We start from the raw sequence: 121,896 nt of genomic DNA, 5'->3' as shown, positions 1-121,896 counted from the left end.
CCTCCCCTGCACCCAATCCCCTAGCTAAGCAGAAGCTGGACAAGGCTATGGGCAAACACCTTTATTCTGACCATGTCCCAAACTCCCAAGGGCAAGAGAAAGAGGTTGGTGGGGTCAGTGCTGCAGGGACTGCAGGGACTCCAGCATGCGTTTAGCCTGAGCACATGCACATGGTGCTGCTTCTGGCTGTGGCTGGAGATAGCTCACCAGACGGGGTCACTTGGTCTGTAACTCAAAGTCTACCTCTGAGTCGAGGAGGGAAGGAAGCCGAATTCCAGGGGGAGTGTGGAACCCCGGGACCTGCTCTTGCTCTTGGATCTGGTCTCTGAGGCGCCGGATTTCTATGCGTTGCATCTCGATGATTCTCCCAGTTTCTTCTTGCTCGTTCAATCTCATGGTGGGAGCGATACTGAGCATGTCCCTGCTGGGCACTGTAGGGACACAGCGGGGCTGAGGTGGGCCTGTCCACTGGATGGCTGCAAAGCTTTTCTGAAACCAGCCTATCCTCCCTTCTCCCTCCCTGCCTCCTCAAGCATTTATTGGGCACCGACTGTGGGGCAGACACCCAGTTCCAGATACTAGAGATACAGAGATAAGCTACTTCACTGTCTAGCAGAGAGATGGAGAGATGGAGAGACACACTTCACAGTGGTAAGGTGAATACTGAGCGTGACCCCATCAGCCCCCTCCTGAGCCCCCCAGTCCACCTGCTCGGAAGCCTTCACTCACTCATGTTCCTTGAGGATTTTCCCCCAAACTCTCAGTCATCCTCCCTGTCTCTGGTGCTGCCATCATCCTGGGCAATGTGTGTCCACAGGTCCACGGCTCATCCCACGCCCCGGCCTCACAAGGCTGAACTCCCAGCGTTAATGACCTTGGCCTCCATGCCATGCAGGCACCTGCTCCCTCATCTCTCCCCAGGATCTTGCATCTTTTAAATCTTTAATACTGGTACTCCATTCTCTGCCTTATGCTCAACACGTGTCATCTTTGACTGAATTGAAACCTCTTCTTCCTGGACAACTCCATTTCCTACTTACCAAATGGGTTCCTTTTAGATTCACTGCCTTTTCTGGACAGCTAGACCCATAGTGAGTTTCTTCCTACATTTTCTTGACAGCACACTAGTATTCTAGTGGCCTCATCCTTCTGTCCCATGTGCCCTGCACAGCCCAGACCTGAGATAAACCAGCCCTTCAGTGTTTCCAGTTCTACATCTGGCCTGCTGGGTGCTACTGAAAAAAGTAAAGTAAGATGCAAATTCTTGGTCTCTAGGTCCTGATGGGCTTTGTGCCCACAGTAAGCAAACCCTCCCATTCCTCATAGCAGTGCTTCTGAACTTCAACCTCTGCTATACCTCCTCTCCCTCACTCTTAGCAGGTGACATTGCCACCTGCTTCACTGTCTCCAACTCCCTACCAGTCAAACAACTCTCAGAGGAAGGGGGATCTCTTTCCTGTCCACTGCCAACTCCTTCCCCATACATCTGGAGGAAAGACTAAAAAGGAACAGATGCTGGAGACCAAGCAGGAGAGAGTTTTAAAGAGGAAGTGGTCAGCAGAGGCCGGTGGCCAGCCTTGCCTTAGGCCTCTAATTGGTCTCATGGGGCCAACAGTCAAAGAGCTCTTGGCTTATCCCTTCCTTTCCCCCAGGGGAAGTCTGGACCCTTCTCTTTCTGCCTTTGCTGCTTGACTCTTCTTTTTTGCAATTTCTAGGGTCCTCATCTTTTTGTATTTCTTCTTTCCCTGGGTCTCGACCCTTCATCCTCCCTCTGCTATTAGCTGCCCCTGGTAACCACCCCCAGGGTCAGGCTGTGACCTGGGAGAGCAGCACCCTGGGGAAAGTGCAGCACACACAGGTCTGCCAGCCTGTGCGCCTGCTCGGGCCTGCGTTGCTCCCCACCAGCTAGTTCCTGCTCACCTCTCCACCTGCTCCTGCAGCCGCTTCCTCTTTCCTGATTACTAGCATACTCTGAACTAAGCTCTGCGCTCTCTCCCATCAGTCTGAACACACAGCTACTTGCCCTAGTCACCATCTGGCATCCCAGGGGGACCCAACCAGTGCTTGTGAAGCCACAGTCCTAGACGTACCCAGTAAAGAGAGCCTGAAAATATTCCAGCACTTGGAATTCTTCCTCTCTCTGCCCTGCCACCAGCAGGATCGGGCACACTATCCTTCTCCAGGCATTATAAGGATCCTGATGCAGACTGCAGCTGTAAGGACCTCCAGGCTGCACAATCAGTGGGGGAGGCTGAGCGTCCTCAGGCACTGGGATGTATGGCACTGGCAGGCTCCTCCCACACATGCGAGGAAGGCAGGAGCAGACACTGCAGACACACAGGGCAGCTCAGGGGCCACACAGAGCCACTGGCTGGCGGCTGGCCTCTGGGAGCAGTCATCTCCTGGAACTTGCCTGGCCTGGGCAACACTGTCCCATAAATGTTCAGAGATGCCGCCCTGCCTCTCGGGAGACCAGCTCACATGGCAGATGGTCCAGGGGGCCCAATGTGGGACTTCTGCCCTTGTTCCCCCGCCTGTCTCTGGCCCTGGTCAGTGAGCATCTCAAGGGCACAGCTGTGTTTTCCTCTGTTTCTTCCTTTTCTTCCCCAAATTCTCTTCCCATTTCCTTTGGCAATGACCTGCCTGCTCATCATGCTGTGGTTCAGTTTCACGGGTGCCCCCTTGATGGCCTCCTTCCGTGTGCTGTGGCCGTGTACACCCTCCTGTCCTCTCCCCCACGGCTGTGCGAAGTCAGTTCTCTCCATGTGGCACTACCCTGGCCTCTCGCCTCACATCCTCAGTCTCCTCCTGTTCCCTGCTCTGCCCAGAACCTGTTCGCTTCCAGACCTGCTCAGTCTCCCTCTCTGCATCCTGCCCACAAGCTTTCTTCAACAGATTACATTCTGATTTTTAAATGACAGAAAATAAGAATGTGATCATTGATACATGGGGATTCGTTTCTACCTTTTTTGTGTGTGTGTATTTTATGTTTGTATCACATTTTCCTTTCTTTCCTTCCTTCCTTCCTTCTATTCCCTCTCTCCTTCCTTTTTAAAATTTAGTTTTTTCCCCTTTACTGGTTGGGGAGGTATTCCCTCCCTCCCTCCATCCCTTCCTTCCTCTTTTCCTTCTTTTCTTTCACTAGTTATCCTAAAAAATTTAATGTGCACATTTAACTTAAAAGAGTCCAAAGTAAATCAGTATCTTCACCCTCTTGTAAAACAACACAAGACTTAGAATACTTTAGCTCCAAGCCCCCGGCTTATATGCTAATACCCAGCATTTTAGTTCTATCTTGATATTTTAATCCACAATTTAGACATTGTATTTATTGCTATATACAGCTAATAGTTGTTTAGATTCTGCATATTTATCTTTTCTGTGCTCATTTGTTCTTGTATTCAGAGTTTACTCTGGAATCATTTTTCTTCTTGATGTATATTCTTTAGATATTCTTTTAAGGAAGTTTTGTTGGTGACAAATTCTCTCAGTTTTTGTTTGTCAGAAAATTGTCTTCTTTTTGTCCCATTGTTAGAAGACAATTTCACTGGTTCCGTAACTCTAGGAGACAGTTACTACCTCTTTGCACTTCAAATAGCACTTTGAAGATACTACTTCACTATTTCTGGCTACGCTATTGCTGCTGGGATGTCAGATGTCAACTGAATTGTTATTCCTTTGCATGCAATCTATCTGTTCTCTCTGGCTGCTTTTAACATCTCTTTGAATTTGGTGTTCTGAAGTTTAGATGTAGATTTCTTTTTATTTATTCTGCTTGGGATCCATTGGGCCTCCTGGATTGAATGATTGGGATGTTTTAACAATTCCGAAAAACTTTCAGTTATTTCTATTTGTAATGTTGCCTCTCCTCATTTTTTCTTTCTCAGACTTCAATTAGACATAAATTGGATTATCTCATTCTAATCCTCTTTGGCTTTTACTATATCTTTGTCTCTCTGAGCTACAATCTGGGTAATTTCTTCATTATTTTAATTTACAAATTCTCCCTTCAGATGTGTCTAATCTACTGTTCAATCTGTCCATCAAGTTCCTAATTACAGTTACTATAGTTTTCATTTCTAGAAGTATTATCTGGTTCTTTTTCAAATCTGCCTGTACAATTTTGGAAGACTCTTGGTTTTTTTTGTCTTATTTTCAAATTTCTCCTTATTTCTTTAAACATGTTAAGCAGTCTTATTTTAATAATTCTATTTTCCCTGGTCTTTGTTGGTTTTATTCTGTAGTTTGAAATTTTTGTTGCTTTTCACTCTTGGTGGTTAATTTCCTCATGTAATGTTTAGTGATTTTTGATTATGAGCTCATGTTATTTTGAATATTATCTATGGGAATTCTTTGAAGCCTGGGTTTAATTCTCTCTTCTTCCAGAGAGAATTTGCATTTGTTTCTGCTTGGGGCATAGGTACACCACCAGTGTGGGGTTATTTTAAACTAAATTTGCAGTGAGGGTTGCTTTGAGCCACAAATTGAGTGTAAATTTTGAACTTAAACCAGCCTGAGTATGGGCTCTTGGTTAGGAACGCTCAGGGAGAGATTGTTTCTTGTATTTTATCTTCCTTTCATCCAGAGCCAAGGCTGACACATACTTATCTCACCTATTTCCTTATGCAAGGTAGGTTTTCCCCTCTATCTAACTTTTACTGTATATTGCTTTGACTCCTTTTTTGTTTCAAAGATATGCCTGCAATAGAAAACTAGAAGGCAAGCATGCTTTTCCTAATAATATTATTTCTTAATTTAACAATTATTATGTATCAAAGTTATATATGACCATAATTTAGAGTCAATCCTATGAGGCTTATTACAAATAACAGTAATCTCCCATTCCACATTCTACTCCATTTATCAATCCCCAGAGGCAACAATTTCAATTACTTTTTCCTTTTCTGAATAATAATTTGCTTTCTCTGGAGTTAATAATTATTTTGTTTTTTCATTTACCTACATATTGCTAATTCAATCTCAACTCGGTGGTTGTGTAAATGTTATCTCTTTAGATTGTTAGATAGTCTATCAATTTCACCACCTCCAAGTGCCTTCTGACCTACTCAATCTGGACTGATTACTCTCTAGTCCTGCGGCAGAGCTATTACCTGGGATCTCCTTTCATCATCATTTTAGAAATTCTCTTGCTTCTCTCTTATTTGAGTGTCCTGTTTTTTTGAATCTTATGTCTTCTTTCTTAGTTTACTACCTATATTCGGTGAAGAGCATCCAATAGTAGCTTCCTGAGAAAATATGCATGAAAGGTAAATTTGTTGAGATTCTTATATATCTAAAAATTTCTTAATTCTACCCTCTCCCTTGATTGCTTACTTGGCTGGCAATAGAATTCTGGATTGGAAATCATTTTCCCTTGGAAGATTAAAGGCATTGGTTCATTGTCTTCTGGTTTCCAACCAGCTTCAGGCTTTCAATTATTGTTGAGAAATCCAATGCAATTGGGATTTATTGTTGTTGTTGTTGATTGACAGTTTCAGATCCTTTAATGCCAAAAGGCTAAATAAAGAAACGATTTTTTCCATGGTGATACATGGATAATATAATCATATGCTTTTTTAAATTTAAAATTTAAAAAAATTGTGGTAAAATATACATAATAGAATTTACCATTTTAGGCTTCCAGTCAAGATGGCAGAATAGATAGTCCCCAGCATTACTGTCTTCTGCAAGTCAACCAATTTACAACTATTAAAGAGCAATGATGGCCAACCTGGTGCTACTAAAGCTCAGGGGAAGAGGAGGAGAGACCTACAGAGTTCATAAAGGCAGGAGAAGCCAAGAGAAAGAAAGGATCGCTCCCACCATTTTGAGCCCTGGCCACTTCAAGGCTGGAGCTGGTGAGCACATGGAGCAAGAACTGGCAAAAGCCACAGCTGTGCTCTTCATATGAAGATGCTTGGAGGTGGCAGGGGAAAAGGGGGCCTTGGCCCTCAGGCCAGCAAGACCACTAACAGGGTTCCTGTGGACCCACATAGGAGTGGGGAGCCAAGACAACAGAAAAAAGGAGCCACTCAGAGGCCGGTGAGTCATTGCAAGTGACCAGTGCATGGCCTGTCCTATGGGAAGTGTTTGGAGTGCAGGTGGTGGGGGAGATGGGCCCACCAGGGGAGCATTGGGGCACAGCATGGGCAGCTGATCTGCCTCCCAATCAGCACAGGCCCACTCAATGGAGACTAGTCAGGAATTTAGAACTGCAGGGGGAGCAGTTTGCTGAAAAGACTCAGGCCCAGACCAGTTTCCACGCAACTTGGGTGTACCAGACCTCACGAGACCTGGAAGTACATACAAGGTCAACAATTAAAACCTGAGCTGCACAAAATGCCTTTCCCAGGAAATCAGCAGCACTAAAGCAATTTAGCTTAGCTCAACTACAGGGCTCAAGTGCTGGTTCCCACAGGAAGTTCCTCCATTTTAGAAGTGACCAAAGGACAACAAATTAGTTCTAGTGCAAAGTTTAAGTGGTGAGAATAGCAAATGATCCAACACAGAACTGAAAGAAAAAACAAAATACCCACAGATCAGAAACAAAGTTCCACATTAACTAGTAAAGGTCTAACACCACCAAAGAACACCTATAAGACCTAGAAGGACTGGAAGGACCCTGGACTCCCAAGCCAGGAAGCAGAGAGGGCTGAGTGCCTCAACCTCACCACCCACATCTGCAACCAGCCCAGCAATGACCACCGAGCTGCTGCAGGAAGTGCCCGAGGCTCCTGAGCTGGGGCAGTTGGGGGCTGAGGGCTTCAGCCACACCCCTCTGACATCTGCATGCAGCCCAGCAATGATCTAGCTGCTAATGGAAGCCCCCTGGTCTCTCCTGCCAAAATGAGCGGGGGCCATGGGACTCAATCACATTTCCCCTCCTTCCCCCTCTTCCTACCCTATTTCCCCTCCCCCTTCCCTTCTCGTTCTCCCCCCACCAACTGTTCTGCAACAACATCTTAGAAAAAGGCATGGAATCGGGGGAAGCTGAAACCAGCTGCAACTAGGCAAGCTGCTGCCACTGCCCTGGGCCCTGCTGGGGTCCTGAGGTATGGATCTGGGGGAAGCCGAGCCCAGCCGCAACTAGGCAAGCTACCTTGACCGCCCTAGGGTCCCATTGGGGCCCTGAGGTGTGGAGCCAGGGGCAGCTGAACCCAGCTGCAACCAGATTGCATGTCAGACTCTCACAAGGAGAGGTACCAGCAGAGGCCAAAAAAAAAAAAAAAAAAAAAAAAGTTCTCTCCACAAAGCACACTCCGGAGTAATAGAAGCAGCACGTGATTTACTATAATAGCGGAGGACTTGATCACACCTGTCTCAGTACTGGACAGATCATCTAATCATCTAGGCAACAGACCAACAGAGGAACAGTTAATCTATCAGATGGAGAGAACAAGTCTATGGTCATTAGAGGGGGGAGGGGGAGGGAAAGGCGGGATGGGAGGGGGAAGGGGAGAGATTGGATAAGGGGCATAAAGAATAAGAATGATTTGTAACAATGAATATGCTAATAAAAAACCCCACAAAAACCAAAATTCACCATTTTAAGTGTATAGTTCTGAGGCTTAAAGTACATTTACATTGGGGTACAACCATTACCACCGTCCGTCTCCAGAACCTTTTCATCTTACCCAGCTACAACTGTGTACCTGTTAAACACTAACTCTGTGCCTCTCTACTCAGTACCTGGCAACCACCGTTCTACTTTCTGTCTCTATGAATTTGACTATTTCAGGAACCTCATTTAAGTAGAATCATTCAATATTTGTTCTTTTGGCACTGGCTTATTTCACTTAACATAATGTCTTCTAGGCTCATCCATGTTGTATCATGTGTCATAATTTCCTTCTTTTTTAAAGTTGAATACTATTCCATTGCATGTATATACCACATAGTATCCATTCCATCCATTGATGGATACTTGGATTGCTTCCACCTTTTGGCATTTGTGAATAATGTTGCTATAAGCATGGGTGTACACATACATCTTTGAGTTCCTGGCTTTCAGTTTTTTTGAATATATAGCCAGAAGTGGAATTGCTGGATCATATGGCAATTTTATTTTTAATTTTTTGAGGAGCTGCTATATTGTTTTCCATAAGGACTGCACCATTTTACACCCCCCACCAGTGGTGCACAAAGATTCCAATTTCTCTGCTTCCTTGCCTATACTTGCTATATTCTGTTTTTTGTTTGTTTTTGTTTTTGTTTTTATAACAGCCATTCTGATGGGTGAGAAGTAGTAGCTCATTGTGGTTTTGATTTACACTTGCCTACTGGTTAGTGATGCTGAGCATCTTCACATGTGCTTATTGGCCATCTGTATATTTTTCTTGGAGAAGTGTCTATTCAAGTCCTCTGTCCATCTAAAATTTTTGTCATTGTTGAGTTGTAGGACTTCTTTATATATTCCGGTTATCAATCTTTTATCAGGTATATCATTTGCAAATATTTTTCTTTCATTCTGTGGGTTGCCTTCTCACTCTGTTAATAGTGTTCTTAGATGCATGAACGTTTTACATTTTGATGAAGACCAATTTATCTATTTTTTATTTTGTTGCCTGTACTTTTGGTGTCATTCACCAAACAAATAATTGCCAAATCCAATGTCATGAAGATTTTCCTCTATGCTTTCTTCTAAGAGTTTTATGGTTTTAACTCTTTTGTTTAGATCTTTCATCCATTTTGAATTAATTTTTGTATATGGTGTAACATAAGGGTCCATCTTTATTCTTTTGCATGTGGATATCTAGTTTTCCCAGCACTATTTTTTTGAAAAGGTTATCCTTTCCCCATTGAATGGTCTTGGTGCCCTGTTGACAATCACTTGACCATATATGCAAGGGTTTATTTCTGGGTTGTCTATTTCATCCCATTGGTCTACACAGCTGTCTTTATGCTGTGCCACACTATTTTGATTACCATAGCTTTGTAGTAAGTTTTGAAATCAGAAAGTGTGAGAGCTTCAACTTTGTTCTTTTTCAAGATGATTTTGGCCACTCAGGGTACCCTGAGATTCCATATGAATTTTAGAATGAATTTTTCTCTTTTGGCAAAAAAATCATTGAGATTTTGATAGGGGTTGTATTGAATCTGTTCAATGGTTAAAAATAGACCCATATGATGATTGCGTTGGATACTAGGTGGACGTAACAGCTTCTTAAACAGATCTGCCTTCCTGTTTTCAGCTCTGCCTTTACCTCCACTTCTAGAGATAATCTGCACCTGATAATTCCTGAGCCTTTTGAATGTTTTTTTTTTTGGCATACCTTAGGTTTCTTCTAGCTTCCCCAATTTTGGCTTAGGATTCAGGTTTCTTGGGTTTATGAAGTCAGTTACCATGCATCCATCTATTTTCCCATTTTCAAAATTTTTGTCTTTTGTTTCCCTTTGTGTTTTCTTTGTTCTTATGGTTTATTTATGCTATTTTAGTTTTCAATTAGTTATGTTTAATCAGAAGTTCTAATGATATGGTTTGAAGAATTAAAAAACAAGCAGGTGTATCTATTAACTCTGTTAGTTAATTGTGTGTATAAAAAAAAACAAATGCTGCTAAAACTGAAATAGTGGTTTGGGATGACAACCTCTCCTGTTCAGATAAAGAATTCTTAAAAACCAACTGAACTGGTCAATTCCTCAAACAACTTGAGGAAGTATATTTAGGTTCTTCACGATAGAGAAAGACAATTGGTAACACCAGTCTTCAATTGTTACAAATGAAATCTTCCTTGAGTAAAACTATATCACACAAATGATATGATGTTTGGTTTGCTTCAAAATAATCCACGGTGGGTGTGGGAGGAAATAACTGGGTGGGGAGGGAGATACTGATGAAACAAGAGTGGCAAGCACTGACATTTGTTGAAGTTGGGGAATAAATTCATGGGAATTCATTAGACCTTTCTCTCTATTTTTGCACATGTCTGGAAATTTCTGTAATAGTAATGTGAAGAACCTGGCTATATCATATAGCATCCTGAGGAGGTCCCAACTCAGTATTTGTAAGGGTGCTTGGGCATATTTGAAACATTTTTAAAGAGAAGTTTTGCAGTTGTTCACAGGCACATCTGTGCTTTATCTCCAAGAGAAGATGATTTCACGTCTGAGAAGTATCTCAGCCTTTACAACACATGCTGTGCCCTCACGTCAGTCCTGTAGACCTGACATTATTTCAGGTATTACTCAGAGGGTTTACTCTTGTCTGAGCTTCAACCTGAACTAAAAGGGTACGTGAGACAAATTTACACACACACACACACACACACACAGAATATGTATACATATATGCACACACGCACACATATGGTAATATATAAATATGTACAATTTTATATATATTTAATCTGTAATAGTTTAAGACTAACCAGAAGTTGCAAAAATAGTGGAGTTCCTGTGTACCCCTCAGCCATTTTCCCCCAGCGACAATATCTAAATAACCATAGTATATTAGACAAGTTACATTTAAAAGACACTAATTGGTAACTATGGGATGTTTCAATTCATCAAGTTCTCTGAGCTTTATTCCTGAATGTAGACCACTAGAAAACAAAATACCTGAACCATGATGGCTAAATTTTCCATAGAAATGCCTTTTACTCTTGGTTTTTATTCATTGTCCAGATAAATATACACCTGAAGAATATTGCTTTATTGTCTGAATGCCTGTAGTTAAAGACTGCCTGTTGTTATTCAACATTCCTTTCATAAGGATTCATGTGATAGGTTTCTCATAGAATTCAGTGCCAGGAAGAGGTTTGTTTCTTCAGAAAAAAACTTCCTTTAACCACACAATGAGAACTACATAAACTATCATATTTCTTTGTCTCCCTTTTTGCCTCGGCTGTCAGAAATTCAGAGGAACTTTAGGATATAATTGAGGTAACTAATTCATTTAACATTTCTAATGTAATTCTTTCCCCTCTTCCTTTAAATCATTTCTCACCTTTCTTTTTGTCTTCATTTTAATTATACAGGTCCACAATTCCTTATTCTAAAATGCAAAAAGATCTAAAATAGAAGGCTTTTTAAAATTCATGAAACCTAGTGAGAAAATTCATATGTCACTACAGAAAAACTAATGTGTTTGATTTTAGGGCACTTCCCCAGACCCCTCCGGGAATGCTACATAATATGTACATACCATGCTCTTTCTAAATTCTGAACTGTAGCTAACCCCAAGGATTTCCAACAGGGACCGTGGATCTCTGAGTGTTTGAATGTGATAAGGTTCTCATGGATCCTTTGCAGAGCAGGCATGTGTCATGGAAAGCTCTCAGAAGGCCGTGGGTATAGAGGAAAAGCCAAAGGGACAGCTGCTTGTTGTGGCACCTTTGGTCCCTTGATCCCAGTGCTCATCTCTCCTGGCCACTGGTAATGTTACCTGCTTCTGGAACTTCTTGTGGCCGAATTTTCTTGGTCAGTTTCAAAGCTGCCTCAAGGTCATAGACTTGGGAGCGGGTGAACTTCAACTCACGGCGGAGCTCATTAATTTCCTTGATCAGAGTGACATTTTCCTGCAGAAAAGAAGGAGAGTGAGTATGGATGGATGAGTACTTGCTGGGCACAGGGCATGCCCTCCTGGGGCTGAGAGTCTGGACCCACGTCAACTCTCCAGACACTGTATTGCAGCATGAGTCTTTATCCCAGCTCATGGCTCAGCCTCTTGAGGCACCAGCTAACTTACCTTCTGGTGAACTCAGCACCGTTCCCATCCAGCCAGGCTCTTTCCCACATCAACAGCAACGACGATGCTTTCCTAAGCACTTTTTACATGAATTTAATGCATTTAAGCATCATAAATAATACCCTGATGGCTAGATTCTATTACAATCACGATTTTATAGAAGATGAAATTGAGGCACAGAGAGGTTATGTAACTTGCTCAGGTTACACAGCTAGCAAGTGGTAGAGCCAGGATTTCAACTTCAACAGTTTGGTTCCACAACTCCTAGGTACTGTGCTGTATGTCATTCTTTTTTTTTTTTTTCATTCGTTTGTTGAACCTGCATTTTTTTACAGGATATCTGCTAAGTCTTTGGAATGCAGACAGAAATAAGACATGGTCCCTGCCCGCAGCATGCTGTTTAGTGAATAACACAGAAAAGTAAATGGATAATTAACATCTGCTACATCCATTGAAATTTCACTTCTTTTGTTTGTATTTGACAAATATCCATCAATCCATCCATCCATCCATCTATCCAAAAAATATTTATTGAATATCTATTATGTAGGTACTCCATATTATGCAGGCACTGCGCTGATCCTGGGGTATATGGAAAGTAAGACATAGCCCTGCTGTTGAGGAGTTGAGTGAGGAATATGGCTCAGTATAGTGAGGAGGCCACCTTGCTGAGATGCAGGAGTGGGGCACATGGGGAAGGCACTTAGCCCGGCCTAAATGAGGCATTCCTAGAAATTGACCCCTAGACTGAAGCTTGAAGGAGTTATCAAGGAGTGGGTTAAGGGACACCCCTGACAATTGGAGCAAGGGCACAGAAGTATGACACAGCTGATGTGGGGTGGGGGAAGATTTGCAGCAGTTCTGTGTCACTGGAATGCAAAGTGAGAAGAGGGGAGCAGAGAGGAGTGAGGATGAAGTTGCAGGAGGGTAGGTGGCGAGTGCTCTGCACTCTGGGACCAAGCTGTCTCTTCTCTCTTATTGCCACACCTCAGATCTCTGCTTCCATTTTACACTCAGCACAAGGGCTCACGGTGACACCATGGAGGAATCCCTGTCACCATGTGCCCAGAGAGACTGCCACTTAGATCTTAGAGCCCACAGCCTCAGGAGTCAGTTCGTCTACAGCAGCACCTCGCACATGACCGTGCAAGTAAATCCCTTGAGCACCTTGCTAAGTGCAGCTTCTGACTCAGTACGTCTGGAGTGGGCTCTGGGATTCTGCATATCTTGACAGCTCCAAAGAGATGCTCCTGCTGGTCCACAGGCCAGTGCACACCCTGAGTAGTAAAGCTCTTGAGGGTCTGAGTGCCAGGAAAGGCAGATGCGGGCCAAATTTACACAAAATGGACCTATGCTGGGAACAGACTGCTTCTACTTGGAACATGATCTCAGACATGTTGAGTATGGAGTCAGGGCCCAGAGAACAGGATGATCTCAAGCACTGCTCTCACTGAGCTGGGACAAGAAGTCCTCTGCTATGGGGATGTGCCTGTGGAGCCCAGGAGGGAGCTGGGGCTGGGCTGGAGACAACCCAGCAGATTCTTTTCCTCTAGAGATGCTTTAAGCATAGATCTATACCTTTAGATTTTCAGTATATCATTTAATTTCAGCATTCCTTATTTTAAAAAAAAATTCTCACTCTCTTGGATGACATGCCCAATTATATTGCCAGTCCCTCATTCTCCAGGGTAGGCTTTGTGCCTGTGTTTCTGTGAGTCAGGTTTTCTCCATCTGGTGCTTTACCCTTTTAACCAGCACAGGCCTTGGTGACGAGTCTCCCACATTTCCTTTGCAGATGCTGTCCAGTAAAAATCTCTGCTAGTTTCCTCCCCTGGACCTTCTCCATGCCAACTTTATATCACGACACAATCAATTCAATACATATTTATTGGGTTCTAAGACCTTGGACCCTGCTTTGCATGTAAGAGGTGCTCAATAGATATTTGTGGACTGAATAAACAAATGAATGACTAATGTAGTGGGCACGAAGTTGAATAAGAAGAGATTCCTACTAATGAGGAAATCACAGACCAAGGAGTAAGGATCAGGGAGAGGAGACAAGAACAGAAGGGGGGTCTTAGAAGAGCCACAAAGAAATCGTGGCCGACTTGCTCGCTCGCTGGGACTGTCTCTTCCTGCCTCTCGGTTGGCTTTGCTTTGCTTCATTTCTTCTGCCTCATTCAATAAAGTAATAATAGTAACCAGAATAAAGACTAGAAATGAAAAGCACCTCTTGGGTCACATCTTTAGTTACTTCCTCTTCTTGGTTGTCTCCAGTCATTTTGTCACCAAATCCTATCGACTCTGGGTCTGGGCCGAATCTCATGTTCGTCCTCCCTGCTGTGATTTGTCGCAAGCTCTCTACATCTCTCCTACCACTGTGATGGCCCCCAGTGAAGTCCCTGCCCTAGTTTCTCCCTGCCCCTCCACCCTCTACAACTCTGTCACGTAACTGGGATTTCTGGCTCCTGGTACCCTTTGGTGTGAAAACCTATGTCTGACCCCATGCCAGCCTTTGACACCTCCGTGATGTGGAGGTCACCAAAATGTTACCTAAATGGACCCCCAAGCATGACTTGATCCTTATCAAAGTGTGGTTCCAAAACTGGTTCCTCAGAGCCAGTTCCTGAAAGCCTACTATGCACTGGTCACTGTGCCAGACATGGGAGGTCCTGCTTGGCTCCAATATGGAGAGATGCCAGGAGAACCTGAAGCAGGGGCCCGACCCAATGTGAGGAAGGCCCCAGGGGAAGCAGAGAATGGAGAGGAGTGTTCCAGGTCTGGAGCCAAGAGGAAGCAGCAGAACTTAAGACACTAAAAGCTTGATGATGATAAAAACAGCAAGAGTCACCGTAACTGCAGGTGTTGACTGGACCCCTGCAATGCATCAAGCCATGTACATACATTACCTCATTGCATCTTTACAACAACCTTCCGAGGAAACTGAGGCAGTGTGCGAGTGGTAGAGCTGGGGTTTGAAGCTGGTGTGTCTGCCTCCATAGTGCCCGGGTCCTCTCAGACCACTGCCTCCCAGGCTCTGCTTTCTCACCTCCCATCGCATCACCTCCATTCCAGTACCTCACACAGTATGGCCCAGGCACCCGCAATAAGTACAAGCTGGGTTCCCCAAAAATGTTTTCCAGGGTGGCCTGCATTCTGAGGAGTCTTGAGGTCATGTTGAGGTCAACTGTATGTGCTTTGGGTAACTCTGTGAATTGAAGCTGTGAATGCCACAGGCTTGCTGAGCCTTCTGTTCCTAACCCATCCCTGGTCAGGATGGCCAACCAAAGCCCCTCCAACCCTCTGGACACCCCCCACCCCCCACCCCATCAGGCTACTTGGCTATAGCAAAAATCTCAGCTGGGGCCCATCAAGTGCCCACTCTTGGGGAATGTGACTGGTTAGGGGTGCTAAGTTCCATGTATATAGAGAGCTTTCTAAACAAAGGGGCTATGTGAGCTGTCCAGGACTCCCTTTGGCCTTTGGAAGTGACTGATGACTGGCAGATCTTTCAGACAATTTTGTTGAGCAGAGAAAGGAAAGGAGTGCCTACAGCACCCCCTACTGGCCTGCCCTGAGTTGACACCTTTAAGAATACTGCAGTGCCTCACAGCGTGGAAGAAACAGGCAACAGATTTATTCTGTGAACGTGGAAGCCTTGGGTCTGCGGCGTCTTTCTGGAACCCACAGTTAGTGGGAGCGCCACCTGCCTAGCTGCATAAATGAGCTGTCCTGGAATCCTTCGCCCTTCTTCCCACCTTCCTCCATGTCTCACCTGACGTTTCTATTCATCATTTCTCCTCTGGAATACCTTTTGACATCTCAGCTTTCCCTTCTCCGAGCCTTTCTCTTCTACCCTTAACATGACAGCCATCTCCTAACAGGTTTCCTGCCACCTGCCTCTTTCTCCATCAGTCTTTCCACCCTACCAACTGAATTAGTCTTCAAAATAAAGACAGCACCCTATCTGTTTAAGAAATCTTGGTGGCAATTGTGTACAGGATAAACTTTATGCTCCTTGGCAGATGGAAGGCCCTTTCAACAAGACCTTAGGGTCATGCAGTATACTAAGGTCTGCGGGCTCAGCCGTCTCCAAACACCCCACCGACCTTGCTCTTTTTCTCGGGTTGTGCCCTGTGCTGGAGGGCTCTTCTCCCAGTTGTTCCCTGATCACCCTCTACTCACCCTTCAAGGCCCTGCTCAAATGCCACTTCCTCTCAAGCCTTCCATGAGTCCCCAAGGCATAATTGAACCCTACTTTCACGATGAGCCCCCAGCACTAGACACACTGTACCGAGCCGTGATTATTTGCATCTGGTCCAAGTTCCGTGTGATGGGCTCCTTGAGGGTAGGGACACTATCACACTCATCTTGGAATCTCCACGGCTGACACAGAGCTTGCTGTGTAAGAAGCCTTCAAAAAATGTGTGCTGAATGAATGAAATGCGTGTCCTAGATGTTTGTATTCCACAGCGTCTCCTATTTTCATATCTGCAAACGTGCTGAAGAATGCAGTGGGGAGGCCCTCAGCTCCTACCTGAACATACAAATGAGACAGTGACCTCATTTCCTCAGTTATTTTCCAATGAGTTGCTCTCATTAGAGTCCACCCTGGCCTTTTTGGATTGAGGTGCCGGGGCCCTGGTACCCACAGACGCAGCTCTAGCCAGCTCCTGACAACATATACCAAGACAGCGGGAGCCCGGGCCACCAGCTGGGGGCCTGGAAGCAGTTTTGCTGGCCCTTCCCCCATGCCCAGTCCACAGGCACTCCTGGCCCATGCTGTGATGGGCTTCTGCCTCTCCCACTGGATTTCCACCTTGGGTACTGAATAGGTTCTTTGCTTGGAGGAGGGGAAGGGAAAAAGCATTGTTTTGAGCACCTCTTCTGTACCAGGCTATTTTGTACTGTGTTTTACACTGGTCATCTCATTCGACCCTTGCAGTGACTCGCTGAGGTTGGTGTTTTCTTCCCCATTTTACAGATAAGGAGGGCAGCTCCTGGAGAAGTTAAGGAATTTACCTGAGGTCTCCCGGCAGCAGGATAAACCTGGGTCTGCACAGTGCCAGCGCCCACTGTCCTCCCCCCACCCAGGGTGGGGACATGGTTCTGAGTCCAGACATGCCTACACAGGCCCTGCTATCTTGCCTGGCCCTGGCCCAGCCCCTCCTACAACTTTAAGATCGAAGAAGGAACAATTTTTAGCAACCAGAACAGTGGTTTTGAAAGTTTCTCTCTCTCTCTCTCTCTTTTTTAATCTTCCAAACTTTTTGCAACAAAATCTTACAGAGCCCCACTGTAATCAGAAGGGAGCCTCTCTGGTTGGGGGAGGACCCAGAGCCCTGCTGGGGCCCTCTTGTCCCCTGCATTTGTCTGAGTCATTTCTCTGGGTCCACAGGACTCCACGGCACACAGGTTTACAACGCTGCTGGAGACAACGCTCTTCGGGAGACTTCCCTCCTGACGGCTCCCTCTGCCAGGCATCAGGGAGGGGTGGGACTGGGCAGGAGCTGGCCCAGCACCCTCTGGGGTATGGAGGAGCAAGAGAAGACACGATGCCTGCCTGACAGCCTCTTGCTCAGTGACACTTGCACCTTCTGGCTAGCCATGGTCTTCACCTTTTTCCTTCTCCTCCTTCTCAAATGTCTCCAAACTGACATTTGCTTTGGGCATCTGCTTGGCATGGAGAGAGGGACGCAGCCCTGGAGGACCCCTCCGGTCTGTGTCCTGCTGGCAGGGCACAGCTGAGAGCTCACTGAAGTCACCAGCTGACATCTGCTCCTGCTGTCACCCTGGTTCCACTGCCGCACTTGCTGCACTCTACAGCCCCAGGGGGCTCTGCACACTCCAGGCACTCGAGGCCCTTAGCAATGGCTCTGTGTGTGGCTGCTGGGTCCCACCAGTTGGACCCACTCCTATCTCTGGGCCTCCGCCTGCTTTGGGGAGCCAGGAGTAGGGCAGTGTTTTGGCGGGAGGGGCTGCATTTAGGCGGGGACTGGTTGTAAGATGGCATGAAACCAGCCAGGTCTGGGTCTGGCCGGATTGCAGTGTGTTCTGCCCAGTTGAGCATGGACAGGCCAAGCTGGGAACTGGTTTGTTAAAATCCAACTGCAACCCCTCATCATTCCAGTATTTTAATTATGGCATGAAAGAAATGTAAACATATAAGGAGGTATGTGCTTCATAAGTGTGATTCTGATGTTCTCTTTAATTCACATTAATTGCCACAGATGATACTGACACCCAAGCAGAAATCTGGAAGAAGAATCCCAACTGGCAGTCCTGATCATGCTCAGGCGGAGGTGGCAGTAATGGGGTCAGGCTCTCTAACAGCCCTGCGAAGGAGCCCGGGAGGTGGGCGTGAGGAGCTCATTAAGTCAGAGGGAGGCCAACACCGGGCTGGTGTGGCTAGCTCTGGAACCAAGAGATAAGGGCAGAGACCCGAGGCACCAGAAAAGTCAGAGGAGGCAGGTGGAGACGTGTGTTCTGGCAGGGCCATGTGACGTGCACAGCAGGATAAAAAGCAGTGTATAAAGCAAGGTGGAATAGGAGGTAGACCCAGGAGAGCAGATGGGAGAGAGTGACTCAGAAGAGCCAAAATGACATGGAGGAAGGCCCAGAGGGACCAGGGGTCACTGAGAGGAGTGAGGCAGGACACAGGCATGCTTTGGATAAAGATGGAGTGGAAAAAAAGGAGTGGAGGTGCCTGGTGAAGGGTAGGGGCACTGGTGGGACAGAGGGTGGGCACAGAGAGGCCTGGAAACTTGGTTGGCAGGATTCTTGGCCATGCTCACAGCGAGGATGAGCCCTGGGAGATCAGAGGAGCCAAGAGAAAGCTGTAGGGAAAGCTGGCAGGTACCCTGGACCTCTGGGGAGCCCTGAGCAGCCTCGACAGGCTCTCTCATCTCAGATGGCCCAGCCTCCAGGGGAGCTGCGGGGAGCGTGAGGGTACCTGCATGATGCGGACGTAGTCGGTGCGGTGCAGCTCTCCCTCCTTGACCACCTTCTTCTTGAGAGTGGCCAGGTTCCTCTCCAGATGCTCCCGCTGACGGGCATACTCCTGCTGCAGGTCTGTGTTCAGCCCTGCGATCTCCACCTGACGGGCGTGGACACTCTCAGCGAGGGAGGGGAGACCCCGCAGGGGAGGACAGGGCGGGAGGGGAGGCTGAGCTCACCATGTCTGCTCGCTGCACGTACTTCTCAAAGAGACCCCGGATCTTCTCCTTCAGCAGCCGGGGCTCCTGGATGTACGCCACGCAGTTGTGAAGGTCGGTCTTAAACCGTCTGACCAGCGCTTCCAAGTTGCGCTTCTGCAATCAGAGACATTTACTTCACGCACTGTAGGGGCTCTCCAGGAGGAGGGGCAGGGGCTGCAGGCAGAGGCTGATGGCACAGAAAGGGATGAGAGACACCTTGTCTGGGACTTACAGCTAACTGACAGGGGCCACACTGGCACAGAGACCTAGATGGACACATGGCCACAGTGCAGGCACTAGAACTCCTATGCACCTGCCTGGGTCGGGCTGGCCTGAACCTACATGGCTTCATCCTTAAGAGGCCACACAGAGGGCTCCTTTATTGGCTCTGGATTCCTTTCAGGACCATTGGCCTTAAAAAATGAAAGGATGATTGCCCATATTCCTTTAGGGCCAAGACCGATGGTATCATTTCTCTCGCAGACCTCTGGCCAGGGCTTCCATATCCCCCTTATCAGTGTATCCAGTGTTTGTCCTTCCTGACAGTCAGGAGTGCTGCTGCGAATGGGTGGGGAAAAGTCACGAAATTGGGCAGATTGGTTCATCTGCACACTTGGGCTAGATCCCCCTCTTCGATCATGCTTTCTTGGACACCCCATCTTCCTGACCCTGGCCTAGAGAGAGAGTTGCTCCTTCCTCTTTGTTCCCATAGCCCTTTATACACATTCCATCACTTTCTACCTTGCCTTATAATTATTACACAAATCACCTATCAGCCTCTTCAGCTTGTGAAGGGCAGGATCTGCCCCAGTTCTTGTCTGTAGCTCTGCAGCTTCTAGTGTTACCTAGTACAGAGTCAATGCTTAACATGGAGGATGGAAAAATTCAGTCTGACTCAACACACAGTAGAGTGGCCTGTGCTCAGGGTAGAGGGTGCAACCCAGCCTAGCCCAGCACCAGAAGACCTGGTTTCCAGTACTGGATCCATACGTGCTAACTAGCAATGGGTGCTGGGTGAAGTTTCCTAACCTCCTAATTTCTCTGGCCTTACTTTCCGTATTTATAACATAAAGAGACTGAAATAGATGATCTTTGAGGTTCTCCTAGCCTTAGCAATTTTTTTGTAGTCAAAGCCTTTAACCGCCGACTACAAATGACCTCTCCAAGCATGTTCTTCCCTAGGCCAAATAAACCAAATGCTATGAAAGTTTCTATGAAACTGGCTTCCCACCCGCTTGATCACTTTACCCAAAGTCATTTTATAGTCTCAGATAGATTCAGTCATGTAAATTTCCATGGGCCTGAAATTAGGCAGGGCTGTGAGCAAGTAAAGAACATGAGTTAAAATGGGAAATGTATCTTAGCAATGGGCTGGCTCCGTCTCTTAGAAGCCAGCTGCCCAGTGCAAACAGGTGCCAGATTTGGGATCCAAGAGCTGCCAGACTCTGAAAATCCTCACACCTTCTGTATCTCTCGGAGCATCTCCTGATCCGTGGCTCTTAATTTCTGCCACAATTCCGTGATGTTCAGCTCCAGTTTCGTGTTCTGCTTATGGAAACGCTCCAGCTCAGATTCCATCTATAGAGAACGAGGGAAAAAGAGTCAAAGACAAGAAAGTAAGAGGATGAAATTGTAATCGAGAACTGAAGTCTTTCGGTGGGAGCATTTCCCCTGATTCTAGACTATTTCTTTTCTAGTTCCCACCTAGATTCACTAAATCTGTGGACACTAGTATTTGCTGTTTTGGGGGCTGGGACAGTTTTGGGGGGATGGGTTTTTTTCACAGCTGGGTGAAGTAGCCCTCCTAGTCTACTCTAGGCCCCTTGGTCAGATTTCAAGGCTCTTGGCAACCTTCTGGGGTACCAGGAGGCCCCAGTGAGCCACATCCATGTTCTGGACATGAAAGGGCAGTTTTTAGAATATTTTTTTCATTACTGGAAGCATTTTATTAGACAGAATAGCCCTTTGACACACGCCTGGCATAAAGGTGGCACTTAAATATTGGATGAAGGAATAAATGAACAGCAAGTGTGGTGGGCAAAAGGGAGCAATAGTGGGGCATGAGGAGGGCCTGGGACAATCTGCCTCTGGAAGAATGACAAGATAAACAGGTAGTGTTGGCAAAGCTACATAGAGTCACCTTGTGGAGGACACACAGCAAGGGTGGGCATTTGCACAGCTAAAGAAAGAATGTGCCCACTAAAAAGGGCTGCCTAGCTGTTGTGGGCTTGTGGATATAGGGCTGATTAAGAGGTAGTTTCTGTCTTCAAGAAGCCTCAGTTGCAGAGGGATTTAGGAGATATTAAGCAAGAAGTTAAGGTGGAACAGGATAAACACCATCTGTGACTGAGGTAGAAAGTGCCCTGCGTGTACACATAGGAGGTAAGCAGGTGGCTCCCAAAGAAGGGGTGCTTCAGCTGGGTTTTGTAGGAAGAGTAAGTATTAGAAGACAAAAGAGTTATGAGAATCCCGGGCAGAGAGAACAGGCTGCACACAGAGAGGGCCAGAGGCGTGGGCAGGCAGGTGCATCTCTGCAGGTTCCAGTGGTTCAGGGTGGCTGCAGGAGGGTGCATTTGAGGAAGGGGGAGAGTGGAGGGGCTGAAGAGGCCAACTGAGCTGGCTCATGCAGGACTCAGAGGTGGAGGTTGCAAGGGTCAGAAGTGTGGCCTTTATCTTGGTCAGAAGTTCGGCCTTTATCCTGAAAGCTCAGGGAGCCACTGAAGGGTTTTACCAGGGATGGCATGATCTGATTTGCATCTAGGAGGGCCTGAGGCAGAGGTTCTACTGGAAATAGCAAGACTGGAGCCAGGTAGACCAGTCAGGAGGCTGCTGCTGCAGCCCGGGCAAGAGATGATAGATAGTGTACTAGACCAAGGACATGGCAGCTAGAAGAGAGAAAGGGGGCTTTTCCAATTTGCAGGATTCCTGAAGTTCACGTCTAAGTGCCTGCAGCTGAGGGTGCTGCTTTCTCTACAATCTGAGGTCAGCAGTGACAGATTAGGTTAGAATGGAAGAGACAGACACGGGAGTGTATTCTTTACATCTGCTCTTTTTTTGGGGGGGGGCAGGAAAAGTCTTAAACTACTCTGTGAATAAAAATAATCTGTATAGAAAAATTGTGAAATATGTCAAATTTGGGTAGCTGGCTGGACAGCCAGAAGACTAGCCTAGTATGTGGGAACAAGCCTCCCTTTCCCAGTGTGGAAATTCCATCTATTTTTCCATACGTTGTTCTTCACACTCAGAGGAGTGGAAGGAGGGGAGGGTGGAAAACATTTTGCTCCCTGGGGACAATTTGGGAACATCTAGAGATAGTTTTGGTTTTAACACCTTGGGCAGGGGGTGCTACTGGCATCTATGGGTAGAGACCAAGGACGCTGCTAAACATCCTACAATGCACGGGACAGACCCTCCACAACAGAGAATTATCTACCCCCGAACGTTTATATTGTTGAGGTTGAGAAACCTGCATTAGATGAATAAATAAATGAGTGTAAAATGACAAAATTCTGGAAACTTATCCCCTAGGAAGAACAGAGGGACCCTTGAGTCACTGGAGAGAAGCTGGAAAAGTATATGTGAAGGGGAGGTACCTGAATGAGGGAAGTGTCGTGAGAGGTCTCAGCTCTGCAAGTGAGCTCGAGGCTTCCTTCTGGAGGAAAAGGAAATTCACAAGACATCCACAGCGGGGGCGCTGAATGTGTCTCTGACCCCAGAGAGAAGCCCCGAGGTTGTGGGCTTCTTGAAGGAACCAGGCCCAAATATCAGCGCTGGCAGCAACTGGCACAAGGGTGAAGGCAGGAGGGGTCCTGTATGCATTGCTCCCAAGGTGTGGGCATATTCCCTGCTGAGCATCAGGGCCATAGTTGGCCCCGTTACTGTCAGGAAAAGTAAATAATCCCCCAGGTGTGCTGGGGTGGAAAGGAAACTGAGCTTTAGAAAACAGCTGATCCAACGTTAAATAGAGCTGGCAGACATGTCAAATGAGGAGGAAGGAGAAACGAGCAGTGCTCTCCAGAGGCCTGCAGCATGCTGCCCTTCCAGGCAGGCGGGGCCTCTGCTCGTTCTCTCTTCTTCTTGGGCTGCTGCTATGATCTGAATGTATGTGACTCCCAAAATTCTTATGTTGAAACCTAACCCCCAAGGTGATGGTATCCGGAGGCAGGGCCTTTGGGAAGTGACTAGGTCATGAGGGAGCTGTCCTCATCCGTGGGATTAGTGCCCTTAGAAAAGAGGCCTGAGGGAGCTTTTCAGCCCCCTCTGTCCTTCCGCCATGTGAGGACACGTAGCAGGCATCTCACCAGACACCAAATCTATTGGCACTTAGATCTTGGACTTCACAGCCACCAGAACTGTGAGCAATACATTTCTGTTGTTTATTAAATCACCCTGTCTCAGGTATTTTTTCATAGCAGCCTGTATGGACCAAGCTACCATTTTGGGGCCTGAAGTCACTCAAGAATGGCAGAAAGCCCAGAGGAGGCAGTTCTGCGGTCAGTTGGGGGCATCTTTCTTCATCCCAGAAGCCAAGGAGAAAGTCATTGCCACAGGGACATACCCTCTCTGGATGCCCCAGCCCTGGATTGATCCCTACCTGGCTTCTTTACTGGGCCTCCTAGAGAAAAGACTTCACTGGGCCGACCAGCATGACCATAGCTCTCGTGCATCCAATTCTGGCTAAGTCATCAGTGCTCTCTGGCACCCTTGTTATCCTTGCTCAGACAAATCATTAGAGAAAATGGGGGTGGGGTGGGTGGTGGACCAGGAGCCTATTTTGTCTAGGGTGGTCAGGGACAGCTTCCTTGAACAGGTGACATATAAGTCGAGACCTGAAAGATGAAAGAAGCCAGTCATGTGACCATCCGGGTGACAGGGACTTCCAGGCAGAGGGAGCAGCACTGCAGGTCCTGAGATGGAAAAGCTGGCTTACGTAGGAACTGCACTGTAAGAAAGCCAGTGGGCTGAAGCAGGGGAGGGAGCCTGGAGATGAGGCTGGAGCCTTGAGATGAGGCTGGAGAGGTGATAGGGGCTGGATGGATCATGCAGGGCCTTGTGGGCTCTGGATTGTACGCTAGGTAGGATGGGACACCACTGGGGCATTCACTCTGGCCTCCATGTGGAGACTGACTGGAGGCTGGAGTCAGGTCCAGATAAGAGATGGTGTAGGCTTGGACTGGGTGACAGCAGCAGTGGGGAAGGAGGATTGGATTTGTGATATCCTTTGGGAATTGATCTGGTAGGTATTGGTGATGATTTGGATACAGGAGTTAAGGGAAGGGAAGAATCAGGAAAGACTTCTAATTTCTACCTTACATGTCAACCATGGTACCATTTACTGAGAAATGAGAAACTGGAGGAAGAGAAGGGAAAAAAATCAAGAATTTGGGGGGGAAGTTGGGGGAAAATCAAGAATTCAGTTATAGGTCATCCATGGTCCCACAGTTAGCTGCTTTCTGCCCAGTGGGGAAGGCTGACAGGGGTACACAGGGAACACTTGTGCCTCAGTGGACGCTCAGAGACCCTTGTCCAGTTGATCTCACTTCTAATCTCTCTCCTCTCTGCCTTCATCCTGTTTGCTTCCCAGAACATATGCCTAATTATGCCGCTGTTCTGCTCAAGAGCCCTGGATGACTTCTCATTCCGTATCAGATGAAGTTCAAACACCACGGCCTCTCTCCTAGGGCCCCAACCAGCATTTCCAGTTTGAGAGAAAGTGTTGAACCAGAGGGGTTGCTTTCTGGGAACACGGCCTGTTTGCTGAGTACGCACTGCCCTCTGGTGGCTGATGGCCTAACACCTGCTCTCCCCTTCCAGGGCTCAGAGCAGCACATGGAGGCGCTGGTAGAGCCAAAGCCCATTCTCCAGAGCCCCATGGCAAGCTAAATCCCAAAGCATTTCGCTTTTGTACAACCGAGAGCCCAGCTGAGCTATGGCCTCCCTTGTGGCATCATCTGAGGCACGGAGGCTGCACACACCTTGGGAGAAGAGAAGGGCTGAGAGGAGAGCTTTCATTCTCCCCAGGCCAGCTAGGGACAGTGGAGGCAGAGACAGAGGGTCTGAGAGGCCAGGGTGCTGCAGACGGTTTCTCACCTCCTGAATCTGTTCCTTCATCACCTTGATCTCATCCTCTCGAGGTTCTATTTGCTTCTTCAGCTCCTTTATTTTGTAGTTGAGCACAAATTTGAATTTCTCTAGTTCTTGATTTTTCTTTTTCAGATCATAAATCCGCTTCTCCTGGGGGTGAGATGAGAGAGAAGTGAGAGACAGCACAAGGCCCTGGTATATGGAGTCCCTTTAAGGCAAAGGACATAAATGCTGACCGAGGCAGCCACAGACTTCCCTCCTCACTGGGGACACAAAGGCTGACTCTCCCGCAGGCTGCGGCACTGGCTCCTTGTACCAGGACTCATTCATTCCCTCACTGATTCCTGTACAGGCCGTGGCTGGCTGGATTTTCCAAAGATGGCCTCAGCAGCATCTCCCATCCCACACTGTCTCTTCTACAACGTGACCTCGCTGTTTCTCCATCAAGAGGTAGTGTCTAGATCTCGCCTCTTGCATCTGTCTGGACTTATGACTGGCTTGTACCCCAATGAATACAGCTAAAGGGATGCTGTGTGGCTTCCAAGGCCAGGTAAGAAAAGGCCAGGTTTCCCACCTGGCTCTCTTGGGGCCTTTGATCTGGGGGAGGTGATCTGCTATGTAGAAGTCTGACTGCACTGAGACCTCCGGGCTGGAGAGCACATAAAGGGACTCTGGGTGAAAGACCCAGCTGAGCCCAGGCTCCCTGGCATCCCTGCTAAAGTGCTGGACATGTAAATGAAGAGCCAATATGGATGTTGACCTTCCAGCCTCCAGCTGTTTGAGTCACCTCCAGTGTTCCCAGCAGATGCCCCAGATTCAAGGCAGAGACAAGCCATCCCATTGTGCCCTGTTAAAATTCCAGACTCACAGAATCTGTGAGCATAATAAAACAATTGTTGTTTTTATCACTAAGTTTTAGGGTAATTCATTGCATGGCAATAGGAATTGGAAGGTAGGTCTTCCATCCATCAAACATTTCCTGAATGAAAATCTTTTGCCATGTTTTGGGATTGCAAAAACAAATAACAGCAGAGTCCCTGCCCTTAAGGAGAAAACACTAGCTGGGAAAGCAGATATGCAAACAATTATAGCCCTTTAATGTGATAAGTGTTGTGAAAGAAGAAGGCACAGAAGGCATAATAGTATGTACTGAGGGTGCTGAGAAAAATTTGCTTGAGTGTCAAGTGTGGTTCATGGGGAAGTGAGAAATGAGGCTGGGAGAAATAGGGGAGGAAAGTGAGGGTCCTGCACATTGGGTTAAAGAGTCCAGAATTTATCTCATAGGCCAGGAGTTGGCAAACTACAGCCTGTGGGCCAAATTTGGCCCGCTACCAAGTTTTGTAAAGTTTTATTGGAGCATAGCCAAGTTCATTCATTTATGTTTTGTTTATGTGTGGTTTCACACTACAGCAGGAGTTGATCAGCTGAGACAGAGACCATACAGCCAATGCCTAAAATGTTTACTATCTAGCCCTTTACAGAAAAAAGTTTGCTCTAAAGGTCTAGATAGCTGCTGTGGGCAATGGGGTGCTACTAAAAGATTGTAGGTGGCAGAGTGACATAATTACACTTGCATTTTGTCAGGGAATAGTGGTGGGGACAGGGGTGGGAGGTGAGAAAGAATGTCGATAGACCAGTTAGGAGGCTGTTGCAATTTTCTAGGTTAGGAGTCCTTAATCTCTTGTGAAATCCCCCCTTTGAGAATCCGAGGAGACCTTTGGGTCCCTCCCCCCCTCCCCCCAGATACATACATGAACACTCATATGCAGAAATGACATCTAAGCACTATCCCACTTAATCCTTTCAGGGCTCCTGGAGATAGTAATCATCTTCATTTACACGTGAGAAAACGAAGCCTTAGAGAAGTTGCCGAAGGTGCCATGGCCAGTAAATGAAAGAGGCTGTGCTGGAATCCTCTTATCAAACACCGAAGCCCACGTCTCAGCCCTGGAGAATTCCACCTGACTAAGGCAGTGGCAGCTGAGTGGATGCAGAGGAGGCCGTGGAGTCTGCATTTGCTCAGGAGAATGAGACTAAGTTCTGGATATTGAGACGGTGTGCCCTACAGAATGGGATGTGTCTGTCTTCTGAGCGTTCTGTGAGAAAGGCATCCTGAAAAGTGGTACCAGCTTGCTAGGGTACCAGCAGTTACAAGGACAACCCCAGGGAAGTCTCTCCCTTAGCAGGGGGACCGCATGGGCAATGCATCAGGTGAGCTACCCCCAGTCCAGTGGAGGATGCCTGGAGTAGTGGAGTTGGCTGACTCAGGTTCTTATTGCAGGTCTGTCACCTATAAACTGTGTGACCAAGATGCTCGACCTCTTGGAACAGTTTCCCGAGCTTTTACACTGGGTTGTTCTTGCCTACTGGGTTGCTGAGAGAATTGAATTTATGTGTTGACAGCAATTAGTCCAGTCCCAAGCACACAGGAGGCACTTCACTGACCCCTCATTCCCTATTGAGTTAAATGAATGTGTTCCGAGAAACCAGGGACCCTCTCTCTGCTGAGCTCCGTCCTCACCCGGGGTCCATCTAGGCTGCAGTTGAGGGAGGACAGAAAATGAGCCTTCACCTTATCTTGAATTGTCTCATCTCTTTCCTGGATCTCCTGCTTGAGACCTTGGATGTCCTTCTCCAGGGACTTAATGACCCCTTGCAGCTTCACCTGCTCTCCCTTCAGGGACTCAATGTCATTGGTTCGCTCTTCAATCTCCTTCTGCAGGCTGCTGAACTAAAGTCACAAATGGCAACAACAAAGACCACTATAGTTCCCGAACTCACCTCATTCCTCGCATCACTGACCAACTGTGCCCGAACCGCCCCACCTTTGTGAACTGAAAACACCCAGAACTCAACATTTCTGGGCTTTCAGGAGTGAATTTTTGGTGAATTGGGACAATTCAGGAATTTTCCAGGCCAAATGGAGGATGTGTTATTCTTTCCAACAACATCCGGACTCATCCCTGTATGTGAGGATGAACTGTCTCTGCATCAAGAGGCTCCGGAGACCAGCTCCCCAAGTGGACCCAAAGTCTTCAGGACCACACTGCCCTGGAAAGTTTGGAATCTAGGTCCTATTAAGGTCACAGAGGTTGGGTCCTAACTGACTGAGCCACCTTAGCCATGTCCAGGAAGGGAAGATATGATTATCCCCTGGATTTACTTGTAGTGTGATTTCCAATAGGAAGTTCCTTTCTATTAGAGTGAGCTTGCTTTGAACTTGGCTTCCTTATGGCTAAACATTTTGGGGAAACTGTGGCAATTCTCTGAGGATCTGAGAATTGAATTCTCTCTCATCCCAACCATCATTTAGGCAGAACTAAAAATATCTGCCTTCCTTGTAAACTTAGCATCCTACATCCCCAGAATACCCAAGGAGTCTGAATAAGAGCCACCCACGACTCCTGTGCCAGAGCCTGAGGACACCTCCAGGCTAAGACTTTATCTAGCTCATCCCCAGAAGACCTTATTTCCTTCCATTTCCATCAGAGGTTTAGCTCTGAAAACTTTGACTAAATCCTACTTGCCAATAAGCAAAAGCCCAGAGAGCATCTATCAATGGACAGGGAACCTCGACATCTCTGTGAAAAGAAAGGGAAGGGCAAGCCAGAGGGTGCGGTGCGCGTCCTGAAGGTGCACCAGCCAGCCCTCCCTTCCTAACCTGCCGGCCGGTGATGAAGACACTCAGGTGCCAGCGTCCTCTCCCCCAGCGCTGTCTGTCCACCCCCCCAGCTTCTTCTGCAGTACTGCCTGCCACCCCCACATCTCCCAGGGAACAGCCAGTACCTTCTTCCTCATGATGCCTGTTTCTCCTTTGAGCCTCAGGTTGGATTCCTTTTCGTCACGAAGCTTTTTCTCATACTTGGTTTTGATATCTTGAATTTCTCTGTCTTCATCTTCTTCAATCTGCTTCTTGGTCTCTTCAAACTCCCGCAGCTGCTGCCTTACATCTTCCTGTGCCTGAGAGGGGGAGCGTGTGGTCAGGGCTGAAGGTGCTCACGACAGCTCTGTGCAAGAGGGCTGGGGGGGAGAAGAGCCTAAGGGCTTGATCACAGGACACAGGGGACCAAGTGTTATCACACAAATGGAACCAAGGCCCTGGGTCTCTTGACCTGTCCACTTTATTCCTGTCTGTCCTTCTGTCTGTCTTCCTGTCTCCCCTTCGTCTCCTACCAGGTCAGGTTTCAGGCTCTGTCACTTCAACCATCCTCTTACCAACATCCCCATATCCTGTTCTGCCTCTGGTCTTCACACGGACACCCAGGATTCCTATATTTTCCCTTCACGGAACCTGTGACAGTTGTAATTTTATATTTATTTGTGAAATTACTTGGTTATCTCTCCCATGAGATGTAAGTCCCTTGAGGCTAGAACCCCTGTCTATCAGGCCCACCGTTGAATTTCCAGTGTACAACACATATTGGCACACAGTAGCAGCTCAATAAACATTTGAATGAATGAGTGAGTCTTTAATTCTTCCATCCCTCTCTTTAATCCAGTCAATCCTGCCGAGGAAGGGCCTGGCTTCCTGTGAGTACCTCCTCCAGAAGAGTGGTTTTCTCCTGCAGTTTGGCCTCATAAAACTCAGTCAGCTCCTCCAGGGCCTGGCTCTTGGTCTCATCGTTATCCCGAAGCTGTTTTTCATATTCCTCCTGCATCCTCTGGGACTTGAGCTGTAACTCCTGGTACTTCTCATATTCTAGAAGCAGCTTCTGGTTGTTGCAACATTCTGGAGAGAAGCAAAGAGGGTATTTCAGGTGGGAGAGTAGCACCAACCTCGGGGACACCCAGGAGCCTTGGGTGCTTGTCCACCCCTTCCAGCACTAGCCTCCAGATCCAAGATTCAAATGCCTGCCTGGCTCCCTCAGCTGTCCCTACCTCATCATCCCATCAGGCAAAACCCCTCCCCTGCCCTGCTAGGCAGAAAGGTTTCTAGGAAGGGACAGAGGGGGCGTTTGGGGGTTCAGGGCCAAGAAGAATGTCTTGAGTGTGCAAAATAGTTATTCATGCCCCAATATCACAGAAGAGTAAACTGAGGCTCTGTAAAGGTAGGTGACTCCCTAGAGCACCCAGCAACTAAGGGGTAAGTCTGGGACCCAAGGCTGTCTACCAGGCTCCAAACCTGAACTTCTTCATATCTCCCACTGGCATTAGTAGGTGTTTAGTACGTGTTTAATAAGTGAGTCAACACACAGAAGTAAAAGCCACGGTGAGTTCCAGGGGACAAATGGCGCCTGTTCATAGACAAAGCCATCTTCCCTGGGACGTCTGCTGTGTCTGGGGGACTCTTAGATGTTTGCCTCTACCCCACCTCTTCCAACCCCAACCAGCCACCCTCTGCCCATGTGGCTTACCCAGGTCTTGCAGTTCCTGGCTCTGTTTACCTAGGAGGTCTTCTATGTGCTTATGATGTAATACATCCTGCTTTTCTTTTTCTGTTCTTAAAACCTAAAACAGGAGTCACATTGCTCATTTCCACATGTGTGCTGAAAGCACTATTAGGGCAAGAACTAACTTTACATGTAACGTCCTCCTTCACTCACATTTCTCAAGTCCTTATTTTGCACCAAGCACTGCACTGTTCTATGGAGCAAGAACCACACTATCATTTTTTATTTGCAATATATTCTGCTCTGAAAGTTCTATACTTTCCCTATTTATTTCCTTACTACTAAATGGGTTTGTCAGTGATAAATTCAATTTTGAACGTGTGTCAGATGGGTTTTTGGGTGAAAAAGTAGGCATTCATTTGAATCTTCTGCTGCCCACACGTTGCTATCAACTAAATCCTCGGGTGTGTTAATGCGTAAGCTTCTAAGTGTTTTTTTTAACTGGGCAGGAAAGCTCCTTTCAGGCTGGGGAGGTGCCATTCTCAGGACCTAACTTTGTGCGTGACTTATGTAGGGCACTAAATAAATGTTTGTTGACCAAATGAATGAAATTATAAATGAATGAATTAATAAAATTAAATAAATTAAATTAAATAGCCCAGGGTTTTTCAGCCAAACTCTCTAACCCACAGGGATAACATAAAAGAACCAATATCCCTTTAGCAAAAAACTGGGGGTTTTGGATGAGGGCCCAGACACATTTGTGTAGAATAAAGAAAAGAGTCTGGGATAGTCCTGGACCAAATCCAACCACATAAAGACCATTGAGACTAATTTTATTTAACTTCCTAACAATCCAGGGATCAATATCCTGCTAGCTCTTCCCTTTCCTTACTCTGTTTTGCTTATTATCTTTTCATGTTGTTTTAATAAGTTTCTCCTCATCATAAAGGTAATATATTCTCATGGTAGAGAATTCAGAAATTACAAAAAAGTGTGAAGAACAGAATTAAAATGATCTATAGTCCCAATTTCCAGAGATAATTATATTGTTATCTATTTTCTGTTTTCTATATGTATTTATTTTACCTAGTTAATGCCATTTACTATAGATAGTTTTATATTTTGCTTTTCTTCACTTAGCATTTATTGTAGGCATTTCTGATTTCATCAACCATGCTTTAAAGTTGCACATTATCATGTATCTTATTGTTCGAGCACAGCTTGGGCAGTATATGCCAGTCCCATCTTGAGCAAAGTGGAAATCTCTTATTATTTGTGGTGGTTGGTTCAGTCTCCCATACAGACCTGGTTTTTTGTTTTCAAGGACTCCATTTCCTGGATGAACTTGTCTGTTAGCTCCTTAATCTTCTCAGAATAGTTCATATCCTTTAGTCGAAGCTGATATTCATTCTCCATTTTTAATTCTTCCACACGAGCCTTCAGCTCCAACGTCACCTGAGCCTTTGGGAGAAGGACACAAAATCAGGAACATTCACAGGGGCCTTGACCTGAGACCTGCAGCTCTGTCTAGCTTCAAACTCAATGTATCTCAACTAGAACTTGTCATCTTTTCCCCAGAAGCTAAGAGACATACGAGCTTCTTCCTCTATCCTCACACATGTTCAGCAGCCCTACTGTGTGCTAGCACTACTGTGTGAATAACTCTCTCATCCCCTTCAAATTGGCTGAAATATCACCTGCTCAATGAGGCCTACTTGGGTCACACTAGTTGATCCTGATGCCCTCCCCTTCCCATTTCCGGCACTCACGACCCCCGTCATCTGCTCTACTTTTTATTATTTCCTCAGATCCTGGCACTTTCTAATATATTATACAATTTGCTTATTATTTTGTTTATTGTCCTGTGTCTTCTTCTCCCATTAGAACTTAAGTTCTAGGAAGGCTGGGACCTTTGCTGGATTTGCTGGCTGATGTATCCTGAGTACCTAGAACTGTGCCTGACAGAGCAGTCACTCAAAGAATGTTTACTGAATCATGACTCCCTGCCCCAAGGAACTTAGAGTCCACTGAGGCAGCCAAATAAATATATGATTACAAATGATAAGTGACTAAAGCTAGGTGGCTCCTAGTAATGACAATTTGTCCTTCTTGATGTCTTTTATGCCCATTCCAGCCTCATTGTTATTACTTTAATCTAGGTGCTAACTCTTCTGTCTTGCTGGTTCCTGTGTCTGGTGTGTTCTTCCTTCATTGTACTCACTGATACTGAAGTTTTCTAAAAATACTCATACTGTAATACACACACCCCTCATTTCCTAAAAAAGTTAAAGTAGATGACAGAGTAGGTGAGAACACAGGTGTTTTCTTGCCCACCTATGATTACACCCCATGCAACCCTATCTCATCTCTTCTGGTCTGTCTCCCCTACTGCCCATGAACGACTTGATAACAAGGAACGTGTTAACCTTTGTTTCTGCATTCCTGGCCAGCAGTCTAGTGTGCACCTGGCACACAGGAAGTCCTGAGACAAAGGATGAACACAAACCATGTGTGCAAAGTCAGGGAGATCAGAGGGGGGATTCCCGGCCAGGGCACTGCATGTGATCTGGGATGCAGAGGGAGAGGAGGCTGACTGGGTCAGACTGTCAAGGCCCCTGTTTGGATTTGGGTTTATCCTACAGGTCCTCCAAAGGTCCCCATTTAACCTGAAAATGCTGTCTGTGGCATTATCAGGACCTCTCCGATGCTGGTGTGCAGCACGGACTAGATTAGAGAAGAGCTGAAGGCACGGGGATTAGCTGGGGAAAGACTGTATAGCCCAGGTGAGAGATGTGAAGGCCTTGAATTGAGGTGGGGGAGGGGAGCGAGAGGAATGGAAAGATCTGAGAGAGGTATTTTAGAGAATGTGGTACCCCGGGTGTGGGGCGGAGGTAAGAGGATATGGAAGGAGACTATCTCCCTGTCTAGATGGGCTGGTACCTGAGGTCTGGGCTTAGCCTGTCTTGCTTCACTGCTTTATCCCAGAGCCTAGCAGAGGACCAGCAACACAATCAGCACTAAATGAATGTCAGATGAATAAATGACCCATCTGAGATACTTGCTTATCATCCTTTCTCAATCCATTCTCCATGTTGCTGCAGAGTATTTGGTCCAAAACACGGATTTTATCAAATCACTCCTCAAGGTAACCTTATCAATGGGTCCTTATGAACAATTTGCAAAGTCTCAAACATAGTGTAAAAGGCCCCTCTTGATTTCTGTTTCTCTCTCCAGCCTCATCTCCAACCTTATCCCCAGCACTTCTTCCTCTATTCTCCAGCCACACCTGACCAGGAGCATCTACCCCAGAGCACTGCTCTCTCATCCCTCCGCACACACTCATTCCTCAGAGTGGAAGGGCCTTTTGCATTTGTTCTGGAAGGCTCCATGCAGGGCTCATTTCCTCTGCCACCACCTGGCCTGGGTCAGGGTCCTTCCCTGTGCTCCCACAGCATCATTCTTTCCTAACACCCATTGCACTTTTGATTCTCTTTATTTCACCCAGCCCTCCCCCCCCCCAGACTGTAAGCGAAAGGACCCTCTATGTCTTTTCTCCCTGTAATTCCAGTGTCAGGTACATAGCAGCCCCTCTGTAAACACTAGATGGAGAATGAATAAATGAATGACTGAATGAGTGGGTAAATCATGGGCTGAGAGAGAGCTATGTGGAATGTCATAGACATAAAGAAAAAAAGAGAGCTGGTAATTCTGGGGAATACGACTTATAAGGGACAGGTGGAGGAAGAGCCAGGGAGGGAGATGGGGAGAAAGAGTTGGAGAGGTTTACAGGGAATAATTAGAGTGCAGTCACATGGGAGGCTGACTGAGGAGGGAGTCTCCAGAAGTGAGCAGTACATGCACTAGCCATCTCCAGCTGTGCAGCAGAACTGGCAGGCCTAGCTGGGGGCTGTGGTCAGAAGTCAGCTCAGAAATCCTCAGGCCTTTGGTTCAGTCTGCTGCCTTCTATTTGGCTCCTTCCCCAACTCTCTGGGAAAAACAGAGAAGAAAACAGAGCGAAGAAGAGAACAAGACATATTCGCCTGCCTGCAGGAGGTGAGACCCACTCTCATGTGCTGTCCCTTATCCTTTTCTCTCCCATTTCCTTTCCTGCAAAAAGTTCCGGGAACCTCTAGAAGGGATCCCCAAGAAATGCCAAGGGCCTAGCATCCTGCTTTGTGGCAGCTCTGCATTGCTGTTTTGATGGTTTTACTTGTCTCCATCCTCCACTGGACTGTGAGCTTCTTGATCACAGGGCCCACACCTGTCTTTTCACACGTGCTTCCCCAGTGCCTTGCAAATGATAGATATGGAATAAGCGCACTTAGACTCTGCACGAACAGCAGAGAGTGCGTAGCTCTGAGATCCTCTGGGAGCCTTGTGAGTTTACCATCCATTCAGCCTCTCCCTTAGGGAGCGTAGCACAGAGCCATGCACTCAAATCTCTACAAACACATCTTTAGGGAATGTTACTGCATTAAAAGGAGGGAACTCCCTCTGATATAGTGACTAAAAGAGTGGGCTCTAGATGACATCTGGACCAGAACTCTGGTCCTACTACTTACTAGCACAGTGACTCTGGACACATCGCTCAACATCTTTGAACCCGCTTCTTGAAACATGGGGAGAATAACAGTACCTTCTTCATAGAGATGTTGTAAGATTTTAATAAGGAAACACTTGTAAAGTAATCAGCACAGTGCCTGGTTCATGGCAAATGTTGGCTATTATTATTCTTATTGTTTTATTATTCAGAAGCATGGGTAAGGGCTTTCAGGAATGTTTTCTAAATACCTCATTTTTTTTTAAAAAAAGAAGTCTCCATGTCTAGCCATTATTAAGTTTCACAGAATTCATACAACTGGGGTATTCAGTTTGTCAGTTTGATTTTGTAAATATCAATCGTCTTCCATATGCTGTGCATGTGCTAGAAACTGTTGGTCACACAAGAGAATTGTATGTCATGGCACCTGCCCTCAAAGAGTAGGAAAAAGAAAGCTAGATCACGGGATGAAAGCAGAGCACAGTGTAGCTAAGGTGATCACATGGCAGAATGACAGGTGGGGCAAAGGTGGAGAGGAGTTAGGGCAGGGAAGAGGACAGCTTGGTGGTGTGCGCAGAGGACGTGCAGGGAGCTGTGGGGGTCTGCACCGTGCATGGGGTGCAGCCGGGATTAGAGGACCTTGGAAGCCATCTGAGGAGTTTGAACGCAGTCTGCTAAGGGACTTCTGTGTCTCTCTCCATTGGGTCCAATTCTTACCTTCTCTTCCATGTCTGTTTTAGTCACAAGCACCTCTTCGGCAAAGCCCACCTCCCTCTCTCGCTTGATTCCCCGACCCTCCTTGTCGAAGACCTTCCAGGTGAATAGGCAGCCGTCCGCAGCAATGGTCAGCAGGTATTGGTCATCAAAGGTGAGCAACATCTGAAGAGAAGAAGGTCATGGGGAGGCAGCTTTCCGAGGCCACAGGTGACCAAGCCATGCCGGCTCTTGTGCAAGGCCTCCCTCCATGCAACCCCCGCCTGGCCTCACACGGAGGTAGGCTCGACCTTGGGAAAGAACGAGACAGGAGCCCTCACAGGCTTCTTTCTGTTAATGAATAAAAGAAGCAAGGCTATGTCTACACTACCTATGGATTTGGAATCTTAAGAGTCAACTATTATCTGGAATGTATAAAGAACTCTCAAAACTCAATAGTAGAAAAACCAAACAATCCAATTAGAAAGTGAGCAAAAGATACAGAGACATTTCACTGACAAGGGCAAGAAAGCACATGAAAAGGTGTTCATAAGATGTGCGAATAAGACCATGATGAGATATCACTGCACACACACCTATTAGAACAGCTAAAATAAAAAATAGCGGCAACACCAAGTGCTGATGACAATGATGCAGAGGAACTGGGTCTGTCATGCATTGCTGGAAGGAACGCACAATGGTACGGCCACTCTGGGTAATGGTTTGGCAGTTTCTTAAAAAACTACATATACACTTACCATATGACTCAGCAATCATAGCCCTGGGCATTTATCCCAGAAAAATGAAAACTTATGTCCACTCAAAAGCCAATATATGATTGTTCATAGCAGCTTAATTTGTAATAGCTGGAAAAAACAAAAAAATCCCACAATGGGTAAACGGTTAAACAAACAATGGTTTGTTTACCATGGAATACCATGCATTATTACTTGTCAGTAAAAAGGAATAAACTATCGATACCCAAAACAACTTGGGTGAAAAGGTCACATACTGTATGACTCCATTTATATAAAAATCTCAAAGTGACAAAATTACAGAAACAGAGAGCAAATTAGTGGTTGCCAGGGTAGTGGCCGGAGGGGTGGGTACGGCTATAAAAGGGTGGTACGCAGGACATCTTTGTGGTGATGGGACAGTTCTATATCTTGCTTGTAGTGGTGGTTACACAAACTGTACATGTGACAAAATGATACGGAACTACATACACACAACATATCAATGTCAGTTTTCTAGTTTGATATTTCACTATTGTTACACAAGGTATAATTATTGGGAGGAACCGGGTACACAGGATCTCTATGCTATCTTCAAAATTTCCTGTGAATCTAGAATTATTTAAAAATAAAAAGTTAAAGCAAAAGAGTTTACTATAAAAATGTCTTCTCGCAATCTCACAGGACCTCTATTATTTAAAACACATAAAATATATATAAAAGGGTAGAAGGAAATCAATGATCATGCTATGTTGAGGATTTTAATTTCTAAAATCAACATGCATTGCTTTTATAATCAGAAAAATAAATATCTTATCCACAAAACTTAGCAGATCTGAAGGGAAGCGGGAGAATGCGTAGTTGTAAATAAGGAGAAGGAACAAGAAGACAGAAAAGAGGCTGAAGGGAGGAAGGAGGTAGGTGGCGGATGGGATCCGGGACTCGCCCCACAGGAGAGGGTCCCCTCACCTTGGTGACAGGACCAGCGTGGGCCTGGTACTCGTTGAATTCTTTCTGCAAAGGCAGAGGGTACTTCATGGCACGAACGGTTCCCACCGAGGTGCCCACAAACATCATGCGCCCGGAATGCGAGATGACAATGGCTGTGTAGATGACGTCAAATGCTGACATCTCTCGAAGGATCTGGAACACACACAGCTCTGTTCAGTGTCAGGAGCCGAGTTGTGTCCCCAGTGTCCCAATGTCATTCTCTTCCTCTCCTCTCATAGCAACCTTAGGGAAAGGCCTGTATTTAGAAACTGTTTTGACTCTTCTTGATAGCATGGGCATAGAACCCAGCACCTCAGGGGCACGAACTAAACATTTCTTGGTTGCTTGACTGATGCGCAGCCAGTGCTAGGGGCTGGGAGTAATACTAATGAAAGGAATCTTTATAGAGCACTTACAATGTGCCAAGCTCTGTTTTATGCTTTTTTCTTGTTACCCATTCAACCCTCACAAAACCCTGCAGAGGTGGTTGCTGCCATCCCTCTTTTAAAGATGACGAAGCAGAGTTGCAGAGATGGTGGGGAACTTGGCTCTGCTCCCACACTGGGTAGGCGGCAGTGTGGCCCCAGAGCCTCTGCCCTAGATGGCTCTGTCGTCGTGTATCTCAAGGTGAGAACGGGATGTTGACCATAAATTTACCCAGCAAACATTTAGTAATGCCCATTATATAAACAAGGCTGTACTCTCAGGGAACTCTTTCACCCCTTCAGTCAGTAATGCACTCACCTACCCACCCACCCACACGTTTGCTGTGGGCCACATGGTGTTGCAGCAAGGAAGGATGATGGAGAAATGGAACACGACCCTGCCCTAAAGGAGCTTTGTTCTGGTGCAGCATTGTAAGAGCACCATGGAATTAGTGCCGGCCTACTTGGGGGTATCCAGGAGAGTCACCCCACTCTGAGCCGTGTTCCATCCATGGGGAAACCTGCCTCAGGCCAGTCTGCTGCTGTGGTAGCTCCATACTTTCCTAGGCACTAGCCCCATGAGAGTGACAAGCACGGAGGAAAAGCCAGAGAAGCCAGTGGAAATCCACTGTCACAGGGTGCCTGGAGAGGGACACAAGCCACATTTGTATAAAGTGTCCTTGCGGAGCTCTTTTCTCTTCCCTTAACTATTGGGAGCTAAATGTGGTAATCCTAAAATTCCAGAATTTGGGGATTTCAAAAGAATATAGGCAAGCCTAGGTGATAGCAGCTAGCCATAGTTTTTTTTTACCCAGGAAAGTGAGTGCCGACCCAGGGTAAGAGTGCAGTTTAGGGACACTGCTGACCTCCATGCCTGGAGGGTAGAAGAGAAGTTACAGAGCACAAGCAAGATGGAAATGGAAAAGGGCATGGCAATTTAACCCACTTGGAAGGGCACCAAGCAGGAAATTCATAAAGTGACAATAACTGAGCTGACCCCACAAGAATAAGAAGCCAGGAGCTATCCCATAAGGAAGGGGCCCTATACTCGCAGGCCCTCTTTCGTGTATGCTTTCTGTGGCAAGCATGGGAGGCTGTCCTCTGCACATCAGCGCAGTAGCCCAGAGGCAGGGCAGGGCAGACTCACTGAAGAATCTGCAATCTCCTTGATGGTCTGATCTGACCCAACAGCAAAGATAATTTTGGAATCGGGGGAGATGGTAACACAATTGTAGCTGCAGGACTTGAGCACACATTCTGTCTCTCTCTTTCCTGAGGACAGATTCCATTCATATACAGCACCGTCTGTGCCACCAGAGATCAGTTTGCTGTCATCTGCATTCCACACAATTGAACGAATCTGCAGGGGATGAAGACATACCAGTTAAGTGTGTACGTACACACACACACACCCCAACATGGAAGAGGGGAGGAACTCTTCAGGATGAACTCCACTAAACTGGGGCAGAGTGTCCTTACCTGGTACAGACTCTTCTGACAGCATAAAACAAATCTTCTTGGGAATGTTAATGTTCTGTTTCCTAAGATGCTTGCAAAATACTGAAGATGAAACACTACTATTTCTTTTTCACTTTATGTATATAATGACTGGGTCGTAATGGTTGCTTAATGCTACAACCAATCAATTATTGCTGTGTTTTTATCAAAAAATTTTTATTTTGAAATTATACATTCACAGGAAGTTGCAAAAATAGCACAGAGAAAGTGGACTTTTGGAATGGCAGAGTGAGTAACTCAGCTGACTTTTTCACCAATAAATAAGTTAACTGGTAAAAATGATAAAAAAAATCATTTAGAAAACTTCTGGTCAAGATGGTGGAAAAGACGGTCCCCAGCATCACTCTCTCCCACAAATCAATGAATTTATAATTATAAAAATGTAACATCAGCCAAGCTGGGGCCTCTGGAGCTCAGGGGAAGAGGAGGAGAGACCTATGGAGTTCATGAAAGTCGGAGAAACCATGATGAGAGAAAGAAAAAACTGCTTGGAGCATTTTGGGCCATGGCCACTTTAAGGCTCAAGCTGCTGAGCACATGGAGCAGGAGCTGGCAAAAGCCACAGCTGTGCCCTTCAGATGGAGTTACTTGGAAGCAGAAGGGGAGAAGAGGGCCTTGGTGGCCCCCAGGACAGCAAGACCATTAATAGGGTTCCCATGGACCCATGCAGGAGCAAGGAGCCAGAACAGTTGAAAAGGGGAGCCATTCAGAGGCCGGTGAGTCATTGCAAGGGACCAATGCAGGGCTTGTCCCATGGGAAGTGTTTGGAGCATGGGTGGTGGGGGAGATGGACAATACTGGGACACAGCAAGGACAGCCGATCCACCCCCCCATCAGCACAGGACCACTCAGAGGAGACTGGTTGGGAATGCAGAATTGCATGGGGTGCAGTTTGATGAAAAGACTCAAGCCCAGATCAGAGTTCTACACAACCCAGGTGCACTGGGTCCCTGGAGAGCCGGAAGTACCTATAAGGTCAACCATTAAACCCTGAGCTTCACAAAGGGAAACAGCAGCAAAGCACCAATTTAGCTCAACCACACAGCTCAAGTACTGGTTCCCACAGGAAGTTCTCCCGTTTTAGAAGTAAGCAAAGGACAAAAAATTAGTTCTGGCCCAGGCACACTACCAGTGCCTTGGGGCCCACCAGGGGACATGAGGCATGGAGAAGGGGACCAGACCCGCTGCCCACAACCACTCACACTGCCAACGCCTCAGGGCCTGCCTGGGGACCCAAGGCATGGATCTGGTGACCAGACACTCTGCACAATCAGGCACACTGCCAGCACAAAGGAGCATGCCAAAAACATCACCTCCATGTGGGTGGCCCACTACAGCCACCACAATAACCATGGATGCCACGAAAGTGGCTAGATGTCACAGTCACCACACAGATGGTCCACTAGGCACTGGAGTGCATTGACACAAGGAGAGTCACCAGCAGAGATAAAGAAAAGAATAGGATGTCTCTCTCCACAAAGCCCATTCCAGAGTGACAGAAGAAGCATCTGCTCTATGGTAATATTGGGGGATCTGATCACACCTGTCAGCATTGGACAGATCATTTAGGCAACAAATCAACAGAGTAACCATTACTCTTTCAGAAGGAGAGAAGAAATCTAGGGCAATTAGAGGGGAAAGGAGGACGGAATGGGGGAAGGGGAGAGATTGGACGAGGGGCATAAAGAATAATTATGATTTGTAACAATATATATGCTAGTAATATTGATTCTATCAACATATCTCAATGTTGAACCCCCAAAATATGTATAATCAATTTTGAGTCAATAAAAATTTTTAAAAAATCATTTAAAGTCTCTGGAAATTGTCCTAAGGACATACAGCAAATGGAGAAATTCATTCAAGATAGTCTACTCAATCTTGGTAAGAATAGAGTCTATGGTATTCGCGCCATGGCTTGCTCTGTTACCCACTCCAGCTCCAAGGACTTCACTGTTGTGCACTCTGGGCAGCAGTGGCCCCTACAGCTCCCAATCTTGGGCTACGGTTTCACTCTGGCAAGAGGAGATTGCTGGCATTTCTTGTTGCTGCCCTAGCCCCATGTTGCAGAAGCTCTATTCCAAGTAAGCGTGGCCAAGAGAACCCAGACTGCCTTCCCTTGGCCAGTCCCTACTCATCAGTGTAAGCTTTACTCCATGTGCAGCAGGACAAAAATAACAGTGCCTGATTGTTCTTATCCCAGTTTGCTCATAGGGAGGAGGTGCTATGCCCTGAGGGGCAAGCTGAAAAGAACAGGGGATTCCATTCCTCCCCACCCCTCCACCGACCTTGCAAGTGCCACCCACAGAATGGGGATGTTGCTCCTGGAAAAGCAGGTCCCTGCCTCCAGCTCGGGTGCAGCAGAGCAAGGGTTCTGCCCAGGGGAAAGTCAGGCCATAAGACGAAGAGCTCTACAGCTCTGTTTGAGGGGACTGACTTCATTTGGAACAGAGCATGGAGAAGTCCATGCTTATGGGCATTGTCTAAGACATTGGAGATCTTGGTGGAGAGCAATTAAGAGGAGGCTGATAACTCCATAATATGAGCAAAACGGTAGAGCAGCAGAATTTTCATAGAGAGAACAGGGGAAAGGGACAGTCAAGAAGAGCTCATCTGGGATCACAGATAATGCTGGGTGCTGGGAGGTTGTGTGCATGGGCTATGCTGCCTCCACTCAGCAGCAATCAGCTCTCTAAAAAGCCTCTCCTAAGCTGAACAAAACCCCATTTCAACAGGGTGGCAGCCTCGCTGGCACAGAGGCTTAAACACAGGATCTGACCAAACACTGAATAAGAAACTCCTCTGACGCAGAGGCATCTCCTAGGAAGCCAGGCTTAAAAATGAAATCAAGGGAGGGGATAGCTGGAGGTTGGTTAACGGACACAAAATTACAGCTAGATAGGAAAAATAAGTACTAGTGGTGTACAGTAGTGCTAGGCATGTATAATTAACAATTATTTATTGTATGTTCTCAAATGGCTAGAAGAGAGGTGCTCAAATATTCTCATCACCAAGAAATGATACAGTTTATGGGCTGGCCTGTGGCTCACTTGCAAGAGTGTGTTGCTGATAATACCAAGACCTAGGGTTCGGATCCCTATATAGGGATGACCGGTTAGCTCACTTGGGAGAGCGTGATGCTGACAACACCAAGTCAAGGGTTAAGATCCCCTTACCGGTCATCTTTAAAAAAAAAAAAAAAAAGAAATGATACAGTTTTGCAATGATGAATATGCTAATTACCCTGATTTTATCATCACAAATTGTATACATGTATTGAAATATATTTCTGTACCCCATAAATATGTACAATCAATACGTGTCGATAGATGCAGAAAAAGCATTTGACAAAATTCCCCCTTTCCATATTTGGAATGCTCTTCTATAGTAGACCTAGCTCCCATCATCTTCAATGTATGTGCTTATTTTCTTGCTCTTCCTATAAGTAACCAATCTTCTGACCCATTAGCCACCTCTGGGTATTTCCATGACTCCTACCCTGTCAGCTGTCATCTTTAGTCACCTCCTCAGCACCATCTCCACCTCTTACGTTGCATTTCCTAATCGTTTGTTACTATTACATAAAAAAACACTTAGAAAAATACAGTGACTCTATTTCCAACGATATTCCTACATTCATTAATTTTAATAGTTTCCCTAAACATTCTTTGAATTTTCTATATACCCAGTCAAGTTGTCTGTGACAGTTTTATTTTTTCCTTTCTAATCTTTATGCCTTTTCTTTTCTTGCCTTATTGCACTGGAGAGGGACTCAGGAAAAGGCTAACAGAAGGCATCATGTTTGTTCTCTATTGCAGAGGAAAAGCTTTCATAATTTCATGATCAAGTCTACTGTTTGTTGTAGGTTTTCTGTAAATATCTAACATTTAGGAAATTCTCCATTATTTCTAGTTGGTTAAGTGCTTTTAAAAAAATCATGAAAGGATGTTAAATTTTACCAATTTTTATTATATCTGCATTTATAGAGGTAAGCATATGATTTTTCTTCCTTATTAGGTTAATGTGGTACATAGTACGTTAATTGATTTCAAAATCTAAAATGACCTTGCATTCTTGGAATAAACCCAACTTGGTCATGCTGCATTATCCTTTTTATATATTGCTGGGTTGGTTTGAAAATATTTTGTTCAGAACTTTTCTATGTTCATGAAAAAGACTGGCTTATTATTTTTCTTTCTTGTGGTGTCTCTGACAGGTTTTGGTATCATGATGAAGCTGGCCTCATAGAACATCAAATATTCCCTCTCTTTTCAATTCTCTAGAAGAATTGTTTTCAAGATTAGTGTTATTTTTTCCTTAAATGTTGATGTGGGCCTAGAGTTTTCTTTGTAGGAAGGTTTTAAATTACAGTTTAAATTTTTATAGGAATTCGACAGTTTCATCTATACATTCAAATTTATTTGCATAAAGCTGTTTATAATATCCTGTTATGATCTTTTTAATGTTTATAGGAACTACAGTGGTATCTCCTTTTCATTCCTCATACTTATTATTTGTGTCTTCTCTCTCTTTTTTCTTGATCAGTCGTGCCAAGGGTTTGTCCATTTTGTGTTATCAAAAATCAAGTTTAGGTTTTAATGATCTTCTTTTATATGTTTATTTTCTATTTCATTAACTTCTGCTCCTAACTTTATTATTTTTTGCCTTTTTAAAAGTAAAAAAATTTCTTAATTGCTATATTTATTATTACACAATGCAATCATTTTTTGTGGCCCTCTACCAATTTCTCACTAACCACCCCTCCCCCTACCCCTTTCTCAGTTCCGTTCTCTCCTTTTGGGAGTTCAACAAATTATTGTGGTGGTTGTATCTTTCTTTTTTTGTGTTTATTTGTTTATTAGTTATTTATTTTTTAGCTCCCACTTATGAGCGAGGACATGCGGTATTTCTCTTTCTGTGCCTGGCTTATTTCACTTAACATCATTTTCTCTAAGTTCATCCATGTTTTCTTTGAATTTAATTTGCTGTTCTTTTTCTAACCTCTTGAGGTGGATGCTTATATCATGGATTTTCATCTTCTTCTACTCCTAATATATGGATCGAAGGTGTAAGTTTTCCTTCACGTATGGCCTTAGCCGCATCCTCTATCTGCATTTTAAAAAATGTCACACACGTAATTCCAGCACGGGACCCTGACTAGAGACACGTGTTGTAAGCACTTGTGAAGCGGTGAAGCAAGTGGCTGCTTCTTGGACTGGTGAGGCAGGGCCCCTGTGGGGCACGCGTGGGGCTCCAGAGACCACTGGGGTCACCTTCTGTGCTTTCACCTATGACTCCACAGTCACGGAAGACTAATGACACTGTTGAAGCTAAGGAAACTCAGCAGCTCTTGTAATAACGCCTGTGTTTACACAGCCCTTTTGCCTCCCAAGTTTTTTACTTTTCCTTCCCATGACCTTTAAATTGCTGAAGTTAATGGTCAATTTTTATTCTTGACTTGACTGTTCTCTGATACCTCGTACCACTGACCACTTCATCCTTTTGAAAATTACTTAGTTCCCTGGTTTCTTTGATGCAATTCTCTGATTCTAGGTTCTCCTTATATTTTCATTTTCAGCATTTCATTGGCTTCTCTTCTTTTACCAATCCCTTAAATGTTGGTCACCCCTCTCATGCCTGAGATTCTTCTCAGATTCTACACAGGCCCTGTGCCTCTGACTCCTGCTACCGCCCAATCTCCTGAATCTTCATTTTCAGCCCTGACTTCTTTCCTGTCCTCCGCACACATATATCGCACTTCCTGGGCACATTAAATGTAACATGTCCAAAATGAAACTTAATATATTTCTTCTCTCTGCATCCTGTTGGCTAGCAGAGTGCTTGGCTCTGTGCCCCTTGTTTCCCTCGACACTGCTCACTAGCTTACCTTCCCTGTGTGTCCTTTCAGGTTTGTGATGTTCTCTAGGCTTGTGGTGGTAAAAATGTGAATCACATTTCCATTGGCTGCAGCAAACAGGTGACCTCCATTGCTAAAGGAACACTGCAGGGAAACACAGCAAGAGAGCAAGCAAGCAAGACATGAGTAGTCCAACTGGATACTGCAGTCAAAAGCTGCTTTTCCCAGAGTTCTGCCTGAAACTATGTGTGGCGGTGAAAGTGGGGGAGATGCAAATAGGACTGGGAGGTGGCTGACATTTTCAGACACTTTCACCATTCCCGTGGCCAAGATGCTGGCTCTGCCATGCCCACTAATCGTAAAGCTGCTTGGATCCCAGAGCGCTCATCTTGTCTGTGGAAGCACCATTTCAGACTGGGGAAGTGATTCCTGAAATCATTGTCTTGCTTCGTCATCTGCAAGTCATCGCAGGGGGAGTCTGATGGGCCGTTTGCTGGCTCCTCCCAGTCTCCAACCTCACCTTCCCGACTGTGACTCCGATTCGGAGATTACTTTTTTTTTTTTTCAATATTTAATACTCCACGATTACAGAGAGGGCTTATCATAGGTGGGATCTCACAAGGTTTTAGGTTCAAGGAAATATTTCAGTGGGTTTAAGAAAACGGGGATAGAACCATGCACTCAATAAGTTTGTTGGGAGAAGAACTGAATTTTTTCCATTTTTTTTTTAAGCCACTAAAGTTCTCTAAGACAGACTTTGCTCTCACCTCCCCAGAGTGTGTTAGTTCTTGATATTTCAACCCTGGCCTTCCAAGAAACTGGACATTCATCTCCAGCAGTTTTTACCTCTCTGCATCCTCTGACCGAGTATTCTTTGAAAGCACGAATATCATCAATGAGTAGATTCATAAGGCGTAGTTTGTCAGCGAACCCTACTACAACGTAGTGTCCGGATGGATGAAGGCTGACTGTATATGCCTCTTCTTGATATTCCTTAAATAGTTCCAGAGTGCTGTGGAAAAGATCAATTATTAAATGAGAAGCCTAGCTCACTAAATCCCTTGAAACCTCCATTGTATCTGGTATATATTGTTATCACAGCCCTTGAAATACTTCATTGCTTGTCATTATTGGTTCCTCTCTTTTCCAGATTTTGGTTCCCTGAAGATAGTGTCCAGCACTGAGTATGGCAAATAGGGGACTGGTCAAGTGGTTGTCTAGTGATGCTGAAGACACACATGAATTTAGATTCCAAAAATTACAATTTTTTTTTTCCCCAGCAGCCCCAGCAAGTGTATACACGAGCAAAGAAAACAGTGGGGGGGCCAATCTAGGGTTGGAGATTCTCAGGGAATCTGGGCCAGAAGGACAAAAATCACTAGGGAGCTGGGGGTGGCTGGGGCAGTGTCGAGGAGAAAGAGGGGGAATAAAAAGTCTGGAGAGCTCCATGAGGTAAAGACCTGGGAGGACTGAGGGATAGGGGAGCTGGGAGGATATGGGAGGCTGTGTAGGAAGGTGAGATATCAGGGTGTTATCCTTATACCCCTAGTGTCTAGCGGAGTGTCAGGCATGTTGTAAGCATTTAATAAACCACAAAGTAATTTCCCAGCCCATGCAAGGGTGAGAAACAGGTAGGTTGGCTAATTTGATTTAAAAAAAATTTTTTTTTCCAACTTAAGGCTTCTAAATAATTAAATTTTACTACTCTCTAATTAAAACAATTAACATATACAAAATTAATAACTGAAAACCTGCATTCTACATTAGCAAAGCCTTTTATTCCTTACTTTGTTTCATAATTCCAGAGGCGAATGGATCGATCCAGAGAACAGGTGGCAATGAGAGGTTTGCGGATGCAGGTAGCTAGACCGGTGATGGCTGCTGAGTGTAATGGGTACATCAGATACTCAAAATGAGCAGGCTCCCCCTGGAGAAATCATATAGAATGACATCTGGCAGAGTAAGCAAAAGGCTGGCTGTGCACTTCAGCTCTAGTTAGCACCCATGAACATGAATTAGTCTGGGTGCACAGAAATTAGGATGTGGGCAAATTGTTTTAATATTATACATATTTTCCTAGGCCAGTATTATTTTAAAACATGATTTTAATGGAAATAAAATATTTTATTCCATGGATATCCTAGAATTTAACTTAACCATTACTCTACAGTGGGAACATTTAAGTAGTTTCCAATTTTTGTTATTTAGGAATAACACTAGACTAAACATCCTTGTGTATATGTCCTTGTGTACCTCTCTGATTCCTTAGGATATACTTCCAGAAGAGTAATACCGGGTAAAATGGTATGAATGATTTTAAGAATCTTGATAAATAATGCTGAGTTTCTCTTTATAGAGACTGTACTAATGACCACCAGCAGCAAATGAGAGTTGAGTTGGGTGAACGATTTTCAATTAAAATGCATCCTATTACATTGGTCCTGTAGGTTCCAGATGTCTGTCATCAGCATCTTTATCCCTGGAACATCTGAATGAGGAGTGATGGTTGGGAAATGTAATTAGGTATATGTATTTAGGTCTGTTCACAAACCAAGACCAAGGCTGATATGGGAATTCCCTCAAATTCTGGCTCACTTACAAACTTATCTGCATCCATTCTATCCTACTCTGCTATCCGAGAGAAAGAGGTGCTGTGCTGGGCTGGGAGGCAGGGACAGACTATTACTATTCTTCTCCATCTGTTACCCCTTCTTTCTCCAATATCTTAAACCTGCTTGTCACTACCAGCACATTCCTATTATCTTTTAAGTACATTCAAATCTCTCTTGTCTTAAAAACAAAAGCAATAGTCGCTCTTCCCCCTCTTCTCTGTACCTTTGCCTGAGTAGTCACGTAATGATGGAGAATCAGACAAGCAGGCTTACTGATTTCACATAGAATTCATGACCACAAACCTCTAATGGGCATTTAACACTGGCTGGTATTACATGTTTTTCAATAAGTTCACTTTCTGAATACCCAAAACAACTATTTCATACTATTTATTCTTTCTTTTCAAACCTTCCAAACTCTTTTTCCTGTCCCCAAATCTCATCTGAGGATATTATCTCATATTTCATTGACCTTTCTATCTTTTCCCCTTTATTTTGTACCCCAGGAGCAGAGTTGCAGACTATCATAATTAATTCATGTAAGGCCAATTTTATTTTATGTTTATTTTATTTATTTCTTGTTCTATTTTCATTGCTGTTTCTCTGTTATCATAGGCACCACATAATAGATTTCATTTATGTCCTCAAATATATACATATATGTTTTATATTTCTATAAATGGCATTGTGCTTTAGATTTCATTCTGTAGTTTTACTTTTTCCTTTTAACACTATATATTTAAGGAATCATCTATGTTGCAGCTTGTATAATTTGTTGCTTGTAGCTGATATTTGGCATTCTATAGTATTCATCCAGCTACTTCTCCATTATCATGTGGATTGTCTTCAACTCTTTGTTGCTAGAAAAACTAAGGTGAACATCCCTGTACATGTTCTTTAGTGGCCCTGCAGGATGGAATTCCCAGTATGGATTCAGTGGCAGATTACTGGATAACAAGGCACATGCATTCTCTATTTGACCAAGAACTCTCAGATTGCTCTCTAGAATGGCTGTACCAATTTACACTCCTATCATCACCACATCTGGAGTCCCATTCTCCCCTATTCTCAGAAATCTCTGGTGATATCTGAATTTCTAATTTTTGAAAATGTAATAAAGAAACTTCTTATAAAGAAGCATCTCAGAGTTGTTTTAATTTGCATTTTCCTGCTCATAGGCAACAGAAACTGCCTGAGAGTGACCAGATATTGAATTTAATAGACAAAGGCTTCCAAGGAGGCTTTTAAAATATATTTAAAGATCTAAAGTAAACCATGATTAAAGAAGTAAAGAAAGGAATGATAACAATGTCCTTCAAATAGAGAACGATAAAGGGATCCCATCAATAAAAGGACAGTATAAAAAATGGAAATTCTAGAGTTAAAAAGTACAATAACCGAAATGACAAATCCACTAGAAGAGGCTCAAGAGTAATGTGATCTTGCAGAAGAATTGGTGAAATTAATAGATCAATAAACATTACACAAATCTGAAGATCAGAGAGAAAAAGGATTGAACAAAATTAAGAGCCTCAGATAAAAGTGGGACACCATTAAGCACACCAATTTATGTATAATGTAAGTACCAGAAGAATAGGAGAAAGAGAAAGCAGATAAAAACAGTTGAATAAATAACATCTGAAAACATTCCAAATTTATTTAAAAAACATTAATGTATACATACAGGAAGCTCAATGAACTCCAAGTAGAAAAAATACAAAGAGACCCATAAACGGACACATCATTGTAAAAATGCTAAAAGTCGAAGACAAGGAGAAAATTTTGAAAGCAGCAAGAGAAAAATGACTGATCACTTACAAGGGAACTCCAAAAGGATAAATAGCAGACTTCTCAGCAAAAACAAGGGACTCCAGAAAGGAGTGAAATGACATGTTCAAAGTGCTCAAAGAGAAAATTGTCAACCAAGAATCCTATATCCAGCAAAGCTGTCTTTCAATACTGAAGGTGAAATAAAAACATTCCCAACAAAAACTGAAAGAATGTATTACTAGCAGACCTGCCTTACAGAAAATACTAAAGGAAATCCTTCAGACTGAAAGAAAGTGACACTGAACAATAATTCCAATTTATAATTAGGTAATTATAAAATATAATATATATACATATATTTATCATTCTTTTTAAAACTGATTTTAAAAGCAATTGTATAACACAATAATGTACTGTTGGGTCTATAACATATAGAAATGTAACACATTTGCCAATAACAGCACACAGATGGTAGGTGGCAGCAAATCTGTACTGGATTAAAGAAATGGCTCCAATGGGAACTCAAATCCACAGAAAAAAATGAGGAGAACCATAAATGAAAAATAAGAAAGTTAATATAAGAAAATTATAGATATATATAGGTTCCCCATTCTTCCCTTAGCCTATTTAAAAGACAAAAAAGTATATAAGGTAATAATTATAACAACATATTGTTGGGTTTGTAATGTTTATAAATGTAATATATATAACAATAATACCACAAAAAGGGGAAAAGGGAATGGAGCTATATAGGAGTAAAATATCTATATTTTATTGGCATGAAGTCAGTTTAAATTTGAACCTGATTAGACAAGTTAAAATATACATGGTAAACTGAAGAAAATAATCAAAACGATATAGTGTAAAAAATAAAGAAATTAAAATACTCCATTAAACATTCACTTAATGTGAAAAAAATCAGTTAAAAGGGAAAAGAGGAACAACAGCAATACCAACAACTAAAACACCCACAATACACATAGAAAACAAAAGGTAACATGGCAGATATAAATCCAGTTATACCAATAATAACATTTAATTTGAATAGATTAAACAATCTAATTAAAAGTCAGAGATGGCCAGACTTAATAAAAGAACAAGATCCAATTACATGCTGTGTACAAGAGACACATTTTGGAATCTAAGATACAAATACTTTCACATTGAAAGTAAAATGATGGGAAAAGATATATCATGCAAATAGCAACCACAAGAAAGCTGGAGTGGCTATAGTCTTATCAGAAAAAACAGGTTTCAATACAAAAAATGTTACTAGAAATAGAGAAACATTTTATAATGATAAAATGGTCCATCTAGCAGGAAGATATATTAGGTATGAACATATGTGTACATAACAATACAGTACCAAAACACACAAAGTAAAAACTGTCAGGAATGAAGGGCATAATAGACAATTCAACAACAGGAGCTGAAGACTGCAATACCCCACTTTCAATAACGGATAGGACAATTAGGCAGAAGATAAAAAAACTCAGAGGATTTGGATACCACTAAAAGCCAACTAGACCTAACACACATCTCTAAGACATCCCTCTCAATAACAGCAGAATACAAATTCTTCTCAAGTACACACAGAACATTCTCCAGGACAGACTATATGCTAGGCCATAAAGCAAACCTCAATAAATTAAAACAATATATAAATAATACAAAATATATTCTCTAAGTACAATGAAATTAAAATAGAAATCAATAACAAAAAAATTGGAAAACTCACAAATATATGAAAATTAAACAATACACTCATAAAACCAACGGGTCAAAGTAGAAATCAAAAGGAAAGTCAAAATATTTGAGATGAATAAAAATACATACCACACCAAAATTTGTGGGAAGCAGTAATTAGAGGGAAATTTTATGCTTGCAAATACTTACATTAAAAAAGAAGCAAGATCTTAAATAAGTAACCTAACCTTCCACCTTAAGACACTGGAATAAAAGAACAAACCAAACCTAGTGCAAGCCAAAGGAAGGAAGCAGTAAAGATGAGAGTGGACATTAATGAAATAGAGAATAAGAAAACAATAGAAAAAAATCAATAAAACCAAAAGCTGGTTCTTTGAAGAGACCAATGATATGGGAGAAAATCAAATTAATAGAATCAGAAATGGAGGGGACATTCCTATCAAGCTCACAGAAATAAAAAGAATAATAAAGGAGTCCTATGAACAATTGTATGCCACTAAATTAGATGAAACTTAGATGAAATGGATAAATTCCTAGAAAGACACAAACTATGAAACTGATTCAAGAAGAAATAGACAATCTAAATAAATGTATAACAGGTAAAGAAATTAAATTAATAAAAAAAACTTCCCACACAAAAATAGCCCAGGCCCAGATGGCTTTACTGGTGAATTCTACTAAACATTTAAAAAAGAATTAATACCAATTCTTTACAAACTCTTCAAAAAGACAGAAGAAGAGGCTGGAATATTTTACAATTCATTCTATGGGGCCCTGATACCAAAAGCAGGCAAAGACATCACAAGAAAACTACAGATCACTATCTCTTATGAATATGGATATAAAATCCTAATAATGTTAGCAAACTGAAACTAGTAGAATATAAAAAGGATTATACACCATGATCAAGTAGATTTTATCTCATGAATGCAAGGGTAGTTTAACATCTGAAAATCAATGAATATAATACAAGGATAGTTCAAAAAATTCATGGAAAAATGGAATTAAAAGATAATATGGGGCTGGCCAGTTAGCTCAGTTTGTTAGAACATGGTGGCGATAACACCAAAGTCCAGCGTTCAATCCTTGTACCACCTAGCCATCAAAAAAGAAATTTAAAAAAAGATAATATGATTTTTTTACATGAACTTTTTACGGCCCCCTCATACACCATGTTAATAGAATAAAAAACAAAACCCACATGATCATTTCAATAGACACAGAAAAAGCATTTGACAAAACCAACACACTTTTATGCTAAAAACACTCAACAGACTGGGAATAAAAGAGAACTTTTTCAGCCCGATAAAGGGTATCTTCAAAATACCTAGAGATAACATCATACTTAATGGTGAAAGACTGGATGCTTTTCCATATGACCCAGCATTCCACTCCTAAGGTCAGGAACAAGACAAGAATGTCTGCTCTCATCACTTCTATTTAACATTGTACTAGACACTCTAATCATTGCAATTAGGCAAGGAAAATAAATATAAGGTATTCATATTAGAAAGGAAGAGTAGAACTACCTCTATTGCAGATGACATAATCTTGTATATACAAAATATCAAGGACTCCACTGAAAAATGAATAAGTGAGTTTGGCTAGGTTGCAGGATACAAGATCAGTATGCAAAAATTAATATTATTTCTATACATTTGGAATGAATAATTCAAAATAAAATTAAAAAACAATTCCATTTACAATAGCATAAAAAAGAATAAGATATTTGAGGATAAAGTTAACAAAATAAGTGCAAAAATTGTACTCTGAAAACTATAAAACATTGTCAAAACAAATTAAAGAGGATCTAAATAAATTGAAAATATCCTGTGTTCATGGATCGGAAGGCTTAATATTGTTAAGATGACAACACTCCCCAAATTGATGTACAAATTCAATTCATTCCCTAGCAGGATCCCAGGTAGCTTCTCTGTAGAAATTGACAAGTTGATTGTAAAATTCATGTGGATATGCAAGGGACCCAGAACAGCCAAAACAATGCTGAAAAAGAAGAACAAAGTTGGAGGATTCACACTTCCCAATTTCAAAACTTACCACTAAGTAACAGTAATCAAGACAGTGCGGTACTGGCATAAGGATGGATGGATAGATGAATGGAAGAGAATTGAGAGTCCAGAAATAAACCCATGTGTTAACAAATTTTGGGCAAGGGTGCCAAGACAATTCAATGAAGAAAGAATACTCTTTCCAACAAATGGTGCTGGGACAACTGGATATCCACACACAGAAGAATGAAGTTGGACCCTCTACCCCATGCCATATACACAAATTAACTCAAGATAGATCAAAGACCTAAAAGTAAGAGCTAACACTAGAAAACTCTTAGAAGACACATAGAGGTAAATCTTTATAACCTCAGCTATGGCAATGGATTCTTAAATATAATATCAAAAGCACAAGGAACAAAATAAAAGTAGATAAAGTAGACTTCATCAAAACTGAAAGCTTTTGTTCATAAAAGGACACTATCGAGAAAGTGGGGCTGGATTGTTAGCTCAGTTGTTTAGAGTGTGGTGTTATAAGATCCCCGTACTAGCCAGCTGCCAGAAAAAGAAAAAAGAAAGTGAAAAGAAAAGACAACCCACAGAATGAGAGAAAATATTTGCAAATCACATAACTGAATAATTGATAAGGAACTTATGTCTGGAATACATAAAGAACTCTTACAACTCGGTAGTAAAACGACACATAACCCAATATTTAAAATGGGCAAAAAATTTGAGGAGACATTTCTCCAAAGATATACAAATGGCCAAATGCACATGAAGAGATGTTTGGCATCATTAATCATTAGGGAAATGCAAATCAAAACTACAATGAGATACCACTTCACAGCCATGAGGATGACCATAAACAAAAAGTGACAAAATAACAATTATGGGTCAGGATATCAGGGAAATCAGAACCCTCAAACGCTGCTTATGGGAATGTAAAGTGGTGCAGCCACTTTGGAAAACTGTCTGGCAGTTCCTCAAGTGGTTAAACACGGAGATACCATATGACCCAGCATTCCACTCTTAGGAAGAGAAATGAAATATACGACCACACAAAAACTAGTACAGGAATGTTCATGGCAGCAGAGATCATAAAAGCTAAAAGGTGGAAATAACCCAGATGCCCAAAACTGTTGAACAGATAAACAAAATGTGGTATATTCACACGATAGAATATTATTTGGCCATAAAAAAGGAATGAAGTAGTGATACATGTTGTGACATGGAAGAACTTTAAAAACATTATGCTAAGTCAAAGAAATGAGTCATAAAAGTCCACATGATAGACTTTGTGATTCCATCAATTTGAAATGTCCAGAATAGGCAAATCAATAGAGACATAAAGTAGGTAATTTAGGGTTGGGGCTGGGGTAGGACAGTGGATGGGAGGATTCAGGGATAATGGCTAAAGGGTGTGTGCTTTTTTTCTGAGGTGATAAGAATGTTCTAAAATTGTGGTAATGGTTGCACAACTGTGAATATACTAAAAACCATTGAATCTTACACTTTGAATAGGTGAATTGTATCTGAATTATAACTCAATAAAGCCGTTATTTTAAAAAACACCATTAATGAGAAAGATGTGTTAGAATCTGCTACTATGATTGTAGATGGTCTATGTTCCTTGTTGTTCTGTGAAATTTTGCCTGATATATTTTGAATCCATGTTATTAGGAACATACAAATTTTAAATTGTAATATATTATCGATAAAGTGAACCTTTTACAAATACGTGATCTTTATCTTTAATAGTGCTTTTTCACTGTAATGTTTGCAGTGTATTTATACCAGCTCTGTTATTCAAAAACAAAAAAGCAACAATAAACATCATTTTTATATATACATCTTTGTGCACATGAGCAAATAGGGCAGCAGAAGAAATTTCCTGAAGTGTAACTGCTGGGTAAAATGACATGTAGGATTTGAATTTGATAGATGTATCAGTGTGCTTCTACATGGACATTTTAGGATTAGAGTGTCTTTTGCTCTGTGATGAAGGGGTGAATGAGCCCACACTCAGCCTATCTGGGTTACAACTTGCCCACATGGTAACCAGTCTCCACACAAGGCACGCAGGCCCTGGTGTGGAAGGAAGCGTTGCTGGGAAGACTCACCTTGCTGATCTCTGTCACGGACATGGTGATGCTGTAGAGTTGGTTCTTACTGGTGCTGGCAATCAGGGTTTCCTCTGAGGGGCTGAAGCACATGCAGAGAACATCCTGTTTGTCAGACTGACTTGGGTCATTGCTCTGTGGGTCTATTGGAATCTGCCAAAGATGCAAGACAGCTGTCAGTAATGTCCACACGCTATCAGTGTGTCCTTAGACTTTCGGAGTTCTCTCAGATACTGTTAGCTTACAGACTCCCCGACCAGGATGCTCCCAGGCATCCTCCTCAGGTGTGGAGAAGGGAGGGCTTGAGTCACCTCTGTTGCTGTGGGTTTTAAACACTACCGTGTATTCACCTTTAAGTGATTAGTGGCTGAATAATAAGACAGCAGCATATGTGAAAACTATCAATCTATAGATCTCAATTTGAGATCCCCACTTAACACGAGGATCAGTCTAAATCCCACCCTTGTCAACCTGCTGGAAGCCTGTGCATGCACTTGCTTGGCACCAAGTACCCCAGTGTACGTGCCAGGGCAGCACAGGGTGGGTGACAGACCAGAGAAAAGAGAAAAGGTCACACAGCTCCTCCAGTGGCCTCTGAGAGGGTCTATAGTTTCCAAGTAGACATTATAAAATGAGAATTCCTTTTTCTGCTATTTATCTTCTTCCATTAACACCAAACTTGCTGAAAGGCTGGCCTGCACATACCATTTCCACTTCCTCACCATGCCCTCTGTTCTTAATTCCTTACAATTTGGCTTCCACTGCATCATTTACTGAAACTGTCCTCATGAAGATCAGAAATTTCCTATCACCAATGCCAGAGGGCCCTGCTCAGTCCTCATCTTCTTGGCTTTTCTAGAGCCTGTAACAGTGAGGGCAGCACTCACCTCCCTGGGTCGAGCACACTGGGCTCTCATGCTTTGCTCCCTGTGCCTGGAGTCTGTCTTCCTATATGCCCCACCCTTCTTCATGTAGCCAACTCCCCTACTCCACCAGGACAGCACTGGCTCTAGGAAGCCTTCCCTGACCTGCCCGGGCTGGTGGTAATCCCTACATGTGCCCATAGTCCCTGGGATTTCCCTCTGTTGTCATACTTATCACAGTGTGTAAAGTAGAATGGGGGCCCTCAGGCCAAGCACCTTGTCTGTTTTGTCCTGCTGAATCCCAGCACTTAGAAAGGTGCCTGGCATGTAGCAGGTTGCTCTTCTCCTCCAGAGACAGCGAGTTCCTGGAAGGAAGGGGCCAATTCTGACTCATCTGTCACAAGTCCCAAGTATGGAGTCTGTCCCATGGTACACAATAGATATTTGTTGAGTGAGTGAGTGAATGAATGAACAAATGGTCACGACTTCTCAGCATCCTCTGCTGGGCTCCCAACCTGTCTCAGTCTATAAATCAGGAAATGCTAAGTCTTGACCTCAGTCCTCTTTTTTTCTCTCTTTATTTTTTCTCTCAGTCACTTTGCCTAATATGAGGGTTTCAACGAAAGCAATGGAAGTAAAAATAATTACAATGATAAATACTTAAAATAGTAGAAATGAAGCACCAATCACATGCCAGGCACATGCTAAGCACTATATGTGTGTGTACATATGTGTATACATCGATCCTACTCCCCAAGTCCAAATCCACATTTCCAACCGCTTCACTTGATTCTGTTCTCTGCTCACTTGTCAACTTCCTCAGTGGGGCCTTCCCTGACCACTCCTTCTAGAACACAACCCCCCTCCCTTCCCTGTCCTCCTGGTTTATTTTCTTCGCTGCGTTGATCGCCATCTGACAATCTGTTTTTGTTTCTTTGGCTGTTGACTGAGCTCCAGGGGCAGGCTCTTCATGTATTTGTTTCCCACTGCATCCCCTGCACCTACCACAGAGCCTGGCAGATAGTAAACACTGAATAAACATTTGTTAACTCAATAAACAAATAATTTGTTAGAGAATGAATTGCTTTATGGGCAAAGTAAACTCATAATGCTTCTGCCCTCTTCCCCTCAGCCCACCTTGTTCTTACCCCCCAATTTTCTCAGGCATCCAGCCTAAAAAGCCTGGGTGTCATCTTTGAGAGGTCCCACATCTACTCAGGGAAAGACCTGTGGACATAACCTTGCTATAGGCGCTTGCACTTCCTGCTTCCTCTGCTACTCACTGCCCTGATCTTAGACCTCACTAACTGTGCCTAATCATAGCATAACTTCTGTCATTCTTTGAGCACTGCACACAGGCGGTCATTTCATCCTTTTGATACCCGTGGGGATGGGTTGTTTGCTCAATGAAGGTTTTGATAGACCCAGCAACTAATCTCAAGTCACTAAGCAAATAAGTGGCAGATCCAAATCTGACTCATTCAGTGTGTTTTTAACCACTTCCAGTCCAAAGCCTTTAAAATTGCTCCCAGGGCTGGCAGGTTAGCTCAGCTGGTTAGTGCATGGTGTTGTAACACCAAGGTCAAGGGTTCAGATTCCTATACCAGCCAGCCACCTAAATAGATAGATAGATAGATAGATAGATAGATAGATAGATAGATAGATAGATAGATAGATAGACAGACAGACAGACAGATAGATAAAACTTCTCCCACTATGTATCAGAGGCAGATTACTTTTTTAAAGCATAACTCTAAATTCAAATGCATTACAGGGTGCCTGCTGAATCACACAAACACCCGTCAGCCTGGCTTTCACCAGCCTTAGCTTTCCTCTCTTCCCTTCAAGTGACTTCACTCCCTTCCCACTGGGAAACAGAACATTTCCCAAACACACTGCTGGCACCCCTCAGTGGTGCCTCTGACTAAGTTTTTCCTCCATCTGGAGTTTGTAATTTGTTTCTTCCTGTCAAATGTCATCCATCTTTTAAGACCGTTTCTCAAAGACTGCCATCAAACACCAAGAAGCCCTCTTCATTCTTCCCCAACCAGATATGATCTCTTTCCACAACACTTTGTATCATTTATTCCACAAACATTTACTGAACGCTTACCATGTGCCAGGTGGTATGCTTGGCATTAAAATAATTACTATGGGAACACTAAGATTCAAAGAGGAAAAATAATTTGCCAAAGTTTTCACTCAGGATTTGAATCTAGATCTTCCTCCTTCTAAATCCCAATTCCGTCTGTCTCATCCTCGGACAGATGTCTGAAGCCACCATTTCTGCTCAGTGCTACAGCCCCGTCCCCTCACATTAGATTCCTTGTCAGAGCACTGCTGCTGGAGAACAGCTGCCAACAGGACTGCAGTTTTGCTTCTTCCTTCCTTCTCTCCTTACCTGGATTTCCCTGCTCTCACGGTAAAAATCCTTATCTTCCATCTTCTCAAACAGCAGAACTCTCCCTGGCCCAGCAGAACAGGCAAATCCCTTGGAATAGGCTGCAATAGCAAACACCTGGGGCATGGTCAGCTGGCTGGGGCTAGTGGCTGTCGTGACCTGTTCATAGGAAGGGATCGGAGAGCTGACTGGTGGAAATTCAATCAAGCTGGAAAAGAAAAATAGCATATAAAGTTTACAGGCACAACCCCAAAGAGATGAATTCTCTTGGCTCCCAACCTGTCTCAGTCTATAAATCAGGAAATGCTAAGTCTTGACCTCACTCCTCTTTTTTTCTCTCTCTCTATTTTATCTCTCAGTAACCTTACCTAATATGAGCGTTGCAACGAAAGCAATGGAAGTAAAAAGAATTACAATGACAAATACTTAAAATAGTAGAAATAAAGCACCAATCACATGCCAGGCACATGCTAAGCACTATATGTATGTGTATTTATGTGTATATATTGATCCCACTCCCCAAGTCCAAATCCACATTTCCAGAGGGCTGTCCTTGGGTGGAGGGAAATCACCTAGTGATCCCCTTTCCCAGAGCCAAATGCTACTCCTTGGCGTGAGAATGCTAGACAAACTCAAAGGGAGAAGAAGTTTACACATTTACCTGGTAGTTTCACGACACTGTATGGTCACTCTACAACCACAGTGATATTGGTCATCCCCATCCTGTTCAGGAAAAAATGGCTCAGAAGGGGTTGAGTTTTCTAAGATCACACAACTAGTAAGTGGTACTGCTGAAATTTGAATCCAGGTTTCCATTTTCTTTTTTTATTCATATAACAAGTATTTATTTGGAGTTATGTTAACAGCTCTGTGAAATAATGGTCAATAAGATTGACACACTTCTTGCACTCAGAAGCATGTAGTGTAGGGGGATCTGTGCTAAACACTGCTGGGGGCAGCTGAGTATGATGGGAGCAGCCAGGCAGCAGGTAACAAGGGGTTTCTGAGCACAGTTACAGAGCAGGTGCACCTATCTGAGTTGAGCTCCCAGCTGAGACCTGAAGGCCAAACAGGAGTATGCTGTGCATGTGTATGTACCTAGGAGAATGAGGTAGGGGTGCGGGACAGTGGGAACTGCACCTGGCCAAGCCCAGAAGCAAGAGAATGCTCGGGCCATGTGCGGTGGACAGAGGAGAGAGCTGCAGAAGGGAGAAGGTAGCAGAGATGTGTGAGCCACGCTGAGGTATCTGGGTTTATCCTGGGAGTCCTGGACTTGCTGAAGGATACTGAACACAGCAAACTGGAGAAGTTCACAACACAAAAGGAGATGTCTTTGGCAAGGGGGGATGGTGAAAAATGGGTGGACTGAAAGCAAGAAGAATCTACAGGATGCCATTGTGGTTGAGGGCTCAGGTTCTAGAGTCAGATCTGGGTTTGAACCCCGATCCTGCCTCTTAAGAGCGTTGTCATCTTGGGTGAGTCACTTAACTTCTTTGAGCCTAAGTTTCCTTGTCTATAAGATGAGTGTGATAATAAAATGTACTACATAGGGTAAGACTCAAATGGGAATGTATATGAAGTGCTTAAAGCAGTGTATGATACACCCACTGCTGCAGTCCAATATGTGTGAGATACGATTCTTACTGGTTATCTCAGAGGCAAAATTGACCACTCCTTCCTGACTCCCACCTTCACCCCATATCCTCCATCAGATTTACCTACATTTCCTTGCACTTCTTTGTTGGCCGGTTGCCTCCAAATGAGTTGTAAGTTTCTTGAGGACCTATGTCCCCAGCACCTAGCAAGATGACTTGCACACTGCAAGGGCTCAGTGGACATTTATTTAACCAATTCAGTAAATTAGGCAGCCACTAAAAATTATATTTTGAAAGACTACAATTTTGAAGACCAGTTATACTAAAATGCTTATAAAATGAGGTTAGGTATAGAAATAAAAAGAATTATATCTAAGCTATGGTTCTAACCATCCAATTTGTGCTTGAATATAGACGAACACTAGAAAGGAAGAGGGAAAGTGAACATAGTTGACTTTCAAGGCAGAGGGGCTATAAGTAGTTTTTGAAGAATGCTATTTTCTGCATAATGCTATTAGTACAACGAGTGTCTGAGCACCAGCCCAGAGGGGCACCTTACCTCTCTGATTCCTGGATGACCTCCAGGCTCTTTGAGCCATTGGTGGGCTCCTTGACCATTATACTCGTCTCCCAGCGTTGATCTCCAGATTCAAAGAGGAAGAGTCTGCCTGTATCAGTGCCAACAATAATCTTGTCATCAGACACCCAGGCATGGGCTAGATAGTTCTGGGGTTCTCCCCTCTGAAAATTGGTTTGCTTCAGGGTTCCCTCGGCAAAACGAAGAAGCTTAAATATCCCATTTCCAGTGACACAAACCTGCGTGTTATCCTGGGGATTGAAGCTCACCTGTAAAATGTGACAGAATGTAAGAAAAGATTTATAAAACTAATCTTGATAAAATTATTTCCCATTTTAGCAGTGAATATTTCTATCCGGTAGCTCAGAATGTCCTTTAAATATCACTAAGCATGTAATTTTATACCACATTTGATAAGAGCACTCATCTATATCCATTATATTTGTAGGGCCCATGAGTCTTAAACTAGGAAATCCACAAAAACCATAAAGCAGAATGAGCAGGTTTTGACAATAGCCAAACTCTGTGCCAACAAATAAAATGAGGCTTAGCTGAAACACAGAACAATGAGGGTCTGGCAGGCTCATGTAGCCCTGTCCAGGGCAGAAGGACCCACATGTTAGGGGATGTTATGTGGTCTCCTGTCAACGGAGCTTCCTTCAACTGTCAGTCTTGTCCCAGTGTTCAGTAATGGGCAGTCAACCTGCTGTCCCCACTAGATGGTGAGCAACTTGAAGGGCGGTGGCTTTTTCATCTCTGCATTCCCAGCGCTGGGTTCACAGTGGGCATCCACTCTATGTTTACTGAACTGACCTGAGAGGAGATGCTCTTTGCTCTGAACAGGGATGCTTCATCAGGCCTCACTACGGCCTGGACAAAATAATCTTGTTCTACCTGCCTTTTGTCTGATTCTGTGATCACCAAGCAACCTTCTGATCACTAATTTCACCTCTCAACTTCTGTATTCCCAGGAAGGGAACACATTGGATAAATGGTGTGAGTATTCTGCTTGTGATGTGCTAGTTAATACACCAACCTCTTGTGAGCTGAATAATTGAACCTATGGACACTGATTAGCTACAGTCTTTGAACATGAACAGATCTGAGTTCTAGAACTTGTAAAACTGAGTTTTAGATTCTAGACTGGTGTGACTGTATCAAGATAAAAAACCTCCTTAAGATCCCCTGCCTAAGCAGTCAACCAACCCCTGATGGGCCCTCTTCATTTGCCCTCAAACCACAATAGAAAATTCTGTTCCCCATAAAACTGCAACTTCATCGATAGCTTCCTAAAGATCTACCACTTTACATTCCATTCCTGAAATCTTCCTTCTGCCCAGCAATACTGCTGGAAAGAGGCCAGGACCAGGGAGAGACAGCAGGTTTTATTAAGTCACCCAGGGCCCAGCCTGTGACCAGAAAGCAGCTCTGAGCCAGAGAAAAGAAGACAGCAGCTAGAGTTAGGGAACTCCTGGTTCTGCTACTCACTACCTCTGTAATCTTGGGTAAGTTACTTAACCTCAGTTGTCTCATCTGTAAAATGGGGATAGTAAACATGCATATCTTATATAGTTGTTGTGAGGCTAAATTTTAAAATGCATGTAAGAAATTAGCACCGTGGTACATAGGAAGCATTCAACAAAAGAGAGAACTTAACTATTTTCAATAGTTTGCACAATACTTGTTACACTAGGAGGTACCTGGTAGATAGGGTTGTTCTGTGCATCAGTTCTAACAATGGCCATTACTTTCTGTTTCTCCCACAGCCAATAGACAAGGTTTGACTCTGGAGGTGATGTCTGAGTCAATAGGTATTTGGAGTCTGGAGAAAAAGCCATGCTAATAAATTTCTGAACTGGGAAGTCAAAATTATTAAGGACTTTGCGCTTCCGGCAAGGGATGGATGACAGTTCATAAACGGTGATGGTGGGTTTTTCTTGCACAGTCTCAGAGATAGCGAGGTATCGCCGATTGGGACTGATGGACAAAGCCAACATGGCCTGACTCTTATCTGTGCCTGCAAACAGAGGTAAAAGAGGATAATGAGGGAAGATCAGCTTTCATCAAGATTCAACATGAATCTGGCACAGTAGTGGGCACCACTGACACAAAGGGGGAAGGCACACAGACAGATAATTAGCAATCCCAGGCAGTCCCTTGGTGCAACTATGTGGCTATTATGAAAGTGACTAGGCTGGGCTTCTTCTCACTGAGGATGAGGTGGGAGGAGATGTCAGGGAACCCTTCCTGCAGGAGGGCAAGATGGGACAGAGGAGGAAGGCAGGTGGCAGGGAGAGTTTGAGCAAAGGTGTGATGTGATAAAAGGTATAGCACAGAGGGAACACTGCAAACAGTGGGGCATTGCTGGAGCACTGCATGTGAGTCAGGGGTGACCAAAGATGGGCCTAGAAGGGAAGCATGGGGTCAGATCACAGAGGCCTCAGTGGCCAGCACTCAACACTCTTTCTCTACTCCAGAGGCTGGGATGTTAACTACTGGATCCTCAACCACCCTTGCAGTTAGATCTGTGTGACATTCTGGCCATGAGACGGACACAGAAGTCTGCTGGAGTGGCTTTATGATAAAGCTTTGTGCTTTCTTGAAAACCAAGAACAGATGTATTCTATCCCCTTTTTCCTGCAATACGGAGGTGTCTGGAGATGCAGCAGTCATCTTGCACCCATGAGGTAATAAGCATGAAAATGAAAGCTGTGGTTTTCTGAAAAGCAGAGCATGAAGCAAAGATTAAAGTGCAAATACTTTATACAGGAAATGCAATCAAGACTGCATTAAGATTTTGTGGGTCCTAGGCACATTTGCTTTCATGGGTCCCTTCCTTCATTAAAAATGTTAAAACATATTTATTTTATATATTATTTTAAAATGAATATAGTAATAAATTTATTTTTATTTTTTTCTTCCTTTCTTTTGTTCTATTAATTTTAGTCATAAATTTTATGGCTGCATTGGTATAAAGAGGAATATAATCCAGGCTGGATTCACTATCATATAGTCATTATTATTATACTTATTTTTTTCTGATTTTAACATAAATTCAAATTAAAACATTTTCTTGGGCTCCTGAAACCATCGTGGGTCCTAGCCACTGTGCCTAGAGGATAAGTTGTCCGTGTTTGCAGGCCCAGGGCAGGGAGGGCAAGCGAGGCAAGGGAAGATTTGCTAGAAAGTCATGTCATGGGTCACTCTGTGATGAGTCCCCAGACTGCTGCTTCACAACAAGCCAAGAAGGGATGCGGCAAGTTGCTCAGCAGGCACATACGCCCAGCCCACATGACTGCTCTGGAATCGCTGCAGAGAGTAATTGCTCCTCGGAGGAGAACCCAGGCTCTGGGGCACCGGGAGCCTTGCACAAGAGTTTGGACTTCACCTGGAAGGCAAATGGGAAGCCACTGAAACATTCTAGGAAGGGCCAGGGGTGTGCTGTAGAAAGATCCCTCTGGCAGCTATATGGAAGGCAATCCTGGAGTGAAGGAAACTGGTCAGCAGGTTATTTCAAACAGTGAGAGGTGATGGTAGGAATAAGCAATTCGAAGACAGCAGGGGCAACAGCAATGGACAAGAGGGAGATTAGAGAAATGCTAAGAGGTAAACCAGCAGGCCTTAGAGACAGCCTGGGTGAGGGGATGAGGAGAGAAAAGAACAGTGAATGACGTTTTGGTTTCTGGGTTAGGTGACTGGGAGCAGTGGGACATCTGTGATAGAATACAGGCTGAGGAAGTTAGGGGTGATGGTGAAGATTACATCCGTTGTCTTTTGCTTTAAAAAGCCCATCCAGGGCCGAGCCCGTGGCACACCTGGGAGAGTGCGGCGCTGGGAGCGCAGCAGCGCTCCCGCCGCGGGTTCGGATCCTATATAGGGATGGCCGGTGCACTCACTGGTTGTGCGCGGTGCAGCCGGTCACAAAAAAGCCAAAAAAAAAAAAAAAAAAAAAAAAAAGAGAAGCCCATCCAAATATGTGATATTTACAGTTTGATTTATTTACACGTAGGGTTCCATGTAGGGTTCATGATGGTAAAAGGTATGAAGTGAGAATCTAAATTGATTCTCATTTCTCAAATACCTAACTAGTTGTCCTAGCACTAATTACTAATGCCACTTTTATGATATATTAAAGTTACATATTTATATTGTGTTTCTGGGATATTTATAGTAGGGCCATATTATTTTTGTAATCATATCTCTATCATGTGTTTGTATATCTGGCAAGGTAGGGTCTTAAGGAAAGAGAGGGAGAAAAACGGAAATAATAAATTCAATTTTGGACATACAGTCATCCCTTAGTATCCAAGGGGGATAGGTTCCAGGACCCCCACAGATACCAAAATCCACGATGCTCAAGTCCCTCACATAAAAAGGTGTAGTAGTATTTCCATGTTACATATGCACATCTCCAGGCCCGGCCCGTGGCTCACTCGGTAGAGTGTGGTGCTGATAACACCAAGGCCACGGGTTCGGATCCTATATAGGGATGGCCGGTTGGTTCACTGGCTGAGCGTGGTGCTGACAACACCAAGCCAAGGGTTGAGATCCCCTCACCGGTCATCTTTAAAAAAAAAAAAAAAAGACATGCCCATCTCCCACACACTTTAAATCATCTCTAGATTACTTATAATACCTATTACAATGTAAATGCTATGTAAATAGTTATTTTACTGTATTGAATTATTTGTATTGTTTTTATTGTTGTATCATTAATTTTTTTTTTTTTAAATATTTTGATCTGCTGTTGGTTGAATCCGTGGATACAGAACCCAAGGGCCAACCATATGGTATGTGTGAGGTACATAGCAGGGAATATTTTGTAAGGAGGTCTAGCACTTGGATGTGATTTTAAAGCTAGGAAGAGAGGTTGGGACTGAAAATATGGATTTAAGGAAAAGGCAGAGTGGGAAGTTAAAGCTATGAGCATGAGATTGCCTAGAAGAGTCAAAGGAAAACTGCTCACTCCTTCCTTTCGTGCTTTTGTGCTAGGCTCCTACCTGGTATAGTATTTGTCTTACTCATTTACATAGCCCTGCTAATTTGAATACACACCTGTCTCCACTACAATACTGAGGGCTCCCGGAGGGCGGGGGGACCATGGCTTTCTTGCTCATTGATTGACTGAGTGATTGATTAAATCACCAGTGCCTGGTACCTAGTAAGTGTTTTAATATATGCTGACTGATTTTAGAGTTTGTAAAATGCTTTTGTACTGTTTTAACCCATTTGATGACTGTCTCTTCCTTGAAATATTTTCACCTCTCATATGGATTTACTCTCAACTTTTTGGCTCTTCCTTTAAAGCCTCTTTTGCTGGTTCTCCCTCATTTCCCAGCACTAAATGCAGGAGCGCACCGGCAGAACTCACTCTTTAGACTTCTCTTTTATAAATACATTCACTCCCTAAGGGAATCTCATCCATTCTAAAGGCTTTGAATTTCACCTCTATGCTGATGACCCTGAAATTCCTATCACTAGCCTGGACCTCTCTCCCTTGAATCTGGACCTGAAATCAAGCTGCTTACTAACATCTCCATCTGCATATCTAGTAGGCTTCTCAGTCTTACATGTCCAAAACTAACCTGCTCCTTCTTCAGCCTCTTCTGCCTCAATCAACAGCAACTTCATCCTTCTAGTTGCTTAGGCCAAAAACCTTGCTTATTTTTCTTTTTCTCCCACCCCACATTGGGTTTATGAGGAAATGTGTCACCTCTACCTCTAAACACAGGTGACCCTTGAACAACATGGGTTTGAACTGCACAGGTTCACTTAAATGTGGATTTTTTCCAATAAATACTGTACAGTACTATAAATGTATGTTTTCTTTCTTATGATTTTCTTAACATTTTTTCTCTACCTTACTTTCTTGTAAGAATACAGTATATAATATATATAACATACAAAATATGTGTAATTGACTGTTTATGTTATTGGTAAGGATTCCCGTCAACAGTAGTTAAGATTTTGGGGAATCAAAGTCAAATTTTCTACTGCATGGGGGGCGGTCAGCACCCCAACCCCTGCAATGTTCAACAGTGAATTGTATATCCAGGATTTGATCCCTTCTCCCCTTCTCTGTTGCCTGCCACCACCCTGCTCTCAGCATCTCTCACCTGAATTACAGTAACCATCTCTCCATTTTCTGCCTGTTTCCTCCCTTGCTCCTCCTTAAATCTATTCTCTGAACAGTAACCAGAATGAACCTGTGGAGAACCACCCCCCACGGCTTCTCATTTCACTCAGAGTGAGAGCCTATGACTTGCGACCCTACGTGGTATCACTCCCAGTATTTCTTTGCCTCTCCTCTTGCTCCCCACTCCCCCTTTCTCTCCACTCCAGCCACACTGGCCTCCTTGGTATCCCCCAACACACTAAGCACCCTCCTAACTCAGAGCCTTTGCTATTTTCTCTGCTCCTCCCCCTCCCATATCAGCATGGCCAGCTCCTTCAGCCTTCACTCAAAAATCACTTACCCAGTGAGCCCTCCCCAGCCCCCATCTACAATTTCAGAGTCCCCCCCAGTTCTCCTTCCATGCTTCATTTTTTTCTCATTAGCGTCTATCACTCTCTAACGTATACGCTATACTCCTTTTATCTTGCTTATTGTCACTCTCCCCTACTGTAATGGAAGCACCATGAGGACAGGGTTTTGTGCGTGTGTGTGTCTGTTTTGTGCCTGGTACACAGGAGGTGCTTAATAAATTTTTGTTGAATGAACAAATGAATACATCTCAGCCTCATCATGACTCTGTGAGCTGAGCAAGCCAAACATCTCCATTTTACAGATGAGGAGACTGAGATTCGGTGAGCTTATAAAATGGACAGCCATATCAAATCAAGATCTCCTGATTCCATGACTTTTATCCTTTCACTTCATCAGTAATGCCCTGAGATTTGGCCAGCATGGCTTCTTCCCTGGACCCCATATTTTAGACTGCCCTACTGTGGTCCTCCTCTGGCAATAGCCCTTACCATGAGATGAAATCTAGGGGCCACCTGGAGTTTGCATTGCCTCTTCTAGATCATGTTCCAGGTACCCAGGACTCTGGAATCCCCTGTCCTAATAGTCCTGAGTCAAGACCAGCATTGGCTTCTTCCCCAGGTCTGTCTTTAGCCTTGGCTTTGGCCTGAAGGATGGTCAAAGGGGGATTACAGGATATGTGGGTGGAACTTGAACATGTGGGCTGGGAGGACCCACACACATGTGAACAAGGCCTCTGGTGATATAAGATGGAGTACAGAGCAGAAGAGAAGTAGTACAGGTAAAAAGTGTGAGAATATGAGCATAATAACTGAAATTAAAATCTCAATGGATACATTAAGCAGTAGGTTAGATACTGTGGAAAAGAGAATCAATGAACTAAGAGATAAATATAAATAAATTATCTGATAGGATGGAGTGTGGTGCTGATAACACCAAGGTTAAGAATTCAATCCCTGTACCAGCCATCTGCCAAAAAAAAAAGGAAAAAGAAAAAGAAAAAAAAAAATCTTGAATGCAGAGACTAAGAAATGGAAAATCCAAATAAGAGTTAAAAAAAATGGAGGATGGAGTCGAGGTGGTTTGGAGTTCCAGAAAGAGATAATAGAGTGGAAAGATACCATATTTTTCCCAGTACCAGCCAGCCACCAGCCAAAACCAAAACCAAACCAAAGATACTATATTTGAAGTGACAGTTGTTAAAAATTTTCTAGAATCATTGAGAGATACCCATCCTTAGATCCAGGATTCCCAAAGAATCCCTTGGAAGATAAAATATGAAAATAAAACCTATATATATATAATAAAAATAATATATATAATAAAAATAGAGACAAAGAAAATCTTAAAAGCATCCAGAAAAAACAAAAAGACAGATCATCTACAGAAGGAAGAGCTTAATGGCTAATTTCTTAACCACAGCAACAAAACAGAAACCAAAAACAATGGAATAGGACCTATGATGTGCTCACAAAAATCTATACATGGTGAAACTACCTTTCAAAAATGAGGATGAAATAAAGGCATTTCAGACAAACAAAAACTGGGAGAGTTTACCACTAACACATTATCACTAAGTGCAGAAGGAAAATGATCCCAGCTGGAATATCTGGGTTGCAAAAAGTAATGGTAGGCAAAGAGTTTGGTAAATATGAGAGCAAATATAAGCAAATGTCTTATAAAACAATAACTGATTTTATATTAGAAAGGTATATGATCTTATATAAAATACAGAAAATGAATGCAATAAAATTCAGTATCCGTTCATGTAGGGGAAAGCATAGCGAATTAGAAAAAGAAAGGAATTTCCTTAACTTGATAAAGGACATTGACAAATTCCTACAGTAAACATCCTCCTTGGATGTTATGTTAAAATCTTAAAAGAATTCTCTTTAGGATCAGAAACATGACAAGGATGTCCATTTTCATTGCCCCTATTCAACAAGATCTGGAGGTCCTTACCAGTACAGTAACATAAGAAAAAGAATTAAAGCCATTATTATTTTGAATAGTATGATAGTCTATGTAGGAAACCTCAAAGAATTTACAGATAAATCATTAGAATTTATAATAGTTTAGCAAATATGAGCTGGCTGTTTAGCTCACTTGGGAAAGCATGGTGCTGGTAACATGAAGGTGATGGGTTCAGATCTCCGTACTGGCCAGTCACCAAAAAAAAAAAAAAAAAAGTTTAACAAATATGCTGACAAATATTTTATTAATAAATAAAAGTCAACTGCACTTAATACATTTTATTCCAACAGACTGTTACGTGGTGATATAGTTTGAATATGTTTGCCTCTCCAAAACTCATGTTGAAATTAGATTCCCAGTGTGGCAGTGGAGATGGGGCCTAGTGGGAGGTGTCTGGGACATGAGGCGGATCCCTCATGAACAGATTAATGCCCTCCGTGTGTGTGTGTGTGTGTGTGTGTGTGTGTGTGTGTGTGTGTGTGTGTGTGTGTGTTCTAGCTCTATTAGGTCCCAAGAGAGCTGGTTGTTAAAAAGTGCCTCTCTCTCTCTGTCTTCCCCTCTCTTGATATCCTTGCACATGCCAGCTGCCCTTCCTTTCTGTTATGAGTAGAAGCAGCCTAAGGCCTAAACCAAATGCAACTGTTCCAGAATTGTGAGCCAAATAAGCCTCTTTTCTTTATAAATTATCCAGTCTCAGGTATTCTGTTATAGCAATACAAAAAATGGACTAATATACATGGTGTTTGATAAATTTGACTTCATTAAAACTTAAGAATTTCTGTCCATCAAAAGGTACTGTAAGGAGGAAGAAAATACAAGCCCCAAACTGGGAGAAATTATTTGTAACACATATGTCTGACAAATGTTTAGTATACAGAATATATAAGGTGTGCCTATAAATCAATAAGAAAATTACCAAAAAACACCCCACAAAGAACAATAGAAAAATGAAAAAGACTTGAACAAGGCATTTAACATAAGACTAAACAGAAATAGCCCATAAGCACGTGAAAAGATACCCATCCCCATTAATAATAGAGAAATAAAAACTAAAACCACAATAAGATACCTTTTCTCAACGACGAGATTAGCCAAAAATTAGGAAGTTGGACAGTACCAAGGGATGGTGAAGTTGTAGAGGAATAAAGATTCTTATGCACTCCTGGTGGGAGTGTAAATTGGTACTATCATATTACCAGTAATTTTAGTTCTGACTGTGTGTCCTGGAGAATCTTCACACAAGTGGATGAGTATATACGAATGCAAGAATGTTTACAGTGTTATGGTCTGAAATAGCAAATAACTATTATTTCCTAAATGTCTCTTAACACTAGAATGCATATCTGAGACATTATATTCATATGGTGGAACACTATATAGTAATAAAATGAACCCAGTTAAATGTATCAAGATGCATTCATCTCAAAAGCATGATGCTGAACAAAAGCAGCAAGTCACAGAATACATATCCTATGATTCCATTTATATAACATTGGAAAACAGTAAAAACAAAACTATATCTTTTATAGGAATAGAGATATATGTGATAAAACCACAGAGAGAAATAACGGAATAATTGCAAAATCCAGGATGGGGTGTGTGTGGGGTGGGGGAGGAAGGCAATCGGGGAGAAGCACTGGAACTGGCAATGTTCTATTTCCTATCCCAGGTGGCTGAGTTCACAGATCTTCATATTACTGCAATTCTTTAAATATTACATATATGTAGTGTACATATGCTTTGTGTGCATATGTCAAGATAAAAAGTGTTCAACGCAACACAGAGTGGGGAAAAGGTGATTAGGTTATGGAAATCATGAGTATCATCGACAGGACCAATGTGAACAAAACCAAATGTTGTAACGTTACACAAATGGTTATTTACGACTTGGGTAAAATTTCCAATGTTTTCATCATACATGGATTCAAAAGGTGCTGTAACGAAGGTGGTGTACTCTGGAAAACTGTTAGACAACTCAAAAAGTGGCTCTGCTAATGACAAATACAATGATATTGAAGATACATGAAAAGGAATTCTTTAAAATATTTTTTTCAGAAATTACAGTGAAAAAAGTACTTTAAAATTAGCATTATTTTATAGGTGATTTTAACTATATATGTGTGATTGATTAATCTATAGTTAAATTATGCAAGTGGACATTTATTTCCTCTACATTTATAAAAATATATGTATATTCAAGTTGGCCAAAAAGCTTTGTTTCCAGTCATCATGCTGGGATTGAGGGGTTATATCTGGCACATACCATTAATGTTCGTGTCAGGATGGAAAAGGTTTTACCTGGAATGAATTTTTGCCATTTCTGATCCACATTGTACTTCACACAGTGATTTCCTGAAGGAAATATAACGATCTGCTCATCGAAGAAGAAGATATTGTTGGCCACGTGGGATCGGAGACCAAAAACATGCAGCCACTGAGCTACGACGGTCGACATGGTCCCCTGCCAAAGAGTTCTGCTAAAGACCGAGCGTGGCCGGTGAGCGTGGAGAAGCGCATTGCCCCGCCCCGCCCCCTGACTCCTCCTCCGACTCTCCACCCCCCGCCCCTGGTTCCTTCTTTTCCCCTTTCCTTTGCTCCCTTGCGGCTTCTAGCTTCTCTCGACGACCCCCAGGTGCCCCCTCCCACCTTTCGCTTCTTCTTTCTGGGTCACCAGACCACGCACGTATCCGGAGGTACAACCCCTGCAGATCCCAAGTAGCCAGGGCACGCTCAAACGCCGAGCGGTTCCTATAGCAACGACAAACCGGAAGTGTGGCTCTGCGGCCGGAAGCGGAAGTGCCGATCGGGAAGTTGGACAGGACCGGTGAGTTGCTGGCTCTGGTGCATTTCGCGTCCACGTGAAGAGGCAGCGTGAGAGTAGCGGGCTGAAGGCGGGCAGCAGCGGCGAAGGCCACCCTCTGCCAGCCGCGTGGTCCTCGGGCTATCCTGCTTCTTCCTGTAGGTGTTGGGCGTGCGCGCTGCGAGATGGACACTCCCCCTCTGTCAGGTTCGGACTCGGATTCTGATGATTCTCTTGTCACAGACAGAGAGGTAGGTGCCTGTCAGCTGAGCTCGCGGGGCTGGACGAGGAAGAGGGGGCCTTATTCCTCGGGTACTGACCGCAATTGTGTGCTGCAGTTGCAGGATGCATTTTCCCGAGGGCTCCTGAAGCCGGGCCTCAATGTCGTGCTTGAGGGGCCGAAGAAGGCCGTGAACAATGTGGTGAGCTCGGGCGCCGGGTCGGGGAGTACGTACTCGGAGATGGGATGCGAACAAGGCACTGTCGTGCTTGGGAAACCGATTCTTGTTCCAAGAAAGACGCAACGTGCTCATTGCCAAGAGGGTCAATTACCCGTCTGGATTTGGGTGTTGGCGCTTTGTCCGTTGGCTTAGCACCCTGGGCTTGGGAGAAACAGACTCAGGGTTTCCTTCTTATGAGCTCAGTGTCTGAACTTTCTAGAATGGTCTGAAGCAGTGTTTAGCTGAATTCGAGCGGGATCTGGAGTGGGTTGAAAGGCTCGATGTGACCCTGGCTCCAGTGCCCGAAATCAGTGGACCTCAACCAACACCTCAGAACAAGGATCAGCGAGCTGTTAATCCAGAAGACGACTTCCAGCGGGAGATGAGTTTGTATGTTTGTTTTCAAATGTGGAGAAGTTGGGGCTCCTTGTGCTAGAGAGCGGGGAAGAGGAGAAAGTAGTGAGCCTACACTCCTCAGAAGCACCAGGGAGTTAGCATAAACCTGAGGGTGGGAGGACGATTTCTTTTGACTAAGAAGTGTTAGGAGATTCTCTGTAGTTGACAGAAGAACCCCTTTGTCCACCAGTCATAATTCAAAGTCCAGTGTGTGGATTATTTTGAAATACTCACTGTTGAAAGTATTTTTTGTATGTATTCAGTCGGTAGAACAAAACTTTGCTTATGGAAGGGTCTTGTGTGGGCTTGCTTTAATGATTACATAAGAATTCATAATTTATATTAGTTGTGTGTTAATGGGTACCTTTAGGGTGATCATTCTCTTAAACTACTGATTTATTTTTAGCCTCACTTGCCCCCTTTTAAAAAATGATGTATAGGGCGGAACCCGTGGCTCGCTCAGGAGAGTGCGGCGCTGGGATGGCCGGTGCCCTCACTGGCTGAGCGCGGTGTGGGCGACACCAAGCCACGGGTTACAATCCCCTTACCGGTCGCAAAAAAAAAAAAAAAAAAAAAAATGATGTATAGCTAAATTTTTCCTAGATACCAGCTTTGAGGTTTTATTATGGTTTTTGTTTGTTTTTGTTCTTGCTGTTGGATGTCAGATGTTGAGAATCTTTCTGAGCTTTGGTAACTCGTAAGAGGCAATGAGAGGGAATGTGGGCCTCTCTCCCTCACCTTATTTCACACTTTATCCTACAATCTCAGCTACCGCCAGGCCCAGGCTGCAGTGCTTGCAGTATTACCCCGCCTCCATCAGCTCAAGGTCCCTACCAAGCGACCCACCGATTATTTTGCAGAAATGGCCAAGTCTGATCAGCAGATGCAAAAGGTAAGAAACTGGAAAATTTTCCTCTGGAAAGCCTAGGCTTTGTACTTTAGTGTATTCAGTTGGTTTATCTCCTATAATGTTTTTAAAAGTAGGTGTAAGCCCAATAATGGGGAGCTGGTTGTCAGAGGAAAATTATTATCTCTTCCAGAGATTGTCTATTTACAAGTCATGCCAGTCACCACCAATTAGATAAATATAAGAATGACATTTTCCTAATTTGAACAATTAAGGGGAGGAAAGGTACTGTAAGAAGTGTGGCCCCGGAGGTAAAGATGGCCTTTTGCATTTCCTAGCTGGCTTGGTCATGGCATGGTGTATGGAGAAGACAGAACTGTTGTTCTTGTCCTGCCATTGCCAGTGAGCAGTGCTGTAACTTGTAGGCAGGTACCTTTCCCTGGATCTCTTATGTAAATCTCATGTTGTCTTTCTTATGAAAGGAGGGATTATTATATGGCTCAGATGTAGTATAATTTAGAGTTAGGTAGAACCTTGTCCTCACTTAACTTTGAGAGGAAGAGAATTGCCAACATCTAATCTAAGATATATTTAAGTAGTACCCTTGGGTGTTAAGCTGGATCTTAGGGAGCTATTGTCTCAGTGGTCCCAGGAAAGCTAATCTACAGATGGGCTTAGACACATCTGTATACATTCACACTGACAACTGCTCATCCTTTAACTGAAATGTGTATGTTCGATGGAAGATGCTAAGTACCATTATCTGCTTGATAATGCTTGATTATGTATGTGGTTTTTTAGAGAAGGGCACTGAGGCTGCATGCTAGTTTAACCTCAGGCTATGGACAGTAGGGATGGGAAAAGTTCATCTTCTTTCCTGAACTGCAAGCAGCACACTGGGAGTGAGAAGGTCACTTAGAGCCCTAGCTCCACCACTGACTCTTTTGGTACCCTGGACAAAAGGCTTAGCTTTGGGGCCTCATTGTCCTCATGTATAAAACGCTGGGGTTGGAATAGACGATTTAAAAGTTCCACAGTTTGTAGAACTGTGGATATCTGTTCCCTGTTCCAGTGCATCCTAAGTAGTAGTCATCCCAGATTCAAGTAACATACACTGACAGTATTTTGCATTTTAGATTCGACAGAAGCTGCAGGCCAAACAGGCTGCCATGGAGAAGTCTGAAAAGGCTAAGCAACTGCGAGCACTTAGGAAATATGGAAAGAAGGTGAGAAGGAAAATGTGAGGGGATTAGGATGAGGCCAAGAGTGTCAGATCAGATTGCTGTGGTCTGATGCGGTTCCATGCCCTGCGTGTATCTGATCATGTTTATTATCTCATAGAGACTCATGTGTATGCTAGTGTCCATGAGCATAATGTTCTTGACCCCAGTGTGTCACCAGGAGTAGTGTGGTGACTGTAGTTCCATATCAGTATAGTGAAGAGTTGGGTTGAGATCGGTGGTTTCCAAACCCAGCCTTGTAGCAAAATCCCCAGGGGAAATTTTTCAAGACAGATTTCCACGCTTCAGAATTTCTGGGAATCTGTGTATGTTTTCTTCCTTACCCCCAAAATCTTCCCAGGTGATTCTCATATGCATTCTGGTTTGGGACTTGCTGGCCTAGATGAATGTTAAGTCCTTAAAGGAATTATACTGTTGATTGTCATCTAGTCTGAGAGGAAGAAGTGGCATCTGTGTGTTTGAACTGTGAATGTCTGAGTTCTAATGTAGACCCAGATCAGGCATACCATAAAGCTTTTCTTGGTTTTCCTTTTTTATTTCATGGTAACCTTAGAAAGAAGATGACAGGAATTCAAGTTAGGGTTGTGAGAAGAAATGAGTGTGAGGGAGATTACTGTGGGTGTTGAGCCTTTGTCAATATTTTGGACATGTACATGTGTGATCTGGGGCATGGAACTGTTGTCCACATGTGGGGTCATTTCACTGATACAGCCTCAGTGGAGTAAGAGTAGACTAGCATCCTTTCCTCTGCAAAACATCCACTGCAGATTTATTGTTTCTCTGATCTGGAGGTGGATGGCTGAGGTCATCTCAAAGACATGAGCAATTAGTTTTTAACATAAACTAATTTATCAAAAGCAAAGAAGAAGTCAGTTGGGCCTGTTAAGCTCACTGTTTCTAATCTGAAGAAACCTTAGGGCAGTGGTTCTCAACTGGGAGTGGTTTTGCCCCCCAGGGACATTTGTCACTGTCTGTAGACATTTTTGGTCGTCACATTTTGGCGAGGAGGGTGCTACTGGCATCTAATGGGTAGAGGGTAGGGTTGTGCTAAACATCTTACAATGCACAGGAGAGGCCCCCACCCCCCAAGAAAGAATAATTCTGTCTAAAATGTCAGTATTGTTGAGTTTGAGAAACCCTACTTAAGAGTATAGGTCTCCTTTTGTCCTTGAAGCTTTTCTCTGTTTGTTTGTTTTCAGGGTATATTGTATTTTCTCTTTTCTTTTGCTACTTTCATGCCTAGTAACAGTGGGTTACTGCCCAAATATAATTATTGGGGAAAATTGGATGTAGATCTAAAGACGGTCTGCTACAGTTTTGTAGTCAGGATTGTGTAAGTGCAGGCTTTGGAGTCAGACTGCCTGGATGTGAATCTCAGCTCTGCATTTTCTCACTATGTGACTTGGGCAAGTTACTTAATCTCTCCGTGCTTTGGTATAGGGGATAATAAGAATTTCTGCATACTGGATTGTTACATAAATGAGCTGAGAGTATACTTAGAACCCTTAGCATGGTTTCTGGCATGTAGTAAACGTTAAATGGCAGTGGTAGGAATCACAGTGTTGTTATTAAGATAATGTAGACACTTGGAGTATGGTTTGGAGGGGTGTAACTGTCCTCGTGTTCCTATTACAGGTGCAAACAGAGGTTCTTCAGAAGAGACAGCGGGAGAAAGCACATATGATGAGTGCCATTAAGAAATATCAGAAAGGTTGGTGTATTTCTCTGCTAAGGAGGTAGAGGAACAAGGGTACCAGGTACCTTCAAGTTCATTTTAATGCACAGTGCTTTGGAGTCTTGATTGATTTTGAACTATATGGGAATGGTATGGGGACCAGGATATGCTTCCTAAAATCAATTTAGTAAATACAGTCATGCATTGCTTAACGATGGGGATACGTTCTGAGAAATGCAACAGGAGGCAATTTCATCATCATGCGAACATCAGAGTGTACTTACATAAACCTAGATGGCATAGCTGTTGCTCCTGTGCTACAAAGCTGTACAGCATGTTACTATACTGAATACGGTAGGCAGTTGTAACACAATGTTGAGTATTTGTGTATCTAAAAATAGAAAAGGTACAGTAAAAATACAGTAAAAAAAGATTTTAAAAAATGGTACACCTGTATAGGGCGCTTACCATGAATGGAGCTTGCAGGACTGGAAGTTGTTCTGGGCGGGTGAGTGAGTGGTGAGTGAATGTGGAGGCCAGGGCATCACTGTACACTACTGTATGCTTTATAAACACTGTACACTTAGGCTACACTGTGTTTTTTAAAAATAAAGTAATTGGGCTGCAACATTGTGGTGGGCTGCATTGTCCGTAGGCAAAAGGAAATTTTTAGCTCTGTTATAATGATATGGGACCACCGTCGTATATGTGGTCCGTTATTGACCGAAACATTATATGGTGCGTGACTGTAACAGCCTTATTTTGAGGTTTAAACTTTTCTTCTTAAAACACGATGGTGCTGATCAAAGCACTTCTTCACCTACAGGCTTCTCTGATAAACTGGATTTCCTTGAGGGAGATCAGAAACCCGTTGCTCGAAACCCGAAGGCAGGAGCTAAAGGCCAGCAGATGAAGAAAGGGTGAGAAGTGTTTGGCTTTGGTTTTGTTCTGTGATGTGTACGGGCCAACAGTTCACAAGTATGGAGGGCACCTCCACAAGGAGCAGCCTCAGAGATGAGAGAGTGCAGCTGCTGCCTGTGGCCAAGACTCGCAGTGCCACATGATAGGTCTTTTTAGCTATATCAGTCTTCGAAGACTAAAATAAATGTTTGGCACATTTTAAGTGAATGCTGAGTAAAAGTTGATTCTTGGTCACACAGTGCGATGGGTAAGAGTATAGACCTAGGGTTTAGATCCTGACTGCCACTCATTAGGAGGGTAGCTTTGAGCAAGTTACTTTACCTTTCTAACTATTAATTGCCTCATCTACTAAACTGAGGAAATAGTACGTGCCTCATAGTATTATGGAGATTAAAAGGGATAATGTTGGCTGTTATTGTTCTTTTTAGTCCACCTTTCTGCATACCTGGACACCAGGACTAGGGGGAATGATCCTTCCCATATAATGTAGTGAGTGCTTTTGTGTGTGAGAAACAAAAAGCATTTGCTATCTCCAGGGACACAGTGCGAGGCAAGGAGTGGTGAGATGTGGCTGGGGGACCTGGGCTGTTTGTTTACCGTATTGAGGAGCTTGGGCTTTATCCAGTAGGCAGTGGGTAAACACTCATGGGTTTTACTCACAATATGAGCAGGTCATGTTCATGTTCTAAAAAGATTACAGTGGTACTTGTATAAATGATGGATTTGAGGGATGGGAGAAATTGATTAGGGGACTATTACAAAGGTCCAGATGGGCAACAATAGTGACCTGAAAGTGTGACAATGGGGTAGAGAAGGCAAAATGGATTTAAGAAATATCGAGGAGGTTAAATTAGCAGGACTTAGTAGTTGAATTGGGTATAGAGGGTGAAAGAAGAATAAGGCTGACTCCCAAGATTTTAGCCTGAGTGGCTGGTGTATTATCCGTTTCTGTTGCTAATAATGAAATACCTGAAACTGGGTAATTTATAAAGAAACAATATTTATTGCTTACATTTTCATACACTGGGAAGTCCAAAGTCCAGGGAACACACCTGGTGAGGGTCTTGGTGGGTGATGACTCCACAACGACACAGGGTATCACATGGTGAGAATGGCAGGAGCAGAGAGGACTAACCACCTCACTCACTCTCTTTTTAAAGCCATCAGAACCACGGCTGTGACCACCATTAAACCATCAATGGATTAATCTGTTCACTAGGGCATGGCCCTTACAGTCTGATCACCTCTTCAGGGCCCCACCTTTCAATTTCTGTAATAGCATTCCCCACCCTCTTAGCATTGTCACAGTGGGGCTTAAATTTCTAATGCATGGAACTTTGGGGGACACAGTTCACTCCATAGGATCTGGCTAGATGTAGTAGCACCAGCCTGAAGTTAGGGCATCTATACAAGAGATGAAACCAGTCTAGGAAGGGAGATGACATGTGATTTTTGGATATGCTGGATTTGAGATTCCTGTGGGATGACCACTTTTAAAATTTATTACATTTGAATGTTAACTGCATGTATATACTCGAGAGGAGTAGAAACAACTGATGGTGATTTAGTAAGATTTAAAATAGAAAGCTTTCCAAAGATAGACTATAAGCCGCATGATGTATGTGGATCCTTTCCTGCTTCTTGCTTTGTTTTCCTTCCCTGGGGATTAAAACTGTAAGTAGATGGGCTTGCCTGGGAAGTGTGTAGTGTGAAAATGTAGGGTCAAGGATGAGATTCTGGGTGACAGTAGCACCTAAGGGGCTTTGTTTACAGAAAGGAAACTTAGAGTGTCATTGGGCCATAAGATTCGTCAGGATTTATTGTGCTGTGGGTAACTTGTAGGACCGTTTTTTCCAGGCCCAGTGCTAAACGACGATATAAAAACCAGAAGTTTGGTTTTGGTGGAAAGAAGAAAGGTTCCAAGTGGAACACTCGAGAGAGCTACGATGATGTGTCCAGCTTCCGTGCCAAGACAGCTCATGGCAAGGGTCTCAAGAGGCCTGGAAAGAAAGGATCAAGTGTAAGTGAGCCAGGGGGCCCAGGACAGGGACAGGCTCGGTCCCCTCTCCCACCCCTTCACCGCCCTGTCTCCTTATTTCTCTGTGTTCTCACCCTGGGGAAGAAGGCCAAGTGCTTCTTTTTTTGGTAGATGTGATATTTCTTTTTTTGTAGAAGAGGCCTGGAAAACGAAGAAGAGAGAAGATGAAGAGCAGAACACGCTAAACGGCATCTTTTTATACAAGAGAAAGGGATGAAGGCTTGGAATTTCCCATACGATTGATTCCTTCTGTTGTTTTTGTGGTTTTTTTTAATATAAAAAATTCTTCAATAAATTAACAGAAAATGATCAAAGAAACATATACTCTTAGTTAAAAACTCAGAAATAAAAGATTTAGAAGTAACTTTGCATATTTAATAATATTGCTATTTATTGATAATAATTCTGGCTTTGAGTCTAAATTGCTTTCTTCTTATGATAGATGAACCTTGTACCTCCCTCACTTCCCCTTCCCCATCCTTCCAAAGGATGCTGTATCATGATCAATCTTTGTTACGCTACGTGTATTATAAGATGTCCTTTGTGGTACAGTTGTTGGTTGTTGCTTGAGTTAATCATCATCTTATGTTTTTCTGCTTGCCTAATTTTCCTTCTCTATCCTGTTTTTTTTTCAGATGCTTCATCATTTTATCCACCTTGTGGTTTTTTTGCTACAGCTGAGGTCTGTCATACAACTGTGACCTTGTCTCTTTTCTACACCTTCTAGGTTGTCTCCATTATTGCTGGCTCCTATATTTTTCTATCTTAGCTTATGCCTTCTTTTGCTGTGCACCATTTTCTAGTATCTTCCTAAGAAAGGGAATATGAGAGGTAAACTTTTTATCTCTCTGCATTTCTGAAATTGCCTGTAATTCAGCTGGTGTGAATTTTTTCTTAGGTTGTTGAAGGCACTGCTTGTCTTGTTGCCTCCTGTGCTGCTGTTGAGAAATCTGCTGCCATTCTCATTCTCGGTCTTCTCTTTTGAAGTTTTTCTTCTACTAGGTGATCAGAAATTCCAAGGGCCTGTTTTTTGTTCTTTTATTAAGGTATTGGAAGGATTTGGGTTCTTCCGTTTTTATTTGATAACCTCCCCTCCCTCCCGTTTTCTTTGTTCTGATTTGGGAATTTCTGTGAATGAAATGTTGGACGTCTTCTACTGATAACTTCTAAGTTTGTACGTTAATCCTATTTTAGGGGAAAGATTTCTTTGATTCTTTTGTCTAATTATTTTATTGAATATTTATTTTAGCTTTCATTTTATCCCCCAAGAGTTCTCTACTCTCTAATTGGTCCTTTTTCATATCATTTTACTCTTGTTCTATAGATACAACATCTTGTGTCTCTCAGGATATGAACTGTAGTTTCAACTTTATTTAGAGGTTTTCTTCGATTTCCTTGATTCTGTCTCCTCAGCCCTCCCTCCCCCTAGCCTGTGCATTTTGATCTCCTTTTTTCATGCTGAGCAATAGTGGATCATAGAAGTTAAAAGCATGGACTTGGGGGCCTGGCTCTGTTGCTGACTTGCTGTTTGACCTTAGGGAAGTTAATTTTTCTGTGCTTTGTCATCTTAGACATAGTATCTACCCCATCGGGTTCCTGGCAGCATTAAACGAGTTAATATATGTAAAATGCTTAGAACATTGTCTGCCACATTATTAGACAGTAATCTTAATGTAATCTATAATCCTGTAACCAATAATCCTCTCATATTCCCTTGCTGAGGATTATTTTGCTGGGTGGCTTTCCTTAATGTCTGATTAGGATTGGCTGTCCATATCTGAGAGGTGCAAAAATGCTGACTGGTAGCTGTGCATAGGTGGTGTGTGGGTGCACAGCCATGTTAAGTGTTGGGCTTTACTCCATGTCGATAGGGTGTTAAGCCAGTTTACCTGACCACCCTCTCTCCATTCCAGTTTAGAAGCCATATGTTATTTTTTAAGGAAGCTAGAAATATCTGAGAACTATATATTCTTAAAAAAAATAATGTATTTTCTCATAGCATCATTGGTAGATAAAAACAACATTTCTAGTTTCATGTGATACTGAGTTTCTAGAACAAAAAAAATGAATTTAGTTTTAATTTCAACTAACAAAATTCTGGTCACACAGGTCATGTTTTCAGAAGACAACAATATTTTACCCTGACTTATTTTTGACAATTGGTTCAATATTAGTGAATGAGGATAATGTATAGTAATTCAAATAAGGAGCCTCAGAAGCAGTTAGAGACTTTGAATTACATGTGGAACATATTGAGAGTTTTCAGAAAGGAGAGCACAGGTTAACAATTCACAATGGTAATGCCGAAAGTAAGTTATGACTGCTAAATACTTTTAAAGGATTTGAAAACTATTTTCCTCCCTCCCTTCTTACTTTCTTTCCTACCTTTTTTTTTTTTGTAGAGCAAAAGTTTACAAATGGAATCAGTTTCTTAGTTGCAGAGATACTCTCTGTAGAACTCATTTACATTACTTCTGCTACCATTCTAGCCCTCAAAAGTATGATCAGGGTACAGGCAGTATTATTTCTTCATATTGCTTTAAATACAAAACTATGCATTGAAAGATAGGTAGGAATCCAGTACAGGATACAGGCAGTTTTCGCTTTGCATGATTCCATTATGCACGAATTTCAGTTATCAAGGTGTATTTAACGGCAGTTTTTGAACAGCAAATCTCACATTTCAGTTACTGAAGTATTATTAACTAGGAGTAGCTGCATAAAGTAGAAAGGATCGCCGCTTGCTCTTCAATCCACACATCACTACATAAATAACAGATACATAATGACTAGTGACCAATCATCACTTCTTTCAAAGTCTGTCTGTGATTGGTCACTGTGCATCTGTTACTCACTTCACACACAGCAAAGTGTGTAGTTGTGTTGCTTCCTTGTCTCCAGCAATAAACCTACATGCATTTTAAAGTAGATAATTGAAAGAATTGACCAATGACGTGCACATGCAGCAAGAAATGAAATAGATGTAAAATTCGAATAGAATGCAAATGGAGTTACAGAAGGATAGTGGGAAAGTTGATACTGCTGCCGTTCTAAAGATTAGATATTGCTAGAGAAATTTAGCAAAGGCGACCTTATAAATGAGGAAACATGAAAAGGATGAAGATGGGCTTCTACTTTTTTTTTTTTTGTCTTTTTTGTGACCGGCACTCAGCCAGGGAGTGCACCGGCCATTCCTATATAGGATCCGAACCCGCAGCGGAAGCGTCGCCGCGCTCCCAGCGCCGTACTCTTCCGAGTGCGCCACGGGCTCGGCCCGGGCTTCTACTTTTTGCTGCAGCCACTGCTGGAGGATCATCTGCCCTTTGGTGCAGATGAAAAAAACAACTAGCATTTGGACAGGAGACAAATGGCATTGAAACAGGTTTCCAGCAACAAGTGCTTTGGGGGATTGCAGAAGGTTTTTGAACATGACAGTGTGGAACTGAACTGTAAAATGAAATTTGCTATCTACTTACCACCAAAGGCAGAAACTGGAAAGTGCCCTGCAGTGCATTGGCTGTCTGGTTTAACTTGTGCAGAACAAAATGTCATGTCAAAATACGGTTATCATCAAGCTGCCTCAGAACATGGCCTTTTCGTCATTGCTCCAGATACCAGCCCTCGTGGCTGCAATATTAAAGGAGAAGATGAGAGTTGGGACTTTGGCACTGGTGCTGGGTTTTATGTGGATGCCTTGGAAACCTAACTACGGATGTGCTCTTATGTAACCTGACAGAGGAGCTTCCCCAACTCATAAATGCCAATTTTCCTGTGGACCCTGAAAGGATGTCTATTTTTGGCCACTCCATGGGAGGCCATGGAGCTCTGATTTGTGCTTTGAAAAATCCTAGAAAATAGAAGTCTGTTTTTGCACCAATTTGTAACCTAGTGCTTTGTCCTTGGGGCAAAAAAGCCCATAGTGGATATTTGGGAACAGATCAAAGTAAATGGAAGGCTTATGATGCCCCCATCTCGTGACATCCTGTCCAGGCTCTTAGCTGGGCATACTGACTGATCAAGGAAAAGATGACCAATTTCTTTCAGATGGATGGTTATTTCCTGATAAGTTCATAGCTGCTTGTACAGAAAAGAAAATCCCTGTTGTTTTTAGATTACGAGAGGTTTGTGGTCATAGCTACTACTTCATTTCAGTGTTTATTACTGATCATATCAGACATCGTGCAGAATACCTGAGTGCATGAAAATCTTCAGATAAAAGAATCTCTTTGGGATTACAAAAGTTAAAGTAAACAGAAATGCTGAGGAAAAAAGTTCAAAACATTGGATTTCATAATGCCAAAAGGGCTTTATTCTGCTCTTGAACAACCTTCTGAATAAATACGTAATACTTGATTAAAAAAAAAAAGATGAAGATGTCCCTGAGGAAGTGACACTGGTGAAAAACTTTACAGAGACTCTTGGAGATATTTTATGAAATACTGAAAGCACAAATGATAAAATGTGAGATATCATCTCATCCCAGTTAGAATGACCATTATTAAAAAGACCAAGAATAACAAATGCTGGTGAGGATGGGGGGAAAGGGGAACTCTTCTACACTCTCGGTGGGACTGTAAATTAGCACAGCCATCATGGAAAACAGTATGGAGGCTTCTCAAACAACTCTGGATAGAGCTGCCATATGATCCTGCAATCCCACTACTTGGGTATATATCCAAAGGAATGGAGATCATCATGTTGAAGGGAAACCTGCACTCCCATGTTCATTGCAGCTCTATTTACAATAGCCAAAATATGGAACCAACCTAAGTGTCCATTGATGGACAACTGGATAAGGAAAATGTATATATACACAATGGAATACTACTCAGCCATAAAAAAGAGTGAAATACTGCCATTTGCAGCAATGTGAATGAATCTGGAGAAAATTGTGTTAAGTGAAATAAGCCAGACAAACAGAAATACTGCATGTTCTAACTCATAACTGGCTGCTAGGAAGGGAGGGGAGGGAGGGAGGGAGGGAAGAAGGAAGGAATAAAGGAAAGAAAGAAAGAAAAGACCACAACAATACGTTAAACTTTCAGAAGGAGAGAACAAACCTAAGGATACTAGAGATGGAGAGGAGGTATGGAGGGGGTTTGGGAAGTGATAGGTCAGGTAAAGAGCATAAAGAAATATCACGATCTGTAAGAATGAATATGCTAATAATAAAAAAACTTTAAAATAAAAAAGATAAAATGTTGGAAGTGAATCCAAACTTAGGAGTAGGACAATTTGCCAAGGCATAGAAAAAATACTTGCTCTATATTGTAAGTTGAACAATAAAAAAAAAAGGCAGGTACTGTTTTTTTTTTTTTTACAAAGAAAATGATTCTCAATGTTTCTACTCTTTTAAATTGTAGTCTGCTAAGTAAATACTAGTTTTACTATTTTTCGTGTTCTCATACATTTAACAGTTTTTAATACTTCGACAAAATTTATTAAGGGTCACAGAATAATTTCAATTTTTTCTAATGCATGGTTTCAGCAAGTGGGCTGTTTTTGTGGTCTTGCATTACCATGCAAAGTGAAGCCTGCCTGTGTGTACTTTTTTAGATGAGTTGAGTGTACAAAGTAACAGCTTGCCTTTCTTTCTTTCTTTCATTTTTTCATTCTTTCTTTCTCCCCTTCCCTCCCTCCTTTCTTCATTCCTTTCTTCCTTCCTTCTTCCCTCCCTCCCTCCCTCTCTCTCTCTCTCTCTCTCTTTCTTGTGGAGTTAGGAAGGAGGTGAAAGCAGAAGAAATGTGGTTCCTCTGTTTAAAGGAACAGAAGACCTGCAGTAGCACAATGATCACTTTTAGAGCTAACAACCATTGAAAACCAATCAGGGACTTAATCTATTTTATAATTTACAATAGATCATAAAATGAGACTCACTTCTTTGCATATCAAGTAATCTGCTTTTTATGCTGTCCTCGAAATATAAATATTCATAATTGATGAATTCAAGTATGATTATAATAGGTACATTTTCCAAGTTGAAGACTGAGTGCCAGAGTCTTCCAGAATCTTTGGGTATAAGGAGTTGTTTAAGTGGAAGTCAGTGAACCTCGCATATACATGTAAACTAACTCTCATCAGAAATGATGTCTGGGCATTGCCCTGCATGTCACCTACCATATTGCTGGTCTAATTAACCCTAGTATTAGAAATGTTCATACAGGGCCGACCCCGTGGCTCACTCGGGTGAGTGCGGCGCTGGGAGCGCCGAGGCTGTGGGTTCGGATCCTATACAGGGATGGCCGGTGCGCTCACTGGCTGAGCGCGGTAAGGACGACACCAAGCCAAGGGTTATGATCCCCCTAACACACAAAAAAAGAAATGTTCATACAATTTTACTGTAGACAATGGTAGCTATTATGATACCAAAGAAAAGGCTCTTTTGGCCCTACATGTAATATATACACACATACATATTTATATGTGGAAAAGGACATAGAAAACAAGCAGCGTGGATGCATAAGGATTATACATCTGCTGATGGGAAGGTATTTTTAAATACAGACACATAATAGGAAAATGAACTTCTTTTCTGGCATGGAAACAATGCACAGTATTTCATTTGTATTTTAGGGGACAGAACCAACATTATATGTAGTGTTTACAAATACCTTGTCTTCTAGCACAGTGCAGGATTTTATTGCTCCCTATCAGTCTACTCTGAATTTCTGTATATGGGCTTCTATGATACAAAATGGGGTAAACCTGCTGAAACTTGCTCTAGGGGTTTCCATCCTTAACCACACTCTATTATATATTGGTGGGTCCATGACCTTTATTCTCAAAACAAATAATTAAAACAAAAGTCAAGATCCAAAGACAAGACATATCTATTTAAATAATGAGCAACATTTTCCTCTGATTAGGTGCATTTCCCCTCATTTGAATAAGAGATCTTTAAGAGTTTCTTCTTTGTCCAACCCAGCCAAAGGAAAAACCAAAATGACTAGTACATTTCAAAATTTAGAAAGTAACTTTCATTTTTCTTTAAGTTTTTCATACTTTCTAGTTTTTAAAAATGCTAAAATGCTCATGTTATAGTTCAAATTTATAATAACCAATATGCAGGAAACATCTGAAAGGACTAATGGTAAATTACTATAAATGTTCCTAATGCATTAGGCCAGAGAGGGAGAGATTATCATCAAAATTTACCAGATTATTTTTTATAATGAGGCCACAGTTACTTGGTTTGAATTATTGTAATGTCCAATAACTGATTTGGATATTTTTTCCTTTGGGAAGGAGACTGTTTGTCAAAAGGGCATTATGTTTGCCCTTCAAATTTGGCTGATGATTTATTAAGATTCACAGCCTTTGGGTTGCTCTGGTTTTTGACATGTTTTCTGGGATCTGGGCCATATCCTGAAAGGTCACCTTTACTTCCAGATCCTGCATTGCTGTAGGAACTCCGTTACTTAGAATTTCATTGAACCACGGCATTTCTGTTAATCCAGGCCATGCTGCCCATGTCCTTGTTTCAGGCATTATTCCAAGAAAACCAGCTAGGGTGTCACCAACCTGAACCGTTGCATGTCATCTGCCTCTACCCCTGGGGCCCTCTCGGATGACACCCAAGGCACTGTCACTGTGGCCTTTCCTTAACCTGCTCTCCCTTACTTTTTGGTCCTTCTTTCTCCAGTGTTCAGCAGTCTTCTGAGCCCTTGGTTGAGCTTCTTTCTGCATTTTACTGGTGTCTTTATCACAGTCCAGTTTATAAGCAAGGGCAGTATCACAAGCTGCCTCCTCTCATGGTCCCTACTACTCATAAGGCTGAGCGAAGTCAAAGGCTCTAGCACACTGCTGAATGGCAGTATTGATTTTTGCAGTCTTACAAAGACAGTGGCTCTCGGCATACAGAATGGGCCACTAAGGATCTAGCTTTGTGGTAGCTGGGCACAAGTCATTAACTTTCTGGAACTCATGATCTGGGGTTTCAGTGGCAGCAAACTCCTCTTCATCTGTTTAGTTACCTCTGTAGTTTCATTTCTCCTTTTTGAGCTTCAGTGTCTGGCTCCATGACATCCTCATGACCAGTTCCTAAGTTACTGTCCTTCCCTGCTGGCTCTTCTCTCTTTAAGGATTCCTCTAACTTCTTGCCTTTCCCCCCTTTGGCATTCCCTTCTTAGCTCTATGAAGGGCACGTGGTATGGCATCCTGCATGTCTTCCACCCTTTCCTCAGGGAAGTGCAGTACCTCAGTGTGCAGGAAACCAGATACCTGCATATGCAGCCCCACCAAGCTGTCTGTTCACCCCATGGAGGTCCGTGGCCCAGGTGTCAGTGCAGAGGTGGGGCACTGCAGAGCGGAAGCTGAGGTGGCTGCAGCTCTGAGCTAGGTGCTAGCTCAGCTGGGTGAAGTTCAGGAGGAATGGTTGGTGGCATGATGGGGAAACTGGCTTTCCTGGCTCTTTCCTTAGAAGTCTCTCAATGGCACTAGATGTGGGAGTCTTTAGAGTGTTTCATTTTTCCAGAGAGGAAGTCTCCAGCTTCAAACCTAGGGTAAAAGCACAGTGTATGTACAGTGGGCACACGGGCTAGGGTTCAACCTTCCTTTTGTAGATTTTTATTGTCAGCCCCACACCTCATCCCTAGCCTGTGTTTTAGTGTCCCTGAGCCCTGTGCTTGTCCCTTTTTCTCCAAGAATAAACCTCCAGCCTCCAGTGTGGAAGAGATGTTATAAACCTGGCTGCTGGTGTGTGTGTGTGTGGAGTGGGACTACCTGCAGACTCCCTACCAGTACCCATTTTCAGTTCCTGGCTTCACACTCCATTCTCAGAGTCCCAAAACCTCTATTGAGAGTTCTGGGGGGCCTGGGCTCTCTGCTAAGAGGTATCCCATTAGGCTTGCGTTTTGTGATTTCCTCCATTCTCCTCTGTCATCTTTCTATCTTCTAAATATGTCTTCAGTTTTCTTGGTTGCTGCGTTTTCCTGCCATTCTGTTCATTGTGTTTTTTTATTTGTTTGTTTTATCCCTTTATTGGTGTCTGGGAAGGCAGAAGATATAATTATATGCACAATCTGCCATCTTTACCTAGAATTCTCACACTGGTTTATAAGGATTTGTCAACCTTAAATAAATAGCAGAGAGACCAGCTCTCCAGAATAAGGAGTTTATTCAGGAATAGCAGGGAATTGCAATCTGAAATACACATGCTATGGTGAAACACAGGCATATCCAAGGGAGTTGGGGCAAAGGGAAGCTTTTAAAAGAAAAAAAGGGAGAAGTCCACATAAGCTGTTTTGAAACAAACACCGTTGGTCACAGAGGCTTTTTGCAAGAGTTGGTGTTAGTTCATTGGTGGAGACAGCTATTACTAGGCAAACGTCCTTGTGCAGGTGGCTTACCTAGAATTTAAAAAATTGTTGTGGTTTTTAAACAGTCATTGCAATAGTTCTTGTCACAGGTATATGTGCATGAGGGTCCCTCCTCATGACCCGCCAGCTGCATTCTGTTAGGGTTTGACATAAGTGACTCCATGCTGGTACTGACAACTTTCACAGACTTGAACCAGTGGACTTGGTAAGAAATGAGAAAAGTGAGACTCAGAATAGGTAAAGTCAGACTTGGGCTTTAAGGTAGTATTTATTTTTCTGGGCCGTGCACACTTCGCACATTAAATCCAGGGCTGACTCCATTGCTGGAATGCTACTTGTGGCGATCATCTTCTCCCAAGCTCCACATTTTAGCTTTGTACAGAGTGATGTCATTGTAGACCTTGAAGTGGTTCAGCCTTGAGTCATGGCGTTCTGGGTTGACCTGGAAAGGAGGATGAAGGATCAGAAAGAAGCCTGTGGGGAAGCAGGAAGACCTGGGATTGGAGTAGATGGACCTGGGCTTAAATCAGGCCCACTATCCTGAGATAACCACATAAGCTTTTCCTTGCTAACCCCTGCTTGTGAAATGGAGATGACCACATTTACATCAACAGAGTTTTGAGGCTGAAGGAGAATAACCTAGCAAAGTTGCTGCACTCCCTTCCCCACTGCCTACATTGGAGGCCCCACCTGTGGACTCTTTCCCCCCACTAGAATGTAAGCTCCATGATGGGAGGTGCTGTATCTGTCTTAGTGTGTCCCCAGCACCTAGAACAGTATCCAGCACACAATAGGTATTCAATATATATTTGCTGAGTGAAAGAATGAATTTGTTGGAGTCACACAGAAAACTGAGTAGAAGCAAGCACTCTGACACAGAAGTCTTATAGAAGCTACACTGCACAATTAGCTTAAAGGATGTATTTTCAACAAATGTTATCAGGAGTCATGAGGCTGACAGGTGCTCATTGAGTGTGGTGTCTCCAGTGTCCCAGTATTGAGGTTGGAGGTACTCTGCCTGTCTAGAGTGAGGTCCTGCCAGGGGCAGCAAGCCCCACATTAGGGCTGATCAAGCCTCTTCTGCTCTTAACCACATCGTTCTGAAACTTCGGTTTAATTACATTTTATGGTTGCACAATACCTGGACCTAATATTTTGGGGGGTATACTTTCTTACTATGCCACCTGCACCATCTGATGGCATTGTCCCCAGCTTTATAATGATGAACAGGCATGGCATATTTGCAGACCCTTTGCAGCTCCAGAGTGATAATGGATCTAGAGGCACACGGTGTCTGTGATCTGCAAGGCCTAGGAGGGTCCAAGCAGGGCTGGCCTGGCTGGGCCAGCCACACTTGTCCTTCCTGTCATGCATGGTGTGCCTGCCACGAGATATCCTGGAAGGTCAAAGATGCAAGATTTCCACATGCACACTTTGCACCCAGGGGGCCAGGCCTTTATTCTTTAAGAAAGTGAAGAATGGTGAGTTAAGTAATTTGTGCTCTGTAATATTTTCCTAAGTTGCTTAATTATCTAACTTGATGATTTCTATCTTCACCCAGTCTGTCTTCCTTCACAACCCTTCTTCTCCCTTGACAAATATTCTGTCCTTGTCCAAACTCTACTCAGCCTGTCCTGAATTCTTACTTTTGGACTTCTCTGTTTATCTCTGCCTTGTCCAATTTTAGCAAAATTCCTGCTAAGTCAGTTTAACCAGAACCACCTCCATCTTCAATATCTGACCACTCTTGATATCTGATCAGGTTCCTCAACCTTACCATCTCCCAGAGGATGTCTGATCCCCCCGGCCTGCCTTCAGCAAGAATCCTGTTAGGTCGAGTTTAGCCAGAATCACCCCTTACTTCTGACATTTCCTCTTAGTAATTTTCTATCCATTGCCTCCCACCTTGCTCCTTGGCTATAAATTCCCACTTGTCCGTGCTATATTCAGAGTTGAGCCCATTCTCTCCCCCACTGCAAAACCTCATCGTGGTGCCTATGCCTTTAGCGATAGTCCCACCATGCCACCCCCCCAACCCACACTTGAATAAAGTCTTCCTTCTGGTCTTTAACATTAATTGAATAATTGATTCATTACAGTAATTGTCATTGAATACTTTTTTCTTTAATACCCTTCTCTTACCTGCTATAAGTTAGACCCTCCCCTCCCCCTTCGAGCAGCCATCTCTTCTTTAGCTGTCTAACCATACCTCTCCCTTTGGACTCAGTCCTTCCTTGAGCAAGTGGTGGGAGCTCCCATTGGAGTCCTCTCCCTGCCTCTCAAAGTCTCTTCTCTCCAAGGCAATGCCCCACGTCTGAAGAGAAGCTGTTACAAATGAGCAGCTTATTTACTCTCCTTCTCACTGGTAGAACCTGGACTTACTGAGCCATTTATTCATATCTCCATGAAGCAGGCCTGTGCAATTACATGCCCTAGACTGGAGTTGTATAAGGATGAGAAGCCTAGGCTCCTGCAGTAGAACTACAGGGTGTGGGGAGTTCTTGGGAAGGGAGCCCACTAGAAAAGTCCTCAGTGATGAAGGCAACTGGATTAAGCCAAAGACCTGGGAGAAGCACCTGGGTTCTAGATTGGACAGTGTACTCTCCTTTCTATTCTTCCTCATCTACATTTATGGAGCACTTACTATATGCTAGGCACTGTTCCAGGCAGTTTCTATACATCTCATTTAATCCTCACAACAAACCTTCAAGTTTAGAAGCTATTATTATCCCCATTTTAAGATGGATAATGGAGGCTAAGAGAGGTTAAGCATCATACAGCTAGAAAGTGGTGGAGCTGGGACTTGAACTTTGGCTCCAGAGTGTAGAGGATCTTTAAAGCAAATGTACTTCACAGGGCCTGGTTTTCCAAAGCCTTGCAGTTTCAAATATTACCCTTGTGGAGGACAGGAAATTTTCCTCAGGCTATAAAGTCTCTGTTGTAAGATAAAGATTTGTGGCACAGCAAGGTTGCTGGCTCAAAAACAGACTAGTTACTGATTGATATGTTAAGATACTGGGAAATTGCTGTAAGAAGGAATGTTTGCTAAGATCAAGCTTTTGTTGGTGGATCACTTAATTGTCTAATGGAATGTCATCTGACTTGTTTCACTGAAAGTTACCAGCCTATGTTGTTAAACTATAACCCCACCTATGTTCTCTTGCTGTAACTTCCTGGTCTGGAAAATAAATGCAGGAAGAGAACCCCAATTTGGGGTTAATTTCCCAAGGAAGGGATGCCTCTTGCTTGAGGGTTCTGAGGAAGTTAACCACTTCGGGGCTTCTCACTGCCAAGAAGAAATGGGCTTTGAGTAATCCTTTGCAGCTCTGTCACCCAGGGGAAGTGGGGTGACAAATCTGTGGGGGACAAAGCAACACCAGAGCTACCCTTTTACATTGATACACTGATGATGGGTTAAATGCCATAACACCAGGAGGCACACAGTGCTACAGAAGCAGAAGGGAGAAGTGCCCAACTCTGCATGGTGGGGAGTGGAGTGGCAGAAGTCCTTTATGGAAGAGTTAACTCCTGAGCTGTTTCTTGAAGGATAAGTAGGACTTTCCTAGTGAATGTGGGCTAGGGGTCAGGGGTGATCAGAGGGAGAGGAAATATAAAGACACAGGTGTGCAAGGTCTTGGTGCCTTGGAGGTAATGAAGTCCAGATAGAGCTGAGGAGCAGTGTCTCCAACTTCACACCATACACAAAATATACCAAATGGGTTAAAAACCAAATGTTAAAAAAAAAAAGAAGAAGAAAGAAGAAGAGAGAAGGAGGAGGGGGAAGAGGAGGAAGAGGAAAAGAACCTAAGGGGAAAAGACAGAATAGTTGTTTTGTAACTGTTGGTGTTGAAGGTTTTCCCAAGCAAGGCACAAAACCCAGAAACCATAATGAAAATGATTCGTATATTTGATGACTTAAAAATTAAAACCTCCTGTGGCCGGCCCGTGGCTCACTTGGGAGAGTGCGGTGCTGACAACACCAAGTCAAGGATTAAGATCCCCTTACCAGTCATCTTAAAAAAAAAAAAAAAAATTAAAACCTTCTGTGTGATGAAAGACATAAGGAAAGTTAAAGAACAAATGTGGTAGAAACTTCTTCAAGCTGTCTGTGTTTCTTTCTTCCTTAGCAACAGAAGCCCTATATTATTTGGGGTGATAATGTGCTAAAGACTACATTTCCCAGGCTCCCTTGCAGCTAGTTGTGCCCATCCGATGAAATAAGGAGAGTACTTGTATTTTTACTAACATTCCCTTTTTATGGATAAAGGAACAGAAGTCAGAGATGTTAAGTGACACACCCACCACCATCCTACCAATATCTGGTAGGGCAAACACAAGCAGTCTGTCATCAGCAACCTTTATTTAATCAACATACAGTATTTGCTATGTCCCAGACACTGTTCTAAGCATGTTATAAATACTACCTCACTTAATCCTCATAACAGTCTTATGAGATAGGTACTGTAATAACTCCACTACTGAGTCATAAAAGAGCCAAGCAACTTACCCAAGGTCACACAGATGGCAAGTGGTAGCCAGAATTCAAACCCAGGCAAGTCTGGCTCCCTACTCTGTTCTCTTAGCCACCACCCACACTGCTGTTGTGCTTCTTGGCATTTAATAAGTAAAGGAGCCATGCTTACCAGGGGCTCTGAGTCCCATCCTATTTCCTGGCTTTCAGTCTGTGTCTCTGGGTATTTCTTCCTTGGTCCCTGGGCAGCATGGTGAATAAGATTCAGAAACCTGGCTGGGAGACAAGGCAAGAGTTATGAAGGAGTCAGGCTTTGGGACCCATAAGTCTTCCTGTGCCCTCTACTCTGGCCACATTGTTCCTTGGAGGCAGAGCATCCCAGCCTCAGAGGTTTGTCTAGGCCTCAAGACAGGCGTGTCCAGTCCCTCCATTCATCTTTTAACAAATGTGTGTTGAGCACAAACTCTGTGCCAGATTTCTGGGGCCTGGAGGTAGAACACTGAGCAAGACAGACACAGTCCCTGCTCTCCTAGAGCTTGTGGGCTAAATGGGGACACAATACACATTCTCAAACGTGACCTCCTTTCCATGTCTCTCTTGTGGCCATGCCAAGCTAGCTACCTGCAGTTCTCGGACTGTGCTGGTATTCCTAATTTCTGTGCCATCCCATATCACTCAGAATGTCCTACGGTCTTCTCCACCTGATATGCTCCACCTCACCCTGTCATCACTTCCTCCAGGAGGACTTCTCAGAACTCTGCTGCCTGACTTAGGCAATTTTTTCTGTGCTGTTGCCACACCAATCATATTCCCTATTTACTTGCCTATTTACACGTCTACTTACTTGTCTTTTCCTTTGTTATGTTACGAGATGCCCCCACCCAGCCCCATCATAGTGACTATCACACAGTAATAATAAAAGTATTAAAAATAACTAACATTTACTGAATACCATGTACCAGATACTGTTCTAAGCACTTGCATTATTTTGTTTAATCCTCACAGCAGCCCTAAGAAATAGTCTCAGGGCTATTAAAAAACCTGCCTAAAGTCACACAGTTAATGAGAGGCAGAAGCAAGATTGAACTCAGTATGTCTCTAGAACCTATGCTTGTAACGTCTAAATGTTTAATGAATGAATGAATGCAATGTTAAGGCCATTAGGAACATTTCTCTTGGCTTGACAGTTAATAAATTTGCATTATGGTTGAATATGTCAGTCTCTTATGAGCTTGGTTGGTATGAGTCCAGTTTCTAGGATCAAAGCAGAAGATTCTGATGGTTGCCCCAAGGTCACACTACCCTGAGAGATCTCTCCAACCAGTCTGCCTCTCTGTGCTCTATCTCAGTAGTATTCTCAACCCCCAGGACTTACCATCTGCAGGTTCGTCCAGGTTATCATGCCAAGACATGGGCTTTCTGGTAATTGTGTGAACTAGAGAAAAACAGCAGCACAGGTTCACATTAAAATACTAACTCCCTGCCCTCTCTAAGACCCACCTTGGGCCAGGCATCCACTTAGCACTTCACTCAGTATCTGGCACATGCCAGGTATTGGGCTGGATGCTAGGGAACAAAGTTGAATAAGGCCCTCAAGAACCTCACAATCTAGAGTGGCACTGTCCGGTATGGTGGCCACCAGCAACATGCGGCTACTTGAATTTAAATAACTAAAATTAAATACACTTAAAAATTCAGTTCCTCCATCATACTAGTCACATTTCAAGTCCTTGACAGCCACATGTGACTGATGGCTATCTTTTTGACTACAACACAGATATAAATATTTTCATCATTGAAGAATGTTCTCTTGGACAGTGCTGGTCTACAGGGAAGGCAAACATGCCAGGCAGCCAAACGAGGTTAGCCAGATAGTGATCCATACCCAGGAGGGCATGAGATGACAGAGGAGCAGAATTCACATTCTATTCATTCAGCTCGTAATTACTGGTGCACTGGAGATACGGCTGTACACAAGACAGAGAAGCTTCCTGTACTCCCTGAGTTATCACTGTATTTGTGGTGACAGACAATAAACAAATACATAATATCAGACAAATATAAGTGTAATGGAGAACAATAAGGTAGGATAAGTGGTTAGAGAGCTGATGGTGGGGCAGGGTGTGAGTGATGAATTTCTAGGGATACATTTGAGCAGAGTTCTGAATGAAGTAGGGGAATGCACTGTGTATATATGGGAAGAATGTGAGCATGAGCTTGGTGAGTCTGAGAAACTTCAAGAAGGCCAGAGTAGTTCAAGTGGAGTGAGCTAGGTGAAGCACGGTAGGAAATGAACAGAGGTCAGTAGAAACCGGTGGTCTCCAAACCTCTACCAGTAAAAAAAAACCTTTTGAGAATATACCCCTATTATAGGTATACTGCAAAACATAATTTCTTTCTTTATAGCTAAAACTAAACATAAACACAAGTTTGATGGAGTTTGGATGTTTTGTTCTCCCAGAACTCATGTGGAAATCTGATCCCCAATGTGGAGTTTGAGGCACTGGGTGGATCCCTCATGAATGGATTAACGCTCTCCCTGGGGGAGGTGGGATAGTGAGTGAAATCTCACTCTGTTAGTTGCCACCAGAGCTGGTTGTTTAGAAGACCCTGGCACCTCCTCTCTCTCTCTTGCTTCCTCTTGCCTTGTGATTTGCTTGTACCCGCCGCTGCTTGCTGCTTTCCTCCATGAGCAGAAGCAGCCTGAGGCCTACACCAGATGCAGCTGTCCCAGAATTGTGAGCCAAATAAACCTCTGTTCTTTATAAATTAGTCAGTCTCAGGTGTTGTGTTATAGCAACACAAAACGGACTAATACAAAGTTCTAATATATTCTGACTGTACCGCAATGGATCATATTAATCACTTGCCCAAGGGATGTGAGCTGGAAGATAACACTTTTTCTAGAAAGCCTGAATGTTGCCTGAAGGGATTATTTAAATTGTTGGAATGAACCAAGTTTAAACAGAATTGGACATTAATTTGTTTTCCTGAAATTAGTGGCCAGCAGCTCCAGAAGAAAACCAGGTTAGATATAAGCAAAATGAAGACATTACTTTTTCTTTATACAGCCAGGCTACAGTGGAGCATAGTTAATTGGACACATAAGTTGGGGGAGAAGTTCAGGAAGAAGGAACAATGTCTATGTAGGTAAAGTGGTGGGAAGTAGCATGATGTATTAGGAAATCCATTTATTTAGAAATGGCGGGAGAGAAAGGAGTGTGTGTGGGAGCCTTTAGCAGTGGTTGATGCAGAGTAGGCACTACATACTTACTAAAGGGACACAAGTGGGGTGGCAGAGGGGAGTATGGGATGAAGCTGAGTAGGAACCAGAGCCAGATCCAAAGGGGTCTTATATGCTGGTTGATTTAAACTTTAGCTCAGAAGTTGTGGGAGCCACTGAAGGATTTTACGGAGGGACTGCCATGATCAAATTGATCTTTTAGCATTGCTATAGATAGCAGGGAGGTAGGGATAGGTTGTAGGGGCCGGATGGGAGGGAAAGAGAGTAGTTGGGAGCTCATCAGACCAATCTGAGTGGGAGTGACTAGGGCTCTGCGCAGGGGGGAGTGAGGATGGAGAGAGAGGCAGATTCAGGTGCTATTAGAGGGTGGAATTAAGTGAGTAGAGGTGTAGATGCCCCACATCCATGATGGTGTCTTTCACTGTGGTAGAAACACAAGAAAGGTCAGGAGAGAAATGCTGTGGAATAAATAAGACTTGTGACTACTTAAGTGTGTAGAGTGAATGGTTGTGGTGCCTTGTGTAGGAGCAGAGGGTGGGGAGGAGGTTCCAGGATGAGCCCAGTTTTCCAGCTGGTGAGTTTGAGGTTCCTCTGGATTGTTCAGGGAAGGCAGCTGAGAGGTGGTTGGGCAGGTGGGTCTGGAGCTCTATTTGAGACCCAGTGGCATTTGGGGGGAGCTGATGTTACAGGATCAGATGAAACCACCCAAGCAGTAAGTACAGTGAGAACAGTGGAGGATAGAACCATTTTATCAGGGGAGCCCTACGGCCCTGGAGTCTACTACTCTGGAAACTTCCGAAGGTCTAAGACAATACTAAAAGCCTGAAAAAAAAAAAAAATCCTTTAGCCTATTAAAAACAAACCAAAACACAAACAGAAACAAAACACAAAATCCTGCAAAATATATTTCAAAAGCAAAATTGTAAAAAGCTGTTCCCTTTTTTTTTTTTTTTTTAGGACGAAAATATTTAATCGCGATGAGGATGCATTCACATCCTAATACATCTGATGCCACGTGGGGCGAGGCCCCTCAAAAGTCATCGTCCCTGAAGTCTCCGAGAAGGGGCGGGGGTCGGAGGAGGCGTCCCCTTCACCCCGCCCCGCGCCCCGCAGCCCCAGGACTCCGCCCCGGGCGCCCTCACCCTTGCGCAGCGGGTTCACGTGGTACTGCGTGTAGAGCTTCTGGGTTCGTAGCTCTCTGAGGTACAGTTCCCGCAAGATCTGGTTCTGATGGACCTCATCTGGGGTCACCTTCTCCCTCTGGTGTCCCGCCATGGCCTTGGTCCTGCTCGGTCCGGTCCAGCTCCCTCTCCACACTCTCCGGCAGGTTGCCTGGTCCCGCGCCTACCGCCGTTTCTAAGCAACGGCGTCCCAAGCTGTCTCCGGGCAACGGCGTCCCTGCCGTATTACCCCTCCTGGGTCAGCGCTCTCTCGGGCCCGCCCATTCCCGTGGTTCGATCCGTTCCGCCCTGCTCCCACCCCTCAGAAGCAGCCTGAGGCCCGTGCCAGATGCAGCTGTCCCAGAATCGTAAGCCAAATAAACCTCTTTTCCTTATAAATTACCCAGTCTCAGGTAATTCTGTTATAGCAACACAAAATGGACTAATACACCATGTCTGGGTCCCTTTTCCTAGCAAGCCTCAAATAGCCTTCTGAAGTCTTCACTATCTTCCTAAGGCTGAGAAGAAAATGAACCATCACTCTGCTAAGAAGCCACATTGTTAGCTTGGGACAATTAGCAAGACCATATTTGTGCCTCCCCAAACTGAGCTTTCTTCAGCGTGGGCCCAGTGGTCTAGCAGCCGTCACTACACACAGAGCTAGGCCTAGGTGTCGGCTCAGAGAGAAAGAGGGGTTGGAATTTCTGTAGCTTCATCTTCTCTCCTCCACAGCTCCACATTCTTATGTTTTCCAGGTGCCCTGATATGGGCTCTAGACGTATCATATCTCAGCCCGGCTCATGCCAGCCCAGTGACACTGGGGCTAGCTTCTGCTTTCCTTGGGTAGTTCAAAGCCATCAGTGTGCTTTTAAAGTCTGTTATTCCTTAAGGGAGACAGAATTTATTCATACCTGGAGACTGTGTGTTGTGAAATCCTGGAGAGTTGAGAAACACAATGGCTGTAGCCCTCCAGGTTCTTACCAAGTGTCTGTAGGAGCTGATTTCTCTCAAGATCTCTGGGTTCCTTCTCAATTAGGATTAGATGCAGAGACCCCGCTAACAGGGAAATAAACTAGGAAATATAATACAAAATAAGATACTATCCACATTACCAACAAACTGCATTATCTAGGAATTAAGCTAAGCAGGAATGCATAAAAACCCTTATGAAAAAGAAAACTAAAACTGTTTTACAACATGCAATAGATATTAACAAATAAGAGGATATACATTGTATGCTGGTGAGACAACTATGTAGCAATTAGAACCACAAACTAGATATACTATAGCCATATAAACAGACATTTAAACAGTGTTGATAGAAAAAAATAGAGAAGATAAGGTTTACAACATAATACAATTAATTAAAACTACAAATAAACCAAGTCTATGCAGTACAAGACCAATTCCACATGGTCTATATTAGTTAATGTCCACCTGAAATTGACTTTCGACTTTAGTGTAAGGTAGGAGTGTAGCTTTTTTTTTTTTCCTAAATGAGTATCCAGTTGTCACAGAACCAATTTATTGAAAAGACAGTCCTATCTCCACAGTTCTGCTATGCTACTTTTGTCTTAAAGAAAGTGTCCTCAAAAGTGTGAGTTTGTTTCTGGACTCTATTAGAAGCCATTTGTCTATTTGTCTACACTTGCACCAGGTTTAGACTATCTTCACTACTATAATTTTTGTAATAACTCCTGACATCTGGTAGGGAAGAATTTTGTAAGAGTCTTGGCTATTCTTGGTTCTTTGCATTTCCATATAAATTACGATCAGTTTGTCAAGTTCCCAAAAAGTACCTGCTGGGATTTTGATTGATGTTGTATTGGATCTATATATTAGTTTGAGGAGAGCACTTTTTAAAAAAACTATTATCTGTTCATCTGATGCTATCATCTGGGTAGGATCTGGACAAGTGCCTGCCTTCCAGGCTTTGCTACATTTCACATTCTGGGGGAGAAGCAGCTGACTGAGAGAGACTCAGCCTTCAGAGCTTTGATGAGAACACAGGGGAGACGCCTCCCACTTCTGCAGGAGACATTTCTCAAGGGCAGAAAGTCCCTGGCAAGATTCTGGAATTCTAGGATGAAGACAAATGGAGTCTGGGTGAAGCCAGACCCAAACCCAAAAAAACCCCCAAACCAAGCTTGAGTCCCCATCTGTCTATAGCAGTGGCCTTGTGTCCTGTGTGTGAGTTCTCTGGGGTCATCCTTTCCTGCACTCACTTTAATCTGGGGCAGATCAACAGGACTTACCCTCCTAGAGGACAGATTAGATGCTTCCCATGCCTGGCTCTCTTGCTTTTCTGTCACTGGTACTGCAGTTGGTCCTGTGGTTACAGACCAAGTTCAATGGAGAAGCCAGTTACCAATGTAGAGACTCACACAGTCTGGCTAATCAGGCAGGAGAGGAAAGAACAGAGACTGTCCACAAAAAGAAAATTGTTTAAGGGGTCTCTGGCATCTGAAGAGGACTAACAAGATGGGGCTGAAGGCAAACTATGGATAGTAGTAAGATAACTACCATCTGGTCATGGAAAAGGGGTCCTGTAACTAACCGTGGTGACACTCCAGGCTGAATGCTGTCCACCAGGTCAGGCTGCTGGGAATTCATAGTCCTGGCAATTGTGAGCTGCACTGGAACTATCTCAGAAGGAGGGAAACCATCTCTCCAAGATGAGATTTGTGAATCAGAAGGTCTGGTTGGGGGTGGCCGGAGTGTTGATGCAGAGAAGGGGGCTAGAAAGAAGGGGTAGGAGGAGGGGTAGGGGCAAAGATGGAAGAGTAACAGGAAAGAGGAGCAAGGCAGACAGGGAGGTAAGTGGGTGGCCTGGAAGGAAAAGAGGAAGAGCCAGGCATGGAGATCCTTAAGGTAGGGTAGTGGGAAGAGATGTTGATAGTCAGGGGAGGTAAACTGGTAGGACAGAAAACTGACAGAGATTCAAGGTGCTGGAGAGTAGGCTGAGGTCTGACAGAATGAGGAAAAAGGGAAGGAAGGCAGGTGGGATGATGGGAGTGGGAAGGAACAGAAAGACATGGAGGCTGGGGTTGACAGGGGGAAATCCGAGCTAGCTTTCTTGTCATTTTTTCAAATGGTAGCTCTAGTTACTCATCTTGTCCGAGTGAGTCAAAGTGAGTAACTGAGCACGTGCCCAGAACTACTGCAGCAGTTATCTCACGCATCACCCCACGACTGAATGCCCACCGTGGAGCATACTGACCCTCCCTTCTGGTCCAGCGAGGAGGCCCCTAGTCCCCCAACCAAGGAAATGGTTCAGTCTCTAGGTTTAAGAGTGATGGAGTGATCCTGGGAAGTAGCAAAGAGAAGAAATGGGGTTGTGCTATTTCTTCCCTGTTCTTGGGATGACATGTAGTTTTGCACCTCAGTAGTCAAAGATTGATTAAAGCGCTAGCATGGAGTTAGGGGGTTGCAGCCTAGGAGAGCAGTTCTGAAGCAGGAATTGGGAAAATGGGAAGAAGCCAGTGCCCCAGTCTATTTAATTTACCACATTTTCCAAAGCCCTGTCACATTATTTGTATCACTGCATGAATGTGAGGTAATCAGAGAGGAGGTGCTTTGTCCATGTGACTAATGAAGAGCACACTGAAGCCCAGAGGGAATCATAGGCAGGCAGTAGGTGACAAAGCAGGTGGGACTAGAACTTGGGCCAAAAGGAGGGCACCTGTAGGAGGGAGCACAAAATGGCACAAAGCACTGACAAGCAGCGTGACCCCCTCCCATGTAGGGGTGCATCAGAGAAGAACCTTACTTTTTGTAGATGACCTCTCGGTCCCTATGGTCCCTTGGTTTGTGGCCTGACTCTTCACTAGAACCAGAGACATGGTCAAAGCTGGTAGGGTGACTGCCCACTCCTGAGAGCCTGATAACTAGATCTGAGCTTTCCTGCTCACTGCCTGAGATGCCCAACACCATGTCAGATGGTGGAGGTGGCTACTGCACCCACTCCTGTTCTTTTGTCTGATGCAGCAACCCTCTCTATTTAACATATCTGCTTTCTTTGATCACCATCCAAGTCATATGCCACTTTGGTCCCCTATTCTCAACTCTACCCTTATCACCATAATCTCATTTTTCTCCCTTGACCCAACAACCTGTTCCTCCCATACTTCACAGAACTTTCATCTGTGCTCTCTGGAGCTCTAGCTACATGATTAGCTGTTTCCTGGTCTGCTTCTTCACTGACAGTTCCTTGCATCTCCTGGCTTTAACTGTAACCTGGACTTCCCTTGAGGACATTGCTTTCTTTGTATCTCAAGCAGACACTACTCATTCTCTCCAACTCTAAAGTATCTCAGGGTGGGGATGTGTTGTACAGATGCTCCTTGCTCCTTCCAATTCCTTTCAAACCATTATTCCTCTCTTCCTATTAGAAAATCTCTTGCTCCTTAGAAGTATATGCTACCCACTTCATTCCCTTGGCACCTCCAGATCTCCTGTCTACTTTTTTTTCTGTGAAACTTTGACAGTAGTCTCAAAGTCTTATTCTTGAGTCTGTCATCCTGAGTGACTTCAATGTCCATTTAGATGACCTGATTCAATGCTCTGGCCTCTCCTTTTCCTGATTTCTTTATCACTAAAGTCCACCACCTATATTCCACTTTGGCCACCTCTGGCCATATCTGGTCTTTTCATTACCCAAGAATCATCCCCCTTCTGAAATCAGTTACTCAGACATCCTGTTTTCTGACCACTGCCTCCTGTCCTTACAGTATAATCATTCAATTGCTCTCACGAGGTCCTGCCTCCCACTGACCCTTTCTTTCTGCTTGTCTATCAACTCTGATTCTCCTGCTGCCTTTACTTACTTCAGATTCCATGATTTCATAATTCCAGTGACTTTCTTACTAACATTCTATATTGTCTTGCTGTATTAACTTTTAATTGTAATTTCCTAGGGTGACAACCCAACCTGGTTGATTCCAGCTATTTGACTTCCCTGTGTTGCTGAATGCTGCTGGGGGGAAAAATGTCATACAACTGGAAGATTGATACTAAATTAACAGCCTAACCTCAACTCTATGCTTTATACTAAACGATACCCACAATGCAGGTATGCCTTGTTTCAATGCACTTTGCTTTATTGTGCTTCACAGATATTGTGTTTTTTATGAATTGAAGGTTTGTGACAACCCCGCAGCAGGCAAGTCTGTCGGTGTCCTTTTTCCAACAGCATGTGCTCACTTCATGTCTCTGTGTCATACTTGGTAAATCTCACGATATTTTAACCTTTTTCATTTTTATTATATCTGTTATGGTGATCTGCAATCAGTGATCTTTGATGTTACTATTGTAATTTTGGGGCATCATGAACCACAACCATGTAAGGTGGTGAACTTAATTGATAAATGTCGTGTGTGTCCTGACTTCTTTACCAACCAGCTGTTCCCCTGTTTCTCTCCTTCTCCTCAGGCCTCTCTAATCCCTGAGACACAACAATATTGAAATGAGGCCAATTAATGACCTCTAAGTTATTCAAGTGAATGGCCTCTAGGTGTTCAAGTGAAAGGAAGAGTTCCATGTTTCTCCCTATAAATCAAAAGCTAGAAATGATCAAGCTTAGTGAGGAAGGCATGTCAAAAAATGAGACAGGCCAAAAGCTAGACCTCTTGTGTTGAATAGTAGCCAAGTTGTGAATGCAAAGGAAAAATTCTTGAGGGAAATTAAAAGTACTACTCCAGTGAACACACTAATGATAAGAAAGCAAAACAGCCTTATTGCTGATATGGAGAAAGTTTTAGTGGTCTGGATAGACGTTCAAACAAGCCACTACATTCCATTAAGCCAAAGCCTAATCTAGAGCAAGGCCCTAACTCTCTTCAATTCTAGGAAGGCTGAGGGAGGTGAAGAAACCACAGAAGAAAAGTTTGAAGCTAGCTTTAAGGAAAGAAGCTGTCTCCATGAGATAAAATTGCAAAGTAAAGCAGCAAGTGTTGATGTAGAAGCTGCAGCAAGTTATCCAGAAGATCTAGCTAAGATCATAGATGAAGGTGGCCACACTAATCAACAGATGCAAAGTAGATGAAACAACCTTATGTTGGAAGAAGATGCCATTTGGGACTTTCATAGCTAGAGAGGAGAAGGCAATGACTGGCTTCAAAGCTTCAAAGGACAGGCTGACTCTCTTGTGAGGGGCTAATACAGCTGATGACTTTAAGTTGAAGCCAATGCTTATTTAGCATTCCAAAAATCTTAGGGCCCTTAAGAATTATGCTAAATCTACTCTGCCTGTGCTCTATACATAGAACCACAAAGCCTGGGTGACAGCACATCTGTTTACAGCATGGTTTACTGAATATTTAAAGCCCACCATTGAGACCTAATGCTCAGAGAAAAGATGCCTTTCAATATAATACTGCTCATTGACAATGTACCTAGTTACCCAAGAGCTCTGATGGAGGTGTAAGAAGAAATTAATGTTGTTTTCATGCGTGCTAAAACAAAATCCATTCTGCTGCCCATGGATCAAGGAGTTTTTGACTTTCAAATGTATTTCTTAAATGTATTATCCTTCTTAAATGTACTTAAGAAATATATGTCATAAGGCTCTAGCTGCCATAGACAGTGATTCCTCCGATGGATCTGAGCACAGTAAGTTGAAAACCTTCTGGAAAGCATTCACCATTCTAGATGTCATTAAGAACATTTGTGATTCATGGGAGGAAGTCAAAATATCAACATTAATGGGAATTTGGAAGAAGGTGATTACAGTCCTCATGAGTGACCATGAGAAGTTCAAGCCTGCAGTGGAGGAAGTAACTTCATATGTGGTGGAAATAGGAAGAGCATTAGAATTAGAAGTGGAACCTAAAGTTGTGATGGAATTGCTGCAATTTCATGATAAGATTTGAATGGATAGCTTTGCGCAGTGGCAGTATCGTAGCTAATGAGGTTTATCCGAGGCGCGATTATTGCTAATTGAAAACTTTTAAGAAGAGAGAAGACTCAAATAACCAAAATTAGAAATGAAAAAGGCAATATTACAACTGATTCATCTGAAATACAAGGAATCATTCGAGACTACTATAAACAACTATACGCCAACAAATTTGAAAATCTGGAGGAAATGGATAAATTTCTGGACACACACAAGCTCTCAAAACTGAACCATGAAGATGTAGAAAATTTGAACAGACCAATAACAATAAAGGAGATTGAAGCTGTTATCAGAAGGCTCCCAACAAAGAAAAGCCCAGGACCAGATAGATTCACAGCAGAATTTTACCAAACATTCAAAGAGGAATTGACACTGATTCTTTACAAACTATTCCGAAAGATTGAAACGGACGCAAATCTCCCAAACTCATTCTATGAAGCAAACATCATCCTGATACCAAAACCAGGTAAAGATATAACCAAAAAAGAAAACTACAGGCCGATATCCTTGATGAATATAGATGCAAAAATCCTCACGAAAATACTAGCAAACAGAATACAGCAACACATACGTAAAATTATTCACCATGATCAAGTGGGATTCATCCCAGGGATGCAAGGTTGGTTCAACATACGCAAATCAGTAAATGTGATACACCATATTAATAAACTCAAACACAAGGACCATATGATCATCTCTATAGATGCTGAAAAAGCATTTGATAAAGGTCAGCACTCATTCATGACAAAGACCCTATATAAGTTAGGTATAGAGGGAAAGTATCTCAACATAATTAAAGCCATATATGCCAAACCCACTGCCAATATCATCCTGAATGGGGAAAAGCTGAAAGCTTTTCCTTTAAGAACAGGAACTAGACAAGGATGCCCACTCTCACCACTCCTATTCAACATAGTGTTGGAAGTACTAGCCAGAGCAATCAGAGAAGAGAAGGAAATAAAGGGCATCCAGATTGGAAAAGATGAAGTCAAACCGTCCCTGTTTGCAGATGACATGATCCTATATATCGAACAGCCTAAAACCTCTACAAAAAAACTGTTGGAATTGATAAATGATTTCAGCACAGTAGCAGGATACAAAATCAACACACAAAAATCAGTAGCATTTCTTTTCTCCAATAGTGAACATGCAGAACGAGAAATCAAGAAAGCCTGCCCATTTACAATAGCCACCAAAAAAATAAAATACTTAGGAATTGAGTTAACCAAGGAGGTGAAAAATCTCTATAATGAGAACTACAAACCACTGCTGAGAGAAATCAGAGAGGATACAAGAAGATGGAAAGATATCCATGCTCTTGGATTGGAAGAATCAACATAGTGAAAATGTCCATACTACCCAAAGTGATATACAAATTCAATGCAATCCCCATCAAAATTCCAAAGACATTTTTCTCAGAAATGGAAAAAACTATCCAGACATTTATATGGAATAATAAAAGACCACACATAGCTAAAGCAATGCTGAGCAAAAAAAAAATAAAGCTGGAGGCATAACACTACCTGACTTTAAGCTATACTACAAAGCTATAATAACCAAAACAGTATGGTACTGGCATAAAAACAGACACACTGATCAATGGAATAGAATAGAGAATCCAGAAATCAACCCACACACTTACTGCCATCTGATCTTTGACAAAGGCACCAAGCCTATTCACTGGCGAAGGGACTGCCTCTTCAGCAAATGGTGCTGGGATAACTGGATATCCATATGTAGGAGAATGAAACTAGATCCATACCTCTCACCACATACTAAAATCAACTCAAAATGGATTAAGGATTTAAATATACACCCTGAAACAATAAAACTTCTTAAAGAAAACATAGGAGAAACACTCCAGGAAATAGGACTGGGCACAGACTTCATGAATATGACCCCAAAAGCACGGGCAACCAAAGGAAAAATAAACAAATGGGATTATATCAAACTAAAAAGCTTCTGCACAGCAAAAGAAACAATTAAAAGAGTTAAAAGACAACCAACAGAGTGGGAGAAAATATTTGCAAAATATACATCTGACAAAGGATTAATATCCAGAATATAAAGAACTCAAACAACTTTACAAGAAGAAAACAAGCAACCCAATTAAAAAATGGGCAAAAGAGCTAAGTAGGCATTTCTCTAAGGAAGATATCCAAATGGCCAACAGACATATGAAAAAATGCTCAACATCACTCAGCATCCGGGAAATGCAAATCAAAACCACACTGAGATACCATCTAACCCCAGTTAGGATGGCTAAAATCCAAAAGACCCTGAACGATAACTGCTGGCGAGGTTGCGGAGAAAAAGGAACTCTCATACATTGTTGGTGGGACTGCAAAATGGTGCAGCCTCTATGGAAAATGGTATGGAGGTTCCTCAAACAATTGCAGATAGATCTGCCATATGACCCAGGTATCCCACTGCTGGGAATATACCCAGAGAAATGGAAATCATCAAGTCGAAGGTATACCTGTTCCCCAATGTTCATCGCAGCACTCTTTACAATAGCCAAGAGTTGGAACCAGCCCAAATGTCCATCATCGGATGAGTGGATACGGAAAATGTGGTACATCTACACAATGGAATACTACTCAGCTATAAAAACGAATGAAATACTGCCATTTGCAACAACATGGATGGACCTTGAGAGAATTATATTAAGTGAAACAAGTCAGGCACAGAAAGAGAAATACCACATGTTCTCACTTATTGGTGGGAGCTAAAAATTAATATATAAATTCATACACACACACACACACACACACACAAACCGGTGCGGGGGGGAAGAAGATATAACAACCACAATTACTTGAAGTTGATACGACAAGCAAACAGAAGGGACATCGGTGGGGGGAGGGGGTGAGGATGAAGGGAGGGAGGTTTTGGTGATGGGCAACAATAATCAGCCACAATGTATATCGACAAAATAAAATTTTTAAAAAAAATTTGAATGGATGAGGAATTATTTCTTATGGCTGAGCAAGGAAAGTGATTTCTTGAGATAGAATTGATTCCTGGTGAAGATGCTGTGAACACTGTTGAGGTGACAATAAAGAATTTAGAATATTACATAAACATAGTTGGTAAAGCAGTGGCAGGGTTTGAGAGGATTGACTTCAGTTTTGGAAGAAGTTCTACTATGAAATGCTATGAAGATGCTATCAAACCACATTGCGTGCTGCAGAGAAATCTTTCGTGAAAGAAAGTCCATCACAGTGGCAAATGTCATTGTTGTTTGATTTTAAGATATTGCCACGGCCACCTCCATCTTCAGCAACCACCAACCTGATCAGTCAGGAGCCACCAACATCAAGGCAAGACCCTTTGCCAGCAAAAAGATTACGACTTGCTAAATGTTCATATGATTGTCAGCGTTTTTAAGCAGTGATATATTTTTTAATTCAAGTATGTATATATTCTTCAGACATAATGCTATTGCACACTTAATAGACTACAGTATAGTGTAAACATAACTTTATATGCACTGGGAAACAAAACAATTTGTGTGACTTGCTTTATTGTTAGTATTCTCTTTATTGCAGTAGTTTGGAACCAAATCTGTGATATATCCAAGATATGCCTGTACTCAATACCTATGAGAATGTTCATAGAAATATCATTTATTAGAGTAAAAAGTGGAAAACAATCTAAATCCTTATGAATAAAGATTTAGGTAAATTGTGGTGCAGCCACATCATAGAATATGAAAAAGAAATCTACAAATACAAAAAATAAAGAGTGGTAAGTACTTGAGGTGATGCTGTGGCAATCTAGTATGGGAGAGAAGGGTAATTATTGAGTTTGATAATTGCTAGGGGCTTGAGTTTTGCTGCCTATTTAGATGGAACTAAAAAACTAACCATTGTCACAGAGAAATTACCAGATCTCCGAATAGAATCTGGGTTTGACAAAAAAGTTTATCTTGAGTAGTAGAAATCTTGGGCTTACCTCTTACACTGGTTTTGAGTCCAAAATTTAAACTATATGATGTGGGAACTCATAGCCAGCTAGTAGAATTGGTTTCACGTCAATGTTACCTCTGAGGTGTTAGGAAGATGCAAAGTTTATCACTCTGTAGTGATATACTACCATAACCCAGGCTATAGGACTTCCCACAGGAAAGCCCTACTGAAGATGAGCTCACAATCCAAAATTACAAAACGTATGAGCAAACAATTTACATGAGAGATTGTCAGCAGGTACAACAAAGAGCAGATTTACACATACTCCATGAAGAATTTCATATAATTGAAGGCATCAAATAAGGACATAAAATTCCACAAAAAGAACAAGATACTAAGAACAAAGGGCAAAAAAGAATAGAATGAAAAATATGGTCCTTGAAGTAAAAAACTCAATTAAAAAAATAAACTTCATATTAGACACCACTTTCTAATACCAGATAAAAAAATGATCATTTAAATAATAATAATACCTCAGTGAGTGGGATAAACTTGAAATTAAATGCCATTGAAGAGAGAAAGAAGATACATCCGAGGGAATTATCAAGAGATAGCACAAAGAAATGAAAAGAAGATAATTATAAAAGAAAGGTTTAGAGGTATGTCAAACAGAATTTAAAAGTCCAACATATGTCTAAGAAAAGTACTAGGAGGAGAAACTACAGAGAATGAGGAAGAGGAAATATAAAGGCTAAGTTTGTTCCAGAAATGATAAAACTCACTAATCGGTAAGGAGTCAAGATGGCGGCGGCTGCGGCGGCTGGCGCAGAGTAGCTGAGGTGGAAAAGGTGGCCACTGGGCCTCAGGCAGCCGGTAAACTTGTGGACCTTCCTCTGGCCATCTCTTAAGGGAGGACTGCTGCTGCTGGCCGGTCGTGGGGGCTCAACGCCACTTTGCCCCCGGCAGGAGAGGCTGCCTCATTTACAGGCAACAGCTTTGAAGTGTGGAGCAGGAAAAGAACTGATTCTTAGCTGCAAAAGCGAGTCTTGAAACAGGGAACACGGCGCCAGGGCTGCTGTGGATGCAGCCAGGATCCCGGAGGCTGGGGCCGCACTGAAGGCGGCCAGCTGCCCTATTCAGGATTCGAGGTTTCAGGCCGGCATTAAAGAAGATTCCTGGGAGCGCCCGAGCGGCGCCGCGACTCAACAGCCCGAGGCGACAGCGCCGAGAACACGGAAGGCAACAAACCAGAGACAGAGCGAGCGCCCGACCTGGCACAGCACTGTGAGTGATCCCTGGCATAGCTCTGTTCGGGGGGTGCATGCCCACGCGGCTCCCGCCTGCACCACCAGGCCACTCACTGCCCCGGTGCTGCCTCCATTTTCCCAGGTGCGGGCAGCTCCGCCCTGCTCGGCCATCACTGAGCCCATTTGCTTGGCCTGGCGCGGGGCTTTCTGGACCCTGCGGGCTGGCCTCCTCTCTCACTCCCTCCACGGTTCTCTGGCGGGGCTGGGGGTGTGGGGCGTCCCGACCAGTGTTGGGAGAGCTAGGAAGTACGGGCAGGCCGACTGTCACTCCACCACACCCTGGACTCCGGCCCCGGTAAACTTCCTGTTACTGGGAGGCAGATACCATCTCTGCGACCACCAGTTTGGAAAAAAGCCTAACGAATTTCTGGTTGGGAATAGTGTGGTAGGAGAGTTCCCAGGTCCGCTTGAACCTGCCGGAGAGCAGGCTGCAGGTGGGCACTAGACTCGGTTTATACCGGGGGGATACAAAGGTGAACAAGACCCGAGAAAGATCTACACAGTGCTACAAAGGCACCCAGAGAGAACGGTCGTCTGTGCCTAGCAGAAACCTGGTAGACTTCCTGGGCGAGGCGCTGCTGAGCAGGGTCTTGAAGGCCCAGCTGATAGACGAGGGGTGCAGAAGACACACCCCAGCCCAGCACAGTGTGCACAGAGGGGGGAGACGTGCGGCCAGGGAGGCGGAGACTCGACAGAAACCACACCCGGTGGGGTCGCCACTGCACGATCTAACAGCCTGGGCCAGAGCACACGGAACAGGGAGAAGTCCTGTACAGAAAGTGAAAGCTCAACAGAGATCACACACCCTGTGGTACGTGATCCACTAGCCCAGCAGAGTCCAAGCTGACCAGAAAGGTGGATCCCCGGAGAAGCCCAAGACCCGAGGCAACCACACACACAAGACACTAGAGGCCAACTGAGCAGTCACGGCGGGAGCCATACCAAATTGCCAACCACAGCAACATCCTAGTTAGTCATTAGTCTCAAACCGGTGGACTGTGAAACCCCCTGCCACAATGAATAAACACCAAAAAAAAGACACCAGAAATACAAAAAATCAAGAAAGTACACCACCAAAAGTTAATAAATCTCATACTCTAGATCCTATAGAACAAGAAGCCCTTGAAATAACTGACAAGGAATTTCGAGTGATAATTCTAAGGAAACTGAATGAGATACAAGAAAACTCAGCTAGACATCATGATGAAATGAGGAAAAGTATACAGGATCTGAAAGAGGAAATATACAAGGAAATCAATGTCCTGAAAAAAAATGTAGCAGAACTTGCTGAACTGAAGAAGTTATTCAGCGAAATAAAAAACACAGCGGAGAGTTTAACCAGCAGGCTTGTCGAAGTTGAAGAGAGAACCTCTGAACTTGAAGATGGGCTGTTTGAAATAACACAAGCAGACAAAAAGAAAGAAAAAAGAATCAAGGACATTGAAGAAAATCTGAGAGAGATATCAGACAACCTCAAGCGCTCAAATATCCGAGTCATGGGTATTCCAGAAGGGGAGGAAAATGGAGATTCCATTGAAAACATATTCAACAAAATAGTGGCAGAAAACTTCCCAGGTATAGGAAAAATCACAGATCTTCAGATCCAGGAAGCTCAACGATCTCCAAACGTATTCAACCCAAAAAGGCCTTCTCCAAGACATGTCATAGTCAAATTGGCAAAACTCAGAGACAAAGAGAGAATCTTAAAAGCTGCAAGAGAGAAGCGTCAAATCACCTATAAGGGAGCCCCAATCAGGTTAACATCAGACTTTTCATCACAAACCCTAAAAGCTAGAAAGGAATGGGATGATATTTTCAAAATACTAAAAGACAAAGATTGCCAGCCAAGAATACTCTACCCTGCAAGGCTATCCTTCCGAAATGAGGGGCAAATAGTATATTTCTCAGACAAACAAAAACTGCGGGAGTTCACTACCACAAGACCACCCTTACAAGAAATCCTCAAGGGAGTACTGGGTTTGGTTCCTGAAAAATAACTACCACTGCCATAAAAACCTAAGAAAAATCTAAACCCGCTAGTACAATAAAAATGGCATTCATGAAGAGAAAACAAGCTAACAAAAACACTATCTACAACCTAAGGAACCAACAAACAAAGAAACCAAACAGTAAATCAGAAAGCAAGGAACAAAAGACACCTAAGACAACCAAACAACCAATAAAATGCTAGGAATAAATCAACACCTTTCAATAACAACTCTTAATGTTAAAGGCTTAAATTCCCCAATTAAAAGACACAGACTGGCTGACTGGATCAAAAAGCAGGACCCAACTATATGCTGCCTACAAGAGACCCACCTCACCCATAAAGATTCACACAGACTAAGAGTGAAAGGATGGAAAAAGATTTACCATGCAAACAGAAAAGAAAAACGAGCTGGAGTGGCTATTCTTATATCTGACAAAATAGACTTTAAACTAAAAACCATAAAAAGAGACAATGAGGGACACTACTTAATGATAAAAGGACTGATCCATCAAGAAGACATAACAATCATAAATATGTACGCACCCAATGTTGGAGCAGCCAGATTTATAAAACAAACTCTATTAGACCTAAAGAAGGAAATAGACACTAATACCATAATAGCAGGGGACCTGAACACTCCACTGTCAATATTAGACAGATCATCTAGGCAAAGAATCAGTAGAGAAACACAAGATCTAAACAAGACTCTAGACCAATTGGAATTGGCAGATATCTACAGAACATTCCACCCAACAACCTCAGAATATTCATTCTTCTCATCAGCACATGGATCATTCTCCAGGATAGATCACATATTAGGTCACAAATCAAGTCTCAATAAATTCAAAAACATTGGAATTATCCCATGTATCTTCTCAGACCACAATGGATTAAAACTAGAAATTAATAACAAACGAACCTCTGGAAACTATACAAACACATGGAAATTAAACAGCATTCTACTTAATGACATATGGGTCCAAGAAGAAATCAAGCAGGAAATCAAAAAGTTTATTGAAGCTAATGAAAACAATGATACATCATACCAAAACCTGTGGGATACTGCAAAAGCAGTATTGAGGGGAAAATTTATTGCATTAAATGCTCACTTCAGAAGAATGGAAAGATGGCAAGTGAACAACCTAACACTTCACCTTAAAGAACTAGAAAAACAAGAACAATCCAATCCTAAAGTTAGCAGGCGGAAAGAAATCATTAAGATCAGAGCAGAACTGAATGAAATTGAAAACCAAAAAACAATTCAAAAGATCAACGAATCAAAAAGTTGGTTTTTTGAAAAGATAAATAAAATTGACAAACCATTAGCATGGCTAACAAAAAAAAGAAGAGAGAAGACTCAAATAACAAAAATTAGAAATGAAAAAGGCGATATTACAACTGATTCATCTGAAATACAAGGAATCATTCGAGACTACTACAAACAACTATACGCCAACAAATTTGAAAATCTGGAGGAAATGGATAAATTTCTGGACACACACAAGCTCCCAAAACTGAACCGTGAAGACGTAGAAAATTTGAACAGACCAATAACAATAAAGGAGATTGAAGCTGTTATCAGAAGGCTCCCAACAAAGAAAAGCCCAGGACCAGATGGATTCACAGCAGAATTTTACCAAACATTCAAAGAGGAATTGACACCGATTCTTTACAAACTATTCCGAAAGATTGAAACGGACGCAAATCTCCCAAACTCATTCTATGAAGCAAACATCATCCTGATACCAAAACCAGGTAAAGATATAACCAAAAAAGAAAACTACAGGCCGATATCCTTGATGAATATAGATGCAAAAATCCTCACTAAAATACTAGCAAACAGAATACAGCAACACATACGTAGAATTATTCATCACGATCAAGTGGGATTCATCCCAGGGATGCAAGGTTGGTTCAACATACGCAAATCAATAAATGTGATACACCATATTAATAAACTCAAACACAAGGACCATATGATCATCTCTATAGATGCTGAAAAAGCATTTGATAAAGTTCAGCACTCATTCATGACAAAGACCCTCTATAAGTTAGGTATAGAGGGAAAGTATCTCAACATAATTAAAGCCATATATGCCAAACCCACTGCCAATATCATCCTGAATGGGGAAAAGCTGAAAGCTTTTCCTTTAAGAACAGGCACTAGACAAGGATGCCCACTCTCACCACTCCTATTCAACATAGTGTTGGAAATACTAGCCAGAGCAATCAGAGAAGAGAAGGAAATAAAGGGCATCCAGATTGGAAAAGATGAAGTCAAACTGTCCCTGTTTGCAGATGACATGATCCTATATATCGAACAGCCTAAAACCTCTACAAAAAAACTGATGGAATTGATAAATGATTTCAGCACAGTAGCAGGATACAAAATCAACACACAAAAATCAGTAGCATTTCTTTTCTCCAATAGTGAACATGCAGAACGAGAAATCAAGAAAGCCTGCCCATTTACAATAGCCACCAAAAAATTAAAATACTTAGAAATTGAGTTAACCAAGGAGGTGAAAAATCTCTATAATGAGAACTACAAACCACTGCTGAGAGAAATTAGAGAAGATACAAGAAGATGGAAAGATATTCCATGCTCTTGGATTGGAAGAATCAACATAGTGAAAATGTCCATACTACCCAAAGTGATATACAAATTCAATGCAATCCCCATCAAAATTCCAAAGACATTTTTCTCAGAAATGGAAAAAACTATTCAGACATTTATATGGAACAATAAAAGACCACGAATAGCCAAAGCAATGCTCAGCAAAAAAAATAAAGCTGGAGGCATAACACTACCTGACTTTAAGCTATACTACAAAGCTATAATAACCAAAACAGTATGGTACTGGCATAAAAACAGACACACTGACCAATGGAATAGAATAGAGAATCCAGAAATCAACCCACACACTTACTGCCATCTGATCTTTGACAAAGGCACCAAGCCTATTCACTGGGGAAGGGACTGCCTCTTCAGCAAGTGGTGCTGGGATAACTGGATATCGATATGCAGGAGAATGAAACTAGATCCATACCTCTCACCGTATACTAAAATCAACTCAAAATGGATTAAGGATTTAAATATACACCCTGAGACAATAAAACTTCTTAAAGAAAACATAGGAGAAACACTCCAGGAAATAGGACTGGGCACAGACTTCATGAATACGACACCAAAAGCACGGGCAACCAAAGGAAAAATAAACAAATGGGATTATATCAAACTAAAAAGCTTCTGCACAGCAAAAGAAACAATTAAAAGAGTTAAAAGACAACCAACAGAGTGGGAGAAAATATTTGCAAAATATACATCTGACAAAGGATTAATATCCAGAATATATAAGGAACTCAAACAACTTTACAAGAAGAAAACAAGCAACCCAATTAAAAAATGGGCAAAAGAGCTAAGTAGGCATTTCTCTAAGGAAGATATCCAAATGGCCAACAGACATATGAAAAAATGCTCAACATCACTCAGCATCCGGGAAATGCAAATCAAAACCACATTGAGATACCATCTAACCCCAGTTAGGATGGCTAAAATCCAAAAGACTCTGAACGATAAATGCTGGCGAGGCTGCGGAGAAAAAGGAACTCTCATACATTGTTGGTGGGACTGCAAAATGGTGCAGCCTCTATGGAAAATGGTATGGAGGTTCCTTAAACAATTGCAAATAGATCTACCATACGACCCAGCCATCCCACTGTTGGGAATATACCCAGAGGAATGGAAATCATCAAGTCGAAGGTATACCTGTTCCCCAATGTTCATCGCAGCACTCTTTACAATAGCCAAGAGTTGGAACCAGCCCAAATGCCCATCATCAGATGAGTGGATACGGAAAATGTGGTACATCTACACAATGGAATACTACTCAGCTATAAAAACGAATGAAATACTGCCATTTGCAACAACATGGATGGACCTTGAGAGAATTATATTAAGTGAAACAAGTCAGGCACAGAAAGAGAAATACCACATGTTCTCACTTATTGGAGGGAGCTAAAAATTAATATATAAATTCACACACACACATACACACAGACACACACAAACCAGGGGGGGGGGAGAAGATATAACAACCACGATTATTTGAAGTTGATACAACAAGCAAACAGAAAGGACATTGTTGGGGGGGGGGGAGGGAGAAGGGAGGGAGGTTTTGGTGATGGGGAGCAATAATCAGCTACAATGTATATCGACAAAATAAAATTAAAAAATAAATAAATAAATAAAACTCACTAATCCTCAGATTCAAGACACACAATGAATTCTCAGCAGAAAATGTAAGCGTGGTGGTTAATTTTAGGTGTCAGCTTGACTAGATTAAGGAATACCTAGAAACCTGGTAAAGCATTATTTTGGGGTATGTGTAAGGGTATTTCCAGAAGAGATGAGCATGTGATCCTGAATGGACTGGGTGGGAAAGATCCACCCTCGATATGGGTGGGCACCATCCAGTCCACTGGGCGCCAAGAGAGAACAAATACAGAGGAAAAGGTAAATCAATCTCTTTTTATCTTCTGGACCTAGGACATCCTCTTCTCTCCTGTCTGTGGACATCAGAATTTGAGACTCTCCAGCTTTTGCATTCCAGGGCTTATATAAAAAGCACCACCAACTCTCAGGCCTCTGAGAATCACACCATTGGCTTCCGTGGTGCTGAGGTTTCCAGACTTGGACTAAGCCATGCTACTGGCACTCAGTTTGAAGACCTATCATGGGACTTCTCAGCTTTATAATCATGTGAGCCAATTCTCCTAATAAATCCCCTCATATATTTACAAACATAACCTATTGGTTCTGACTCTCTGGAGAACCCTGACAAATACAACAAGAAATCCACATCTAGACAAAACAGAGTGAAACTGTAGGACATTAAAGACAAAGAGATCTCAAAAGCAGTAAGAGAGAATAGACAGATTATCTATGAAGACATTAAACTAAGAGCAGAATTCTTTTATTTATTTTCAATTTTAATTGACACATTGTAATTATATATACTTAGGGGTACAGTCTGATGTTTTAGTACATATATATGTTGTATAAATAATGGGGTTAGGGTAGCTAATGTATCAGTCGCCTCATGCATTTCTCATTTCTTTGTGACAAAGACATCCAAAAGCCTTTCCTCTAGCTACTATGTAATATAAAAAACTAATCATAGTCACTCTACTCTGCAATAGAATGTCAGAACTTATTCCTCCTGTCTAATTGAATTTCGTGCCCCTTGGCCAACCTCTCCCTGTTTTTCCTCCTCCCTCCCCTCCCCAGTCTCTGGTAACCACTGTTCTACTCTCTCAAACTAAAAGCAGAATTCTTAAAAGAAATAATGAAAGATAGAAGATAGTGGAATGGTATCTTGTAAGTGCTGAGAGGAAATAACTATTAACCTAGAATTTCATACCCTGCCAAATAATCATTCAAAATTGAGTGCTTAAATAAAGGCATGTTCATCATTAAAGACAAAATGCTAAACAAAGACTGAGAGAATTCACCACTAATGAGCACTCATTAAAACAATAAATAAAGGATGAGAAAAAGAAATTTGATCCCAGAAGGAAGAAAATGCAAGAAGCAAGGCTGGAGAGCAGGGTGCCCTGAGCTAAGATTGGTAAGAAGGAAGCTTCCCACCAGAGTGCCAACAAAACTTGTTGCAGGGTGCATGCATGCATACTTCTGGCAGTTCCCTTGCTGTAGAAGTAACAGGACAAGAATGGAAACACACTGGAATCAGAAGGAGAAGCCCCTTCCTCCTGCAATGAACCTCTGGTGTCCTCTATCATCATAACTTAACTTTACATTGAGTCAGTGGTAAAGGAGAAATATTTACAGGATCCAGCTTCAGCATCACAAAACGAGGCAACAAAGGGTGAATTTGGAGCTGAGAGGCAATACCTGGTAACTTTCATGGCAGTGGGCAAACAAAGAACTGGTAAACATAGGTAAATCTAAATAAGTACCCACAGGACTAAAATAATAATAGCTGATTTGGGGAACAGAAAAACTGAGGGGAAAATAAAATGCTGGACAATAGAAACAAGAGAAGGGAGTGACTGGAGTTAAGTCATTTTAAGGTCCTTAAATATATACTTTTAAGATAAAATTGTTATAATTATATATGCTAATTATTATAATTATATATATATGCTAGTGGATCCACTTCCAAGATGGCTCGCTCCATGGCTGTCGGTGAGAGGTCTCAGTTCCTTGTTGGTTGTTTGCAGAAGGCCTCAATTCCTTGCCATTTACTCTTACCAGTTAATTTTATAAGGCTGTAATAACCTTGATACCAAAACCTAACAAGGATATTAGAAGAAAGGTAAGCTATAGGTCAGTATTAATCATGAACACAGATGCAAAAATCCTAAACAAGATATTACCTAACTGAAGCCAGCAGTATATAAAAAGATTAATACATCGGGACCATGATGAATTATTCCAAGACTTTGAGGTTGACTTAACTTTTGTGAATTGCTTAATGTAATTTGCAATTTGTCTTAGTCCATTTGGGCTGCTATAAAAAAATACCATAGACTGGGTAGCTTATAAACAACAGAAACTTATTTCTCACAGTTCTGGAGGCTGGGAAGTTCAAGATCAAGGTGCCATCAGATTTGGTGTCTGGTGATGGTCCACTTTCTAGTTTATAGGTGGCATGCTGTGTCCTCACATGGTGGAAGGGGTAAGAGGTCTCTCTTGGGCCTCTTTTATAAGGGCAGTAAACCCATTCATGAGGGCTCTGTCCCCATGACATAATTACTTGCCAAAGGCCCCACCTTCTAATACCAACACCTTGGATCTCAACATATGAATTTTGGGGTGATACAAAATAATCAAACTATAGCACATTTTTTAACAGAATACAGGTAATAGTCATATTACCACTTCTCAAAAGATGCAAAAAAAGCATTCGATAACGTTGAACTATTCATCCATTCATGATAAGAAACTCTAGAAATTTAGGAATAAAAGGGAAATTCTTTAATCTGATAGAATTTTTTAAATAAAAGATTTATGGCAAATTATAGTAAAATGTTGAAAATTTTCTTTTTGAGATTGGAAATGACAAAGAAGTCTACTATCAGCACTTCTATTCATCATAATACTGAAGATCACAGGAATGAAATAAGGCAAGAAGAAGAAATAAAAAGTATAAAGACGTGAAAAAAGAAAATTGCCATGACTGTATATGTAGAGAATCCACGAGAATTTAGAGATTAACTATTAGAAGTAGCTGGATTTATTATTGTCACTAGGTCAAGGTCAAAATTAAAAATCAATTGTATTTCTTCCTACCAGCAGCAAACAATTAGATTAACAATAATGTAATTGTTAATAAAATTGTTAAATTAAATTTTAATTAGTATTAAATTTTTGATTAATTCACAATTAGAAAATGAAATTTTCAAAAAATCATGCCATTCTCAGTAGTATTAACTTATCAAGTTTCCAGGAATAAATCAATATGCATTCAGTAGAAACTGTAATTTGAGTACCCATACAACCATTCTGTTTCACACTTTTAGTGTTGTATTCAAAAAATTATATGAGGTAGTCAATACTTTTTTTTATAATAAACAGTCTTTGTGTTAGATGATTTTGCCCAACTGTAGGCTAATGTAAGTGTTTTGAGAACATGTAAGTAGGCTAGGCTAAGCTATGATGTTCAGTAGGCTGGGTGTATTAAATGCATTTTTGATTTACACTATTTTTAACTGAAATGATGGGTTTATTGGGATGTAACCCCATCATAAGTCAAGGAGTGTTAGTATTAGGGAACAAAAAATATCTTAAATCAATGGCTTCAGCTTACCCCTTAAGAAACTAGAAAAAGAAAGGCAGATTAAACTCAAAATAAGCAGATGAAATAAAATAATAAAAATTAATGTGCAAATCAATGAAGCAGTCAGCAGTAAAACAAGGGAGAAAAATCAATGAACCAAAGTTTACTCAAGAAGACATAGATAATTTGAACCACCCTTTATTTAATAAATAAATTGAATTTTTATTTCAAAATCTCACAAAGAAAATTCCAGCCCAGAGAGTATCACTGGTGAATTCTACCAAATATTTAAGAGGAAATAACATCAATTCTACACAAACTCTTCTGGCACAGTGAAGAGAATACTTCCCAACTCATTCTGTGAGGCCAGCATTACCCTGATACCAAAACCAGACAAAGACATCAGAAGAAGAAAAAACTATAGACCAATGCCCCTCATGAACATGGATGCTAAACTTCTAAACAAAATTTAAGCAAATCAAACCCAACAATATATTAAAAGAATAATACATCACGATCAAGTAGGATTTGTTGCAGGGATATAAGGTTGATTTGAATATTCAAAAATCAACCACTAAAAGTTTTCTATATTAACAAACTAAAAACCATACAATCATCTCAATAGATGCAGAAAAAGCATTCACAGATTTAAACATCTGTTCCTGATACAAACTTTCAGCTAAGTAGGAATAGAAGGTACTTTCTGAATCTGATAAGGAGCATCAACGAAAATTCTATAGCTAAAATTATATTTAATGGTGAAAGGCATAAGTGATTTTGCCCTAAGATCAAGAACAAGACAAGAATGTTTGCTCTCACCTCTTCTATTCAACATTGTGCTGGAGTATGTACCTAGTGCAATAAGGCAAGAAAAAGAAAAGGCATCTACTGGGGAAAAAAAGAGTTACACAGTCTTTATTCTTTGCTGATATGATTGTCTATGTAGAAATTTGATAGAATGTACTCATTATGTGCTATGTAGCTTTGAAATGATTCCAAAAACTTACACAATTTGCTACGTGAGTGACATATATTTTGCTGTGATAAGAACTTGGCCTGTACTCCTCCTTCCCTTGAGGACGTCATGCCACACCTTATCAAGCTCCATATGTAAGTTATTGACCTCAACTACTGGACTCCAAGATACATATAAACTTAACAGCGTGACAGATACTTTGAGAGCTTATGCCACGGCAGGGCTACACTCTGTCGGTGCTTCTCCAAAGACCGAACACTCAGGCTGTGACAGGGCTACACCCTGTTGGTCTTTGAGCTAATCTCTGAAGCCTCACCAGCCAACGCTGGCACTTCCCTCTAGCACTGAGGGTACTTACATGTCGTCTGTGATCCCTGCTGTATTCGTCAAGCCATGTAGAGGTATGCTTTAAACTTCAATCAGACTTTACTTTCCACAGAGGCCTGCTTCCACACTAATTGAGCAACTAGACTTTAATAATCGGACTGTAACAAAATTGGAACTCATTCACTATGTGGTTAACATACCTCGTCTATCAAATGTGTTCCCTGTGAGATCTGTTCTCTTATTCTCCCCCTCTTTAAGCATTCTGAACGAAAGGAAAAAAAAACCTTTTTGAATGGCAATAAACCATGTGATTTGTAGAATCATACTTTGATCATTTCCTTATTTTAACCATACAAAACAGTATGTTGGAATTGCTGTGCTTTTCAAAGCATCTAGGAGAAAAGCTTCAGGGTATTGTTAATAGAGGCAATGGGAACAGAGGCTGACCAGCAAAATCAGATGTCTAACATAGTCTATAACATCAATTTTAGTAATCATTCCTGAGGAATTACTCCCAAAGTGGAGAATTCTACGTGTGTAAAGATGTTCACTTTAGTATTGTTTATCAAAGAAACTTTTTTCAAAGTGTGTGTGTTATTATGCATCAATTTAAGATGCTAGATATATTAAATGTGCAACAACTTGGAGAAATGTTTATGATATAACATGAAGTGGAAAAAGTGAAATACAATAAATGCAAGTTTACACCAAAATGTGTGCTTGAGAAAACAGTGGAAGAAAAGACACTGAAAAGGAAATGCCATTAGTTTTAGAGAAGCGGGATTGTGGTTGATTCCCTTTTCTTATTTCCCATCTTTTAGACTTCCAGGAATACAGTCATAGTAGGATGCTGGCTGAGACTTTTCCTGTTATCTCAAAAGTTTGTCTAAAGCTCCACTTTTTAAGAGTCTCCATGAGTTGCTAGACACAAACCAATCCTGTGACAGTACCCCAATGTCACACACCT

The 121,896-nt window shown here is 42.7% G+C and overlaps 3 protein-coding genes and 2 pseudogenes across 3 annotated transcripts; 3 read left to right on the top strand and 2 right to left on the bottom strand.

Moving 5' to 3' along the window:
• Positions 1-216: 216 nt before the first annotated feature.
• CFAP57 (cilia and flagella associated protein 57) lies at positions 217-71,626 on the bottom strand. Its single transcript, XM_063106744.1, has 22 exons — positions 71,470-71,626; positions 62,414-62,730; positions 60,696-60,982; positions 58,542-58,749; positions 55,278-55,430; positions 46,844-46,983; positions 45,903-46,068; positions 45,087-45,200; positions 38,829-39,041; positions 37,236-37,409; positions 35,557-35,718; positions 31,605-31,760; positions 30,321-30,414; positions 29,505-29,695; positions 28,753-28,926; positions 27,539-27,697; positions 24,973-25,116; positions 20,344-20,460; positions 18,862-18,996; positions 18,639-18,782; positions 11,384-11,516; positions 217-431 (listed from the first exon to the last, which is right to left on the bottom strand). Exons 1-22 carry the CDS (start codon positions 71,624-71,626, stop codon positions 217-219), a joined length of 3,753 nt encoding a protein of 1,250 aa, XP_062962814.1.
• Positions 71,627-71,983: 357 nt separating this feature from the next.
• EBNA1BP2 (EBNA1 binding protein 2) lies at positions 71,984-79,843 on the top strand. Its single transcript, XM_063106475.1, has 9 exons — positions 71,984-72,222; positions 72,310-72,393; positions 72,632-72,801; positions 73,576-73,699; positions 74,791-74,880; positions 76,531-76,606; positions 77,397-77,490; positions 79,349-79,511; positions 79,664-79,843. Exons 1-9 carry the CDS (start codon positions 72,157-72,159, stop codon positions 79,712-79,714), a joined length of 918 nt encoding a protein of 305 aa, XP_062962545.1. The 5' UTR covers positions 71,984-72,156; the 3' UTR covers positions 79,715-79,843.
• A 3,053-nt stretch (positions 79,844-82,896) lies between these two features.
• LOC134385046 (S-formylglutathione hydrolase-like) lies at positions 82,897-83,731 on the top strand (annotated as a pseudogene).
• Positions 83,732-89,177: 5,446 nt separating this feature from the next.
• Positions 89,178-97,836, bottom strand: CFAP144 (cilia and flagella associated protein 144). The gene is made up of 4 exons (XM_063103750.1): positions 97,704-97,836; positions 94,693-94,752; positions 93,490-93,593; positions 89,178-89,288 (listed from the first exon to the last, which is right to left on the bottom strand). Exons 1-4 carry the CDS (start codon positions 97,834-97,836, stop codon positions 89,178-89,180), a joined length of 408 nt encoding a protein of 135 aa, XP_062959820.1.
• Positions 97,837-104,596: 6,760 nt separating this feature from the next.
• LOC134385287 (U4 spliceosomal RNA) lies at positions 104,597-104,676 on the top strand (annotated as a pseudogene).
• Positions 104,677-121,896: the final 17,220 nt, after the last annotated feature.

This window comes from Cynocephalus volans, chromosome 8 (genome assembly GCF_027409185.1).
Source record: "Cynocephalus volans isolate mCynVol1 chromosome 8, mCynVol1.pri, whole genome shotgun sequence".
Lineage (NCBI taxonomy): Eukaryota > Metazoa > Chordata > Mammalia > Dermoptera > Cynocephalidae > Cynocephalus > Cynocephalus volans.
Note: the sequence above shows the minus strand (reverse complement) of the source record. Positions and strands in the feature narration are given on the sequence as shown.

Bases quoted from the DNA above. Each gene is read 5' to 3' on its own strand.
- CFAP57 (XM_063106744.1), bottom strand. From the start codon at position 71,626: ATGTCGACCGTCGTAGCTCAGTGGCTGCATGTTTTTGGTCTCCGATCC. The intron at 58,750-60,695 runs GTAAGGTGCCCC...TTTCTTTTCCAG, and splicing joins GTCATCCAGGAATCAGAGAG to CTTGATTGAATTTCCACCAG. The intron at 29,696-30,320 runs GTAAGCCACATG...GCTTCTCTCCAG, and splicing joins CCAGGAACTGCAAGACCTGG to AATGTTGCAACAACCAGAAG.
- CFAP144 (XM_063103750.1), bottom strand. From the start codon at position 97,836: ATGGCGGGACACCAGAGGGAGAAGGTGACCCCAGATGAGGTCCATCAG. The intron at 94,753-97,703 runs GTGAGGGCGCCC...GTTTTTCTCTAG, and splicing joins CGTGAACCCGCTGCGCAAGG to TTCACACAATTACCAGAAAG. The intron at 89,289-93,489 runs GTAAGCATGGCT...CCTCCTTTCCAG, and splicing joins GATGGGACTCAGAGCCCCTG to GTCAACCCAGAACGCCATGA.
- EBNA1BP2 (XM_063106475.1), top strand. From the start codon at position 72,157: ATGGACACTCCCCCTCTGTCAGGTTCGGACTCGGATTCTGATGATTCT. The intron at 74,881-76,530 runs GTGAGAAGGAAA...TTCCTATTACAG, and splicing joins TTAGGAAATATGGAAAGAAG to GTGCAAACAGAGGTTCTTCA. The intron at 79,512-79,663 runs GTAAGTGAGCCA...CTTTTTTTGTAG, and splicing joins CTGGAAAGAAAGGATCAAGT to AAGAGGCCTGGAAAACGAAG.